At 39.6% G+C, this 144179-nt stretch overlaps 2 protein-coding genes across 2 annotated transcripts; both read left to right on the forward strand.

Annotated features, from left to right (window-relative positions):
- Positions 1 to 26924: 26924 nt before the first annotated feature.
- LOC148479281 (vomeronasal type-2 receptor 26-like) lies at positions 26925 to 113000 on the forward strand. The gene is made up of 6 exons (XM_088454697.1): positions 26925 to 27086; positions 33309 to 33462; positions 34378 to 34555; positions 44527 to 44818; positions 99176 to 99299; positions 112090 to 113000. Exons 1-6 carry the CDS (start codon positions 26925 to 26927, stop codon positions 112998 to 113000), a joined length of 1821 nt encoding a protein of 606 aa, XP_088310823.1.
- Positions 47207 to 65209, forward strand: LOC148479282 (extracellular calcium-sensing receptor-like). Its single transcript, XM_088454709.1, is given in 3 exon segments — positions 47207 to 47281; positions 64276 to 65103; positions 65105 to 65209. Coding segments are annotated over 3 exon segments (1008 nt in total).
- Positions 113001 to 144179: the final 31179 nt, after the last annotated feature.

Here is a 144179-nt window from a genome sequence, read left to right on the forward strand (position 1 = left end):
GCTCCTCTGTGCAACAACCTTGTTGGGGGTGCTGCTGTGCTGACCAATTAGCAGTGATCAGCTGCACAGCATACACAGGGGGAGGGTGCATATTTATAAATATCACTTTTATGTAAGCAGATTGCATTTCCCATAATTGTAATGGGAAATGTGATCTGTTTATATTTATTAACATAAAATGTAAAATAGTAATACCAGGAGGGAGTTTTGCAATAGTAGTGGTAACTGGAGATGGTGTTATGCAGACTTCCCCCATTTCACCAACTATAGCTTAGCCTTTTCTGCTTGCTGACATGCAGAGCAGACCCTGTAGCAAGCTTCTGTGGTCAGCCTGTATGTCTGATAGACCACTTTGTGATACTTTTCCCTTTAATCTATACTGTCTCAGCTCCCAGCTTTCTGCTTCTGTCCCGTGTCTCCTGTCTCCCTGCCCACAATCTCTGCTTCCCTCCTCTCCCTGATCTCACCAACCCACAGCCTGTCCCCTGAGTCTCTTATCCCACCACTCATCTGCCCACATCCTGTCCCCAGTTTCTCCCCTCTCCCCAGCTTGCAACACTCATCCCTGTGTTCCCCTCTCCCTGGCCACACCTGCTCTGGGTGTCTCTACTCTCCCTGGCCACCCTAGACTCCCTGTGTATCTCTGCTTCCTGGCCACAGTTGCTCTTGGTCTTTTCCCTCTCCCTGGCCACACTAGGGTCCAATCTCTCCTCTCTTGTTGGCTGCAGCTGCTCCTGTTCTATCCCCTCTCCCTGGCAGCACATTCTGCCAGTCTCTCTCCTCTCCCTATCCACACTAGAGGCTCCCCATGTAACCCTCTCCCCCGCTGTCCCTGCAGTATCTCCTTTGCTTGCTGGTGTCAGTGCACCTCCTTATACAGAGAGGCCCCCATACTGCGGGTATCCACCCTCTCCCCTTCTGCAACAAGCCATCAGTAATACTAAAGAGTGAGCCAGGGAGCAGTGCCAGAGTCCTGGAGGCAGATAAAATATCCTGAAAGGTGCTGTGGTGGGGAGGAGGGGGTTACCTGTGGAGGACAGCTGCCAAAGGCAGTGGGGATAGAACAGAGAGGGATCTGAGTAGATTCCCTGGTGTATGCTCTCCCCAGTGTATGCTCTGTCTACAGTATTAGTAGTCAGTGTCCCCCCTCCCTCCACAGCTTCTGGTGAGAGGCGCTGACACTGAAGTATGAGGCAGGGAACAGTGACAGGGAGCCACCAGAGACAGGCAAGATAGCCTGCAGGTAGTGTGAATGGGAGGAGGGAGGGAGATGCATCACACAGCCATCAAAGACATTGGGGATAGAGCAGGGAGGGATCTGAAAAGATCCTTCCCTGCACTAGTGAATGCCTTTGGGGGCCTGTATGCTATCTCTGAGTGGCATACAGTTTGATAGGCAAGTTGCAAGAAAAATGCTTTATCCGAACTTGATGAATTTCATAATTTCTACATCCCCATGCTAAATTAAATGGACTGTGGAAATTATTGGGGGACAATTGTAACTAGAAGATTACAGTGATATCTCCTGAGTTACATGAATGGGTCAGACACATCAGTTATACAAAAGTAGGTGAAAATGTTAATGTTCACCTGCTTTTGTATAAATTGAGTGATGACGAATAGAACCCTTAGTTTTGATGTGACATGCAAAAGAACATGTATTGTTGTTTATTAGAAAAACAGTTTCCACTTACAGTAAGGGGAGCTAAGGGCAGGAGTAAGAGAATTGGAGGGTGACAGAAGATGAGGTAGACTGATATGGTGAAGGGATGGATGGATAATGTTTTATGAACAGGTGGGTTTTTGGCTCCTGCGTGAAGCAATGCAGGCTGAGGGATAGTCTAATGGAATGAGGGAGATCATTCCAATAGTGTGGGGCAGCTCAGAAGAAATACACAGTACAATGACAACTCTTCAGTGCGTACCTTACTGACAATACTGCATGTCAGATCTTCATTCTCTGGGTCTAATTCATTATGGGTTGCAATTGCAGCTGCATATGCAATCGGCCAATGAGTTAGCATTGTGATCAATCAAGGATGCAGAAAGAAAGCCATCACTGATTGAGTGACTGGACAAAAGATTTTGAGGATTTGACAAGGGAATGGTTGGAGAAACACAGGTGTGCCAGTCATTGTATGGGCATGCATAAATTTGCCATAGTGATGGCGTATGTAGCTTGTGTACTCACTGTGGAACTAATTCAGAGCTGCTGGCAAGCGGCCGCTCGCTCAAACGTGGCTGATGTTATCAGATCATGCATGCATGCACTTCGTTGTGCACATGTGCACACGAGTCCTTGCAATGACATATTCCTTCACTTGTATGGCCTGCAAGAAGGAAGTGACTCCCAATAGTTGATTGACAGGAAAGGCAGTTTGTGGGTGTTGGTCTAAAAATGCAGGCATGCCAAAGAGTTTGCATGGCATTTTAGGGGCATACATACATTACCTGGTGTGAGTGACATAGAAGGCTGGAAGTTGTAATACGTCACTCTGTGATCATACAGCTTGTGGTAGGGTATGGGCTCCCGCACATCCCATAGTAGTTTTGATAATATCTAATGTAACTGATGTTAGGAGTGATGTTTCTATTTGTAACCACACAGTGCAAGCACCTAATAACCGTCTAAGTTGTTGCTTATAACAAGGATAATTGGCTGACCAATTATTCCGGTGCATTTGCGAATTATTGGGGTCATTCAGAACCACTCGCGAGTGGCAGTACGCTTGCAAGTGGGTCGATGGTCCCCACTGCGCATGCGCACGACGGAGGGAGCTCCGTCGTGTGCATGCGCGAGACCCGGGGAGTGAAGGACTTTCCATCGCTCCGGGTCTCGCACCTAAGGTGGCGTGCTGTCGATGTTGATTGACAGCACGCCCCCTTTGGTGGGCGTGCCGGGGGCGTGCCTGCCAGACGGAGGCATTCCCATGGGAACACCTACCGTCTGAAGCCGGCCCCACTGACATCACTAGTGATGTCAGTGGGAGTAATTTTGGCTCTGATAGAGCCAAAATCACTCCAGGGCTTGTGGTTGAGAAACCCGACCACAGGGTTTCACTCGCAAGTCCGATGGTCGTGATGGTCAAGACCATCGCGACCATCTTGTTGGACGCTCGTATATGCTGTGGGTGGTGACCCACAGCTATACGAGCATCCAGGAGGATGCTCCATTTTAATGGAGGAGGGCCCTGATTCAGAGCGAGTGCTCTGGCCAGAGCGTCCGGCTCTGAATCAGGGCCTATGTTATTTATCCAAATTTCTATTAATGCCTTAGCAAACGTGTTTATATATACATAGGTATTCCTTTTGAATTTTATTGACAGCAGCTGTTTTTTGTAATCCAATGGCTTTTTCCTGTGTTTATTAACCCTGTATATTTGTCAATTATATCACAAATGTAAATTTGCCAAAATCCATATTTTTATTTTTCATTGATTTTTTTTTGTGTTTTGGTAAAAATTATTTTGAGCCATTTAAATTCCTAGCTCAAAACATTTGTTTGCAAACAAAATGAAAACAACAACTTTAAATGAATAAACATTTTAAAATCACGAGAAAGGAGATGGAGGAATGGGTTACAAGAAATATGGGGACTGCACATGAATGGCTGAAGGTTGAGATAGGCAGTGCTATTTGCAGCATTTTTTATGCCTCGGCTGAAGACTCAGCAAAGCAACAGTCAACTATTGTGTAAAATGCTGACTGGCCTGGCCAGAGCTTGTTGTTATTGGCTCTGGACTAGGCATAGGGCTCGCCATTGTTTGGAGGGTGGCTGATGGGCTGCCAGAGGTGGTGGTCCTTGCTGGAATTTCCAGAAGGGAGGGTCACTCCAATATGGCAATTCTGTTTTCCTCCTCCTAGGCATCAGCCAACAGAATCTGGGCCACAGCAAATGTCTCTAGGGCCTCCGCCACCTTTAGCAGACTGACATCCATCCTCACCAGAGTGCCCTCCATCCTCAGGAGAACAGATGTATTCTCCTGAGTCTGGTCGACCAACTCGGTGAGGAGGGACAAGGCCTGGGTGGGTGTTGCCCCAGGAGTGCCTTCATATCTGCTGGGCCCAGCCCTCACCTCAGGAGCAGGCTGTTTACTCCTCTGTTTCTGTAAAGAGGCAAAATTGCAAAAATCAGCTTTGGTATTGTTTTTTTTAAATTTGGTTTGGTTTGTGCTGGGTATTAAAATCAAACATTTACCTTCTCTACCATGTGGAGCTTTAAAGTCGGGCATGTCCATGTCTATATTGGACACACAGACTACCTCCTCTTCCTCAACACACCCCTGAGCCGTCTCTTCCAAATATGTTAATGTGAGTGACAGCAGATACTTGAAGTCTGTCCATCTGTCAATGTTTTTTCAAAAATTTGATTTGAAATTACTATGTTATATTTTACACTTTAAATAGAGAACCACATTCATAATAGGAATACCGAACCATCTTTGAACCTCCCCATTGGTTCGGTGCCTTGTCCCCACCATATTGACAGCCCTGCCTATCTCATCCCATAACCATTCCTTCTGTGCAGCATCCATATTTTGGGGTGCATGGACAATATTGTCCATGCACATAGTAACCAACACCTCCAACTCCTTCCTCGTGAATGGAGGCTGCTTCAGCCTTACCCTTTGTTGGCTTGTGCAAGCCTCCTCCTCAGTCTCTTGTGCACGTTGAGGGTCTACACCTACAAAATGTACATTTGTAGTTTACTTTGTGAAGCATGTGTAATTCATACTGTCATTCATTTTAGTGTCAAGTGCAAAACATTGGTAAAGAAACTTACTTAATTGAGCTGGTGTCTGATTTTCATGCTCCTCAGAGTACATGGTCTGAATTATGTTGAAAGCATCAGTACTAGTGTTGGTTTGAGGCATATTTATAGATGCTTATGCATGATTGGTTGTTATTCGGCGAGGACTGTGCGTACGGTTTTGATTTTTTTTAATGTGTTTTTTGAATTAACAAATCACCACTTTTAAATAAAAAAAATTTAAAAAGTGGGAGTTTGCACCCTATTTAAGGTTCAGGTGCTTGGCCCATTACTTCTGCATTATTGATGGTTGTTGGCTGGTGTTTGTTGGAGTGTTGGCACAATATCTTGTTGGCTTTACAGCCTGGTAAGTACATCTGAGTACTACATGCATCTGTAGTTTGGTTATTTCCATAACCTGACATGTTTTCCAGTAAAAGAGACACAGGGGGTGAGAGTCGCACCAGACTAGTATTAAAGACCTATGCCTGGATCCCCTGGACCGAGACAGGTACAAATTTGCTTAAACCAACTAAACTAATTTATATACCACTCTGTGAGCTGCATTTTTGTATGTTGGTGGTGCTCCCCAGAGTCAGGAAAAGACTCACTATGAACCAATAAAGATAAAGAAGACTTCTTTTTTGGGGGCACTACTTTATATGATTAATGATTATTTTAAAAAATAAACTTTTGATAAATTGCTTCTAAAAAAGAAGACAGACTTTACATACAAACATACATAAAACACATATTTAACCCTTACAATTAAGGGAAAATGCATATAGGAAAAAACAACCTATATGAAATCAATACCCTGATTTGGCATCATAATATTTGCAAAATAATCTCTCTGTGCGAATTTAATGACCACAAGCATAATAGCAATGATATGTCTGATGAATTTAACACCACACAAAAGACAGCTAGGATAAAGCTGACAGTAATAAATAATTAATTAAATATCTTGCTCTTATGTCTATTAAATTGATGATAATCACCTGTCATAAATCAATTAATCAGCATAGGATACATATAAATCAATGCATTAACCATATATGTCAAAGAATGTGGTCCATCTGAACATAGGACTGTAGCTATCTCAAGTCAATCTTTTAGTTATTAATTGGAAAACAGTCTCCTATATAATTGGTAGTAGTCTCCTGCCATTGATACATTGCTGAGCATAAAATACAGATACATTAACACATGTGTGCTGTACATATGAGAGGTAACTCATTCAATCAGAGGACAATAGATGTCTCAAATATATCTCTCAATAGCTGATTAGAGAAAATAGTCTCTTCATATAACCCAATATGCAGGGGCTGGCTGGCAATTTTAGGCCTGGGGGGCAAACACTAGCATGTGGCCCTCAATAGTCTACCAAATAACTGCGACAGAAAAAATAGCATAATAATCTTCTCGTCGGTGTGCTATATCTAATGTGGGTGTGGTTTAAATAATCATAGTAATTTCTTGTTATGCCAAAGAGCTAAAAACAAACACATAAATTACCAGCCGTATCTAACAAAGCAAAAACACAGACTTATAATGGTTAGCGTTACTGCCTCACAGCACCGAGGTCGTGGTTTTGATTCCCGCTATGACCCTAACTGTGTAGAGTTTGTATATTCTCCCTGTGCTTGCGTGGGTTTCCTCGGGTGCTCCGGTTTCTTCCCATAATCCAAAAATATTCTGGTAGGTTAATTGAATCCCATCAAAAATTAACCCTAGTGTGTATGTGTGTATGTGTGTGTGTGAACATGTAGTAGGGAACTTAGATTGTAAGCTCCACTGGGGCAGGGACAGATGTGAATGGCTAACTATTCTCTCTACAGCGCTGCGGAATATCTGTGCGCTATATAAATAACTGGTAATAAATAAAAAACTATACTAGTGTCCTCTGTTGAATACAGTGACCAATATAGAATAATTAGACTTAAAATCAGATCCACAATATGACCGCCTCTCCTTGCTCAATAAAAATCAGATGCAAGATCTTCCCCCCCTTTTTAAATTAGACCCCAGATTTTACAGACTCCAACCTACTTTCTTAAAAATCATATTCAATACACTCACACACCTATCTTATTGAAAATAATACCCCATATCTGAAGCACTCTCACTAAATAAAACAGACCCAACTTCTGTCTCTTCTTTCACATTAAAAATCATACTCCAAAATTGACACCCCCTTTTTATTAAAGATGATACCACAAATCTGCATTTCCTCCCAACCTCATAGTACATAATGCGGATATAGACAGGAACACAAAGAGGAGAATGACAATGAAAAAGGGTCAGGAAGATACTTTTTTCCTTCAGTTCTTATTATTCTTGCAGGAGGGAGGAGAAGCGGGGGACATCACAGGCTGGTGGAGGAGTAGATGATAAGAGATCAGGGGCAGGCATTAAATTATGAGGTGAACCCCTTCCCCTTCTTCAGATTAAATATGCTAGAATTCTGGTGTGGTACTTGAGTGGATTATTGCACAGCCACTTCAGTGACTAGTTCGGTTTCTTTTAAACGTATTAAAAAAAAAAAAAAGATATATATATATATATATATATATATATACTGCCCCCGATTACAGCCCAGCCCCCGAGCCATCATCTGATAGATTTTGCCCTCCGAGTTATTCCAGCAGTGCTCACATGGAACACTGAGAGCAGCTACTGCATGTAAGTGACATGCACCATGCTGAGCTGTGCAGAACGTGGGGCCACATGCTAGGGACAGGATTGGAGAGGTACATGCATGCAGGAAGTGCGCAGCGCTCCTGCCAGAAGTTGAATAAAATAAGTCCAAAAACAACATGCCCCAGTCACCACCCCATCCCCACCAACCCCCACTGTGACCGACAGACGGGGGAGACTCATACACTATGCCTGCAGATGCCCGTAGACAATGACTCTGCCCAGCCACTCTTACCTGCGTAGCCCTCCTGCAGCCTTCTGAATTCTGATTGGTGGCTAGCTCCAGCAATCCACCAATCAATGTGAAAATACATCCCACCACTGTGATTGGTGGATGGGACTAGAGCCATCCTTCAATCAGTATTCTGACAAATACTGACGGACACAGTGCGGCTGCATGACAGGTATGTGACACAGGTGGCCGGGATACAGAGAGAAGATGCTCCGTGGCCTCTCTGACTGTGTGAGTAACATAAATGGAGCGGTCGAGGAGCATCTTCTCTCTGTCTCCTGGCCGCAGAGCATGTGATGCAGCGTGCAGCTGCAGCCACCCGGCGGCCCCTTAACTTTAAAATTGTAGCGGCCCGGGAGGCAAATGTCACCCTGCCCCCCGGCCCAGCCCGCCCCTGCCAATATGTGATCAGTATATTACCAAATTAACACTTTTGTTGTGATATTAGTAATAATCTAGGCAATAAGAATGCCAATTCATAAGCATAGTGTTTAAGGCATATATATACACACGCATCACCATACTTGTATGTCTGGGATATTAGAGAGGAATATAGCTAGTTCAAACATATATAGACTGCTTCTCATCAGAGACTCAGCAACAGCAGTATACTACAAGTGAAGGGAAGGCATACACAGTTATATGTATCAGACCAAAAGTGTAACTTAGCTTAAGCTGAATTCATGACGATCTCCCATAGACAACATGCTGTTCCCTATAGGGAAGTTTGGGTGTGTGTACACACAGGATGAGCAGACTTCGTAAATGGCAGCAGCGGCAGCGGGATTCCCCCTCCATGCAGCTAAACAGGATAATGCCTGGCCGTTCCGATAGCTTGCCTCATATGGGAACAGATGAGGTAGCAAGCTTCAACAGTCACGGCAGCGGCAGTGGGAACCCCCCTCCACACTGCCTCACAGGATGGTACCTGGCTGCTCCAACAGCCTGCCTCGTTCGAAGTCAGATGACGTACGTTTTGCCGGGGGCGGGCCTTGATCACATCAGAGTGATGTACGTCTGGGGAACCCCTCTCTTAAACAGCAGTTCAGCCAATCAGTGACTTTTGTGAAAGTAATGGACATTCTCTATGCCCAATCAGAAACAAACTGAGGATAGAAATAGGAGAGAATGAAAAGAACAAAAATACATTAAATTATATGATTATCCATCCATATCACAGGAAAAACAAAGGGACATCAGAGAGAACAAACACATTTATATTAATAGTAATATTGAAATGATCTCAAGCTCATATACAGTATATAGAAAATGTAGTGTTAATCAGTTATATAATTAATTACCCAATCTGGAAGATTTGGGTTAAGTATATGTTATGAAATATATCAAAGCAGGTGTAATTATCATTAGATGCATATTTATCTATGAAGAAGTTACCTAGTAACTTATACAAATACCCATGAATATGGCATTTTGTATTTAGTCATATGTTTTCTAAAACTGTATTAGAATATTATAATTGCAGTCCATTGAGATTTAATAAGGGCTAATATTTAAAAATATGCATAAGTACGTCCTAATAAATGGAGAGAGAAAAAGAGTAAGAAAAAGAAATACCATGCAGGGACAAAAAATAGCCTTAGCCCTACTTAGTCCTTACTTGTAATTCCCCATAAGTACGATCACAGCAGCAGGCTCAACCATACATAATACCAGATAATACAAAGTATTCATACATGCATGATTGTAAGGTGATAATAATTTCAATATAACCTTATGCACATTGTATAAACACATGAAAAACACAAAAATATATAACAGAGAAACTATATACTAATGCAGATATTCTATGCTACAAAGGAAAACTGATTGCATATAATTGCCTATAGCATCAAGAAAATCGGCATAGATATTCAAGGACACAATGGTCAGATACAGTTATGTGCAAAGTTTGGTAGTGAGAATACCACCACCCTATAGGTGAGACACCAAACAAAATCCCATGTATGTACATATAGCCCACCTACATAATTTTTTTGTTAAAAATAAAATAATAATCCAGATAAATGGCCTAGGAACCATACATGGAAAATAGCAAATAGTGTGAAAATCTTAGTCACATCGTCAAAAATTAAATACAATTCTGAATAATGAATCACTGATCCAAATCTAATTAGAAACATATTGCCCTTACTATACAAAAAATAGTTTTTACACATAAAGATCACTAAAACTGCTGACAAGTCCATATTATCAGAATGACATAGGCATGTAAAGCTGTCTGGAAGATATTATAAGGCATTCATTTCTTAAGTGGTGACCAATTCAATGCCGAGGATGTACACAACCAAAGTATATAAATACTATAAGTATCATCATCCATGTTGGTCATGTTATTAAAGTAATATACTGTACAATATAAATGTATTTGCCACTACGAGGCCAATGCTGAAACTTAACTATTATTAGGACATAAGTACAACCGACAGTACATAGGATGTTAAATATAGTCTAGGTCTATTAATACAAAGGTTGAATGTCACGATATTACTTGCGATGATAGTACATACGAGGGTCTCCACAAATGATTACAGGGGAGAAGCTATAAAAAAGGGCTAAAATTAATATATTCATTAAGTCCTCCTGGTGAAAGTGCTCCTAATCTAAAAGTCCAGAAGCTTTCATGTTTCAAAAGTTCTTTTGTTAAGTTTCTGCCCCTGATCCCTAGATGTATTTGCTCATGACCAAAGGCTTTAAGGTTTTTAATATCCCCTTTGTGCTTATAATAGAAATGTTTCGCTACAAAAGTCAGGTGTTTAGACTTGGTAAGATCAGAGGCACCATTCCTCACATTTCCAACGTGTTCTAATAAGCACTCTTTAAGCATCTGGTTCGTCATTCCTACATATTTCACATCGCAGTCACATGTTATGCAGTAGATTACCCCTTTAGTTCTGCAATTAATATAGTCCATGATTTACATATCCTTGCCATATTTGTCCATTATCTCTTTTTTCTTGGTCATAAACAAACAAGCTTTACAAGAGCCACATGGGAATGACCCCTTAGCTTTCGGAGGTTTCTGTGCCGTTCTCCTATAGTGGCTTTGGGTTAGTTGATCCCCTAGATTTGGAGATCTTCTCCAGCTCAAGGATACCCTATCCCCCACATATTTTGTCAGATCTTTATCCAAATGCAGGATATGCCAATGTTTCTGAATGATGGCTTTAATGCTTATCCACTCTTGGCAAAAGTCTCCTACAAATCTTATTACCTCCTCCTTTTCTTTAGTTTTAGTAGCTGTTTCAAATATAAGAGATTCTCTATTGGTTTTGAGAATAGATGATCTTGCTCTCTTGATGCATCTATGGCTGTATCCACGTTGTTTTAATCTTGATGCGAGTGCCCCACATTGTTGTTCAAAAATGTCCAAGTCTGAGCAGTTGCGTCGTAAGCATAGAAATTCTCCTTTTGGGATATTCTCGATAGTAGTTGGGAAATGTGAGCTCGTTTAATACAGTACACTGTTTGTTGCAGTACTCTTTCTATACAGGTCTGTTTCAAGTATTCCTTCTGGATTCTGATAGATTTTCAATCCAAAAAAGAGATAGATGAATCACTGATAACTTGTGTAAGTTTCAGGTTGAAATCATATTTATTTAGATAATTACAATTAATATTAATGTGTTTGTTCTCTCTGATGTCCCTTTGTTTTTCCTGTGATATGGACGGATAATTATATAATTTAATGTCTTTTTGGTCTTTTATTATCAAAGTTTCATTCTCTCCTATTCCTATCCTCAGTTCGTTTCTGATTCGGCATAGAGAATGTCTATTACTTTCACAATAGTCAATGATTGGCTGAAATGCCGTTTAAAAGAGGGGTTCCCCAGACGTACATCACTCTGATGTGATCAAGCCCCACCCCTGGCGAAACGTACGTCATCTGACTTTGAAGGAGGCAGACTGTGGGAGCAGCCAGGTACCATCCTGTGAGGCAGTGCGGAAGGGGATTCCCGCTGCCCTGACTGCTGAAGCTTGCTACCTCAACTGTTCCCATATGAGGCAAGCTATCAGAACGGCCATGCATTATCCTGTGAAGCTGCGTGGAGGGGGATTCTCGCTACCGCTGCCATCAATTCCGAAGTCTGCGCCTCCTGTGCGTACATCCCCCCACACTTTCCTTTAGGGAACAGCAGTATGTCTATGGGATATCATCATGAATTCAGCATAAGCTAAGTTACACTTTTGGTCTGATACATATAACTGTGTATGCCTTCCCTTCACTTGTAGTATACTGCTGTTGCTGAGTCTTTGATGAGAAGCAGCCTATATATGTTTGAACTAGCTATATTCCTCTCTAATATCCCAGACATACAAGTATGGTGATGAGTGTGTATATATATGCCTTAAACATTATGCTTATGAATTGGCATTCTTATTGCATAGATTATTACTAATATCACAACAAAAGTGTTAATTTGGTAATATACCGATAACATATTGGGTTATATAAAGAGATTATTTTCTCTAATCAGCTATTGAGAGATATATTTGAGACATCTATTGTCCTATGATTGAATGGGTTACCTCTCATATGTACAACACACATGTGTTAATTTATCTGTATTTTTTGCTCAGCAATGTATCAATGGCAGGAGACTACTACCAATTATATAGAAGACTGTTTTCCAATTAATAACTAAAAGATTGATTTGAGATAGCTACAGTCCTATGTTCAGATGGACCACATTCTTTGACATATATGGTTAATGCATTGATTTATATGTATCCTTTGCTGATTATTGATTTATGACAGGTGATTATCACCAATTTAATAGACATAAGAGCAAGATATTTAATTAATTATTTATTACTGTCAGCTTTATCCTAGCTGTCTTTTGTGTGGTGTTAAATTCATCAGACATATCATTGCTATTATGCTTGTAGTCATTTAATTCACACAGAGAGATTATTTTGCAAATATTATAATGCCAAATCAGGGTATTGATGTCATATAGGTTGTTTTTCCTATATGCATTTTCCCTTAATTGTAAGGGTTAAATATGTGTTTTATGTATGTTTGTATGTAAAGTCTGTCTTCTTTTTTAGAAGCAATTTATTAAAAGTTAATTTTTTAAATAATCATTAATCACATAAAGTAGTGCCCCCAAAAAAGAAGTCTTCTTTATCTTTATTGGTTCATATGTTTTCCAGTAAGTGCTTTTGGTTAATACCAAATGGTTAATTTTTAATTTTGTTTGTTTTCTGTAGTTGTTGTTTGGCTTTATATTTGGCTACCACTTTATCAAGTATCCTTATTTGTTGTCCCTGGTAAGTACATCTGAGTACTACATGCATCTGTAGTTTGGTTTTTACCATAACCTGACATGTTTTCCAGTAAGTGCTTTTATTTTTTTTATTTTTTTTTTGGTTGTGTTTGTTACAAAAAAAAAAAAAAAACATGCTCTGTTTTTGCTGTCTACTTCATTTTATGTATTATATTTATAAAAGCCTATGTTTTTGTTTGCTTTTGTATGTTTCTTATTTTTTATATTTTTTATTTAATGTCCAAACAAAAACATGTAGATGGAAGCCAATATGTCCTGTCCCAACACTGTAAGAATCTGCATCATTCTGCTAAAGTTAAGTTTCTAGTTGTTTTTGTTCATTATCAGCCAACATTATTAATTTTCTCACACATATCAGAGAGCCGTGGGAGAGTTGGTAGTCTCACTGCCCTCACACCCCTACCTACCTGATCATCCTCCTAGGCGTAGGCATAGGATGCCTGCAAGGCCCCAGATATATTGAACATGGGTAACACTTTTTGGAATGCCAGATGATGTTGTGTTAAGAACCTACCGCCTCCCTCCTAGCATTATCCTAGACACTCTCTCATTAACAGATAGTGATCTAGAAAGTCAAATTGACATTCCTACTGCAATATCACCACTAACGCAGTTGATGTCGGTGTTATATTTGTGCACCTCAGGGTCCTTCCAGACCACTGTGGGTCTGGCGGTTGGCATTTCTCTAACATCATTTTCTAGTATCCTGAGGTGTGTCATAGATGCTTTTTTTTAAGCATATTGGCCATTTTATTAGTATGTCTTTGGATATGGAAGCCCCTGGTGTGGTAAAGCAGCAGTTTAGGGACATTGCCGGCTTTCCACATATCATAGGGGTAGTGGATAGCACTCACATAGCCCTTTAGCCTCTTGCATTGCATGAGCATATATACAGGAACAGAAAACATTACCATTTGTTGAATGTGATGGTACTATGTAATGCCACCCTCCAGATCCTGTCCCTGAATTACAAATTTCCTGGATGTGCACAAGATGCATTTGGAATTTAGCATTCAGGGATTTGGCGAAAATTATCCACACTGCAAGCTGGTGATGCATGGCTTCTGGGTAAGTAAAATATGTGTTTGTGTTAGTCAAATGAAGTTCATGTAACTATATTTTTCTGATATGTATTTGTCTGGATCTTTTGGTGCAGGAGACAGTGGATTTCCTTGCACACCCTGGCTGCTGACTCCTTATTTGGTCCCCACACCAGGGCCACAAACACAATATAATGCTGCATTTACTGCCACCAGGCAGGTGGTGGAGCACTGTATTGGCCTTTTAAAGTGCCAATTCAGGTTCCTCCACAGCTCTGGTGGTGAACTAATGTATTTGCCGGATATGGTTTCCAAGATCGTGGTTCTGTGTGGGATATTTCATAACATCACCATAAGGAGTCGAGTCCCAAAGCAGCCAGAGGATGTCTTGCCGGAGGATGGCCCCCATGAGGTAGGTGGTGTGAGAGTGTCCAGGGGGCCAACCGCAATGCTGTGGTTACTTGGTTTTTCAGGTATGTATTTCACATTGGAGCATTGTTTTTAATATTTAAGTACCATATTTTGGACAGTTTTGTTTAGATGATCATATCTTACTTTTGAATTTAAGCCATTTATGCTACTATTTTTTTTTCTTTTGCTCTCCCTACCCCATTTATACCATCCGAAAAACATGTACAACACATTCTTAATACCATTATATGTTGCATTTTGCTAAACAACACTTTCTATGGATTGAACCAACATGTTGTGATTCTCATCTTCGACCAGTTCTTGATTGTTGATTTAGCAACCTTTGTTTTGTGTATATCCTTTTGTCCAAAAATATATGTTTGCACTTTTTTGTGTGTTTGCCTGTAATTTTTGATAATAAATGGCACATTTCCACATCAATTACATTGTACAGTATCTTTGGAGTGTAAAGGGAAACAATATGAACACCCCTTTAAAAATTTGTTTTCTAAATGTGTGTTTGATGTAATATGGATTGCACTTTTGTCACAAGTGGGTTTAAGCCTAGACAGGATTTTTTGGCCAAATAAATACAACAGAACACTTAAGGGCCCCAGATTTACACAAGCTTTAGGAACATATGTTAGATATGGGTAGTAGGGAAAACCTGTTTATTTTTGCCAAATATTTGCTAATCATTGTTAAATGTTAAAATATGGTCAAATCAAAAAATTAGAAAAAAACAAAGAATCATGCCTGTTTTGCAAAAAACAACCACAAATGTGCTGTTACAGTTAGCCATTGAATTATGAATGTATGTGTAAATATAAAATTTATAAAGTATGTGAATAACCAAACAAAAATCACTTAAACATTTGGCCAACTTTATTATACACTTTAGTAACAATTAATTTGAAGTCTGTGGTAGTAACAAAATAATATTTAATTGTGGCACAAATATAATCAAAACAAAACAAACAAAAAATGAAATTTAAAAAATCAGGGCTGCTCCAAAGTCGAAAGTATTCTTTCAAAGCATCCATCCAGGTGGGCCAAATATTGCCTGGCCAAATGGAGCTGCTGGATCTGGACAGCATTCTCTATCTGTGGATCTGTAGATAATATAATAAAGTTTTTTTTTTTTTTTAATGGCTCCTTACTCAAAACACTTTGTAAAGTTAAAAAATATTATAAGAAAAAAAGGGGGGGGAGCAATGAAGATGAGCTCTAGCAGAAAAATAAGTACACATCCAAACATGCCTGGGCCAAGTTTTACAAACTTAAATGGTCTAAACATGGGCAGGGGTTGTTGCACATTGTAGTAATGTTTTGTACCAAAAATGTCCAAAACCAAAATCTAAAAAAAAATGTAAATAAAAAACAGTGTAAAAAATACATATCTATAGACATTCCCATTATCTTGCCCCAAACCCCAAAAATTGAGGAAGCCTTGTATACAAGTTAAACCAAATCAAGTCCTACACATTACACTTATGCTAAGAACCACATTGTTAAAAATTTAAAAAAGGCTGAAAAGAGTGCAAATCTGCATTTGTGCGCTTCTTGAAATTTAAATAATAGCAGACACAAAAAAAAGTGCATGAGCTAAAGTGCTATGGCCTCAAGATAAAGGGCCTGGTTACAGAGGGTAGCCCACTATATGTTGGTTATTAAATAAGAGATAGACAAGTGTTAATAAGGGCAAATGTCTGAAATACTAACTGTTACACAAGGCCTGTGTTGGGATGTGGCATGGCATAGATCACATCATTAAGACATTATAACTGGAGCTTAATGTTTATTTACAAATACTGGATGTTTGTAAAAACAGTGAAAAAATCCACAAGGTTTAATACTTATGTGTGTGTAAACTCACACCTTCAAAGCATTTTTTTTAATTTTTGATGCAAATAATAATGTAGACCATAAATTTGTAATTATGATTTCTCAAAAACAATATTGAATAGTAGTGAGCATATGATGACGCTGGTCTAAATAGTGGTTTGTCAAACCAAAACAAAGTGCTCTGGGTAAAGATGACTGTTGAGACATTTCAAATATTTGGCTTTTTCATGGGTAAAAATAACATGGAGAAACCTCAAGTATGCTTCAACATGCACCAAAGCCAAGGTTGCCTTCTCTTTGTATTTAATTAACACATTGTAAAGAGTGGAGGCATATGAAATTTTAAAAAGTCTATTACAAACCTGTAGCAATGTCCAATTATAATGATTACACCATCAAGACGTAGGCACAATATTATTGTGCACGTTATTATTTCTATTAATTATCAATTGTGATTATGTAAACAAGGGCCTGTTTTTAAAATATCATATGCTCACCCTTATCAACACTACCATGTATACCTACACACATACATGCTAGTTACAATAAATAACATATTGTTACATTATAAATCATTTCAAGTACACATTACCTGGAATCCTTGCAAGGCCGGGGACAGTGCATACTGCTCTTCCAAGAGGTGAGGGGAGGGAGGGGTACTTTGGTAGGAGTGGGCAGGGGGGAGGGGTAATTTGGTAGGAGTGGGCAGAGGAGGGAGGGATAATTTGGGAGGATTGGGCATGGTCGAGAGGGGTAATTTGGGATGAGTGGGCAGGGAGGGAGGGCTAAATTTGTAAGGTTGGGAAGGGGAGGGGTTTGGCAGAGTGTTGGCCGCATTTTCAGTGTGGCATGCTCTTATTCGCCCTTTCTGTCTCCGCTGTTGTCCTAAGTGAAGTTATATATTTGTTAAACATTTTTTTGAGGGGGGGATTAACATTTTAGACAACAAGAATTTAGAATCCTACAACATTAAATAAGTAGTGTTTTAAAATATAAATGACAAAACTAGCTTACATACTAAGAATAATATAAAGTACATTAGGCCCATACTGTACAATAGCTGCAACATACATTACTGGTTATTAACATATTTTCAATACACTTTAAAAAAAAATACTTTTTAAATTAAAAAAAAGGTATGTGCTAAGTAATCAGTTTTAAAAGCCATACGTACGCTGACGTATACGCATCCGCAAATTCACAAGAAGGACAGGTGAGCATCACCGCAAATCAGACCACGTCCTTTCTAATTGTGCAATACTTGTCCTAAACCCCGCCATACGAAAGTGACGCCCCACCTCTGCGTATGCCTCTCTTTTTAGGCAATTGGGGATTGGAAGTGCTAGAGTGCCCAAGCGCCGGTCCATAATTTGGACCAAAATGTACAGCTCCCGGCATGTGAACGCTGCCGCTGTCATGATGGCAATGGCGTGTTTTACAGTAAACACAAAATATACATGTGTTAAAAGAAAAATTATTGGCTAGTTAATTTTCATAGTTGACATATGCTAACTTCAATTGGATAATCCATTAATTACCGAATGTGACATAAATATTACATAATATTGCCATATTTGATTGGCTCAAGGCGATAAGGTGCAATTGCAAAGTTAAGAGTCAAAATTTACCATACTTAAAAAAAAACATTATATTTAGAACTTGCACTTAACAAAATCAAAACATTCTCAAGAAATAAAGAAACCTGTAAAAAAACAAGGAAGGGATTACAAAAAAAAGCCTTTTAAAAATATAATTTGAACGATGAAGTTTATTGACATATTGTAAATAGAAAAAAAACACAATATTTCAGCAACACTTAAGCTCATTATTTAAATATTTGACATCAAGCAATTAACAAATGCTGTTAAACAGATAGACCATCAAAACATGACATGTTTGCCGCACCAAAAAAACCTGCGAACGCAACCATCACAAACAAATAAACAAACGAGTGGCTCTGTCGCTAGCTTCTATCACCCGCTAGCTAGAGAAGGAGCATTGTATAGGAATGGGAGTCAGATTGGTTGCAGCTGACCGGCCGCAACCATTATTTTTTTCTCGCTCGCTCGGCGTACGAGCGAGCAGCCGCTTGCGAGCGGCTCTGAATCAGGTTCAGTGTGTGTGTTGAGATTTGCAATTTCAGAGTCAGATGAGAGCTGCTGGAATTCTGCAGAATGGGCCGATGTATGTGTATAGTGTATGTGCAGGTCGGCGAGTCATTACAGATGTGAGATAGTGCTAGTGGGTAGGGCCTGCTCTTGGGGTGTTTGACAGTGTGGTTGCACAGGGGCGCCACCCGTAGAGGGTGCACCCCTCCCCAGCATCCTGATTTCAGCGGGACAGTATTGTCCTGCTGTTCCACCTGTGGGATGAAGTGGCCCGTGGGTGGTCAGATCGGGAGGTTGGGGACCCCTACCGCCACAGCTGTGTGTCAGTGCCGGACCCCTGGAGTGTGAAAGGATGCTGCGCACATGCGCGCGGCATCCATTCACTGACAGGTGAGAGCTGGGGGAAGCCCAGCCCAGCGGGCACACCTCCAAACAATGTCACGTAGGGGGCATGGCCTGTAGTAATTAGGACACACACCCAATTTCGGTCACGCGCGGCGAAGCCACGGGTGATGTATGGGCGCCTACTTAAGGGCCGGCACAGGGTGCTGCAACCCCTGGAGCCGGCATTGCTAGTGGGTGTATCTATGCTGGCTTTGTGATCACAATCATTAGCATATGTTAGCAGCAGAACTGAATGCATAATCGCAGTTGCCATCACAATAGTGATCCATAATGAATCAGGCTCTCTGTCATCAGGACTACTAACAATTCATGTTTCACAAAATGTGTGGATCTTTGAATTTTTTTTTTGAGAACCAAATTCTGTACATCATAGCAGCAGCTTATATATCTGAAAATTGAGAACGGGTAGGATTCATGAAAACTGAGTTTGAGAAAAACTTTAGAATGCAGTTTAACATTAATGTTATTTAATATGTAACACTAAGGGGAAAATTTACTAAAGTGAGAGTTTTCAGAAGTGAATTTTAAAAGTGATGTTGCCCATAGCGACCAATCAGATTCTACTTAACATTTAACTAGCACCTTCTAGAAGATAATAGCTACAATCTGATTGGTTGATATGGGCAACATCACGTTTAAAACTCACTTTAGTAATTTTAACCCTTACAGTATAATACAATCCTCAATTATGTTTACACCACAGGTTCCCAAACTCGGTCCTGAAGGCACCCTTACAGTTCAGAATTAAAGGCTATCCATATAGTACTTTCCCACAGGTGACTTACTGTAACTGGCACTACAGTCAATTTGATTAAACCATCTGTGTTCAACCATGGATATCTTAAAACCAGGACTGTTAGGGTGCCATGAAGACAAAATTTGGAAACGACTGGTTTATGCAGTAAGCACATTACAGTACCCACCACTGTACAATACTGTGTATTTTTTATTTATGAGTTACAATAAGTTAGAACAGGAGCTCAGGATCCTTCATCACATCACAGCAGTTTCAGGTCATGTGGATGTCACTGTTTAGTGTTTCACTGTTGGAAGCTTGGTGTCCTTTCACCACTGAACATCTGATTACCATCCTCCATGGCTCTTTTCTGTTAGCAACTCATTCAATGTGTCATTTAATGTATCTTTGTTACTGTCATTTATCATTTATCATCATGAATATCGCAAGGCATCTTGAAAGGATATCTTCTTTCAAATAGTTGGGAATTGGTATTTTATGTTGGTTTTCATCAAATCACGATTGGCCCAATTCTGGTACCTGCGATTCACTGTACAGAGAGTACGGGGATATCAGGCAATGGGGTTCCAAATATAGCCAGTGGTGAATGAGTGCTAAACATTGCAGGTCTTCCAGGTAAAAGTATACCTGCATTGTTGCATATGTCTAAACCTTCAGCTGACAACTGGGATGAATAAAAAGGACAAAATGGCCAATGAAAGCTAAGAGGCAGGTAACTGCAACAGAGCATGGTAGCAGCATGCATGTAAGATATGGTATGTGCTGCCACTGTACAGTACTGTATGTGGCTAGGGTGATGGTTGTTGTAAAAAATAGTAGTAATGCTACTAGTTATCACATTATATTTTTATAGAATGTGATTAAATACATTGCTAAACTTTCTGTGTATAACTAGACATTAGGCTGCGTCTTCTATCACAGGGGCTTGATTATGCATGCCCATGTGACGGCATTCAAACCCACTGGCACGCCTGCATTTCACTGACCCCCGCCGTCACTACCCCCAAATGGTCAGTTCATGTCAATCAATGTGTGCTGAGACTATGTGTATGCTGCGATCGGTACCAGATTGCAGCGGCATGTTCGCATACAAACTGTGACTTAGATACATGCACTGTGCAAAACAATTGACCATTTGCATGTGATTTCATAGCTGCGATCCATGATGAATCAGGTCCTTAGATGACTGGTAATTGCATAGACAGGTGTACAGGTACTGCTTATAAGACTAACAAAACATGTCCTATATTATGTTAGAGAAAGGCTCATGCATGCTTTAGGGAAAAGGGCAAACCAATGTTTGACAATGCAGCCAGGGGCTGGCTTTCAATTTTTAGCCTGGGGGGCAAGTATAAGACAGTGGCCCTTATTTACCAATAATCACTTCACTCCATAAACATTCGGTATTGTGTACAACTATGTATCATGTCCTCTGCTAATACTCTTATGCTGGTAGTGCCCCCAGTAGTGAATAGCCATATGCAGTGCCTCTGATAGTGCCCCCCCTTGTGCCCCCAGTAGTAGTTCCCCCCTTGCAATGCACCCAATAGTGGTACCCCTTATGCAGTGACCTTTAAATTGTGGCCTCAGTTGTAGACCCCCCCTATGCAGTACCCCCAGTATTGCCCTTTATATAGAGCCCCCAGTAGTGGTCCCCCTATGCAGTGACCCCAGTGGTAGTCCCTCACTATGCAGAGCCCCCAGTAGTAGTCCCCCCTTATGCAGTGCCCCTAGTAGAAGTCCCCCCTTGTAGTGCCCCTGGTAGTAGTCCCCCCCTTGTAGTGCCTTCAGTGGAGGTCCCCCCATGCAGTGCCCCTAGCAGTAGTCCCCCAATGCAGTGCCCCCAGTAGTAGTCCCCCCCTTGTAATGCCCCCAGTAGTATTCTGCCATTTGTAGTGTCCCTAGTAGTAGTCCCCCCTTGTAGTGCACCCATTACTAGTCCCGCCCTTGTAGTGCCCCCAGTAGTATTCCCCAGTGCCCCCAGTAGTAGTCCCCCCTTGTAGTGCCCCTAGTAGTAGTCCCCACTTGTAGTGCCCCTAGTAGTAGTCCCCCCTTGTAGTGCCCCTAGTAGTAGTCTCCCCCTTGTAGTGACCCTACTAGTAGTCCCCCCTTGTAAAGCACCAAGTAGTATTCACCCCTTGTAATGCCCCCAGTAGTAGTCCCCCCTTGTAGTGCCCCTTGTAGTAGTCCCCCTTATAGTTCCCCCAGTAGTATTCCCCCCTTGTAGTGCCCCCAATAGTAGCCAACCTTGTAGTGCCCCTAGTAGTAGTCCCCCCTTGTAGTGGCCCTAGTACAAGAACCCCCACATGTAGTGCCCCTAGTAGTAGTCCCCACTTGTAGTGCCCCTACTAGTAGTCCCCCTTGTAATGCACCAAGTAGTATTCCCCCCTTGTAATGCCCCCAGTAGTAGTCCCCCCTTGTAGTGCCCCTAGTAGTAGTCCCCCTTATAGTTCCCCCAGTAGTATACCCCCCTTTTAGTGCCCCCAATAGTAGCCCCCCTTGTAGTGCCCCTAGTAGTAGTCCCCCCTTGTAGTGGCCCTAGTAGCAGTACCCACACATGTAGTGCCCCTAGTAGTATTCCCCCCTTGTAGTGCCCCTAGTAGTAGTCCCACCTTGTAGTGCCCCCAGTCCAGTAGTAGTCCCCGAAGTACTACTGCCCCCAGTCCAGTAGTTGTCCCCGAAGTAGTGGTCCCCCCCTTGTAGTGCCTCCTGTAGTTCCCCCCCAGTAGACACACAAGTAATAAAAATAAAAAATAAACACTTACCTGAATCCCCGCTCCTGCTCCCGCCACCATCCGCTTCTCCATCGGTCCTCCTTTGCTGGCCCACTGTGCATTATTGGAGAGATGTTGTGACATCTCTCCCATTACCCACTGCAGGAGTCAGAAGATATAGCTGATGAGTGAGCTCCAGCCTGGCTCTGGCAGTGGGTGCAGCAGTCAATGAGAGTCTGACAGACTCTCATTGGCTGCTAATTAAAACAAACACACTCCTGCCAGTGCCGGTGGCTTTGTGTTTGTCACTCACTGTGTAGTGCTGACTGAACTCCGTCCAGTCAGCACTACACACATGGGGCAGCTGTGTCACAGAGACACACACTTCCCGTGGCCCAGGACAGTATGTGGCACTGCAGCCCGGGGGCATGAGGTAACCTGGCTCAGCCCACCTTTGAATGGAGCCCACTCCATTTCAAACAATAGCCAGACCCTCTTCCACCACCACAGTTCATCTACTGTATAAAGATTACTACTATGCACCATCAGCAGACCCTCCAACATGACCCGTTCCATTATGAACAAATGCTCCACTCCAGGACTTCCTTCTTAACTGATGATTGCTGCCATCTGTGTTGAAACACCATTCTCAATCAATCAACTAGTTCAACACAGGTGATTGCAATCATAAATAAGGTGGAAGTCCAGGAGCAGAGCATTTTGTACCTAATGGAAGGGGCAGAGCCTTAGCTAGACTTTTTGGTGCCCTGTGCCAGATAGAGCATTGGCGCCCCCCTTATTTTTCAAAGGGACATAGTGCACCCAAAAAAGGGAATTGCCTCATGGGGAAGAGCCAGGGAAGAGATAGAGGGGCCAGTTGATGCTGGGGATGAAATAAGAGAAAGTTAAAAGTGAGAATGATAATAAACAAAAATTTGACAGGCCCAAACAGCACCCACTGACGTGTGGTGCCCTGTGCGATGGCACTGGCCTTCTACACTAGCTACGGCCCTGGGGATGGGTCATGTTGGAGGGAAGGCATCAGTGTTGCCTCAAGTCATGTGCTTATCATGCTGAGACTTACAGTTCCCCCTGGATCTAAATTTAGGAGCAAAAAAAATCACAAATGCTCAATCACAGTAAGTGTCTCCTTGCACCCATATGCAGCACATAACACAGCAGGGAGCTGCACACACACTGATCATTGATGCTTTCCACTGGTTCAGTGAGCTCAGCCGAAATGAATAGAAATGAGAGCTGGTGGAGAGAGGTTCTGAACACACATTGAGTTCAAAACAGTACACAAAATATATTGATCATATTTTGATATGCTTTGGAGGTACAGTACAATAATATTGATTACAAAATGACTTAGCTGCCTTATGGGATACAATATGATATCTATAGTGGTTTAGTCTTGACACAAAGTTATCATTTCAAGCAGCGACCCTGGAGGCCACTGATATTGCAAGGACCATGAACATGGAACATATCACAGTGTGTATCACTTTCATACTGTAGGCAGCTTCTCCACTCCCACTACCCTGTGAGGTTTGTCATGAATGAATAATGCATGTTTAGGTTTGTGAGAAGGGACCCATCTAGCAATGCATTGTCTATAGTGGTTTAGTGTCTAATGCAGCTTGTTGCCTTAGCATAGAGATGAAGGGGTGAGGAAAGTGTGGTGCATTACATAATGTTTATCAGACTACTTTAAGAGTATTAAAACTAAAATGATCTCTCTTTATGAAAAACTGCCCATGTGTCTTTACACCAGGTACCAACAGTATACAGTATGGATGGCCATAATACCTACCCTCCAACATGACACGTTCCATTAGGTACAAAACACTCTGGGTCTGATTCAGAGCCACTCATAAGCGGACGCTCGTTCATTCTGAGCGATGTTCGCACATCTGCGCATGCGTATGGGTTTTAGTACGCATGCGCGAACCAGTCAGTGCGGTCAGAAAGCGTGTGCTCGCAAAATAGCGAATGCCTGCAAATTTGAGTGACAGGATGAGGCGTTTGTGGGTGGTAACAGGGAAGGTGCTTGAAAACGAGGAGTGGAGATCCGAATGTAGGCATGCCAAACGGTCAAAATGGGCATTTTAAGGGTGTGCATAATTAACAAAGCAGCGTCATCGACCACGTCAGTTGGGTGTCTTTTAACCAGAACTGCTCGCATGATTGCGGTAGGAAAATGCAACCACAAGAATAGCGAGCAGTTCATTCGCCTTTTGATGTACTCGATTAATCTAATAAATAGCGGAGATGCTGTATTATGCGAGCGGCCAGGGGGCGTTTTTTACAAAATAACGTCCGCATGTTTTGTTTGCTCGTTCAGACATAGAGGCGTCAACAGATCGCAAAGAGCGAATGGTCAATTTAAATAGCCAGCCCCTTTTTCTGGACGAGCGAGCGAAAATAGCGTCTGGCTCTGAATGAGGTCCTCTGCTCCTGGACTTCCCACCTAATGTATGATTGCAGTCACCTGTGTTGAACTAGGTAATTGATGAGACAGGTGTTTCAGCACAGGTGTCTGCAATCATAAATTAAGAGGGAAGTTCATTAGCAGAGCAATTTGTACCTAATGGAACATGTCATGTTGAAGGGTCTGATAATAAGTACAATAAAATATATATAGCAGTAAAATACAGCATGGTGGCATAACATAGAAATGAGAGGTGGTGGCAAATATGGATCAATGTTTAAGTGATATAATTATGGAGATCAGCGCTATGCCTAAATGATTTGCAGAGTCTTTATATCTATAGATATGTATTTTCATTGTTTACGGTGTAGGCACAAGGCCTATAGAATTAGTTAAAAGTCTGGTGCACAAGGGTACCAGGCGTGGTATGGTAGGTGGTATGCAGATGTTTGCTGTGATATCACCAAGGTGGTTATTATAGTAGATGCAGAGATGGTATTGTTCAGATAATCAGTGTGGCAAACAGGGGGGTGTGTATATACTGACCTGGTACCAGGGATATGTTCAGCCAAAAATGAGATAAATAAAAATCCAAAGTCTTGCACACAGATAAGTAAGTCTAGTGTACAGCATCAGTGAACAAGTCCAGCTGGTCGGTGCTTGTGTCCTTGTACGTGGGGTTTATCAGTATGTGACTGGTTGGGCAGCGTCCCATATCCCCCAGGTGCACATACAGTCCTTACCCTCAGCATCCTTTTGTTGCTCACCTCCAGTGGGGTTCTCTTCTCCATCCTCGTCATGATATCCGGTCTTCTGCTCCACTATGGTTGTCAGTGCATGTGTAGGCTTTCTTTATAACTAATGTATTAAGTTTGACAGAGTACCTTAATTATATTGAACTTGTATTCCTCTGTCTTTATGAAATGCTGTGCATGCATCTACACACCAATGCATGTATGTATTCTTATAAAACTTAGGACTCACGCACCAACACATATATGTATTCTTATACAACAGAGGACTCACACACCAATGCAGATATGTATTTTTATACAACACAGGACACACACACCAATGCAGATATGTATTCTTATACAACACAGGAATCACACACCAATGCAGATATGTATTGTTATAAAATACAGGACTTACACACCAACGCAGATATGTATTCTTATAAAACACAGGACACACACACCAACGCAGATATGTATTCTTATACAACACAGGACTCACACACCAACACAGATATGTATTCTTATAAAACATAGGACACACACCAATGCAGATGTGTATTTTTATAAAGCACATGACTCACACACCAATGCTGATATGTATTCTTAGAAAACACAAGACTCACACACCAACACAGATATGTATTCTTATAAAACACAGGACTCACACACCAACACAAATTTGTATTCTTATACAACACAGTACTCACACACCAAATGATTTCATCATTTATTTAATCCTGTAATGTAGAGGAAAAAAATAAAAAAATACTGGTTTACATAATGATATCATCACTTTCTGGGAATGAAACCAGAGGGGCCGGCTGTGGAGAGCACTCACCTTACACACTCACCCACACAAGCCAGCCATAGCGGCTGTTACACCTATTCTGTGCTGTGTGTAATGCTCAGCATGCGTCTCCACACTAAGGAGCTCATTCAGAGTCAGTCATGAGTGCTGAGCACTCACGACCGACTCGATGTTGCCCCTCAGTGCATGCGCACGACGGAGCCGGCTCCATCGTGCACATGCATGAGACCTGGCTAGCGACGGGTGATCCGTCGTTAGGGGTCTCGTCGTAGAAAGGGCGAGCTGTCGATGTTGAGTGACAGCTCCCCCATTTTCTGGGTGGGTTGGGGGCATGCCTGGCCAAACGGAGGCATTCCAGTAGGAACTCTTGCCATTTGTGGGTGGCCCCACTGACATCATCAGTGATGTCAGTGGGGAGCTTCCTGCTCGATTGAGACCCTACCTTAGGGTCTCATTGTAAGCCCCGATGGTCACGATGGTCTTGACCATCGCGACCATCACCCTTGTCGGTCATTAGAGCTGTGAGTGTTAACCCACAGCCTAATGACCATCATGGATTCGGCCGTTCAGGATGCAAGCGGCCACCCTGTTTCAGAACGACCGCTTGTATCCTACAACCACCTCTGAATGAGGCCCTAAGTAACATGCACAATACCAGGGCCATAGGGAGGGGTATGTGGCCGGTGCCTCCGCACAGCGCGGATGCTTGGAAGGTCACCGGCCACTACCTGCTGGGCTCCAGAAGTCTGCATGAAGAGAACTCCTGGAGTGCTACACAGCAGAGGAGAGCAACGCTAAAGAAGTCCCCACCCTCAACCCAACGGCTGCATGAAGAGGTATGTGCTAATGGGTCAGGAGGGGGCGGAGGGGAGCAAGAGGGGCAGCAGTGCAGCAAAGAGTGCACTGCCATCCTGCTATGGTGCTGCATAATACCATGGGACTGATTCATTATGGATCTGCAATCTCAGCTGCAATTACACATGCAGTCTCACTGCGATGCTATTCTAATGACTGTGATTGCAATGCAATCTTAGCAGTACATAAGGACACCCACTTCCCTTACTCACATCCATTAAAAGCATCGGTAACATCGAGTAACATTGGCTCCCCATGCACAATTGCAGTAGGTCTGACCTTTCTCAGAAATTGGTAAGCTCATTGCACTGTATATCATTTTAATCAACCAAAGCCGCTTGTGCTTTCTGTTTCATCACTTTGCAAATAAGATGTATTTGAAGGTAAAAATTTGCATGAAAAGAAGCTCGGTGCTACCTAGTCTCACCAAGGAATGGCGCGACTAGAAGGGCTGATTGACACCGCAAGGAGGCCAGGAAGTAAATTTACTAAAGTGAGAGTTTTTAGAAGTGAGTTTTAGTAGAGATGTTGCCCATAACAACCAATCAGATTTTACTTAACATTTAACTAGCACCTTTTAGACGATAATAGCTAGAATCTGAATCTTCTAAAACACACTTCTAAAAATTCTCACTTTCATAAATTTACTCCTAAATATATAAGGACCCATCTGTATATACTTTGATATTTAGTATTCTTAGTGCTTAGAGTGTGCATCTGCACCCCCCATTTTTCTGTATAATTCCCATGTGGGCCCTGCTTATTTCAATACATGCCACTTTCTAAGAGGGAGTATGGCTTTGCAGGATATGAATGAGGGGGCAGTGCTCTACTGTCCGCGATCAGGTTTGGGGTTTCGCGGACCACAATTGGTGGAGGGGGAGCCAGTGTATTGGGGCAGTATGATCTCTAAGGGGGGCCTGTGTGTGTGGGTAGTGTGAAATTGGAGGAGAGTTGTGTATAGGGGCAGGGTTATCTGTTATGGAGAGGCAGGGTGATCTATGAAAGAGGGCTGTGTGTGGGGGTGGTGTGAATTGTGAGGGGGGCCTGTATGTGGGTGAAGTGTGAATTGTGAGGTAGGCCTGTGTTTAAGGGCATTGGGAATTGTGAGTCTGTGTTTTTGAGCAGTGTGATCTGTGAGGGTGGCCTGTGTGTGGGGGCAATGTGATCTCTGAGGGGGGCCTGTATGTGGGGGAAGTAAGGTCTTTAAGTGGGGGCTGTGTGTGGGTACATTGTAAACTCTGAGGGAGTCTATGTGTGTATTTGGGGGCAGTGCAAATTGTGAGGGGGCTTGTGTTTTTGGGCAGTGTGATCTTTGAAGGGAAGACCAGTGTATGGGGGCAGTATGATCTATAAGGGGGTAGCCTGTATATAAGGGTAGTGTGATCTGTGAGAAGGGGGCTCTGAGTTGGGGGGTCCTGAGTTTGGGGGCAGTGTGATTTGTGAGGGTGGTCCAGTGTGATCTCTGTGGGGCTCCTGTTTGTGGGGGCAGTGTCAATTGTGAGGTTGGCCTGCATGTGGGGTCAGTGTGATCTCTGATGGGGGCTGTATTTGGGGACATTGAGATCTCTGGGGGGGCAGTATGTGCTGACAGTGTGATCTCTGAGGGGAGACTGTGTGCAAGAGCATTGTAAATGCTGAGGGGGCCTGTGTGTGGGTGCAGTGTTATCTCTGAGGTGGGGCTTTGTGCATGAGCATTGTAAACACTGAGGAGTTGCCTGTAGTGGGGCAGTGTGATCAATAAGGGGGGTCTATGTGATCTCTGAGGTGAGGGCAGCATGATCTGTGAAGGGATTCCTAGGTGTGTGGGCAGTGTGACCTGTGAGGTGGTGGCAGCATGATCTGTTAGGGGGCAGTGTATGTGTGAGGCTATGGGTGCAGTGTGTGTGAGGCCATGGGGGCCGCATGTATGATGCAATGGGGTTCATGAGTGTGAATCTATGTTAGCAATAAGTGTGAGGCTATAGGGGCAGCCTGTGTCTATGAGGCTAGGGGGCAATTAATGTGTGTGAGACTTAGGGGCAGTGAGTTTGGGCAGGCAGCAGGCCACCAAAGGAAATTCATGGTTGCCAACTTTATGTCTGCCCCTTCTGGGAGGGATCAGCCAGATCAGCAGGGCAGGGGGGCATGGCTGGCACAAGGCAGTGTTACCTAACATAAAATGGACATTTGTGGGTGGGGCTGGGGGCAGGGCCACACAAAGATATTACAGGCTTTGTGAAGCAGCGGGCAGGGCCAAAATTATGCAGTTTAGTGTTAACCACATCAACTCCCACTGTTGGGGTTTTACAGGTAATTGAGGGGGGGTCGGGGGGAGCAGCAGCCACCGGGAGGCTTGCCTGCCTTTCTGGGGAGCCAGGAACGGCATCCGATTTTCAGGAGGTTCCCGGCTGAATCAGGAGGGTAGGCAAATATAAGGACATTCTCTCCCTGGACTCCACTTGTTCTAGAACCAGCCCTGGCATTCAATAACTTGTGTGTAAGAATTTCAAACTATATAAATGAATATAGTTGAATACATAACTGTATTCAAAGCTGTGGATTCAGGACCCATTGCTGACATGTGGGAATAAACAACTGGATGATTTACCCTCTGGTCCCACAGGCAGCAGGAATCCAGAATATAGGGCAGGAGCCAAACAGCAGCACTGTGGCTGTACTTCAGGGCTTCAACATAGATGGAATAGGAGGAAGCGTCCAGAGTGTGCTCTGCTCTTTCACCTACAGCCCCCCCCCCTCTGCTACACTGGGATCCATACAGCTGCCAGCTCTATAGTGACCATTTTAGCAGCCCTGCAAATGTAAGTGCTATGTGGTCAGATGTTGATGCCTGTCCTGTATATGATCCATACCCAGTGTTTTTTAGTCCTGCCTGTGTTCTGTATCCTATATCTGCCTGTTCTCTCTGTTTTCCTTCTATTGTGTCTGCCTGTCCTGCCTGTGCTCTTCATCCTATGTTTGCTTGTTCTGTATGTGTTCCTAATATTTTGTCTGCCTGTCCTGTCTGTGTTCAATACCTTGTCTATACTAACTACAGTACATTCCCCTAGTCCCTGGTTCACGCAGTTGGCACTTAAAGGTCCTTTTGAGGGGTTAATGAAAAATTTCTATGGTGGTTTTGCAGCTTTGCAACAGGTCCATAATATTGCATTCCCCTGGAGGGCCCTTCATGTGCCAGTCTGACACTGCTTATCTCCTACACAGACAGTTATGTGACACTGCTTATATCTTACACAGACAGTTATGTGACACTGCTTATCTCCTACATAGACAGTTATGTGACACTGCTTATCTCCTACACAGACAGTTATGTGACACTGCTTATCTCCCACACAGACAGTTATGTGACACTGCTTATCTCCTACACAGACAGTTATGTGACACTGCTTATCTCCTACACAGACAGTTATGTGACACTGCTTATCTCCTACACAGACAGTTATGTGACACTGCTTATCTCTTACACAGACATTTATGTGACACTGCTTATCTCCCACACAGACAGTTATGTGACACTGCTTATCTCCTACACAGACAGTTATGTGACACTGCTTATCTCCTACACAGACAGTTATGTGACAATGCTTATCTCCCACACAGACAGTTATGTGACACTGCTTATCTCCTACACAGACAGTTATGTGACACTGCTTATCTCCTACACAGACAGTTATGTGACACTGCTTATCTCCCACACAGACAGTTATGTGACACTGCTTATCTCCTACACAGACAGTTATGTGACACTGCTTATCTCCTACACAGACAGTTATGTGACACTGCTTATCTCCTACACAGACAGTTATGTGACACTGATTATCTCCTACACAGACAGTTATGTGATACTGCTTATCTCCTACACTGACAGTTATGTGACACTGCTTATCTCCTACACAGACAGTTATGTGACACTGCTTATCTCCTACACAGACAGTTATGTGACACTGCTTATCTCCTACATAGACAGTTATGTGACACTGCTTATCTCCTACACAGACAGTTTTGTGACACTGGTTTTCTCCTACACAGGCAGTTATGGGACACATTGAACTTCTTAGCAGAATATGAAAATACACACTGTCCTGTGTCCTTCTACCAGAAGAATGTGTGTAATGCTGGGCACACACTGCAGCAATATATCTGCAGATGATGGTCAGTCATACACACTAATTGGTCATCATCTGCTTTTGCCCATAGGTCCCGGTGACCGGTAGGTGGGTCGGGGTTGGGGTACCATCCCCCTTCCCGCAGCTGCCGCTGTATGGGTATGTGTGGTCTGCAGACCACCCATACACACTTGCCAATGGATAAATATGTATGCAGACATATTTGTCCATCAGCCATTTAGTCATATCGTGGGTACACACTGGACAGGCAGCATATATATTGGCTGATCAATTGATCGGCCAATATACTCTATCTGTCAGTGTGTACCAGCTTAATTCACAGAATTAATTAACAGCTGACACTGGGAGAGTTAACCAGAAAGGGGGGTGGTGGCTGGGAGGCCCCTGCCCTGAATATGAGTGCATCTCCCTCTACCCAGCTGATCCGTTTCCAGGGAGAAGTCTTTAGACTGAGATTTACCAATAACTTTATGTGATCTCCTGTAAGATTTATATCTTACTTGTAAGTTCATATTCTTTGATTCTTCCCTTTTATTTGATTTCTAAAATTAATTGTATATATAATATGTGTGTCACTGTTAACAATTTTTGTAACTTTGTAAGGCTTGAAAATAATTTTTTGGATTAAACATATTTAATCTAGCATATTCTCTGTGATTCTTATTGAACTTGTAATCCTGTGAGGCACATGATGCTGTACATACCTGTGTGTAAGTTAAGGTGATTTATTAATAATTGTTAGGAGATTGGAAAGGCTCCATAAAAAGCTCTCATGGTGGCAGTAAAAATCATGCATTTTGGTAAGTAGCCGCGGTGCGCCGGTGTCACGAAAAGATGATCCAGATTGCAGTATCTAAGATTCAGCCTGGGATTATGACAAATTGTAAAAACAGGGACAACTGAAATTTAGCATCAGTAAACTGGACTTCTGGAGAAACCACACAATATATTTATAAATCTCTCCATTGTATATAGCAAAATCCATAGTTGTGATATATTTTTAATGGATTAGGCAGCATAAATGCGTCCTTTTTTTAATGACTTGCTTAGTGAAATTGTCACTACTCATCTCTCTTTTGTCATACATCAATGCTTCTTACACCTAAACCTTCCTCGACAAATGGGCTATAGAATAGTAAAAACTGCATCAAAATCCATCAAGTGGTTCTAAACATTCGCCCAAACAAACAGACAGATGCTTACCAGGGACTCAATTTTATACTATGTACAGAAGATAGATTACCAGTTTATTTATATAACTTGCACATATTGGGCCTGATTCAGAGGTGGATGAATGTGAACTAATGCAATGCATGAGCAAATGCATTAGAAAAAGGTGTGCGTAAATAAGAACATCCCTAACTATGCACCAATGTCCAATTATCAAAAACCACTACCAAACACACACTCACTGTCAGCATCTGCATATGTAAACCAATGCACACTGATACTCATTAAAATTTTAAGAACAACAAAAAACGCACATTACACAGAATGACAACACAAAATGAGAAAACAAAGTTTTTTGAAACATAGTTCATTCACTGCAAATACACTTACGCCTATTGCTAATGAAAGCAACTAACAATTATATTAACTACTTCATTATGGTTTTTAAACCCAATTTATGTTTGTGACAATTATCCAATTTGGTGAAAGCAAGCATTGTACATACCCTCAGTATAAATCGCTAACTGTTTTTTTTTAATTACAAATATTGTTTGAGTTTAAATTTGTGTTTTTTGCATTTTATTAATGTGCGGTATTACTGTTTTTCCTTTTTTTTTCTCTGAGTTTAATAATGTTTATCAATTTTTATATTTGTTAACTCAAAAACATATTTGTAAATTATTGTTACTGAATGAAACTTATAGTTGCTATTTTTTTATTTTAAAACCACTCAAACACTGTATTTTTCATTGTGTCACAACAATTATACCAAACATTTTGCATTGAATCTGCTAAGTGAAACTTGCTTGGATTTTAATAACCTACATAAAGATTGCAGATTGGTGTAATTATTATGCACATACTATATATTGTTGACCCTTTATCAGTGTGATATTTCAATGCAAGATAGCTAATCATAAAAAAGTGTGTGCAAGGAGATGTATTTTGCTTCTTGTTGGCTCACGCAGGAGTGTGGTCCAGCTTGAACGGCGTTGGAGTGATCTTCGCAGGAGGCAGCTGGATCTGTTGCGGAACTTGCGCTCTACTATCTGCAAACGCAGTACGTATACATTAAATATCTGCATGTAAACAACATTTTAGGTGTGCATTTCCTGTAAAGTATGCATTTTAATTTTCAAAACGCTTCCTTTTTTAATTTCTTTTTTATTTTGAAGTATAGATGTTGTCCATACCACTAACATTAAATTTTTTACGGAAACAACATCTTATAAAAGTTAATAGGTACTTTTATTTTATATTATATGAGCAACATCTACACTTTTAAAAGCTGCAATTTGTTAAGATCTAACCCACATTATTCTTGAATGCACCAATTGTCTGCTTCTTATGAAAGATGTACAAGTGTTGTAAAAACAAGACATTCAGGGGCTTGTGTGTTGAAACACTATCAAAGTAGAACCCTACTGGATCATTATGGCCATCAGTAGGACAGGACCTATTTGTATTGTCAGTAGTAGAATCTGCCACATGGGGTGTGTAATTTATACTAAATATTTTTTGCCACATCAAACATGTAACTAGACTTTTTGGTGCCTTGTGCCAGAGAAACCATTGGCGGCATCCTACTCCCCATTCTATAATAGGGACATGACATAAAACACCCAAAAAAGGGCCATGTTCTCGTGGGGAAGGGCCTGGGAAGATATAGGGTAGGGCAGGAGATGCTGCCTGGGGGATAAAATAAAAGGAAACTACAGGTAAGAATGCTAATAAACTGCAAAAATGAATGGGCCAAAAAGTGCCTCCTGCCCTTTGGTGACATGTGCCATGGTACAGGTCAATCTACCCTAGTTATGGGCCAGAGGCATATGCTGACTCACTTACCACAGGCTTAGCATTATTGTAACTCTCCTGCAGCTGTTACCCTGCAACATATTTATTGTTTTTCATGCCATATTTGTCTTGTTAGGTTAGCACACAGATGTTTTGTAAATTATTTAAATTTGTTTTGTAGGGTTGGGATTTCGGAAACAAAGGCAACGTGACCCTCTTGGGCCACAGGAGGAGCAGCCTCACATGACTAAGAAGGAAGAAGAGCCAGATGCCCTACAAACACATGGGGTTCTGGATTTGGAGGTGGAGGAAGAGGGAGAATATGACCACCAACAAGATGTGGGCTTGGTGTCGGAAGAGTGGGAGGAGCACCACCAGGCACAGGAGGTGGATGTAGTATCCCATAACTATAGTCCCATAAAAACACTAGCAACAACACCTACCCCATCCTTATGTTCCCATGTTGCCTCAATTGATGAATACTTCCCACCTCTGCCTAGTCCTACATAAATCACAGCAATACTTCCTGAGACTTCTACGTCACTCAACTTGCATTCTACTGATGACATCGGCACATCATTTGGTATGTTATACTACAGTAGGTGTATGTTTGTGTAGGCTAGGTTAGAAACTTCTTTATTTTTATTTTTTTTTATCCCCAGCAACTTCTGAGTTTGAAAATTTGGAAGAAATGTCAAGGGAGCTCTAATAAGTGGCTGTAGGCCTAAGTACCGTCCACCAGGGCAAAGTAAAGCATTTAGATTTACAAAATAACTTTATTGTTCTAAAAAAAAAACAATATGTAGGTTGTAGTGGCATTTATTTAAGGAGTTTTGTTTGAAAATAAGATGTTTAAAAATTGAAAATACTTATTAAAGTGTTCAACTGTCAAAGTACACCAAGCTTCAGGTTTTTTTTTACGAATAAAAATAACACAATTCAATTTGTAAATTGTAAGTTCATTTTTAAAAACCAGAACATCTCCATCTCTCTCTCTCTCTCTCTCTCTCTCTCTCTCTCTCTCTCTCTCTCCCCCACAAAAAAACAAGATGGTAAACATTAATAATATTTTAATAAACACAATTTTTTATAAAATTAAAGTTTTACAATTCAACATAGCTTCAATTTTTTGGGAAACCAACGTCTTCACCTTAAAATTAAAAAAAAAGTTATCCTGCTTCGGGCACATTTTTCATTTTTCAAAATATGCAAATTGACTTATTTGAACAACACACAATCCTATTCTGGTCCAAAGAAAAAACAAAAATGCAACTAAAATTATTTTTTTATAAAAAAAAATAAGGTCTGGCACGTGAAAGGTAATATATAATTTAGGTCATACTTAATCTACTCATTGTGTCAGTGTGGAAGTTTATGCAACAACACACATGATACATAAATAAACACTAGTACTTTTAGAGGGATCGGTATGAAATACACAAATCCCGATGCCAGAAGACCAGAACCTGTGAAGTTAAGGTAAGTACTAACTAACCTATTCCCCGCCTAACTCTAACCCTTCCTTAGGGGTACTTAACCCTAATCCCCTTCTAAGTGCCAAAACCTAACCCTCCTTCCCGGCAGCTTAAACCTAAGTCTCCCAAGGGGTGCCTAACCCTAACCTCCCACTGGGGGTGCCTAACCCTAACCTGCCCTTCCTCTATCTTAACCCTAACCCTCCCATGGGGGTTGCCTAACCCAGAGTCCCCCCCAGAAGCCCCTAACCTAACCCACCCCTCTCTGCAGCTGTCTGCACCTGCCTTGCCTTCAATCAGGATGCTGGGCGTAGGGCTCCCGGGGTTGGTAAAGTGACAGGCATCAGGATTTTGACACCTGTCTTTAGGCCCTTGCCGGGAATAGACAGTCGGAATGCCAATGGTCAGCATTTAGACCTATTGCATCTCAACTGCATACCCTTTTAGACACATTTGTAAAGGCATAAACTAACAAAAAAAGGATGTATGTGTCCACATATCAACTAGTTCAACAAATATAACATACATTATGTTTTTAAGGTAAATGGTTTTTGGAAACATATCCATTTATCTTTGAATTAATTACAAGTTTGAGAAATATGTCACCACAAAATGTATACATTTTGAACAAGCTATATGGTTAATAACATACATTACAAAATAATGCTGACCCATAACAAAGTGTATCATAGTTTGTTTTGCATATTTTTTGTCATATACATTCCAAAACTGTGATTGGTCACTCCGTGTTTTCAACTTATGTTGTCACTTTGAATAAACAACATTTATCATAATTTCTATAAGTTTGACTTAACAATATATATCACAAGCAAAATTAACATTTCACTAGTTTTGGGTGTATTGTTACTTCTGTGTGTGACTGTGAACTCCCAATCTTATATTGAAGCAGGTTTGTACTCAAACATAATTGGTTGAATTTATTATATTTCAGTTACATTTTTAAAACTAATGCCTGTATATATCAGAGGTAATGGAAGATTTTTCATATTGCTGGACACTATTGTTTATGATGCACACAATTACAATTTTTAAATGGTCACAAAAGCAGGATGGCACTAAACTCCTAGTTTGGCCAGAAACAGGGATGAGTATTTTAGTTTCTGTAAAGTTTTACAACACACCTCAGGAGACTGGAGTAATGAATGGATTTGGTGTAGCTAATGTGCATCTATCCAACCAAGTTTTCATTCATTCACATACAGTACATGTGTGTTTAAGATTATTTCTACATTTTCTTATAAGTGCCTAATTTTTACCAAGGTGGTGGAATCGCCACCAGACAAATGTGCCTTTGCTGGATGTTTGAAGTTTCTAATAAATGTATTGCACACATCCTGAAAACTACCAAAATATCACAGTTTATGTCCCAAAATCTAATTGTGAGTAGGCTGCATGTTTTACATTATGGTGCCTACATAAAAAAGCTGAAATAGTGATCAAAATGAGATCTATACAGTTATAACTAATATACAGGTCTTTTTTGTTGGTTATGTTTTCACAATGATACTTAGGAGCAGATTTTTTTTTTAATTTAAAAAAATAAACACACTATCACAGCTTGGATACATATGTTCCTGGTTTTGGCAAAAAAATGTGCCTGCTTCTAAAAACACAAAGCCCTTGTTGGATTGGTATTTCTGATCACTGGTGTAATGGCATCTTACATTTTTACCTAGCAAGTCAAGATTTGACATTTTTGTAAACCTTATACAAACCACTTGTTAAAAATTGTTATAAAAATTAAATGGCAAACAATTACCTAAAATATTGCTCACACACTTGTTGGCGTATATTCACATTGGTCACAAATATTGCTGGGCCTTTTGCTTCCTCCTCAGCCTCATCTGGCAGGATTTCGGAGTCTATGGCCACATGGCTCTGTATGGCTATGTTGTGAAAAATACAACATAGCACTATAATTTTGCCTACCATTTCGGGATCACACATTAATGTACCACCAGTTCTGTCTAAACACCGAAAATGTGCTTTCAATAAGCCAAAGCAATGCTCCACAATCTGTCTGGTGGCAGTATGTGCCGTATTATATGTGATTTGGGCTCCAGGATTAGGGAATGGGAATGGTGTGAGTAGCCATGGACCTCAAGGGTATGCACTATCTGCTTTGAATAAAAAAAAAAACTCAGTATATAAAAAACACACTATTAACATACAAACTTGAAAAATCAAAATATAACTAGCTGATGGAACAAGATGTGTATGGGTGTCATCCACAACCCTTATAATGTGTGGAAAGACTGCAATTTGCAAAAACTGCTGCTTTGCCACAGCTAAGGACTCCTCATCTAAAGGCATTGTTATAAATTGGTTGAGGAGCACCCTGAAGGCTGATGTAATGCACTTCAGGATCGGACTAAATGATGGCTGAGAAATCTCAGCCACCACATCTAGTGTTGCTTGGAAGTACCCTGAGGCACGAGAGTGTAACACTGAAAGTAATTGAGTCAGTGTTGGAATTGCTGTAGGATTGTGTATTTGTGACTCTAGATCACAATTTTAAGAGTGTCTAGGATGACATGAGGTGGCAAACTAAAATGATGCAATACCTCATCATCAGGCATTCCAAATAATGACACACGTGTGTGGAAGATAGGCTCCCTTCACCTGGGTTGTAAAGGTAAGTTACATGATGGATTTGGAGATTGAGATGTTTCATCTAATTCATCCATAATAAAAATGGCCCAGGAAAACTGGTGAAAAATTTAAAAAAAAAAAAAACATAAGTAAATATAGACATTAATGTTCACAAGTACATTTTTCAATGTGTATCAATTGTTATACAATTACCGGACAACTTTCAGCCATATTTTGAAAAGTGCTTGTAGTTTGTAGATTTGAATGCAATTGTGGTTTGAAAAACAAACAAAAAATATTACACACACATATATGTTTACAGTTTATAATGTTTTAAAACAAAAAAAAACTTTGCCATCATATATGTATTCATTTTAAACAAAGCAAAATATTACTTAATTCCTACTTGCAGAAACAAAGCCAAGTCCAACAAAATAAAAACTCCAGGATGAGCGAAAATATCTAGCAAATCACTGTATGAGGGAAAAAACAAAGAAAGGGTATAAACATGGCATGCAATACTACAGCTAAAAGGAAACAATGAGGCACACACTTACCTTATTCCTACTTGCAGAAAGAAAGCCAAATCCACCAAAATAAACACTCCTGGATGAACAAAAATATCTAGCAAATCACTGCATGAGGGAAAAAAACAAAGAAAGTGTATAAAAATGGCATGCAATACTACAACTATAAGGAAACTATGATACACACACTTACCTTAAACATAATTGAAAAATATAAACACAAAAAAAGAAAAACTACAAAAAATTATTAATACATATGTGCCAAAAAAACAATACCCCAAATTGCTAAAAATCAAACATGTGTGACCGCACGGACATACAAACGGGGATGTAGATTCCTGTGGACCTTCCTTTTCTAGGATGTATGCACATACGCATGCAAAGAGCGTATGCACGTGAGCTGCTATAAATATAATTTAATTCAGGTGCACAAAAAAGAGATACCATGGATCCTAGTGCAGAACCTACTGGACCACAGGAGCCACAACAAGGTACAAGCACTCTGCAGGGCAGCACTGAAATAGCTGTAGGAGCAGCAAGCAGCCAAGATAGTCAATGCTGGAGAAAAAAAAGACAGCCCAGTTTTTCAATGAAATAACTAGATACTGTATACTGGTTTTAGGCTCCATGGAAAAAATACAACACGGACTGAGAAATATGAGTGATAAAGCTAAAGAGAAAATATGGTCAGAAATAACAGTTTAAGTCAACATTCACACTCCAATAGTCCGTACCGTTAGTGAAGTGCACAGACAGTAATTATTTAACCAAAAATGGCCAATGAAAAAAATATATGTTGATTTTTAATACAGTAAAAATATGAGACTAATAATTAATAATGTGTAATGAGCATTTGTATCCTTTAAGTAATCAATTTGTATTATCGTTTTGGTTAGATATTTAATCAGTGCCAAAACATATAATCATATATATATATATATATATATATATATATATATATCTTTACAATATGATGCTTATTTGGGGTGACTTCTGGTACCATCTGAAACAGAAAATGTTATCTAGGGCACAGTACAGCACAGGTACAGGTGGTAGAGAATTCCCAACAGGTTTTGAGTAAACCCCCCTGGAGGAGCTGGCATTAGGATCCATTTAGGATTTGGAGGTGATTGGTTTGGCAAATTTTGATTCAGATAGACCGGTATCAGGTATGTAGACTCTCATGTCATATATTGTGTGTTAATATGTAGTGTGATAGAAGCACTGGAGAAGTGTGGAATGGCTCCCTTCACCTGGGTTGTAAAGGTAGGTTACATGATGGATTTGGAGATTGAGATGTTTCATCTAATTCATCCATAATAAAAATGGCCCAGGAAAACTGGTGAAAAATGAAAAAAAAAAAAACATAAGTAAATATAGACATAAATGTTCACACGTACATTTTTCAATGTGTATCAGTTGTTATACAATTACCGGACAACTTTCAGCCATATTTTGAAAAGTGCTTGAAGTTTGTAGATTTGAATGCAATTGTGGTTTGAAAAACCAACAACAAATATTACACACACAAATATGTTTACAGTTTATAATGTTTTAAAACAAAAAAAAACTTTGCCATCATATATGTATTAATTTCAAACAAAGCAAAATATTACCTTATTCCTACTTGCAGAAAGAAAGCCAAGTCCACCAAAATAAACACTCCTGGATGAACAAAAATATCTAGCAAATCACTGCATGAGGGAAAAAAACAAAGAAAGGGTATAAACATGGCATCCAATACTACAGCTAAAATTAAACAATGACGCACACACTTACCTTATTCCTAATTGAAAAAATAGGAAATACAATTCTAACAAAATAAACACTCTGGATGAAAGAAAATATCTAGCAAATCGCTACATGAGGGAAAAAAAACAAAGAAAGGGTATAAAAATGGCATGCAATACTACAACTATAAGGAAACTATGATACACACACTTACCTTAAACATAATTGAAAAATATAAACACAAAAAAGAAAAACTACAAAAAATTATTAATACATATGTGCCAAAAAAACAATACCCCAAATTGCTAAAAATCAAACATGTGTGACCGCACGGACATACAAACGGGGATGTAGATTCCTGTGGACCTTCCTTTTCTAGGATGTATGCACATACGCATGCAAAGAGCGTATGCACGTGAGCTGCTATAAATATAATTTAATTCAGGTGCACAAAAAAGAGAAACCATGGATCCTAGTGCAGAACCTATTGGACCACAAGAGCCACAACAAGGTACAAGCACTCTGCAGGGCAGCACTGAAATAGCTGTAGGAGCAGCAAGCAGCCAAGATAGTCAATGCTGGAGAAAAAAAAGACAGCCCAGTTTTTCAATGAAATAACTAGATACTGTATACTGGTTTTAGGCTCCATGGAAAAAATACAACGGACTGAGAAATATGAGTGATACAGCTAAAGAGAAAATATGGTCAAAAATAACAGATTAAGTCAACATTCACACTCCAATAATCCGTACCATGAGTGAAGTGCACAGACAGTAATTATTTAATCAAAAATGGTCAATGAAAAAAATTATATGTTGATTTTTAATACATTAAAAATATTGGATTAATAAATAATAATGTGTAATGAGCATTTCTATCCATTAAGTAATCAATTTGTATTATCGTTTTGGTTAGATATTTAATCAGTGCCAAAACATATAATCACATATATATATATATATATATATATATAAATATATATAACTTTACAATACGATGCTTAACAAACATTTGGGGTGACTTCTGGTGCCGTCTGAAACAGAAAATGTTATCAAGGGCACAGTACAGCAAAGGTACAGGTGGTAGAGAATTCCCAACAGATTTAGAGTAAACCCCCCCGGAGGAGCTGGCATTAGGATCCATTTAGTATTTGGAGGTGATTGGTTTGGCAAATGTTGATTCAGATAGACTGGTATCAGGTATGTAGACTATCATGTCATATATTGTGTGTTAATATGTAATGTGATAGAAGCACTGGAGAAGTGTGGAATGGCTTCTATATTTGTCCCAGATTCCTGTCTTATGTCTTTTAAAACCCCCAGGAGAAGTCTCTTAGGAAAGCAGTTTAGTAATGTCGGCTTCTGTGAAAAGCTGAAATGGGTCCTGGGGTTGTGGATGTGAGGAGAGGGAGGGCTCCATCCACAGGCCACTCCAGGTCTTGGGCCTCTCAGCTTGGTAGCAGCCTTATTAGGGCTTCCACCTGGAACTGGCTGATGTAAGCTAGGTTTGTTTGTGGCTGAGTGTCTCATACATGGGGGAGCTGGCAGTCTAGCCTGTTCAGATACACTTGGATAAAACCCTGTAAGTACTGTGCACGTGTTTTGTTGATGGTGAGGGCAATAGGCTCTACCATTGTTATAGCAAGGGAATCTGTTGTGTATTTAGTGCCCAGCCGGGCTAGGATTTATTTTTATGCTTTTGTTTATACTTTTGTGTGTTGCACAATAAAGACTGGTGCTGACCAGTTTGTACAAGATTCCCAGACTTGTCTCCTGTTTTTACGGCTGCTGTGTGTAAAGAGGGAGTCCATCTACCCCTGGAGAGGGACCCCTTTCCCAACTGTGTCACAGTAGACAATAATATAATTTAACCACAATTAACCAAATTTTTGAAATTTACAGATGCAGACCAACAGAATCTAGAACCACATTTTGGGGATGCTCCAAATACCAATGAAGAAAGAGAACACCCATATACAGTGAAATACCCATTCCAAACAAGCATGCTATACTACAGAAGATACATACTGAGACAACGCAAAATGTGCAAACATTTCAGGAAATATGTGCATGTCTGACAGAAATCAAAAACATCCTTAGCAATATACATGAAAAAATGGAGGACATCAAGATGACACAACATGATTTTACAAAGTGGTATGAACAGCATTGTGCAGAATATTGGTGATGGCTTCAGGCCATACTTGCCTAATTTTTTTCTCTTACCAGGAGAAGCCCAGGTAAGAGAAGCAGGAGGGTGGCAATGGGGGGTGGGGTCTGATGATTCAAATCATTAAGCCCTGCCCCCTTGCTACAAATTGCCACGATTGGCTCAAATTTAAATGGAGGGGGGGGCAAATTATGCAATTCATGAAGCATCTTGTCATTAAGCCCTGCCCTCTACTTGGAGACCCGAAATCGCTGTGCAAATGCTCCCCAGTCTGCTAACTTCACTAGGAAGTAGACAGGAATGTGGGAGAAATGTCTTCCCTTCTGGGGGTGTGGGTGGTTACCCAAATAATTGGGAGCCTCCAGCAATTCCTGGAGGGTAGGCATGTATGCTTCAGGCCTAATGTGAGCCCACCTGAGTCTGGCATTATACAACCATCTATATCCACTGCAGAAGCCACTACTGCAGGAAATGTCCAATGTAGTACAACATCCAGTTGCAGAAGGTGTTATGCCAGGCATAAAGCATGTGAGGAGATTTAAAAAAATAAAATACATATAGTCATGCTCACATTTATTAAATGTGAAATCAGTACTTGTTTTTTTTTAAACCTTTGTTTAGAAATCAAAAATTTATGATTATATCAATGTTAAAAAAGGATGTTTGTTTCCCTGATGTGAATGTCAGAGACTGTTTTTTGGTCTAAAAAAATAAATAAAAATGTTCATGTGCATATGTTGCAATCTGCAAATATATTATTTCTCTGCACATGTATTCACATTTCACAAAAGTAATGGCTATATTTTGATTGTGCACATGCATTAAATTCAGTATACACTGTATGAGTCAAAACATTTTTTTTGCCTAAACAACTCCCCAGGATAATCCCCTTCACTCCCTTTTCTCACAAGCAGTGCATAGCCATGAACCTCCCCTTGTCTGCGTGTCTGTATGTGGTATCATGCCTACTGTTGTTGTGTGTTCACACACATTTCAGTGTTTAGGATTATGTTACATTTGGAGCATGTGAAGTGTGTATTTTGAAGGTTGTCCGCATGCGTACTTTAGCGATTATCGGCCACTACGTGCGCATTCGTTTTTGCGTCCACCTCTGAATGAGGCCCATTGTACAGTGCATTACAGAAAATATTTGGCCATTCACATCAGTCCCTTCCCCAGCAGAGCTTACAATCTATATTCCTTACCACATGTATACACACAGACACAAATGGGTAATTTTTTTACGATCAAATTAAAATAATAATATATTTTTAGAGTTCTGGAGGAAACTGGAGTACTCAGAAGAAGCCCATGCAAATGCAAGGAGAATATACAAACTGCACACAGTTGAGGTTGTGATGGGAATATCACATATAGCACATGGTATTGATACAGGTGCAACAGGAAGCACCATAAAGAAGTCATTGCCTAGAACAGACAAATGGTTACTAGACATAAGACAGGAGAAGAGACGTTTAAATACAGGAAAACATACTGGCTACTGATATGCTTGTGAGGTATATTTCTCCATTTGAATATGGAGACCTGGACAGAGGTCTTTCTCACCTCATGGACTGGAATGTGAGAGAGGAATGATATTGTCCAGATTTTAAGTCCCGATACTGATTATTTCTTTAAAGTTTGGATTTTATGTATAAAGATACATTTTTAAATAATATTGTAAGTGTATTCTGTACATTTGATTAGAGAAAAAACTTTGAGCATTTTGAAAAACAATTTTACATAATAATAATAATAATAATAAAAATAAATATAACAATAATAATTGCACTCAATGTACTATTTTGTTAACAGTGTAAACCGTAGAGAATACAGACATCTCAGAGCTTTTATCTTTGCAATTAATCAGATTAACAGAAACCCAGACATTCTGCCCAATATGACTGTGGGTTATCATCTGTATGATTCTTGTGGAACTGAGAGTAAAGCTGTGGAAGATGTATTACATATATTGTCTGGACACAAAAAGACAGTTCCTAATTACATGTGTATGGAACATGGCCGAGTAGCTGGTTTTATTGGCGATCTCAACTCTCACACCACCATCCCAATGGCAGACTTATTAAATGTATATAAATATACACAGGTAAGTGCCATCTAATCCTTTTTATAAATATTGATCCATTCAAGCTAATTATTTATATAAAAGTTGCTGGATCAAAGTACTCACCTTGATTTGGATCAGACAGAGAACTGCCAAGTCCACTTTGGTTACATGTATTCCAATATGAAATAAGGTAAATTATGTAAAAGCCTGCGAGATGCAGGAATCAGTATGATTCCAGTGAGTCTACCAAGGAAATACAACTAAAAATGAGAGTACTAATAACGAGTTCAAACTAGTTTTTATTGATGCATAAAGTATATTTCTTAAACAACTAGAATGTACTTAGTATTCCAAAGGTGTTTTTTTTAAAAGGCAGCAATTTAAAAAAAAATTCTAGGGTTGACATTGTCCATAATAATTTGATTGTCCTTCTCTTACTCATTTTAGTGTAAATGTCATTACGTGTTATGCCAACAATTAATATTAAGCAGTGAGTGCCCCATAAAAGGAACACTTTTTTCTTTTGTTTTTCTTGTATCTTATTTTATACCTGGGTGCACATCCCTTCAAATCAAGTATATATTTGACTCTGATTCATAAATTGGGAAGAATAATTTGGGAATACGGGTCAGTGCAGTTATTTTTCTTGTCCTATTAATCTGTATTTTATGTCAGCTATCAATAAATTGACACACTTGGCCCAATTCTGGTACAGGTTATAGGGCATATGTTCTTGGAAGATGGATTGTGCATATCTATGCATCTTCCCACTGGATGCATTTTCCAGAGAGTTGTCCACCTCAGTGTTGATACTTAAGTTTATATCAGTCACTGGTTTTCCAGATATGGCAAGTTGTGATGGAGTGTTAAAAATGGAATGTCTTCCAGTTAAAAATATACTTACATTGGTGTAGCATGTGTTTATAGCTTCAGCTGACAACTGGGATGATGCAACTGGTGTAGTGTACAAGTTGGGCAAATGGTGTGATACAACGGGTGTTGTGTCCAAGTAGGGCAAGTGGTATGATGAACTGGTGAATTGTCCAAGTTGTGATCCTCCTGGACTGCTTTTGTACTGCTTAGTCATGTGTTATTTTATCAGACTGGCCACCAGCATAATGACATTTTTCCTTAGTGTGACAGATGGTTCCATTCATGGCTCCTGCAAGCATGTCCCTCAAGACTACTTTTAAGCAATCCATTTGTACCTGCAGATAACTCACTTTTTCAGGAAGGTCTCGTTATGGAATCGGTATTCCCGGCAGCGGCAGGCCGACATCAGCAGAGTTTCCGGCAGCGGAAGCCCGACAGTGCTGGAAATCCCGTTCGTGGATAGGTAAGTATTGTCTTATCACTTTGATTGGGATGCCGGGCGCCAGTCTCCCAGCATCGGGGAAATGCTGGGCGTCTACATCTAGATGCCCGGCATTTCACCCTCGCTGGGATATGACAGTCGGGAAGCCGGCTGCCGGTATTAAGGCAGTCGGCTTCCCGATTGCATACCCTCTCTACAACCAATCACAGTTGCATGTACACTTATTCCACACTTCATATTCAAGTTTAATACGGGTCAGTGAAGGTGCTGTTTCATTCATGGGTGTAGTGTCCAGAAGCTCCAAGATGTAAAGTCCTCATTCCTGGTATTTGTCACATCCATGTTTCCTCATGGACAATTGGGTTCTCACCAAGGGAAAACATTTGCAGAGTTTCACTCCTTAAGGTGCTAATCAACTAAATCAAAGAGAGCTTCTAAGCCTTTGCATTTTTCTTGGCTTGATTACAAGTAAATGTTTCTTTACTGCTTCCATCTTAGAAGATGGTGTCTTAGAAATTTGTTTCACTAATGCAGCCATCCTATTGTCAAGTGGGAGTGGATGAAAATGGGCTTCAGTGTACAAATTTCTAGTCATTACCATCTTAACACTTTTCAGTGCACTCTAAAATACACAAGTGAAGGTATACTGTGAATATTAAGCACAATATGGGACAATAACATTTTTCAAACTACAGGAGTGTAAACAAGTACTCATACAGTATTCCACTGCACTTTGTTACTAATGTACTTGCAGGAATGTGTTGCTACTCTATGTGACAATACAGTAGATGGTCTTACTCTACGTGACTAATTATATGAGTGTGTGTCTAGGGATATGTCCATTGTAAAAAGATGTGGAAGCTAGTATTGGACACAGTACTCAAGGCTTGTATGTGAGCACATATAAAATGGGAAAAATGGCCACTGAGGGCTGAGATTAGCCACAATCCAACCAACCCTCATGGAGCTAGCAGTGACATGCATGTAAGACATGGGCAACTGCTCTATCTATGTGTCTAGGGACATGGCTATTGTAAAAGAAGGAATAATGCTGATAGTCATTAGTTTCATGTTTTATGTGACTAGTTACATGGGCGTGCTTCTAGGGATGGATGGATCAAAATGGCCACCAAGTGGTGACCATCTATGAAGCAGCTGACTGCCAAAGAGCTAGCAGCCGTATGCATGTAAGATACATGCTGATTTTCTATCCATGCAACTATGGCCATGGCTATTGTAAAAGATAGGAATAATGATACATGTTCTATATCACTAAATACATAGATGTGTATCTAGGGACAGATGTGACAAAATGGCTACATAGCAGTGAGATTATCTATGAGGCAGCTGGCCCCCATGGAGCTAGCAGTAGTGTGTCATTACTCTATATATGCAACTAGGTACATGGCTACTTAAGGAATGGGGATAAAACTAAGGGGTAAATATACCAAGATGGTCCCTATTTTCAAGGAGATTAATCTCGCTGGAACTCGCCAAAATTTGGGTGATTTAATCCTTTGGTTTTTAACAAATTTACCAACAGGCGATTTGAGGTTAAACGAGTTGGCCAATGGTGAAGCAGAACGAAATATCTCTCCCATGTATCTCATTTTTTAGGAGATTACTCACCCAAGATTGCAGTGTTTTCTCTCTGCAAATCTCTCCCGAGCTAGCAGCCTGCATATATCAGTGAGATATTATGTGTTTGCTGCTTGCGTGTTAAGACTTGTTAAAAAGGGTTAAATGGTGTTTTTTTTTAAAAATACGTGAGGTTCCCCCCAAAAGACTAACCAGCCCCAGGCTTGCCAGCCTGTCCTGATTCTTAAATTTACAGGGAAAAAAAATGTGTAGGGTTCCACTGTAAATTTACGAACCAGCAACAGGCAGTAGGGACAGAGCTGGTTTTAAATATATGGAGTAAAAATGGCATGAGGTTCCCCATATATTTAAAACCAGCCCTGGACCTGTTCTAGCAGAGGACTGATGCCACAGCCAGGGGAGCTCTTTCTCTGGGCCCCCCAGCCACAGCATCAGCCATGACCGCTAGTCAGCCCATGCCAGGGATCACTGGGGAGTTGAGTACCCCTCCAATAAAGTGTTACCCCTCTCCAGGACACCCCTGGCCTAGGCTGATAGCCTGGGGCTATCCCTGGCACCATAGGGCAGTGGGTGCCGGTTTGATAGTGTATGTGTAGTGTAAAAGAAAGGGTTGAATATTCTCTTCAGTTGTGGAACAACACATACCAGCAAGCCAACCCCGCATGCTGGTATTTGAAGAACCACAAATAACAGCATGCGGGACATTACAGGCCCACTGTCACTTGTAGTTCCACAACCAAAGCAATACGTAATAAACCCAACATACACCATGACAGTAAAATTTTATTATAACATACATACACACTCACACTCACTATCACACTCACTATCACACTCACTCACTCTAATAGAGCAGGAAGCTCAGTACTGACATCACAAGTGATGTCAGTAGGGCCGCCCACAAACAGCAGGTGTTCCTTCAGGAACGCCTCCATTTGTCCAGCCACCCCACCTCCCACAAAGCAGGGTGAGCTGTTGATCAACATTGACAAATGCCCTGTTTGTAGTGAGCCCCGGAGCAAGCTCCACCATCGACCCACTTGCGAGCTCATAGCACTTGCGAGTGGGTCTGAATCAGGCCAATTGTGTATCATCAAAGAAAGACCCACTGTAAAATGGATGAACTGTCTAGGCAAGAGCCAAAACCCACCCAGGTAGCTTCCCTTAATCCCACAAGAGACTGCGGGACCAGGAGCCAAATCATTGGGACATGGCCCTCTGGTGGCCCACCTGAGGGGGGGAGAAGTGTGGCTAGAGTACGACCACACATGTAGAAAATGGCCACTGCAGCACTGAAGGGGTTATCCCTCTTGATGCAGAACCATTTTTAGAGGGTGCTAAGTGCCTTATTTAAAATGTATAGGTGCTAGTTGCCGATTGTTTAAAAATACATCTATTTCTATTGTATTTGTTGTGCCGTGGGCCGGACCCACTCCAGCAGCCATGGCAATGCTGTTAACCCCTTGTGTGCTTGGGGTAAGGGGATGCAACTGGACCATGTAACTTCTGGGGCACCGGGGAGGAAGGACCTGGCTGAGGTTGCCGGGTTGCAGGCTCCATGCTGGGGATGGGAGCTTAGCTATCATAGCCCCAGCTACACAGCAAAGCTGCAGTGCTGTATGCTTACTGCCGGGAGCTGGGAGAAATGCTCCAGGGTTGCAGGAAGCTGCTGCAGCTGGGGAAAGTGTCCCAGACTACAGGGCTAAGTGCTGCATGCATCGGGGACTGGGCTAGCTGGCTCACTGCATGGAACTTAGTTATCCCTGATGCACTGATGCAGGAAGCTGGGAGCCTAGCTCCAGGCTCCTTAGTGCAGCATGGTCAGCAGTTAACCCTTGGCTGCTGGGCAGACAAGGGTAGCTGATACATAGGGGGTCTGGGCTAGCCAGCTCTCTGTGCAGCGCCAATGGTGCAATGACACTGGTGGACAGGGAAAGCCAGCTCCCCAGACCACCAGCACTGTGAGCAGGCACCAGGAGAGAGCCCCAACAGCCACACACTGCAGGGCTAGTGGAGCCCAGCGCTGAGAGCTGGGCACATAAAAGCACACCAGCACACAACTAAAATAAATAAAAACATATTTAAAATGGTATGTGCAGCACTGAGCCAGGACAGCAGGTCCTGGGATACAGTGCTGCAGGCTGCAAAGCCTAATACTGTGCACAGGCATGAAATGTGAATGTATTTAAAATTTATGATTTTAAATGTATATTTCGTAAAGAAAATTCACTTACCTATGGTTTCTCTGGACAGCCAGGGGATCCAGATTCCTTGGTGGGCTGCTAGATTCCCCAGCTCCTTCCAGAGGAATACAATGTTATCCTATGCATCCTCATGCCTAAAAGTGGAATGATGAGGTGCATAGGAAGTTGGCTAATGCAGCCAGCTAACTGTGGCAGTGTGCTCCAAAAGAGCTTCCCTTCCATGGTCAGGAAAGCCTGCCTGGGGAGTCTGCTTGCCCATCTCTGGAGCTCAGATTCAGGCAGAGTTGGCAGGCTTGGTCCCTTAGCAGATTCCTTGAAGATGGTTTTAGAGGGAAACCTCCCCCGGCCCTAGACAAGCCAACTCCTGGGTGGTGACTGAAACACCAAGTGGGCTTGGGCACAGGTCAGTGACCACTCCCCACTGTCAATAGGGTACAATGTTAAATGTGCATGTGGCCAGCAAATGCACAGGTCCTGCACTTAAGGTCATTGGTTGGAAACCACAGGGTGGACTTAACCCCTGTGGAAATGTGTATTGGAGTTGCATAAAATAACTATTCATGTCTGGTAAAACTGTACAACCCTGTATATCCTTTGTGGAGAAGTACTGCTAATAAGATTTTAGTATGCTGATGTACCCCTTCAATCTGAAGGATGAGTCTATTTCAAGACTTTAAGCAATAAACAACTTTGCCGACTACAATTGCATCTCAATTCTGTGACCAATAGAATTTTACCAAATGTTATTCAGCTCTCCAGGTTTTTCTGGGTGGTGCTCCTCATCTCCAAATTCAAGTCCTCTGCCAGCTACCGTGCAGAGCCTGGTCCATTGCAAGGGATCAGGAGGAATCAGCCGACACCAATCAGGGGTGTGGCCACAGTTAGTTGATGCATACGCAGCAGTAAGCGGTTCCAAATGCAAAAGGAAAGAGTTTGGTGATTGCAGCATCATTACGCTCATGGCACAGTGGGCGGAGTCAGTTATAGACGATCACTGACAGTAAGCAGGAATCCCTGATATCCCAAGTCCCATTGGGGATTGAAACCCAAACCTGTAATCGGGAGGCAGGCTGAAGCCATCCAGTCACAGTGAGATATTCTGTTTTTCAATTCTCAAGAGTAACATAATAAACAAAATATGTTACTTGACCCTAAATTATAAAGCACAGGAGTGTTATGTGTAGAGATGAGTGGGTCCGGGTCTTCAAGAACCGGACCCACCTGAACATTGGAATTCCAAGGCGGATCCAAATAGGGTTTCCTTCCTGTCTTGGATCCTAAAACGAGGCAAAACATCAACCTCCCACTGTCGCTTTCTCGTGGGTTTTGGAATCTACTGTATAAAGGTCCTAGTGATTGGTGCCATTTTCACTTTCGCTGTGGAGAGTGTACAGAACAGTTGTGCTCTCTATTGCTCTTTTTGTGCACTTGTTCTCAATTTTTCAAGGGTGCATTGTTGTCAGGCTTGGTCTGCAGTGCATAAAGTGGTGTGACTGTGTCACTCTTGTCCTGTCAATCAAGGGGTTGGGGCTGCAGTACCATCAATGGTCTGGGGCTGAGGTACATAAAGGGCTGCTGCGGGGTTTTCCATAAAGGGGCTAGGACTTCAGTACATAAAGGGGGGCAGCAGTATGTAAAGGGGTGCTGCTGTGTTTTCCTGTCCATCAAGGGGCTGGGGCTGCAGTACCATCAAGGGGCTGGGGCCGCAGTCCATAAAGGGGTACTGCTGTGTTGTCCATAAAGTGGATAGGGCTGCAATACATAAATGATGGCTGCTGTGTTGTCCATAAAGAGCTGTAGCTGCAGAACATAAAAGGAGTCTGCAGTAAATAAAAAGGTGTGCTGTGTTGTCCTGTCCATCAAGGTGATAGGACTGCAGCACATAAAAAAGTGCAGCTGTGTCACTGTTTTCCTGTCAATCAAGGGGTTGGGGCTGCAGTAGCACCAATGGGCTGGGGTTGCAGTACATAAAGGGTTGCTGGTGGCTTGTCCACAAAGGGGTTTGGGCTGCAGTACATAAAGGGGGCTGCAGTACATAAAGGGGTGCTGCTGTGTTTTTCTGTCCATCAAGGGGCTGGGGCTGTAGTACCATCAAGTAGCTGGGGCTGGAGTACATTAAGGGGCACTGCTGTGTTGTCCATAAAGGAGATGGGGCTGTAGTACATAAAGAGGAGCTGTGTCATCCAGGGGTGCTCTGTCAATCCAGGAGTGCTCTTCCCAAGTGTGAAAAAATAACATTAAATAAAATTATCATTCCACAAAAAATATAAAATATATATTTTTTCAGGTATTTTTTGTTTGTGCTCACTACGCTACAATTGTTCAATGACACTGCCAGCCAGACCACAGTTTATCATCCACGTATTGTGACACAATAAGTTGTAGCACAGTGTGTTATTCTTATTCATGAAAAATATTGTGACACTATAGGTGGTAGCACAGTGTTTTATTTATAAATATAATTTGACACTGTAAGTGGTAGCACAGTGTATAATTATTTTCTTATTCATAAAAAATATTGTGACACTAATTAGAAGTGCAGTGTATTCATAAAAAAATATTGTGACACTGTAAGTGGTAGTGCAGTGTATTAATCATAAAAATATTGTTACAGTGTAAGTCGCAGTGCATTGTATTACTCATAAAACTTATTGTGACACTGTAAGTGGTAGTGTGGTATATTATTCATAAAAAATATAATGACATTGTAAGTGGTAGTGTAGTGTTTGTTTCATAAAAATATTGTGAGACTGTAGGTTATTGATACTGCAGTGTAATATTTAAAATTGGTATAAATTGAACTGTGTGCTGTACCCTACTTCATTTGTGTTTGTTGATATGGAGAAGGATCAGTTGATAGGGGAGCAGAAATTATATACTAGTGCTGGAGCTGCTGCCAATGCCACCAGTCATGACAACTCTAGTCAGTCTACATTATCTACTAATGCCCAAGGACATACAGTGCTTATTTCATTGCATCTAATATCAAAGAAGCAATCTTTTACAATGGTAAAGTAAAAATAATCAAAGGAAAAGTTAGCAGCAGATAGACATAAAATTGGCTATATGTTTCTCACCACACAAAGTGGCAAGGAAAGGCCTTGGCCTCTATTTATGACTGGTAGTTCTGCCTCCTATGATGATGTAAGTACAAGTGAACATGCTGACATAGAAATCAAGGATGCTTCTGTGGAAGTGCACCAGGATGAGGAGGATATTATTGTAGCTGAAGCTAATAAGGATTTTGATGATGAGGATGCTGATGGTGAGTTTGTTGTTGATGAGATTGTTGTTTGTGAAATTCAGGCCCCAGTGGAAACAGTTGTTGCCTATGATAAGGAAAAGCTCATTGTCATGCCGGGGTATAAAATAAAAAAATCCACTTCTTATGTGAGGAATTATTTCTACAAAAATGTAGACAACAATTGTCAAGCCATCTGTACCCATTGTAAAGCCACAGTATGCCTTTTACCACACAATGTGGCAAGGACAGGCCAAGGCCTTGACCTCTATCTATGACTGGTGGTTCTGCCTCTTATGATGATGTAAGTACAAGTGAATATTCTACATAGAAATTGAGGATGATACAGTGGAAGTGCACCAGGATAAGGATGATATTTGTATAGCTGATGCTAATAAGGATGTTGATGATGAAGATGTTGATGATGTTGATGATGAGGATGTTGTTTGTGTAAATAAGGTACCAGTGGAAGAAACAGTTGTTGCCCATGATAAATAAAAGACTATTGTCATGCTTGGGCATAAGACAAAAAAAATCCACTTCTTAAGTGTGGAATTAATTCTACCCAAATCTGGACAACAATTGTCAAGCCATCTATACTCATTGTAAAGCCAGAGTAAGTAGAGGTAGGGACCTTAACCATTTAGGAACCTCCTCCCTGTTATGTCATTTGCAGTGAGTTCATGGAACATTTTTGGAAAAATGTTGAAACTGGTACTAAAAAAATAACAAGAAATAGTACAGCTTAAGTAAGCTCCATTTTCTTAGCTAGATACCAGCACCTGCCATCTCCACCGCCAACACCTTTATCATCAATATCCTTACTAATGATCGAAGGTAGTTTTACATAAAGGATATGTCCAGGTGACTCCTCCCTTATCCAGTATTCCTCAGAAAAATCCTTGAGTACTAGGCCTGCTGCTGCTGGGGGTGGATCTTCATCCCAGAAAGTGATAAGGAAGACTATTACTAGTAGTAATTTAAAAATACCATTGACTATTAAACAATCCTTTGATAGAGGAAGCAAGTACAACAGCTGTCACCCATTTGCACAGCTGAATACTGACAACATGATGGCTATGCTAGTATTAGATAAGGATGATAGTGTGGAGGAAGTGCAAAAGGAGGATGAGCGGAAAATTTGTGTCCTATCTGATGCTAATGAGGATGTTGATGATGAGGATGTTGTTTGTGTAAATCAGCCACCAGTGGCAGCAGTTCTTGCTCATGATAAAAAGAAAGGCATTGTCATGCCTGGGCATAAGTCTATAAAAAACACGTCTTTGGTGTGGAATTATTTTAACCCAAATCCAGACAATAGTTGTGAAGGCATCTGTACCATTTGTAAAGCCAAAGTTAGTAGAGGTAGGGATATTAACCATCTAGGCACCTCCTCCTTCATTCAGGTGATTTCATGCAATTATTTAACATAATTATAATAATTTGTAAATTAATAACAAGCAGTACAGTATCAGCCACCAGCAGTTTGCACCAGCATATAAAATCTCCACCACCAACAAAATCATCATCAACCTCATCCTTAATAATTGGAGGTAGTCCTTCCAAAAAATGTTTTGTGGGAGCCCAAACAAACCAAGGAGTTCAGCCTCAAAAGTGTCAGTCATTGTCACTAAAGTGCTTGGTTTGTTAAACTGTGCATGTCCTTTTTAATATCCCACATAAGAGTGTGTGGGAAGGCCTAAGCACAATTCTATCTTGCACCTCTTTTCTTTACATTTCACACAATTTGGGGCATTGCCGACTGATATTTTTATAGTTTATTAAACTGCCTTCCTGTCTGCCTCTGCTGTGTGGTAATGTTTCATAGATGTCCTATATTATTTTAAACTGCCCTGCATTTGTGCCACTGCTCTGCTGCTTGCTTTTTCCAGCCAGCTCGCTGCAGCCTCTGGCCTATATTGATGAAAAGTAGTGAAATCTATATTATGAGCTGTGAGGTGGTTAAAAATGCCTGAAAATGCCTGAAACTGATTGTTATTAAGGATAATAATAATGTGGTTTTAGCTGTTTTTATCATTTCTTGAACAAAATAGAGACCCAAAACATGCAAGGGTGGTATTGTCAAACTAAATCAGGATCCAAAACCTTGAAGGAGATACAGATCCAAAACCAAAACATGGGGGTCAGCACACATCCCTAGTTATGAATGAACTGTTAGCAGATGAAATGCTATGTCTAGAAGCTAAATTATATGTTAATAGATACAGTATGTCCTCATACAATATTTCTGAACCAAACAACCCTTCTCAGCATGCCAGGTCCCATGCTGCTTGGCTTGTGCCGAGTTTCTTTTTTACGTGAATGTGTGTCTTAACACAAAATAGCTTAACGAGACTGCACTGATAAATTTGATATATGACACTGTGTATGTGTGTGTAACTGGTTCCGAATCTGTAGACAAAGTGCTATGATGCAGACATGGCTTTTTTCATCCAAGTTCTGATCTGCGACGTTGTACATATGTAAAACAAACTCTGGTGTGGTTAAAGTCACAGCTCGGTCTAACTGCTACTGAATAACATTGTGTTTCAGTTATGCAAATTAGATGCAAATGTAGAGAAAAAGTTGCTAAGCTATACCACTTGGCATGGCTCACTCATGCCAGGTGTCTCACACCACATGGTCTATAGAGGCTAGGTACATGAGGACACATTTGTACTAGAGGAGCCATTATGTTACCATTGTTATATGATTATAATTTTATAATGATTTAATAAAACCTTCATGTCACTTGCAACTATAATAATAAAAACCACCTCTCATCCAGAAGAACAGATGGTCTTCACTTGGCTTAGGGTTTACATTTGGAAGCATGTCAAGGAATGCAAACAAGAAGCATTCTGTAGCCTCATGCAAAGTTCTACTACAAATTTATAGTTACTGTACCTGAGTTTCTGTTCAGCACTTGCAATATGCTCCTAATGAGCCGGCTGCTATTCCCAGATCCTGCCTGGCTATATTGCTGCTGGAACTGTGTATGGATTTCAGATCTATATAGTAAGAGCTGCCTGGACTTGCATGCAAGTTTTTCCCTCTACAGCCTACTCTCCAGCCTTACTCTTGTGTCTCAGCCTTCAGTGCTTTATACTGTTGATATTTGTTTCCAAACTTGAATTTTTCCCTCACTTGATTATTGCCTGTGCTCTTTCTATTCTACATACATGATGCTAACCTCTAGATTTTACCAAAGACCTACACAATGAATGTTTATTTCTTCTTGGAATTGCATTTAACCTCCTGTCTATTGGGATTACAAATTTAGCACAATTACATAAAACCTGGGGAGATTACCATGAAGCCATTTGAAAAATTATGAGCTTTTTACTTGGTACTAGAGATTGTCTGGTCTGTTTAATTATATTGTAACTCTGCCATTGGAACATTTATTACATTTTGAAACAAAATCTACTTTCCATAAGACACTTCCATTAATTAACATATCAAAAGCTTCTAATTTCTGGCTGAACAGTACATCTCTCCAGGATGCAGTAGTGTCTGAGGCCATATACTGTACTACTCTATCTTGATGCACATTCTTTTTAACAAACAAAACCTGTAACAATTCTATTACACAAACACAGTACTAAGATGGACTTGCTTTCAAGTTGGGATGGTTGGTAAATCTTTGATGAATCATATCCTAGATCATAATTGTTAGACATCAGAGATTGAAGATGGGTTTTTCCATCTCCATGTAGCAATCCCTGTACTCACTCCTTTTTATACATAATTCAGTTTCAATGGTCTTTCTCTATAGTTGTCTTAACTTCTCAAGATACCACCAACAAGTCCACATATTCTACATAGAAACAATTCATCAGTGGTTATTGTCACACATTTATATTCCCTTTTCAAAGCAGCATATGTTATAGAAACACAGATGATATCTTCCTCCACTATGTACCACCAGCTCAGGAATTTAGTCATGCCATGTGTAGCACCAGCCCCCCCAAAATACAGAGTCCTAAATTACATGTTACTGTATCAGTTTAATGTAACACTTTGTGGTCTGCAATACTCTGCTGCATCCAACAATCTACCGTATATGTGTATTATATAACATGGCTTTGTATTGTTTCCTCAGCTCATTCTCTTCTTGTATGGACATATGTCTTTTTTTTCATACTTTCTCATACTTTTTATTTCATGGTGTTTCCCAGACTGGCTTGTCCTCACTATTAGTGTCATATAAGCAGCAGAATTCTGATCTATTTATTTTTAAACATGTAACTTACCTGGCATCCAGACAGTGGCATAGCAGTGACAGGCTGCTGAATTCATTTTATAGTAATGCAAGGAACATTTCTGTCATTCGGAAAGTGGCATACATTAACAGCATCAAGTTAATATTTTTTTTCTAAAGATATCAACAAACTGTACTGACAAAGCCCATTAATTATGTGATTTAGGAAAAATAATTGACATATCTCATTTGGATTATGTTTCACAAAAATGTGTGCAACATGCAGGCATAGGAATAGCAGCTGCAGAGTGCTCATTTTAAAAACTTTAGCTAAACCAACAAGCAAATCCAAATAGCAATTCTAATAACATGTAGTATGCAATTTTATCTGCTGGTTTTTTGCAGTGTGCTGGGAGGAAATCTTTTTTTATGTTTTTTTTTGCTGTAGTTCAGAGTAAACCCCTTTCCTTACAAGCACCTATGAAACACAATTAAATGAATATGGGCAAACACTATTTTGTATTGCTGTTTTGAGAGGCATGGATGGGACCAGCATTGGGAGGGTGAGCTTGTTCCTGTATTTCTCTTTGGAGGTTACTGGGGTACATCCTAGGGGAATTGTGGTTCAGCTTATATATATTTATGTATGTGCTATTATCATGTAGCACAACTACTGCAATTATATGACCCAGAGAGGGTGCTATTATAATGTAGTATTAGGGATGCCAGTATAGAGGAGTCTTGACACTTGCCCGGTGCTTAATCATAAATTTGTAAATGTATGCAACAAATACCTCTGAGTTTCTATTATCATGTAGTATTCAAGATTTTCTGCTGGGTTTTTTTGCAGGGTATTTTAGGGGAAACATTTTTTTCTTTTTTTTCTCTGTCATTCTCCATATCAACAAACACGAATGAAGTGGGGTGCAGCACACATGTCAATTTGTAACCATTTTAAATATTACAATGCGGTTTCAATGACCTACAGTGATACAATATTTTTATAAATAATATTACACTATGCTACCACTTACAGTGTCAAAATATTTGGATACATTTGGGTTACCACTTACAGAGTCACAATATGTGTTTGAATATTACACTGCAGTTCCACAATACCTGGATGAAATTGGAGTACCACCTACAGTGTCACAATATTGAATGTGTGTGAATATTACAATGCACTGCCACTTACAGTGTCACAATACATGGAATAATATTACACAGCACTTTCACTTACAGTGTCACAGTACATGGATAAAATTGGGGTACCACTTACAGTGTCACAATATGTGTATGACTATTATGCTGCTCTACCACTTAAAGTTTCATAATACGTGTATGAATTTTACAATGCACTTCCACTTCCACTTCCCCCAATTTTATCCAAGTACTGTGACATTATAGTACAGTACAATACTTGGATAAAATTGGGGTACCACTTACAGTATCACAATACATGTATAAATATTACACTGTGATATCTCTTACAGTGCCACAATACATGTATAAATATTACACTGTGATATCTCTTACAGTGTCACAATACATGTAGGAATATTACACTGTGGTTCCACTTACAGTGTCACAATACTTGGATGAAATTGGGGTAAAACTTACAGTGTTACAATAGCTGTATAGATATTACACTGAGGCTCCATCTACAGTGTCACAATACGTGTATGATTATAACACAATGGTGTGACCGTCAGCTTCACAGTAAGAAAAATAAAATAATATAGTACACTGGGGATGCAATCGGAAAACCGACTGTCTTAATCCTGACAGCCGGCTTCCTGATTGCTTTATCCCTAGACGCCTGTCATTTACCCGATGCCGGGTGACCTGCGCCCGGCATCCCGATTGAAGGGATGCCGGGCACTGCCAGCAGACAGCCGCGGGGGGGGAGGGTTAGGTTTAGGGCACCCAGGGGGACAGGGTTAGGCATGCCCCCAGGAGGGTTATGGTTAGGCTAGGGGGAGGGAGGGTTAGGGTTAGGCACCCCCGGAGGGGACTTAGGGATAGGCACCCCCCCAGGGGACATAGGTTTAGGCAGCAGGGAAGGGGGGTTAGGGTTAGGCACTTAGAGGGGGGATTAGGGTTAGGCATTTGGGGGGGAGGTTAGGGTTAGACACCCCTAAGGAGGGTTAGGGTTAGGTTAGTAGATACTTACCTATCCATGATCGGGATTTCCAGCGCTTCTGCTGCCGGGAACTCTGCTTTTGTCGGCCAGACGTTGATGTGATTCGAACTGTCGGCCACAGGGCCGGCGGTATTTCATACTGATTCCGTACACTGGGGTATAGCACAAAAAAAATCTATATTATTTTTTTAAATTATATTATTTACAAGCTTTTTTATGCTGGGGACCCTTGGATGGACAGAGAACCTCTGGAGGACACAGCAACCCTTTGATGGATGGACGGAGCACCACTAGATGGACAGAGCTCTCCTGGAGGACACAGTAGCCCCTTGATGGATGCACAGAGAACCTCTAGCCAAACATATCACCACTGGTGGACATAGCAGCCCCTTGATGAACAGACAGAACACCCCTGGAGTACATAGAAGTCCCTTGATGGATGGACAGAGCACCCCTGGAGTACACAGCAGCCCCTTGATGGATGGACAGAGCACCCCTGGAGGACACAGCAACCCCTTGATGGACAGATCACCCCTGAAGGACACACACCACACACATTTGTTCAGTACACTCTCCACACCAATAGTGAAAATCTCGCCGATGACTGGGACCTTTATAGATTCCAAAACCCGCAAGAATCTGGCATGGGATTTATGATGTTTTGCCTCATTTTTGGATCTAAGTCTGGTGGAAAATGCAAAGCCAGACTCAGATCCCTGCTTGGTTCATGAAGTGTGGGTGGGCCCGGTACTCAGAGATCTGGATTCGCTCATCTCTAATAATAAAAAGGTCCTGCTCAGTTTACTAAACAAAGGCACATACACTGTTGTCCTTAAAGTGTTTGGTTGTTTGGACATCAACAAAAGAAAACATTTTGGTTGAATTACTTATTGGACTGCAGAGTAACATATATAAAAATTTTACCAAGATAATAATGGGCTATAGGCTAGAAGAAGAGATTGATCTATTATACCAATATAATTAGCTAAATTGTCTACTTTCATAGGCACTTTCTAGCTAATTTTGCAGTTATTTGATTAGTTGTATGTTTTATTTGTTTTATGCTTTATAGATCACATTGTTAATTGGTTAAGAAGCTTGCATATAAACACAATAACTCTCATGTGTCCTGAAGTAAGGTAAAATGTCCCCCTCTTAATATGTCATGGCTGTATATCTACTATAGGTCTTGATAGCATTTTATTGTCCAGTCTCTGAAGCATATATGTCCCTTTTGCTTCAGTTAGTGGCATGGATTCATATTTAATTTTCTAAACAAAGTTGCTGAATGCAGACAATTGGTATTTTGGAGACAATGAAAATAAATGGAATTTAATAGCATGCACACATGACCTCAACCAAGTTTTTAAATTGTGATGCATTGATGTCATATATTGGATGCATTGTAAGGCTATCATTGATGTCATACTGTAGTTAGTTTTAGTGATCCTCTATGCCACAGGTTCTCAAACTTGGTCCCCAGGACCCCAAACAGTGCATGTTTTGTAGGAGTTCTCACAGAAACACAAGTGAAATACATAGCTCCACCTGTGGATGTTTTAAAATGTGTCAGTGAGTAATAAGTACACCTGTGTTTCTGCTGGGTGACCTGCAAAACGTGACCTGTGTGGGGTCCTGAGGAACAAGTTTGAGAACCTCTGCACTATGCAAAAGAGTGCTGGCTAATTTAATACTTCCTCTTGCACATTATTATATATGACCTTTGTCAAACAATATTCTTTAATAATGATATTTCACCCCAGAAGCAGAAACAGCCCCAGCCCTACATTCTAATTATAATGAGGAGGTTGATTATGAAGATGTTGTCCATGAAGATTGCTTGTGGTATCGATCCATGCTGCCATTAAATTATGCTGGACACCTTTTACTACAGAGCACATGATTTTTCAGCATTTCTTGAAACACTGAATAAAGTTGTTTCAAATTATGAAACAGAGTAAAAAAATTGTTATTAGTAATGGATTACAAATATTGTCTGGGTTATTATAAAAATATTTCCACATGCTAGTTTTTTTGTCTATTTTAAGCATAAAAATGATGGTCCCACTAGTGTGTGCCTTGCTGCAATGCAAACAATATCATTCTCATTAGGTTTTTCAACAATAACATATTCAACATTATCCATATTTTTTTAGAACTACAATTATCCTCAAAATCTCATCATACTGTTAGGCATTAGCATCCTCAAGTTCCATATATATATATATATATATATATATATATACACATATATATATATATATATATATATATAATATATATCATCATTTATACTAGCCTTCACTTAGAAAATGCATGTGGGAGGAACTGCTCTATTCCAGTATGAGAATCAGAAGTATCAGACTCACACATAGAACACATTGTCAACCTTAAACTCTTCTCTTATGAGAATACCAGTTTTTCCTTTAGATTCTGTGGACTTTTTCATGGTGCATTCTAGAATGTGTAATAGCAGCAGCAGGATCACTACAAGAAAATCATTGCCATCAACTCTCAATGTAGGTAAAGAATGGGATGTTAGCTATTTAATAGAGGAAACAGGCAATATACTGATGGATGGGAACCCATCCATCAGAATCCTGCCATCTAAATCCCGACACCTATCTTTAGCCCGATGACGGAATCCCAGGGGCACTTAGTTGTTAGCCATGGGGGAGGGAGTTTTAGGTTTAGGCACCCCTGGGGTGGGACTTACTGTTATACACACCCTGTGAAGGGTTAGGCTGGAGGAAGGGGAGGATGAGGTTATGCACCACTGGGGGGAAGGTTAGGGTTAGGCACCCCCCTGGTAGGGTTAGGTTTAGAGTGCGGGGGGGAGTGTTAGGTTTAGGCACCCCCTGGGTTGGACATAGGGTTAGGCACCACCCCAGGGGTTTTAGGTTTAGGCTCCCCTAAGGGAGGGTTAGAATTAGGGGGGAAAGGGGTAGGGTTAAGGGACTCACCTGCTCCATCAAGATTATGCATGTTCGGGATCCGGCATCAGCATTTTACCTGGTAGCTATACAGCCGCTGGGATTTCATACCCAACCCAAATATACACAGCTAAGTTTTATAGGCAATTTAGGTTAGTTACTCTGATTATCTTGTCTCTGAACCTCTAACAGAATCTCAATGTATTTGTAACTTTTTCCATAAGTTTTCTAGATATAATATTAAATTGTGTCATTATACCTGAACTTATACACTCTACAAATTGTAACCAATTACAGTAGTTATTATAATAATTGTAATCTGTCCATATTACTGAGTGACTCTGCTCTCATTTATTACCATCAAGTTTATTAAGCCACCTCACAGTTTTGTTCCCACCATTCAGACATAAGAAGACAAAAGACAAGGCAAAGTCCAAACAAGCAACAAGTATATGATTGACTCTCTTTTAACCATACAGTGTTGAGTAGGTCAGAGCAAAATGACTAATTTTCAAAACAAACTCCTGTGTCTTTTTGTCATGCTCAACACTATAAACATATAAAGCAGTTCTATGGAAGAGCCGCATTGTAAAATGAATCACTATTGATATAAAATACACTAATACCCCAAATGTTTAATCTATTTGGTAGAATATGCTGCAACAGCCACAACTGCAACTGTGTTTGTGTTCAGATAATGATTTCACTAATTGATGGTTGAAACAGCTGAACTCTGCAGTGGTCAAATGACCCCATTCAGTCTGTGATTTGCTGGGGGTTATATAGACAGGGAGGGGTTAGACTCCATGCCAGTGATAGTTCCTGCTACAGTTATAACTGTCTTTACACCTCTGGTTCAATTAATTGCTTAATTTGTTGTGTTCTCAGCAATTCTATTCTGATAACAATTTTCTTCTGCCATCTGTGACCCTTGGAAAGGTTTGAATTACTGTCTATCTACATCACTTGAGATTGTTTTATTTATTTGGCTTCAGTTAGAATATATTTTTATTTACATTGTTCTGTATAACCTGGCAATCATTTATCATTACACTACCACTTCTGAACCTCTATGGTTGTGTATTATGTGCATACTGTATTTTCAAATTTGCAATGCGGCAAGAAGATGCAAGTGGGTGTCTCAATAGTCATAAAATGGGCCACGGAATAGCATAAAGACACAGACATTGCCCTCAGAATCAGGGCCATTATACTCCATACAGATGCACTGAATATGGGAAAGCACATGTATAGGCTGATAAACAATACTATACTAACTAGGGATGTGCAGGCTCAGATAGGTTCGAACCTATCCGAGCCTGCACATCCCTAATACTAACACAAGTTAAACAAAAATTTCTCACAAGACAATTCTAATATCCACTTAATTTGACAATTTGCAACTATAAAATCTAATCCATTCAGCAGTATTTTAAGAAAATCTTTTAGGGGTGGTCCTAAAGCTACAGCAAGAAAATATTAATATTTTGTAGTGACTGTCTTATTTTAAAATTATCGACAATAACAGAAAAAACTCTTATGCCAGAAGTAGATGCACAAAGAGAAACTTCCAAAATTGAGAAAAGAAAGAAATGTGCACTTTTATTTCTTCATATAACTTCAAACTTGTTCTTCATATTATCATTGTTTATAAATTACAAATTTCTCTTATTATTTTTTTAGAGACATTTGTTTCTACAACTTTTTACAAATCATGTAACATAATGGTAAATAGGTCCTCATCAGTATTAATAAACAATAATACAATTTTTAAAAAATGTTAGCAAATTAAAACTGCTTGTTTTAATTGATTAATTGATTATTATGTCAACTAACTATAATTAATCTTCATTTTAGATCAGTTATGGAACAAGAGACCCTCTGTTAAGTGACAGAAGGATTTATCCAAGTTTTTTTCGAACAAGTTACAATGACCAGATACAATTTTTGGCAATTGTAAAGTTATTGCAACTTTTTGGCTGGAACTGGGTTGGGATCATTTTCTCAGATGATGACACTGGAGAGCGGGAGCTCCAACAGCTGAGCAGGGAGTTAACCACTCATGGGATATGTATTGAATTTAGGTTAAAAATATATAATATTGATAACATTGTTGAAACTTCATTAATTGAGAATATTCGTCATTTCACTGCTGAGATTATAATAATTTGTGGCATATATACCATGCACTTTATATTTTTTATTTATAGAATAGCTGAATTTATTGTTGATAAGACTTTTATTTTTCCAGCTTCGTGGTCATCTGTAACAGAGGTTGCTTTGCCCAACAAATGGGGAATAACCGTTAATTGCTGTTTTGTGTTTTCACTTCCTGTATATAACATCCCTGGAGTAGAAACATTCCTAGATAGTGTCAATCAATCAAACAACTCTATTGACCCATTGCTGGAGGATATCTGGATAACTCAATTTCACTGCAAATCTAAAAATCAGTTAAAGGATATAATTATTCCAATGATAACTAATAATACCCTTAGAAATTGCACTTGGAAGGATTTTCAAGGTCTCGTCTATTCTGCTGAAGATGCTATTCTCTACCGTGTGTATATAGCAATTTTTACTATGGCTAAAGCTTTGCATAATATGTTTTTATTTTTAAGCAATAACAGAATGAGAAACAACTTTAAAGTAAATGAAAACCATGTGAGTTTATATTATGAAAGTTTATTATTTTTATGCACAATAAAATGACATTGAGCTAAATAACCACAACATCCAGTATTCTTCATACAATAGGTGTCACCATTTATTAAATCTGCAGTTTACATGAATATGGATGTTTAAATAGACATAGGTAAAAGGGTCACCTAAACAGCAGTTTGGCAGAGATGCAGTTTAAATTTACCAAATAAGATAGAAAGACATGATCACTTATAGACAAGTAACAGTTTAGCATATCACTTACGCAGGAGGACTCACTAACAATGCACTTTAAAGCAATATACAGTGTGCAGTAATGCAATCTAGCCAATAAGGCACTTAAATTTATAGGGGTAAATGTAATAGGGTTCGAGAGTGTAGAAAATGTGAGTTTTTTGCAAGATATAGGTGAGTTTGCCTTCAACCAATCTAATAGTCTATGAGAACATATAAACTTGCTCTAAACTTGCATCAACTCTTCTCGCATCAGGAAAACACACCATCCAGATTTTTTCCATGTTACACATACAACGCTCTGGATGTAATAGGTTGCGAGCGGCAAACTTGCACAGAACTTGCAGAGAAAAACTTGAAAAAGAATAGACTGATTCCATGAGGCTGAGTTTTATGTGCATCTGAGGCCAAATACCACAGAATATGGCCACGAACACTAATCACACCTCTATATTTTAGTTAAACATTTTCCACATTTCCAAATGACAGTTCCTTTGGTGTGGCTCCTCTGACTCACTAGGGGGTTAGGTATGGAACACTTGCAGTTGGGATGCCGGCTGTCAAAATGCAGATAGCGGCATCCTGATGCTGAGAATCCTGACAGGGATTGGGTAAGTATCCTAACCCACCCTTCTTCACCCTCTAACCCTTACCATCCTGTCCTGCATCCTAACCCACCCTAACCCACACTCTAACACTAATCCTCCTAGTTAGTGCCTAAACGTACCCTTACTCCTTAGTGCCTAAATCTAACCATACCCCCAAGTCCCTAGCCCTAACCTCCCCCACAGTCTGCAGCCTAAACCTAAGCTCCCCCTCCTGCAGCCTAACCTTACCCCCCATGGTGCCTAATCCTAACCTTCCCCCTGCGGCTAACAGCTAGTGGCATTGGGATGCCAGATGATGGAATCCAGTATCAGCATCTCCACTCATTATGGGATTCCGGCACTGGTCTTCTGGTCATGGTTTGGACTTCCGGCGGAAGGAATTTGGCTGCTACTATCTTCATTGTAGGTCTATTAACTACATCCCCTCATTAGGGTATTGTGTGGACATTAACCCCAATAGTTACATTATAAGGTTATCAAATTGTAATAAAAATGTAAGTGTAAGTTTATAGTGATTGTTTCTACACTTAGTATGAAAATATTGTGTGTAACTCACCAGCTGTTACATGAGTGTATGGACGTCTGTGTACTCAGTGTAGGTGCCTGGGAGGATCTCAGGGGGAATTAAATGCTTCAGCTCATCTTCAAAGGGAGTGAAGTAGATCTGCACTGCTGGGTCACCCCTGATTTATGGGCCTCATGGAGCTCCTCTGCCATTTGGCTTAGAAAACCAGCTATACATAATGGAAGTGATTATTACAGTTTACCACACAGTGCTTACAGGAAGTAACTGATGTCACTGCATCACATATCCCCTGCTATAAAGCTTTCTCGCTGGACAGGGATGTATGATTGGTCCATTGGAAGCTGCAGCTCTGCCTTTCAGGCATCCCTACAAGGCTTCTAAGAGATGCAGCTGATACCGGCCCTAGAAGCCAGTGTTATGTTCATGTGCATCGCTGCCACCACTTGTGCACATGTGCTGGTCCTGGCACCTTCCAGGTACATTGTGCAGGCTTCAGGACCTGGTCAGCCAATCCAGCCGAAAGAGGGTTGGAGCCACTGCTGGATAGTACTAACACTTACTAGTACACTAAACTTACACAGCTCACACTCACAAATAACACAGGACTACACAACAGACAGATATTAATAAATAGATAAAGGACACAAATACAAACTAGGGCACATTGACAACACACTCAGAAATCAATATTATAATTCACCATGCTCCAAATGCTAATCTGCTCCTCACCTACACTCTCCTACACCCATCTCCTTTCCAAGACCTATCAGAGAAAAACATGCAGAGGTGATAATTATATAGGGCCAATGAGGTCACATTCTGGTTACTTTTCCAGACCAATGCCTATATTGGTTTCAAAATCAACACCCCACATGTAATGAAACTCGCATTTTGATTTGCAAGTTTTCAGTGCCTTCCAACAGTATCAGACCCGCATGTTGTGTCACATGCCAGTTACGTAGGTTCCTTATAATTTGCTATTACATGCTGCCAGTTTCAAAACAGTCTCGCAACGCACTTGCAGTGAGATTTGGTGACTGCAAATGCGCAAAATAACTCTCACCTTATTATATTTACCCTAATGTCTCTTACACTGTGCTGTTGAAAGATTGGCTGCTCTGGTTCAATGCAAATGTATTATCACCACTTGGGAGGGGAGGTATTACCAATGTTTCAGTTTACTACATCGTCTGTCAAGGATCAGTATAATTATTATTAGATACACTGCTTGAGGAAATGGCAGGAGCTGAGAAACATGTCAAGTATATTTACCCTTGTCACCTAGTCTGCACAGCTGAACCCTTGTGGGCTATTCTTCTATGCACCGCAACCTGATTGGAATCTCCGGATACACGCTGTAGTGATCCATGTCCCGCTGATAAACATAAGATCTCTGACAGACAGCAACACGCGGCCATGAGTGCACTCTGAAAAGCTTTATTCCAGATAACAGGACGCTGTGGAACCCTGTCTACCGGACACTGAGGTACCTTATATTTTCCACAATGGCATAACCGGCACTGGTTATTTGTGTCCCTATGCACTATGCATGGACACTGCTAGGTGTAACTGACACCTATTATCAGGACTTCCTTTCTGCAGGTTCTATCCAATCTAAGGGAATACACTAGCGGCGCTTGGGGTTTTTGAATATACCCCGTCATTATTATGCTACCTGTGAACTAGGTAAACCAAACCCCCACATCACTGGTGGCCACCAATGCAACTTATGAATACAGTTATCGGCATTTATTGTCAACCTACGGGAGAATCTTCATCTCAGCATTTATTACTATTGACTGGCAACATAGTTGCATCTAATTGAAAGTTCTGACATTAATGTTGCCTCTAACAGCAGATGTATATTTGGGGTGATAGGTTCATCTATCAAGCTTACTCAGCAAACTATTGTTGCAAGTAATTTTTTATTACACCTAACCTGGTGGTTCTTTTCTTTCTATGTACAATTTATTTCCCCCTAGTTTTTAATCTTAATTATTATTTATTTATATTTTTCTGTGTTTTTATGATATTATTTTTTGGTATACTTATTTCTTCCCTTATAAAGTTTTTTTATTGACTTGCCTGTGGAATCTTATATTGTTCTATTTGTCAGTGTAACTTCTTACCTTTAGTATCTTTAACTTATTATTAGAGATGAGCGGTTTCAGTTCCCTGAAATTCGAATAAACCCGAATTACGGGGATCAGAGGCAGATACGAGATAGCTCGGGTTTTCCCACCTGACTCGAATCTGAAAATGAGGCAAAACATCATCATCCCGCTGTCAGATTCTCGCAGGTATAGGTTTCTATAAAGGTCCCATGATTTGCCGCCATTTTTTATTCTGGCAGTGGAGAGTGAAGAGAGAGGGAGCTGGGAGCTGTGGTGTTAATACTTAATACTTGTAATTGTTAATTTCATGCTGATGCTGTGCATAGTGGCTGGTCTGCTGTTGTCCATAAGGGCTGGCTGGCTGTTGTCTATAGATGGGCTAGCTGGCTGGCTGGCTGTTGTCTTGTCCATAGGGGATGGCTGGCTGGCTGTTGTCATGTCCATAAGGGCTGGCTGGCTGTCTAGCTGTCATTGTCCTGTCCATAGGGGCTGGCTGTTGTACTTTTCCTGTCCATAGGGGATGGCTGGCTCTAGTACTGTGTTGTCCAGGGGGAGCTCTGTCCTTCAGGGGTGCTCTTCACCCACCCCAGTATGAAAAAAATAAATTAGTGTTAGCTTAGCCACAGTTGTCATCAGTGCAGGGGTGCTGTGCTGCTGTCTGTTAAGGGGCTGCTGCCTCTTTTAAGGAGTTCACCCCAGTGTTTATAAAAAACAACACATTTTTTGTATTGCTTTTTAGCCACACCTGTCATCAGCGTAGTTGCGCAGCGGTGCTGTGCTGTTGTCTGTTGTGGGGATACTACCCAAAAAATAAATAAACTGTTTTTTTGTGTGCGTGTCAGCCACACCTGGCTGTCACTGTCATCGGCATAGCTGCACAGGGGTGCTGTGATCCTCTCTGTCGAAGGGCTGTTATCCAAAAACCAAACTATTTTTTTGTGTGCTTGTCAGCCAAACCTGGCTGTCACTATCATCGGCGTATCTGTGCAGGGGTGCTTTGCTGCTGTCTGTTGAGGGGCTGCTCCCCAAAAAATAAATAAAATTTTTTTTGTGTGCGTGTCAGCCACACCTGGCTGCCACTTTCATCGGCATAGCTACACAGGGGTGCTGAACTCCTGTCTGTCGATGAGCTGCTGGCAAAAATAATAAAAAAAATTGTGTGCATGTTAGACACACCTGTCATCAGTGTAGGTGCAAAGGGGTGCAGTGCTCCTGTCTGTCAAGGGGCTGCTGCCCAAAATAATAAATAAAACCAACACTTTTTTTTGTGTGTCAGTATGGAGTAAAGTCAAATGGCCGGAGAGCAGGATCTACATATTAGTCTTGTAGCTGCCGGCAGCAGTCATGATGATGATGAATGGCCGTCAATGTCATCTATGAAGGCCGATGTACAAGGGCTTAAGTCAGGCCAAAACATCACGCTAATAAAATCAACTTTTACCCTGTTAAAGCAAAAAAAATTAAAGCTATGTCAGCTTTAGAGAAACAAAAAAATTGGCAATATGCCACTCACTTCATGAAGTGGCAAGGAAAGGATAAGGCATTGGCCTTTATTTATGACTGATGGTTCTAGTTATAATTTAAGCCCATATGCTTGTAGGAGAGGTACAAAAATATTTAAATTGTTAAGACGAATAAGACACCAGAACCAACTGTGTGTTCGGAAAAAATGGAAATCTCAGAGGAGAGTCCAAGTGTGTCCGCAGTTGCCATGTGTGAGCCTGACCTTTCTAATACTGTACTTGAAGAGGATCCTCCTTCCACCATATGTGTGCCTTCTGACGTAGCAATTGAGGATGCTTCTGTGGAATTGCACGAGGAGGATGAGGAGGATATTTACATAGTTGGCGATAACACCAAGGATGATGAGGAAGTTGATGATAATGAAGATGTTGATGGTAAGGATGCTTGTGTAAAAACTGTAAATCAGGGAACAGTTGTTGGCCATGGTGCGAAAAATCCCATTGTTGGCATGCCTGGGCAAAGGACCAAAAAATCCACTTGTCATGTGTGGAATTATTTTGACCCAAATCCGCACACTTTTGCCAAGCCATTTGTAACCATTGCCAAGTAACAGTGAGTAGAGGTAAGGACCTCAACCATCTTGTAACCTCCTCCCTGTTATGTCACTTGCAGCGCATTCATCAAATTAGAAAGAGTATTTCAAATTCTAAAACTTTGGGGACCAAAAAATGAACAACAATCAGTCCAGTGTCACCTAGCTGCTCCCATCTATCCTGATCCAAGCGTCTGCAATCTCCACCACCAACACCTGCATCATCACCAACATCCTCATTCGTGATAGGAAGTAGTCCTGCATCCAATTTCATAAGCATGACTGACTCATCTCCTATCCGTGATTCGTCAGAAGGATCCTTGAGTGCTACGCCTGTTGCTGCTGCTGGGGGTGGATCTTCATCCCAGAAATGGACCACAAATACTACTACTAGTAGTAATTAAAAAAAAACAATTGACTATTAAACAGTCCATTGATAGAGGTAGTAAGTACAATAGCTGTCACCCAGTTTCATAGCGGATCACTGATGCCATTATGGCTGTGCTAGTATTAGATGGTGAAATAATAAAATATGAGGATGATAGTGTGGAGGAAGTGCAAAAGGAGGATGAGGGGGAAATTTATATCCAATCTGATGCTAATGTGGATGTTGATGATGAGGATGTGGTTTGCGTAAATCAGCCTCCAGTGGCAGGAGTTCTTGCTCATGATAAAAAGAAAGCCAGAAAAGTCACGTCTTGGGTGTGAAATTATTTTAATCTAAATTCTGACAACAGTTGTGAAGGCATCTGTCCTATTTGTAAAGCCAAAGTTAGCAGAGGAAGAGATGTTAACCATCTAGGCACCTCCTCCCTGTTAAGTCATTTTCAGCGAGTTCATGCAATTTGTTTAACAAAATTATAATTTGTAAATTAATAACAAGCAGTCCAGTATCAGCTACCAGCAGTTTGGACCAGCACATGTAATCTCCACCACCAACACCCTCATCATCAACCTCCTCCTTAACAATTGAAGGTAGTCCTGTCAAAAAATGTTTTGTGGGGGCCCAAACAAACCAAGGAGTTCTGCCACTAAAGTGTCAGTCCTAGTGGCTAAAGTGCTTGGTTTGTTAAACTGTGCATGTCCTTTTTAATATCCCACATAAGAGTGGGTAGGAGGGATAAGTCCATCTTGCACCTCTGTCCTTTACATTTGGCACAATATGGGGCATTGCCGACTGACATTATTATAGTTAATTAAACTGCCATCCAGTCTGCCACTGCAGTGTGGCAATGTTTCCGTGCATTTGTGCCGCTGCTCTGTTGCTTACTTCAGCCAGCCAGCTCGCTGCAGCCTTTGGCCTATATTGGAAAAAAATAGTGAAATCATTATTGTGAGGTGGTTAAGAATGCCTAGAAATTTCTTAAAATGATTGTTATTAAGGTTAATATTACTGTAGAATCAGAATCTGGCCCAAATGATGTGGTTTAAGCTGTTTATATAATTTTTTGGAAAAAATACAGATCCAAAACCGAAAAACAAAACACCAAGGGAAAAAAATACAAAACCAGATCCAAAACCAAAACACAGGGGTCGGTGCATATCTCTAATTATTATTATTATTATTATTATTATTATTATTATTATTATTATTATTATTATCCTTTATGTATATGGCACCACAAAGATTCCACAATGCCTTGCACAGTACAAAAAATAAGCACACAAGAAAACCAGTTATTAGCAGTACTGGGGAGTTAGGAGTACATGATAGCATAGGTAGGGGAAGAAGAAGTATGTGACGTGTTAGGGCCCTGCTCTTGAGAGCTTTCATTCTAAAGGGGAGCATGGAGCAGTGGGTTAGGATATAAACTGAGGAATGTGTGTGTGTTTTAAGTTCTTTGTTAATCTTTATCTAAATGAAAAATAGATTTATTTATGTGTTATTTACATGAGAGATGTACAAAATATAGTTGTTGCACTTTTATTTTTGTCTTTTACATTATAGCATCTAAATACATCCAGCTAAAGATGCAGATACAATGGGACTGTCCCGCCATCCAAATAGTAAATACATTTTTCCAAACTGTTGGGTGCTATTCCAATACCTGTGAGCGGGTGCTAATCATATGCCCAACATACTATGGCCATGCCCCCTACAGGGGGTTCCCCCAGGATGTTTGCTGTTCCCTGGTACAGGATTTTCGGCAGCCCTGGACCTGAAAGGCAGAGACAGGGGGGAATGGGGCTTAGTGGTGGGGTAGCAAGGCCATGGAGGGAGGAAGGTGGTTGAGAGTGGAGGAACAGGAAAGGTGGGGAAGAGAATTAGAGGGATGGAAAGCAGACTGAGGAGAGAAGAAAGGGGGAAAAGCAAGGGGAGAAGACTAGAGGGGGAGGATAGGAGTGGAAAAAGTAGGAAGAGTAGAGGATTATGTTTGGCACTGAATAAAGGGGGTGGTTGAATTAAAGGTGTTCATGTTGTGGATGAGGTAATAAGTGACATGAAAACTGGAGTGGAGTCTGTGAGATACAGAGACACTGTGGATAAATGGAGTGGCAGAACTATGGGAGACAATGGAGGCACCTGCCACTGGGCTCCAGCTCTGAAGGGGCACCTCCTCAATTGTCCACAACATATTCATCCCATTTAGGGCTGTAACTATGTACCCTGAGTGTACTGTCACGGTCACCCAATACATGGCACTCCTTCCCGGCACCTGAGAAGCCACCATACACTAGTGGAGAGCTCCATGTCACACCATCAGCTGCTGCCTTCGTCTATCTATAGCCTGTCTGCTTGCGCACTGCTACATTACAGTGTCAGCGGCTGTGACGGGGGGGGACACCAAATTATAACTTGCCTCTGGGCATCTGGGATGAATTTACGCCACTGGATAAATGTAAGAAAATGTCTAAAAATACAGGTAAAAGAAAAGTGCTGCTAATGTATGAGCACAGCTAGAAATGATAAATATAAAGAGAAGTATGTGAATAGCTGGTGCAGGAAGTAGTTACTAAAATAAAGAAGGTTTAAAGTGGATAAATGTGATACAATTGAAAAAAGGTAATACAATACAAACAGGATTTTCTGCAGTGTGTAGGCAAAAATCACATTGTACAGAGCTGATCCAGTCAGAGGTGTTTTGAACAAGAGAAATCAATAAAAGCAGCACATAGATTGGGAAGTATATGTAATGTCCAAGCAGGGAGTGCAGTAAGGAGTTTCCTGGATATACTTACAGCAGCTCTTAGTGATAGTGAATTAGCTAATTCACATAAGTATAATGTATGATGCTCTTTAGAAGGAGTTCAGGCTTTCAGGATGTTCTCCTTCAGTTTTCCTCCAATTTAACTCTGATGTCAGTTATCAAATTGTAATTACACTTAAATTCTAACACTTTGGGCCAAATGTAGTAGGTTGTCTATTTTGGTAAAATTGCGAGTTTTGTGCTAAATGTGCACTTTTTCAAAACTCTCAAATGTAATAGGGTGTCAGTTCAATAGAACTCACATTTTTTCAGAGTTACTAAAAATCTCCATTCTCAAAATTGCATCCAGATGTTTTCCCATTTTTAATACAATCAACTCGCCCAATGTAATAACGTGCGAGTTTCAGTTTCGCAAAAAAGAGATAAATAAAAGTCCCCAAATAATAGTCCAGCTTCAGGATAGTGAGTATAGTAAAACATAAACATGCACATTTCCATAAGATATGTGCATGTTTCTGTGTGTACATATGAAAATAGTGATTTTAAATTAAAATACATACAGCCCCTCAGAAAAAGCATAAACAGCCCCGGGCTTTCTAAAGCCTGTCCTGGTTCTAAAAATACAGGGGCCAAAATGCATAGGAGTCCCCTGTATATTAAGAACCAGTATAGGGCTCTGCTGAGCCGCCCCTGGTTGTGGAAAATCAGGAAAAAATGAGAAGGGGTCCCCTGTAAACTCCATTACCAGGACCAGACTCTTTCTAGCAGTGGGGTAATGCCACAGCCAGGGGAAAACTTTCTCCGGTTTCCGTGGCCAAAGCATTACCCTGAACGCTAGTCAGCCAAGGCCGGGGATCCCTGGGGATCTCCATTAAAGTCTTTGTTCCCAAAACAGACACCTTACTACATTTTGCCCTATGAATCTAACGTTGACTATAGTATTCTACAGCTATGCAGCTTTCTAGCTCATCAGCAGTAACCATCTGAAATGTTGATAGCACTAAGCCTTGTGTTCAGTTCACGGAGTGCTGCTATATACTGTATCTTCATCAATGTAAGGGGTCAGCTATGGTCTCTAGAGATGCACCCAGGCAATATAACATTTGTTTAATGACAAACAGTCTCACTCTCTCTCTCTATATATATATATCTCTCTCTCTCCCATTCTCTTCCTCTCTCTCTCTCTATCTCCTTCTCTCCCTCCCTCCCTATCTCTTTTCCCAACTCCCCCTTTCTTAGCTTTACCAACTATGGCAAATTGGCTGCCCTGGGAAGAGCAAACTTTCATGACAGGGAACTTTGAAAAGCCCCAGCTCTATGTTCCACTGCAACACTGAATAAAGTGTGGTTTTAACTATATGACATAATAGACTTGCTCTATTTCCCATCTACCCAGCTGCCATACTCTTTAACTTATCAGTCTTATTTCCTCTATCATTTACCCTACCAAACAGATTTTGCCCTCTTGGCTAGGCACCAGGAAGGTGCATATGGTGGTTTGAGTATTGTAATCTATCATTTTCCACCCATGTGCTTCCTTTAATTTTTTGCTTTACTAATGGAACTGGTATTATAAGAAGAGTTACCTGGGGAGCTTGGTAAAATTTTTTAGGAGAAGTCTGTTTTTAGACTGGCCATGCTTCATAGTATTGCTTGAAAGCCATGTGGATGCCCAGTCTGGAAAATCCCTCTGGAATACCCAATGAGAGTTTTCTACTAATCAAAATGTCCTCCCTTTGGGTGTAAATGGGCTGCTGCCTATCACAACTCACAGATAGATAATGGATGCTAACCCATGTTTTGGGATTTTCAAGACCTATTAGTAAGGTGTGGACTCTGCATCTGACAGGCAGGTCATGGCCCTCAGACTTTGTTCCCTAATACAGGTGCTAGTGTTCTCTGGATAGGAGTAGAGTACAATGAAGATGTAGAACAGAGTCAATAAGCCAGGTCAGAACCAAACAGACAAGACAGTACCAGGGAGCAGTCACATGGGATAGCCAAGGTCAAAACCAAAATACCAAGCTCCGAACTAGGGAGGAATAAACAAGTTAATGTCAGGAATGAGCAGTAGTAATCACAGGTGAGAGTATAGTTTGGGAGCATATACTCCGGCACTGAATAATGCTCAGAGCTCTCCTTATATAGGGAAAGACTTTAAACTAGGCATCAGTGGGACATCAAACTAGACTCAGCTGTCCATTTAAATCACATTCAGAGTGGCAAGTGCACCCCTATGAAAGCTGTGAGCACTTGCACACAGAAACCGGCTGCAGCCACCAGGACGAAGTCACTTCTACCCATCTGCTGACCACAAAATGATCACTGTGGAGGGCACTAACAGATCCCTACCCACAGCATATGGATTGAGAACCTGACATTCTGTTATACTTCCAATACCAAAAGGACATGTGCCATTGGCACCAATAGCTGATTAACTATTTTTCTCTTTTACCCCTGCCACCCTATATAGCAGGCCTCTTTCTATTATAAAGTATGGTTATCTCAGTCTTCCATATTCCATTAATTTTACAACACATCTGTAGGTATTCTCCAATGCACAATTATTTAATTGGTCCAAGCAGTCTTGGAATGACACAGCCCTGGACATAGGAGACCAATCTTTTCCTCCAGCTGGCCAAGTTTATGTTTCTTCTGATCCTTTTCTGACAAGGCCTTATACCTCATGTCTTCTGGAATGTTATGTCTGAATGATTGTAGCCAAAGCCTGGTACCTATGCTCCAGATATAGTATTGCTGCCTCCTTGATTTTTCCCTCCAGTTCTGGCGTGTGAATATCATGTCAGGATCATATAGTAATGTGCATCTGGCCAGTAATTCAATTGCCGTCATGTCCAAACTGATCTGGTTGAGTATAATTTCCTGAACAGGGCAAAGTTTCACCCTAGAAAAAAAGGGGTATGGCAACCTTCGTACCATTGCCACTACCAATTGCACCATTTTTCACCTCATGATAATGAAAAGATGAACACAAACATATTCCCTTATGGCATAGTTCTTTTACTGGCAGTAGCTGGACAGTCAGGCCTTCTGAAACTAGAGTGCTGGACATCAAGGTGACTACAGTTTCCAAATCCATTACCACCAACACTACCTACTACTTTATCAGGACCAGCACCTGGAACAGCAGTGAACTACCCAAGGATGAGGACATGGTCAAACAAACAGGGAACATGGTGCCTGGTCACCCCATCAAACAATCCATTGGATCCTGCTGATTTTGACAATTTCTCTGAAAATTTCCTATTTTACAACACTCAAAAAACTCTTCTGGGGTTACCCTGTTATCTGTGCCTACATCTTGTGCTGGTTTTAGCCTGAGGATCAGCCTGAAAACCTTCTCCATTGTCTGGACCATATTTCCCAGAGCATAACATTGATCAATTTATATCACAAGCTCTTCAAATACTGTGGATCATTCTATAGAACCCATTTTTGCAACTACCAATTTGGTTTCTGCAAGCAATAATACATTTCCATTATTTCCAAGATCCTTTCCAGAGGGTTTCATTTGGGCTCTAACGAACTCTTCGTTAACTTTGCAGAGTTTACCAGTTGAGTATGAGTCATGGTACCTGGCCTAAATTGCCAGTCACAAGACTATTGTGCCTTCCTGGGCCCTGTCACTCCCATCCATGCCACAATCAAGTCCTTTAGCCATTGATAATTTGCTGTGTGGGCTTCCAGCATGTCCACATATTCCCACCGTACTTTGCTTATCAAATAAGGAGCTAATTTTGCCCTCCACTCCTCTATTGGTCATTTGTGCTGAGTTGCCATTCTCTTAAAGGACAACAGAAAGTCCTTAACAGCATCTGTCATTTTCTGCATCATGGCAGGCCTGTGTTCACCTAGTTGGAGCTGACTGAGCTTTGTCTGCAACAATTTGTTGCTCTCCACCTGGGCCTCAGTGAAAAAACGGATTTGGCCCTGCTGAGCCTGCTGTGTACTGGCCACATTAATTAAGGCCCAGAGGATTTCCTCCATTTTGCTATCTGAGCAGACAGAGAAACTGAGTCTCTCTTAACATACAAAAACAAGCCAATGTTTATGGGACTCATATAATTTTAGCTGCCAGAAACTTATGTGTATTACATCCTTAGGAGGTACTGCACATTAAACAACAACTGGGTTTACACAGCACACACATAGGTACCAGTGTCCCTTAGCTCTCTTGTGCTCAGTCAACTACAGTGGTGCTTAAAATGTGTGAACCCTTTAGAATTTTCTATAATTCTGCTTAAATTTGGCCTAAACTACCTCAGATTTTTTACACAAGTCTACAGAGAACCAAATCAAACAAATGAGACAAAAAATTAGACATGCTCATTTTTATTATTATGTAAAATTATCCAATATCACACATCTGTGAGTGGCAAAAGTGTGTGAACATTTGCTTTCAGTATCTGGTATGACCCCCATGTGCAACAATAACTGCTTCTAAATGTTTCCAGTTTTTGATGATTAGTCCTGAACATGGGCTTGGATAAATTTTACCCCATTCCTAAGTACAAAACAGCTTCAACAGTTGGTGGGTTTCCTCCCATTAACTGTTCACTTCAGGTCCTTCCAAAATAGCTTCATCGGATTAAGGTCAGTATATTTATTTGGCCTTTCCAAAACTTTAAATGTATTCTTCTTTAACCATTATTTGGTGAAATGACTTATGTGCTTTCGGCCACATTTCTTGAGATGCAGCTCATGGACAGATGTCCTGACATGCTGGTATAAATCAGAATTCATTGTCCCATCAATAATGGCAAGTCATCTTGGCCAGATGCAGCAAAACAGGCCCAAACCATGATACCACCACCACCTTGTTTCACAGATGGTAGGGGGTATTTATGCTGGAATTTCATGTTCTCCTTTCTCAAAACATACTCCTTCTCATTTAAATGAAAAAGCTCAATTTTTGACTCATCTGTCCACAAAACATTGTTTCAATAGTCTTCTGGCTTGTGCAGGTGATCATTAGCCAACTGCAGACAGAAAACAATGTTCTTTTTGGAGACCAGCAGCTTTCTCCTTGCAATCCTGCCATGCACACCATTTGGTGTTCAGTGTCCTCCTGATGGTGGTCTCATGAACATTAACATTAGTTAATGTGAAAAAGACCTTCATTTGCTTAGAGGTTACCTAGGTTCCTTTGTGACCTTGAGAAATATTAGACAACTTGCTCTTTTGCATGATCTTTGTTGGTCGACCACTCCTGGTGAGGGTAATAATGGTCTGGAATTAACTTTGTACACAATCTGTCTGACTGTTGATTGGTGGAGTCCAAACTCTTTAGAGATTTTGGCTGTGCTGCTCCATACCTTTGGAACGCTCTCCCTCTCCCCATCAGACTCTCCACCTCTCTACATATCTTCAAATGGGCTTTCAAGACCCACTACTTTATCAAGGCCTTCCAGCTCTAATCATAACCCACTTCATGCTCTTTCCTCCCTATCATCCTCTTCTGTGTCACCCCTGTTTGTCTTCCTCCCCTTTAGAATGTAAGCTCTCACGAGCAGGAGCCTCTTCCCTCATGTGCTTCTCTTTACATTTTCCTCTACTCCGTACTCCCGATAAGGGCACCTAGCACTTGACTGCCAACTCCCTGCTGCTTATTGTGAGTGCTTTAATCGCTATTGCAGCAATGTATATAAATCGGGTCCCTGTCCTACACTGTAATGTAATGTAAGTTACTTGTTTCTTGTTCCCTTATTAGTGTTATGTACTATTTAAGGTGCTGCGGAACACTTGTGGCACCATATAAATAAAGGATAACAGTAATAATAATACAGTAGTCACCTATGGATGACTTGCCATAAAAAAGACGAACAATGAGATCTACTGCTTGTATGGTATACTTAGTTGTAAAATGTCAACCTTGGGCAGCCAGTGTATATGAGATACAGCTGATGTGAAATATCATCCTACATGACTTAAAAAATAAGCAAACAAATTAATTGTATTGAAAAGATAATTTATAATAAAAAACAGAATAGTTGATGTGTTCATTCAGACCTTCTGGTGCAAATGCACCTAGTCTAAAAGTCCACAAGCTCTTTTTTTGAGGAGTTTGTCTTCTTTCATGGGGTTTTGCACTTACCACTAAGAAACTAACCATTTTTGTTTTGTTTTTTAACAATTATCATGTATGACTTTTCCATCATTTGTGTCTAACAATAAAAAAAATTATTAGGGGAATAGTGACTCAGTTCTAATATGATATTGTATCATAGCACGGGTAGTTTGTACACCCTTACTACATGTTTTCACTTCAGTATATCACTGTTTGACCTACACATCACATCAACCTCACATATATCAGCATCATACACTAATTCTACCGATTTTTGTCACATTATCTCAATTATGTCACACTATTCTAATATGTTTGCACTCTCATTCATTCTTATTAACACTGGTACAGACACTTATGAATATTACTACAGCACTTAGTGCACAATCACTTCTTTTTCCTTTATCTCAAATATATTTACACTATATAATTATAATATGTTTCTATAGGTATCAATTTTTCTATATTTATTTGTATATTTACGATCCAAAACTAATTTATTGTTATGGACCATGACCTAGACAAATACTCACATTATGAGCTATAACTTTAAAGAGCTTACTGTATACCTTCGCTACTTATTATTTAAAAAGATATTTAGGGAATATGGAGTTTCTTATGGTGCTGTTATATACACAAATACAGTATATACCCCTGATTCATTTTGGAATGAGGACTCTTACCTACCATGCACTAGAGAATAAACTGATCACTTTTAGGATGATTAATTCATTCATCCCCCATGCCATTATGAACTATATATCTTTTATGACAATGAATTAGACACAAACTTGAATTAGTCTTAGGATGCTTTATTTCTGATTATATACTTCAGATGGTAATATGGGCAGCACATATGGTACATTTACTGTATATGTTTCTATCTATCAGCATGATGCAGACTTAAACTGTGAACATAGAGGATATTCAAGGTGATGCACTTCTGGTAGTGAGATCAGCAGACCACATGATTGGTCTGTACATCTCTGCCTGCTGCATACTATACACACACTACAATATAGACTCTATTCAAGATTATGCATTTCTGGCCAAGGGGTCATGTGTCTGACCACCTGACCATTGCCGCATATTACATGTGTCAGTGTAGAATGGGATGTAATGAAGATGCTGATGGATGGGATACTGGCTGTCAAAATAACAATGCCAGAATCCGCAGCCTGGCAAAATGCTGACACCGATATATCCCAAATGGTATCAGGATACCGGTGTTGGTGTTCTGGCTGCTGGAATCCTAGATGAAGGATCCGGGTAAGTATCCACTGCGGATCTGGGATGGGGGTTAGCTTTAGAGACAATTAGGGTTAGGTGACCCCCAGGGAAGGTAAGGTTTAGGAAGCAGGGAAGGGGGTTAGGGCCAGGCACACGGGGGGGATGTTAGTGTTAGGCACCACCAAGGGCTGGTTAGGGTTAGGGGAAGGATAGAGTACTTACCAGCCAGCATCATGTTTTTGTAGAGTCGGTCTTCCAGCATTGGGAATAGAACTGGCAACTAAACAGATGCCAGTATTTAATACCCAAACCATGTAGACTCAGTTAGGACTATGCAATGCTGGCTAAGAAACCATGTGAATGACCACCTGACCACCCAGCTGACATTCTCATAGGTGAGTGAAAATGCCAATCACATTAGTTCAATGTTGTTGGTCCAGATGACGGTCATGTGACAGCATTCACTCCAGTCATTCATTGAAACTAAGATATGCCATTTAATAATTCAAACAGGGGATTGGCTTAAATTACGCTTGTAATGAGGATTATTTTTGGGACACTATTACACATGGCTAATCTGTGAATAAACAAAAATTATGGCGGTCGCTCAAATCAGCTTAATGACTTTGCACAGGTGCTTGTAAAGGCCGGGGTTTACACTGAACCACTGAATAAAAGATTCCCTCCAGCTCACTGCAGCAATATCAACAAAAAATACTTAAATCCTACTTGATAATAGAGATTCAGAGGTATTAATTACATACATTTGCAAATATATGAATAAGCGCCAGGCCATTGTCAAGGCTCCTCTATACTGGCATCCCTAACATTAAGGGGTTCATGTCCAAGAAGCAAGGTACCCCAAAAAATTCCAGCCAAGGACCATCCCCAGGGCATCACATGAAAAGGGGAAAAAAGGTGATAGTGAAGTGTAAAGAATAGATGTGTAAAGATAAATCAATAAGTGTTAATGAAAAGAGAAATAATTAAAATGACATAAATAATAAACAAACAATTAGAAAAGTGATGAAAAATACCTCAGAATCTCTATTATCATGTATTATTTTCCTTCTTTTTTTTTTTTTCGTGGTAATCTGTGAACAAGCCCTATGCAAGTGAATGGGATTGAAATGCTGGTGGTTGTTTAGCTACTGGTTCAAATCCCAACAGTGGATGCCCGACATGAGGAGATCACGACTGGGGTAGGTAAGTATATTAACAATTCCCTGTCCCCCCCTAACATTAACCCTCCCATAGTAGTGCCTAACCCTAACCTCCACCCCTTATGCCTAAGCCTAACCTTCCACCCAGGGGTGCCTAAACCTAACACCCCCTCCCCGTACCCTAAATCTATCCTTCCCAGGGGAGTACCTAAACCTAAACTCCCCCCGGTGGTGCCTTACCTTTACCCTCACTCCTAGGGATGCCTTACCCTAATCTCCCCCCCAAAACTTAATGCTAAACCTGCTAGACTCCCTAATACTAACCCTTCCCCCACACATGGCTAATGCTAAAGGTGCCCCGGACTTACCTTCATTTGGGCTGGCATCCTCGGCGTTCCGGGATCGGGATTAACAGAGGCATTGGTATTTCAACGCCTATGTTACATCCCTTGCTGGGATTCCACTATCGGCATGGCTGCCGGTCTCATCACTACATAGTATAAGACATTTATTTTCTCTGCAGACACACATGATAAGCAGAACAGTAGAGCAATTGTATATCATATTGAAATAGGGTAAACTTTCCTTTGAAGGAGAACTTGCAGGATAGGTTATTGATATAAACTATCACTGAATGAGATTTATGATGCAAATGATATGAGATAACATATGCAAAGTGAGATTTCTATTTAAACTGTTCAGATGCATGATGTTACAGTGTAAGAACTATGATATGTTGTTTTGGGGATTCAACACCATTGCTAAGTGAGCTAACACCCTCAAATATAAGTGTGTATGGTGTTAACAAGAAATCAAGCCTTTCATCTGCTGTTATAGTATAATGATTTCAGATAAGCTTTATTAAAGCACACAGATCCTAGATACGGTTATTACATAAAGATACAACACTTGCAGAATTTTGATACAATGTAATTATCTCTTAGTATCAAACTATCAGGTACAAATCGCTTGGTGTCAAAATATTAGGTATTATTCTGCTTGTGACTCTGTTTTTCACAGTAGACTTATTCTGACTGAATTATGTAGACAGCCCTAAAAACATTTTTGATATTTTCCATAAATTCCAAATTGTTCTATTTAGGAGAAATTTCCCATAAATCACCGACCCACTAATGTATTCATAAATCCAAAATGCTAAAGATCTGCTGGATTTAAATGGGAAACTCTTCTATAAGCTAATATGTATTAATAGTTTGTCTACAGAGTTGTGCCCTCCATCATTGTTATTTCTTGAATCCACATTCTACAGTCTATTGTATTATTTCACTTGTCTTCTATTTAATTATGCTCATATTATGCTTTCAAATGTTCAATCACTATCTCTCTTTCTTTTTTCCTTTAAAAGCTTCACACCGACATAAAAAAGGTTAATTATACAGATGAATATGGTAATGAGATAACTTATAATGAAAAAGGAGAATTATCTTCAACTTTAGAGCTTGAAAATTGGATAACAATTAAAAAAAAATTATATAGCGTACATAATAAAAAAATTGGAAAATTTGATGGATCTGTTTCAGGTAATAAACAGTTATACATTGAGCCATGGAAAATACATTGGAGAAATGAAAAGGTATGTTGTAGAGTATCATTAACATATTTTTTTAAATGGATATTCAGTTTAACTTTTAGAATGTTCATCCAACTTTTAATTATAAACTTAGAAAAGGATGCAGTTTTCCCCATGTGCCAAATCCTATAATCACTTACTGTAGATGCCTCCATCAGTATTGTTAATGTGGAACTGAGGTTTGTATTATATACTGGATTTCCCAGATGATGATAACTTTTGAATAGAACAACACATCTATGTGAAAAATGACCTATTAGAGCCACATGCAGAGATGTTTCCATGATCAATGTTAGGAAAATATTAAGGGGAGTAAATCTGGGCAGTTTTTATAGATCACAGCAGATACAATAATACAGAAAAATTCTTGATATGTATCCTGCTCTTACACAGAACTCTGCTTAAATGAAGATTCAATTTTCTTCATTCACTCATTATTAATAATTTATATGTAAATATATATATATACAACAGCCAGACCCCGGCACTCCTAATTGTCAATCTCCAGTATCTTGCACTGGTGCTCTCCTAGAGGGTCGGCACCCTCACAATGTAACGATATACAGAATAGCAAGAGGCAGTACTCAAAGTCTTCTTAATCAAACAGTGAACCCCATCTCAGGGTGTTTGATGGGTTAATGTTTCGGGAACCGTATCCCCTTCCTCAGGACAACATCAGTAACTACACAAGTGAAATAACAGTGTTATATACTGTAGACAAAATAAGTGTGACTTATCCCCATCTCCCAATGCAAGCAGCACAACAGAGGTCCCATTGGCTGACAGCAGCCCTCTGTGTTCCTTGGCAGCGGTGTCTCCGTTGCACTGGAAGTGATGTCATCGGACAAATCCCCAGGACCCTGGTTACTGTAACCAACACAAACAACAATATAATCATAGTGCAACAATGTTAGGATGCTAAACGGTGATATACAGTGCAAATACATAGTAACAAATATATATTATACACAGTGCATGGACATGGATGTAGTAAATATAATAAAATAAGAGAATGCAAATTAAGGCGGTAGCCTTAATGATAGTAATTCATTGCATTTTTAAGTTTGAGTAGCAGAAATTCAGTAGGTTTTGTTACATTTCGGATTATGTCTAAGAAGTCTCAATGGGACATGTGAATCCATAAGGTTTATTGTCTCTGGAATATATATATATATATATATCTATATATATATATATACTGATTGAAAAATATTGAGACTGCCTTGTTTTTTGTTTTTCTGTCCCATATGTAAACCTGGTGTTATTGTGAAGTTCATACATCAATGTGTCTGAACCTGCAGTTTAACTGATGTAGTCTTCTTTGTTTGGTCAGATCTTTGCTCATTTCATCTTAGCAGATGTGGCAAATGTGCCTGTGAGATTACATTACAGATGTGTGATTGAATTTTGGTAAACTTAGAAAAAGCAGGAATGATACTCATGAAATGTTTTGGCAGTGGAAGCACTTCAAAGAGTACAGTAATTTGTGATAGTCTGATGAAGCTCATTCTAGGAGACCATCCACCGCGCTTGCAAATGTCTGCATTGCCAAATCTGCAAATATATTGCAAAAGGTTAATTTTAAATCAACTTTTGTCACACATTACATTTGGTGTCAGGAAATAGAGTACTCTCACTGGCATTTGAAAGGTGATTGTCATTACATCTCCGACGTATACTTGCCTTAACATTTCATGAGTTTAATTTCTACTTTTTCCAAATTTAACACAAAATGCAATCACACATCTCTAAAGTAATCTCACAGACATGTCTTGCTCATCTACAATGATGAAATGTACAAAGATCTTTCACTTTCTGTAACCAAACAAAGACATATATGGCAGTCCATATGCAGGTACAGACACATCGATATATAAGCTTCACAATAACCAGCATAGCATTGTCACATATATCTATTGGATAGAAAAACAGAGGCAGTCTCATAACTTTTCAATCAGCCCTTGTATATTTACATGTCCCTACTCACATGATTTCTGTCTATAGGAAAATGAGAGTTTATTACTATAATCTTCTACCATTGCAATGGCCTGCCCCAACAGGTCTATTACCCTCTACAACTAAAAAAATATTTTATAATCTGAGCGCTTCTCAAAAATGAGAAAAATGCTGCAGAAGGTTAATAAGGTTGTACACCCACAGAACACCAGACAATAGACAAATATGGAAAAATGGGTAAACCTTGTGCAAAAAACTCAATATGGAATTAGTCTCTATTATTGGTCTGTTTAATAGACCTAATATCACAAACAATAGTCCACAAATCCAATGTTAATGAATAGTTTCCTCCAAGGTAAATTGGTACATCTATTAAATTGACCTAAAATGTCACCATCAATAGTCCATAGATCCGATGTTACAGGATTAATTCCTTCACGATAGATCTGTGCATATAAACTCTTCTTCCTTAAAATACACTGGTCTGCCCAAAAAAACTGTCACATGTTATCCTCTTCATACACACTCTGATGCCTTTTGTTCCTCAAACAACAAACAGGGGAAACAAGAGAAAGTTGCAATAGTGTGATAAAGTTTTATTTCAGTGACAATTTATATAAAAAAAACAATTGTGAGGCTGTGTACCAGACATCTAGGTGTATAATAACACCATCAAGGATTAATTGTAATAACAGGGTACCTCCCAGGTTCAAGAATCCACCCTCTATGCCTTGGTCTGGTACAGCTCCACTTTCAACATCCACCAATGCTTTTCAGCTTACATAAAGCCTTTATCAAGATGTATTGGGCTAGACCAAAATGCTTTTACTTATATCCCCCCTCCTATAATTTCAAGAAAAACATCAGCGGGCAATAATGAAAGTAAGGAATTTTATTTAAAATAGGATAAGATATTAGAAGAATGCTCCTTTTCTCTCATTAATCTCATTATACAGGAAAGAAAGAAAAAACTAGGTGATATAGAGGAACAACTCACTAGGTTAATCACAGTAATACAATCATTTAGAGAACATGAGGAATATCAGAAATTAGAAAAAGATATGAAAGAGAGGATAGTGAGGAAAGAAATAGAGATTATTTTGAGGAAACAAAAAAGTTTCTGATAGAAATGATGAAAGAAATGGAGAAGAAGCACTAAGAGATATTGAATTAAAAAACTCATTCTCAGACAGTGTATGTACAAAAGAAGGGGATACCAGCACCCCCTGTAATTATATCAATGATAAAAATACTCCCACCCAGAAGGAGTTATAAAACCCCATCAAAATTCAATTGGAAACATAAAGACAAAAGAGGGAAAGAAAGATTTGTTCCATATAGGGAACACAGATATAATGAAACTAGAAGATACAATAACACAAATAGAGACAGTAGACCATTCAAAATAATACAAAATTATGAGAAACATCATAGAACACCTCGTGTCAATGACCGGTATATAGTCAAAGATGAATGGTATTCGCACCATTATTGTCCAGAGGAGGGGACTTCAATGGATAGCTTCAGGATCCTAAATGACCAGAATTTTTTACACATGAGTCGGAAAAGGAACAGAGACTTCTGAAAAGAGGCACAATAAAAAAGAAAAATAAACATAAAAGGGGATCCAGTGGTGAAGGAGCCAATAATAAGAACAAAAAAAGTTTAGAAACCATGGAAATTTTGTCCGAAAGAGATAATTTGGTTGAAACTAAAATATATAATTTAAGCACATATAACCTCTCCCAAGAGGAAAATACAGCCCTACAGAAGGGATTAAAATTTGCCCCAGCCTCTAAATTAAATACATTTGAAACTTATGTGGTCCTTCAAAAATTAATGAGAATAATATCCCTTACTTCCTCAATCAAAAAGGAATTGAAAGTAACAAAAGAGAAATATTCAGATCCAAATCTAACTTTAATCCTACATATAACCGAGGATGTTTTATTGAAAGCTTCCAAAGAGCTATTTGTGAAGAATTAGATGAAATTAAACCAACATGGGATAAAATTAAAAATAATATGAATAGAAAAGAAAGGGAAGCAATTAAAAACCTTGAAAGCAATGAGATGATTACGATTAAACTAGCACACAAAGGGGGGGTATCATTATCATGGACACTAATAAATATGAAAAATACATTTTATGTCAATTAAACAACAGAACTACATACAATCCATTAAAAACAAATCCAAGTAACAGGATTGAGAAAGAGTTGGTGAACTTGATAGATAGATTTAAAGAAGACAACACTATTACGGAAAATGAAGCCAAATATATCATTAAGGATAATCCCTGTTTCCTGGTCTTATATGTACTGCCAAAGATTCATAAATGTCTAGATGACCCCCCTGGGGAGACCCATAGTGGCTGGTACAGAGTCTGTGACTTCTAATTTATCACATTTTATGGATTATAATTTACAACCCATGGTCAATAAATTAAAATCACATATTGAAGATACCACGGATATCCTTACTAAAATCAATGACATAGAATGGCAACACAACTACATTCTAGTGACAGGAGATGTGAGTAGTCTTTACACTGTGTTATTGAACACACCAATGGTATAAAAGCTACAAAATTATTTTTAAAACGAAGTGATATAAGTAAGAGGAGGATTGATTTTACTCTTGACAGTATTTCTTTTATTTTAAATAATAATTTCTTTTGGCACAATGGAACTTTTTATGAACAGAAAAGAGAGACCACTATGGGAACTCGATTTGCCCCCTCGTACGCTAATTTGGTCATGGGGTTATGGGAAGAAAAACACATATGGACAAATAATGAACATGGATATAATATCGAATTTTGGTACAGATTTATAGACAATATTATTTTTATTTGGAGAGGATTAGAAGATGAATTTAAAAGTTTTTATGATAAATGAAATCAAAATTATATTAATATACAGCTGGTATTCAATCACAGTAAAACAGAAATTGTGTTTTTAGATCTCATTATATATATTAAGGAGAATCTAATACACACCAAAAATTAGACTAAACCCACAGACAGCAATGTAACCCTGTCTGGCTAAAAAACATAACAAAAGGCCAAATAAGGCGAATCAGATCAAATTGCACTGAGAGAGAAGTTTTTTCCAAACAAGTTGAAGTTTTACAAAATAAATTTATAGCTAAAGGTCACTTAAGGAAAGAGTTAGAAATACCCGTCAAGGAAATGGAAGAAGTAAACAGAGAATCACTGTTATTGTCCAAAACATAAAATATGGATGAAAAGAAATTAAAAATACCTTTTATCACTACTTTTAATGGACAATACAAACTAATGGAAAAAATAATAAGAAAATATTGGTATCTTCTATAAAAAGATTCCATTCTAAAACCACTTATTCCAGACAATCCATTTTTTATATATAGAAGAGCGGACAACCTAATAAATAAATTGGTTAAAAGTGCAGTCCCATAAAAAAGGACCAACATAATAAAATCTAAAGGATTCTATAGATGCGGGCTGTGCCAGATGTGCAAAAATCATCTGACATAACCAATTAAATTGGAACAGTATAGCTCCAAATACACAGGAGTTAAGTACGATATCACAAAATTTATTACATGCAATAGTGTAAATTGTGTGGCCTTCAATATATAGGATGAACTACCCGCTCCTTGAAAGATAGATGGTCAGATAGATGATCAGAGCACGTAAGGAACATAAAAAAGGGGTTTGAGAAGCACTCAGTGTCACACCATTTTAGAGAACACCATAACAGCTCTTTAAATGGGGTCCATAGAGTGATGTGCATAAAAAAACATTGGAGGAAAAAGAAGATAGACAATAATTAAGCACAAACAGAAATGAAAATTATATACGAAATGGGGACCCTTCACCCAAAAGGAATGAATATGGACTTTGAAGAAAAGTGGTTTTTATAATAAGTTTTTCATAAAAGTTCTTATAAAAGTTTTTTTATAAAAGTCTTTTATGTAGTATTTTTAAGGGTAGTGATTTAAATATTTTTTCAGTATGTTTTAAAAGGTTGAGATTTTAACGATAGATGCCTTTTTAAACTTAGACCACTTTTTATTGGAGCCCTTTATTATTTTAAACTTCAAGAAATTATGTTTTATATGGAGTTCTATATATTTTTTAAATAATATGAATTTCTGGATGCACTCAATTATTATGGTAATTGTGTTTTCCCACAAAGTCTTAATTGTTGTTCAATACTATATTTACAAATAGTGCCCATTAGTGCATATTATCTGTTATAATCTGTTATTTTTTTTGTATTGTATAAAACCATTGGAAACGATATATTTTAATCAAGGATTAAGCATTATCCCTATGTGGATAATCATTGATTAAAATAATGTGGTTATCCCTATGTGGTTAAGCATTGATTAAAATAATTAAGCACTGTACTATGTGGACCAATTAAATTATAGGAGGGGGGATATAAGTAAGAGCATTTTGGTCTAGCACAATACACCTTGACAAAGGCTTTATGTAAGCTGAAACGCATTGGTGGATGTTGAAAGAGAAGCTGATCCAGACCAAGGCACAGAGGGTGGATTCTTGAACCCGGGAGGTACCCTGCTATTACAACTAATGCATGATGGTGTTATTATACAACTAGATGTCTAGTACACAGCCTCACAACTATTTTTTTATATAAATTGTCACTGAAATAAAACTTTATCACACTATTGAACTTTCTCATATTTCCTCTGTTGTTTGAGGAACAAAAGGCATCAGAGTGTGTATGAAGAGGATAACATGTGACAGTTTTTTTGGGCAGACCAGTGTATTTTAAGGAAGAAGAGGTTTATATGCACAGATCTATAGTGAAGGAATTAATCCTGTAACATCGGATCTATGGACTATCGATGGAGACATTTTATGGTCAATATAATAGATGTACCGATTTACCTTGGAGGAACCTATTTGTTAACAATGGATTTGTGGACTATTGTTTGTGATATTAGGTCTATTAAACAACCAAAGAATAGAGACTAATTCCCTATTGAGTTTTTTGCACAAGGTTTACCCATTTTTCCATATTTGTCTATTGTCTGGTGTTCTGTGGGTGTACACCTTATTAAACTTCTGCATCATTTTTCTCATATTCGTGAAGCGCTCAGATTATAAAATATTTTTTTAGTTGTAGAGGGTAATAGACCTGTTGGGGCAGGCCATTGCAATGGTAGAAGATTATAGTAATAAACTCTCATTTTCCTATAGACAGAAATCATGTGAGTAGGGACATGTAAATATACAAGGGCTGATTGAAAAGTTATGAGACTGCCTCTGTTTTTCTATCCAATAGATATATGTGACAATGCTATGCTGGTTATTGTGAAGCTTATATATCGATGTGTCTGTACCTGCATATGGACTGCCATATATGTCTTTGTTTGGTTACAGAAAGTGAAAGATCTTTATACATTTCATCATTGTAGATGAGCAAGACATGTCTGTGAGATTACGTTAGAGATGTGTGATTGCATTTTGTGTTAAATTTGGAAAAAATAGAAAATAAACTTATGAAATGTGAAGGCAAGTATACGTCGGAGATGTAATGACAATCACCTTTCAAATGCCAGTGAGAGTACCCAATTTCCTGACATCAAATGTAATGTGTGACAAAAGTTGATTTAAAATGAACCTTTTGCAATATATTTGCAGATTTGGCAATGCAGACATTTGGCAAGCGCGGTGGATGGTCTCCTAGAATGAGCTTCATCAGACTATCACAAATTACTGTACTCTTTGAAGTGCTTCCACTGCCAAAACATTTCATGAGTATCATTCCTGCTTTTTCCAAGTTTACCAAAATTCAATCACACATCTGTAATGTAATCTCACAGGCACATTTGCCACATCTGCTAAGATGAAATGAGCAAAGATCTGACCAAACAAAGAAGACTGTGGCAGTTAAACAGCAGTTTCAGACACAATGATGTATGATTATGATAATGATGTGAGATTACATTACGTCTCCTCTTCATAAGCCACCTCTTTCACTTTAGTCAACCTCCCAATAAATCTGTCACTCTAAACTGACATGATACCTGCAAAAATGTTCTAGCACTGCCAACAACCTTTGGAGGAAGTAATGCATTCATGCTAACTTTCTTGACTTCATGTCCTGAGTCATGCTCTAAGGATTCAGGACCTCATCCAGAGTCAGTCGTTGCGGCCGCTCGGTCGGAAGGGAAAAGGGGCTGGATAAGCAAATGAAGCACTTGCAAGTTGCGTCGTTATGATGGGATCGTTAGCTGGATGAGCGAGGAGAGGATGCGGCCGTAAGACTAAAAACATGCCCCCTTCTCATTCGCTATACACGTCATCTCCGGGCATATAAGGATTAATCGCGACCATCAGGAACCATCAGAGCTGCTCGTAGAGCTTAAGGCTGACCATACCCTCTCTTTAGCACTTTGATCAAGTCAGTGTAAAAACCACCCATGTCACGTGTGCCATGACACTACTTTGTTAATTATGCACTGCCATTAAATGCTGTTTGCATAGTCAGGCATGCCTGCATTTGGATCTCCACTCCCCCGTTCACAAGCACCTTCCCCTGTTGCCACCCACAAATGGCTCATCCTGTCACTCAAACTAACGACCTGGCTGAGTTCAAGGAGAGAGCAATTTCTGATCATAACAGCTAGTTTGCGCACGTGCATTGCGAAACTTATGCATGCGTAGTTTAGCGAACATCGATGCATACGACTGAGTGGCCGCTTACGACCGACTCTGAATGAGGTCCTCATTTCAATGATGAATCCACCATGATTATTTTGTGAGAGGTTGGGAATGGTGGATGAGTGGCTACAAATAAAAAATTATTGAATGTACTGAGCAAATACTAAGCATGGCCATGTAGAAGCTGGCATTATGGTCAGCTGGCACCTGTAGTTCGTAAGAGAAAGAAGCAAATAAAAACACACATTTTAATGTAAAAAAATTGTAATAAATAATGACAAAACAGTTTAATTTCAGTTTTTGTTTTTGTTTTATACTTTCCTGGCCTCATTGATTTGACAAAGTCCTCTTCACCTTTACTCAGACAACTGTAAAAAATAAGTAGAGTGCATAATAGGAGAAATAATATGAAGTTATTAGCTATAATCATGATGCAATTATACAACCAATGAATACAACCAACCTAATGGTTTAATTCAATGTGAGAAATATAAAAAATAAAAATATATACAACTATTGCACAAATTACTTCCCTCTATCATTATTGAGGATCATCCCATCAGTCATAAGTCTTGATCAATGCTTTCTATACCCTTAGTGTGTGCCCACCCATGGTTATCGAAGAGAAAGAAGTGTCCACAATAGTGCATTACCATATTTTAAAAAAATGTATATTGTCTCAAAATAGAAAAATAAAATCCTAAAAAAACCTCACATCTGCTGACATTGACAAGTAGTCGTGGATATACCAAAAATTTGCTTCACAAAGGCATGCAGTATAATTAAGGCTCTGGAAACCCCTTCACGACTTCACGTGACACAATGTTCTGGTCCCTTAGACTTCAGTCATTAGGATCACTTCTCCAACTGCCACCAATGCATTTTGAATATGAACTCTATCTCAAGGAAGTGTGGAGAGGAATGATGAGGGGTTTAAGTAGCATGGCATGCAATTTCTTCCAGGTCAAAGGTTGACTATAAACACTCTGATAAAATACATTCTAAAAACTGCTGGCGGTTGTAGTATTCACATAATGCAATAAACAATGATAAAAAAATCCTAAACATTTATTGTAACATGATAAATCCACAAATAAATTTTGAATACAAAAGAAGTAATGGTCCCATACTTCCGGTACGATGTTGATATTCCATACTTGTCCAGGGGTCCTAAACTTTAATTGTTTGTACCCCCATTGTGTAAATATAGATAAGCAGAACAATGAAATGGTTCACACATTGTAATCACACTGTATTCATGCCAGTTCCGAGTCTGTTGAACACAAATGGAATATACAGATCAGAAGTGATGTGTCGCACAATCCAGCTTGTAACCAGTGACATAACTAGGGGGGTCGAGCAGGGCTCATGCCCTGGGCACCATCAGACCAGGGGCATGGGGGATGCCGATGGCCGCAGTCCAGGACAAGGATGATCAGTGTATTGAAGACCACACACTAACTACGACAGCCTCTGGCTAGTACACTCATACTACCCAGTGGCAGTGTGTTTGTTTTGGCAGCCAGCCAATGAGAGTCAGATAGACTCTCATTAACTGCAGCACCCACTACCGGAGCCAGGCTGGAGCTCACACATGAGCTCCATATTCTTGCTCCCACAGTGGATTATGGGAGAATAGTCATGACATCTCTCCCATAATGCAGTGTGGGTCAGCCCAGGAGGATAGAGTAGCAAATGGCAGTGGGTGCAAGTGTAGTGTAGTGTAGTGTAAGTGTAGTGTTTTTTTACGTGTTTGTCTTTGTCTGGCACTAGTGGGGGGCACTACTAGGGACACTATGTAAGGGACACTACTGGGGCACTGCATTTGAGGGACGGCATAGGGGGGCCACTAGTGGGGGCACTGCATAGGTGGACTAATATAAGGGGCACTGCATAGGGGGGACCACTACTTGGGAAACTATATAAGAGGTACTACTGGGGGACACTTTATAGGGGGACTGCTACTTGGGGCACTGCATAAGTGGGGACTACTTCTGGGGGCACTATATAAGAGGTACTACTGGGGACACTGTATAGGGGGGGCCACTACTGGGGGCACTGCATCAGGGGGACTTCTATGGGAGGCACTATGTAAGAGGGCTACTGGGGGCACTGCATTGGGGGAACTGCTACTGGTGGCACTACATTAAGGGGGGTACAACTGGGGGCACTATATAAAGGGCACTGCATAGGGGGTACCACTACTGGGGGCACTGTATAAGGAGCACTACTGGGGGCACTGCATCGGGGGGACTACTACTGGGGGAACTGCATAAGTGGGGACTACTGCTGGGGGCACTATATAAGAGGTACTACAGGGGGCACTGCATAGAGGGGACCAATACTGGGGACACTGCATAGGGGGAACTACTGCTTGGGCACTATATAAAAGGTAATACTAGGGAGGAATTGCATAGGGGGAACACTACAAGGGTCACTATATAAGGGGTAATACCGGGGGCACTGCATAGGGGGGACCACTACTGGGGGAACTATATAAGAGGTACTACTGGGGGTAGTGTAGTGTAGAGTAGTGTAAGTGTAGTGTTTTTTTACGTGTTTGTCTTTGTCTGGCACTAGTGGGGGGCACTACTAGGGACACTATGTAAGGGACACTACTGGGGCACTGCATTTGAGGGATGGCATAGGGGGGACCACTAGTGGGGGCACTGCATAGGTGGACTAATATAAGGGGCACTGCATAGGGGGGACCACTACTGGGGAAACTATATAAGAGGTACTACTGGGGGACACCGCATAGGGGGACTGCTACTTGGGGCACTGCATAAGTGGGGACTACTTCTGGGGGCACTATATAAGAGGTACTACTGGGAACACTGCATAGGGTGGACCACTACTGGGGGCACTACATCAGGGGGACTTCTATGGGAGGCACTATGCAAGAGGGACTACTGGGGGCACTGCATTGGGAAACTGCTACTGGTGGCACTACATTAAGGGGGGTACAACTGGGGGCACTATATAAAGGGCACGGCATAGGGGGTACCACTACTGGGGGCACTGTATAAGGGGCACTACTGGGGGCACTGCATCTGGGGGACTACTACTGGGGGAACTGCATAAGTGGGGACTACTGCTGGGGGCACTATATAAGAGGTACTACTGGGGGCACTGCATAGGGGGGACCACTACTTGGGACACTGCATAGGGGGGACCACTACTTGGGACACTGCATAGGGGGAACTACTGCTGGGGCACTATATAAAAGGTAATACTAAGGAGGAATTGCATAGGGTGAACACTACAAGGGTCACTATATAAGGGGCAATACTGGGGGCACTGCATAGGGGGGACCACTACTTGGGGAACTATATAAGAGGTAATACTGGGGGACACCGCATAGTTGGGACCACTACTTGGGGCACTGCATAAGTGGGGACTACTTCTGGTGGCACTATATAAGAGGTACTACTGGGGACACTGCATAGGGGGGACCACTACTGGGGGCACTGCATCAGGGGGACTTCTATGGGAGGCACTACGTAAGAGGGACTGCTGGAGGCACTGCATTGGGGGAACTGCTACTGGTGGCACTACATTAAGGGGGGTACAACTGGGGGCACTATATAAAGGGCACTGCATATGGGGTACCACTACTGGGGGCACTGCATATGGGGGACTTCTATGGGAGGCACTATATAAGAGGCACTACTGGGGGCACTGCTACTGGTGGCACTACAAAAGGGGGGCTTAAACTGGGGGCACAATATATAAAGGGCACTGCATAGGGGGTACTACTACTGGGGGTACTTTATAAGAGGCACTACTGGGGGCATTGCATAGAGGGGACCACCACTGGGGGCACTATATAAGGGGCACTGAATAGGGGGGACCACTACTGGGGGCATATATAAGGGGCACTACTGGGTGCACTGCATAGTGGGGACTATTACTGGGGGCACTGCATAAGGGGGACCACTACTGGGTACATTGCATAGAGGGGACTACTACTGGGGGCACTATATAAGGGGCACTACTGGGACACAGCATTGGGAGGACTACTACTAGGGGCAGTACATAATAGGCACTGCATAGTGGGGACCACTACTGGGGGCACTACATAAGGGGCACTACTGGGGGCACTGCATAGGGGGGGACTACTGCAGGGGACTCTTTATAATAGGCACTACTAGGGGGCACTGTATAGAGGGTACCATTACTGGGGGCACTACATAAGGGGACTACTACTGGGGGCACTATATAAGGAGCACTACTGGGGACACTGATTAGCGGGGACTTGGGGCATTATATATGGGGTGCTACTGGGGACAGAATAGGAAGGACTACTACTGGGGGCACTTTATAAGGGGCACTGCATAGGGGGGACCACTACTTGGGGCACTGTAAAATGGGTACTACTGGGAGCACTGTATAAGGGGCACTACTGTAAGCACTGCATAGAGGGGACTGGGGGCACTGTAGAAGGGGCACTACTGGGAGCACAGCCTAGGGGGGACCACAACTGGGGGCACTGCATAGGGGAACCACTACTAGTGGCACTGTATAAGGGCCATTAGAGTGGGCACTGTATAAGTGGTACTACTGGGGCACTGCATAAGGGGCACTGTATAAGGGTGCATTATGGGGGGCACTGTATAAGGGTGCACTACTGGGGCACAGTATAAGGGGCTCTAGTGGGGGCACTGTATAGGAGCACTACTACAGGGGGCACTGCTACTGGGGACATTGCATTAGGGGCACTATTACAGTGGTCATTGCAAGAGGGGCACTACTACTTGTGGCATTAAGGTGCATATGGAATGGGAAGGAATGTTCCCAGAGTGATGAGAAATGGTGGTGTGTTATGTTGTCACGCCCCCATTTTCAAGTGGCCATGCCCTTACAACATGTGGCCAAGCCCACTTTTCCAGCACTCACCGAATTGTGGGTGGGGCTTCTTTTTAAACTTGCTCTGGGCTCCAAATGCCCTAGTTATGCCACTGCTTGTAATGATGTCTCTTTCCAGTGAATGGAAACCTCAATAGATTGATGGCTGATCATGATGTTGTTCATGCAAATGACTTACGTGCATAATACATTTCAGTATGAATGTAATAAAACAATGATAGTAAAACTAGCATGTAATTACAAATTAACTGGAGGGGAAATGGAAAAAATGAATAAAAATGGGCATAACAAACTATGCAAAAATAACCTATTTTATTTACATTCGGGGGGAAACGGTTGCACAAGTGAAAAAAGGGCAGGCTTGCTAGCACCTGTAGTCCCAATGTAAATATAAGACACTTTTATTATTATCACTATTACCCCTGCACCCACAGCCAGGGGTGCACAGAAGAGCCCTGGGCTATAGACCAGGCCTGGGGAGATCAGGAGATGGGGACTCCTATTTTGGAGGTTCCCCACTTCCCCTGGGATCCCTGGCCTGTGCTGACTAGTATCAGGTTTTAATTGTTTGGCCAGGGGACACGGTGAAAGGGTCTCCTGGCTATGGCATTACACTCCAACTAATTAGAGCCCGGGCTGTTTTTAAAAATATGGGAAACCTCACACAATTTTTTCCCAATATTTCTAAAACCATGGACGGCTTTCAAAGCTCAGTGCTGGTTCATAAAATATAGGTACCGCTACACATTTTTTCTTCTATATTTTTAGAACCAAGACTGGATCACAGAACCTGAGGGGGGAGGAACCCCAAGTTATTTGTTTTCAATATTTAACACTTTTTTTTATTCATTAGAGGCAGAAACATACACTGACCACACTGATCTGTGTATATATTTGCAAGAATCACTGCTCAGGGTGTAGTCTTTTTTAAACTTCTATTTTTAACTGAGTCTGCTTAGATTACACCCATGATTATAATCAGGATTCATGGTAAAGTTCTGTGTTGTAGACCTGTCTATGGAAAGGACTGCTGTGTTTAAATGATGGTGTATTCTTTTATATTTGTGTTTATGAGTGTATTTCAACTTCAGAAATCAGATACCACCTCTAAAAATATGGAAAACACATATGTTTCTGCCATAGTATATCTCAGTGTCTGTAAAAAAAATGCTAAGGGCCCCGTTTACAAACGAAGTATAACCCCTTTAGCGCTCGCTAAAGGGGTTATACCATTTTGCTGTATTTAGTAAACAGCGGTAATCTTAGATTACCGCTGTTTGTACAGCATCGCTCTCGCCATCTAAAAGATGGCGAGAGCAATGCGGGCCCCATTTCCGGCAATGGAGACCCGGCGGTGCCTTTCCGGCTTCAACTAAGCCTTCCAGGCACTGCCGGGTCTCCCTGTCATGCACATCGCAGACGGACCATCGCGCATGCACATGACCCTGGAGTCCCGTCGCTGGCAGCTTTAGGCTGCCAGCAGCCCAGCAGAGGACCTTGACGAGGACGAGGATTCCGCTGGACTTCGCAGGACCTCGCCGGAGGGGTAAGTATTACTAAATACCAGTGGAATTTTCGTTTGTATCACAGTGATACTAAACAAAAATTGCCGCTGGTATTTCACTTGGTTTGTAAATGGGGCCCTTTATATGCTCCAGATTGCAAATCTATTTCTGCACCTTGCTTTATTAAAACAATTATCTATCCAATACCTTTCTGCTTACCAGTATATCTGCAGAATAAGTATACTGATCCTAAGCTGTAAAAATATGGGAACATGATAGAATGTTCAGGTAAACTGCAGAACCTCATCTCTTTGTTTCAATAGATGCCACATGGACAATGTACTGAAAAGTGTCAGGATGGATACAGAAAAGCACCAATGGGAGGACACCATGCATGTTGCTATGACTGTGTGCCGTGCTCAGAAGGAGAAATATCCAATAAGTCTGGTATATGTACAATATTTTACTAATTTGATTTGGAAGTAGAAGCAAAGGAAAGAAAATGTGAATTCACAGCAAACTGTAATCAGCATCCAGCACTTTGTAATGTTATTACGTTATGTGATAATTGCAAATATGGTAATGCAGCAGGAGGCATCACGTCTCTTGTGTATTACTTATCCAAGCTACATTGCCCAAAGAAGCATCATCTACGAGAGCATCGGCCAGCTGCGGGACCCATGGGGTCCTGCAACCAGCCCCCACAGTTTAGAGGAAGAGGCCAGGAAATCTCCATCAACAGACAGAGATTCTGGCCTCCCCCACCCAACGGCGGCGACACATCTCCATTTCAGGAAATGGAGGCCATGGCCACCCCTTCCCATGTCCACCAATGGCAGCAGACTATCAATCAATGACAGTCTGCTGACAGTCTGTGTGCGGGATCGCAGATCCGTTCTGTACATGTGCCAAACAGGTAATGCACCTGCGTAGATTCCCTAACATTGGGAGTTTGCATTCAGCACTGCAATAGCGTGCACTACTGTATCAGGCCCTGAGTTTGTAAATGAAGCATTCGGTGTGGAAAAAAGTCACTGTCACTTCATCATAGCACCTAAGATATAGATTCACACTCAGTTACACACAGATAGACAAGTGTCAGACATTAAATTAATCAGTGCAGTCTCCTTATGAGTCTTAAGCTGGGCATCCACTTTACAATTTTCTGTCAGATATTTGTCCAATCTGGCTGGTTGGAATGAAAACCTGGTAATGTATGGGAGCAATGTCAATCATCCATTTGCTCACAAACACTGGAAAATAGCCAAAAATGGTTGTTCAGACAAATTGGTTAGAAGTTTTAGAACACACAAATTTAACCAATTTGAAAAATTGTTTTTGTCCATATTTCAGTGTTAAAAACCAAATGATCGATTGTCATTTGCTCCCATACATTACCAGGTTTTCATTCCAACCAGCCAGATTGGACAGATATCTGACAAAAAATTGTATAGCGGATGCCCAGCTTAAGTCATATCACATTGTGCCTAAAACACACATTTAAATGAAAAATATGCAAAAAGATGCCAAGAGCTGGAAGAGTCGAATTGAGATTGAGAGCGGCTGTTAGGTGCTACTACAGCAATAGTGTATGAGGAAACATATGTATGTTGTAGCCAATATTATTCGAACTCCACTTACAGGTTGAAACACAGACAATTCCATGTTTAATAGAGATGAGTGAAATTCTTGCTGACACATTGAAATTTGCTGAAGGTTCTAAAAAAAAAGCAAAATTAGAACCTACTGTATATGCAGAGGTTGTGTATGTGTAATAGTGTAATTCTATGTGTAAAAGGAGAGATATCTATGGAAATACTGCAACAAGATAAAAATAATAATAATTTGTGGGTAGGAAAACAAACAATAAAATTGTGCTCAATTTCCAATTTAATTTAATTTTATCTTTTTAAATCTGGGCGTGATTCTCATTTCTGTCCATTCGGCTTTATTCTGAGTTGTGCCCGTTAGGCCTCATTATAAGTTATGCCCGTTATGCTTTATTCTGAGTTGTGCACATTAGGCCTCATTCTCAGTTGCACCCATTAGGCCTGAATCTGAGTTGTGCCCATTCAGTCTGATTCTGAGTTGGGCACATTAGGCCTGATTCTGAGTTGTGCACATTCAGTCTGATTCTGAGTTGTGCCCATTCAGTCTGATTCTGAGTTGTGCCCATTCAGTCTGATTCTGAGTTGTGCCCATTCAGTCTGATTCTGAGTTGGGCACATTAGGCCTGATTTTATTTTAAATCTATAAGACCTGATTCTGAGTTTTGCACATTATGTGTGATTCTGATTTGTGAACAATAAGCCTGATACTGAGTTGTGCACATTATGTGTGATTATGCATTATGTCCATAAGCCTCTTTATGAGTTGCGCCAATCAGGCCTGACTTTCAGTTGTGCTCATTAGTCCTTATGCTATGTTGTGCCTATTCAGCCTGATTCTGAGTAGTGCCCATTAAGCCTGGTTCTGAGTTGCACCCATTAGGCCTGATACTGACTAGTGCATATTAGGCCTGATTATGAGTAGTGCCCATTAGCATACCTCCCAATATGACCCTCTCCAGGAGGGACACAATGCTCTGGCCCTGGACTTCAATGGTAAGAAGTGGGGCTGCAGCGTAGTGCAAAATTCAAATAGGGGAACCACACCAACTGTCATTTCAACTGCTGCCAAACAGCACTGGCTGGGACTTATTGGCAGTTGGTGTGACTCACCTTTTTTAACTTTGGACTGTACTGCAGCCCCACCCCTGGAGCCGCCACCAATCATAAATTACCATGGAAGTCCAGGACCACAGCAATGTGTCCCTAATGGAGAGGGTCATGTTGGGAGGTATGCATTAATCCTAAATCAGAGTTGTGCCCATTAGGCCTGATTCAGAGTTGTGCACATTAGGCCTGCTTCTGAATAGTGCACATTATTCCTGATTCTGAGTTGTGCCCATTCAGACTTATTCTGAGTTGTGCACATTAGGCCTGAATCTGTGTTGTGCCCTTTAGGTCTGATTCTGAGATTTGTGCACATTAGGCTCCTTCTAGAAGACAATAGTTAGAATCTGATCGGTTGCTATGGGCAACATCACTTCTAAGAACTCTCACTTTAGTACATTTACCCCTCGGCCTCATTCTCAATTGCACCCATCAGGCCTTATTCTGTGTTGTGCCAATTAGGCCTGATTCTGTGTTGTGCCCATTAGTCCTTATTTTATGTTATACCTATTAGGCCTGATTCTGAATTGTGCCCATTTGGCCTGATTCTGAGTTGGGTACCTTAGCATACCTCCCAACTTTTATCCTCCAAAGGAGGGACAGGTCGCACGCCTAAGGCCAAAAAGGGGCGTGACTTAATGGAAAAATGGGTGGAGCTTACAGAAAATGGGGCGGAGCCTCGCTGCTTCCCTCGTTTTCGTCACTTTGGGGGCTTGTCCAGCAGTCTCCAAGATGCTGGGCAGACCCCAGGCTCTCCCTACACAAGTGAACAGATGCCGTGCGCATGTGCACGGCATCTGTTCTCCTACTGCACAACTTTCCCCCCACCGCGGGACACTGCAGCCCCCAGGCAGGACAGCGGGACAGTCCCAGAAAAATGGTACTGTCCCACTGGAAGCAGGACAGTTGGGAGGTATGCCTTAGGCCTAATTCTGCATTGTATGCATTAGGCCTTATTCTGAGTTGTACACATTAGGCCTGTTTCTGAGTTGTGCACTTTAGGCCTGATTCTGTGTTGTGCCCACTGGGCCTCATTTTAAGTAATATCTATAAGACCTGATTCTGAGTTCTGCCCATTCGGCCTGATTCTGATTTGTGTACATTAGGCCTAATTCTGAGTTGTGCACATTATGGGGTAAATTTACTAAGATTTGATTTGGTCCCAATTTGCCTCGTTTTTCAACTGCCGTATTTTTCACTTAAAAAATCTGGAATTTACCAAGCTCCCGGTTTTGACATAATTGTTATGATTGATGGTGAATTTGGTTGATCCTGTCCATTTTGAACTCCCGATTTTACCACCCAAATTTGTATCCCAAACAAGCAGGCTTCACATATCAATGAAATATGTGCAGACTGTTTGTATTTTTATTTTTAGGGTTAATTTTTTGTAAAAAAATTGATGTGAGGCCCCCTCCAAAAAGGGTAACCAGCCCTGGACTTGTTAGCAAGTCCTGGTACCTAAAATTACAGTGAATAAAACATGTAGGGTTTCACCGTAAATTAGGTACCAGCACCAGGCTGCAGGGCCAGTCCTGGTTTTCATTATAGGGGGAAAATATTCTGTAGGGGTCCCCCTACAATTAAAAACAGCACCGGATCCTCTCTAGTGGGGGGCTGATGCCACAGTCAGGGGAGCCTCTCCATGGCACCCTTGGCCTAGGCTGATAGCCCAGGGCTATCTCCGTCACCCCTGGGTGGTGGGTGGCGGATTGATAGTGTATGTGGTGTGTAAAAAATAGAAGTAACAACATTGTCTTTACAGTGAAACTACATGTCCCAGCAAGCCTCCCCCACATGCTGGTGCATTGAGAACCACAAATACCAGCATGCTGGGCTTTAATGGCCCGCTGGTACCTGTAGTTCACCTGTAAAGAAATGTGTAAAAAAACACACAACACAGACACTGTGAAAGTACAATTTTATTACATACTTACAAAAACACACACACACATACTCACCTACATTACCAGGAGTGGTCCCCTTGTAAGAAGTAGGCATCCAAGGTCTTCTTAAAATTATATTTTTTACACAATACAAACACTATCAACCCACCACCTACCGCCCTAGGGTGGAGGGTATAGCCCCGGGCTGTTAGCCTAGGCCAGGGGTGCCCTGGAAAGGGGACCCTTTCATTGGGGGGTCCCCAACTCCCCAAGGGATCCCTGGCCTGGGCTGACTAGTGGTCAGGACTGATGCTGCAGCAGTGAAATGGCTCCCCTGGCTGTGGCATCAGCACCCCACTAGAAAGTATCCAATGCTGGTTTTAATTATAGGGGGACCCCTATGCAATTTTTCCCCCTATAATTAAAACCAGGACTGGCCCTACAGCCTGGTGCTGGTACCTAAATTATGGTGAAACCCTACACATTTTGTTCCACATAATTTTAGGTACTAGGACTGGCTGGCAAGTCCAGGACTGGTTATCTTTTTGGGTCTGTCCTCACAACTTTTTTTTAAGTAAACCCTTAGAACACCCTTGCCATTCAGAAACATACACAAATCATACTGATTTGTGTATGTTCAATCAAAACTAGCAGCTCAGGAGGTGTTGCATTTAAAACATCTATTGAGTCCCTGATTTAAGTGTAAAATGGGTGACTTTAAGCAAAACAAATAATGGTAAATTCCTGGTTTGTATTAAAAAAGTGAAGTCCGATTTTAGCCGATGGTGATATAATTCTATTGTTCAAAATGGACAAATTTGCGGCATTAAACCACCTGATTTCAACCTGAAAAAATGAAGAAACCACCCAACTTTAATGATAGTTAATTCCCGATTTGCAAAAAAGTGATATTATTACCAGAAAATGCAAATCTGGACCAATACAAATCTTAGTAAATTTACCTCAATGTGTGATTCTGAGTTGTGCACATTATTCCTGATTCTGAGTTGTGTACATATAGGACCTTATTCAATTTGAGGCAAAAAATCTATGACATCATTTTCGCCTTTTTCAATTATCCCAGAAATTCAATTTCAAAGACTTTTTGCGGTGTGAGTTAACACATTATTGTTAAATAATGTGATAACTTTTCTCCATGTATTACATGGTGAAAAAAAGTGCAGAATTGGGGTTTAGGGGTGCAAGTTTAAAAAAATAGCCCGCATCACTGGGAATGTCCCCTAATAGTAATGTGTGTCAAAAAAATAAAAAATAAAAAACACCCCAAAAAATGAACTTTAATTTTGAGGGTGAAATAAAAATAGGGTACAAACTTCTAAAATAGCACAATTGATTCCAGAGGGGTTCCCAAGTTTGCGGCAGGTGTTTTCTTCATTGCGGGTGGTAGCAGCAGGTGCATTTTTGAAGAATTTTCAAAATTCACTTTTGGGACTTAAAAATATGCTTGCACCTATTTTCATGTACCCCGAATTTGATGAGTAGTTTTTTTTTGCTAAAAAAAGCTAAGTGCTATTCTTCACCCTCTCTTCACAGGCACATTTATGCACCTGCCGTGGCTATTTAAAAACCCTGATTACCTTCAGCAGGCAAAGAAGCCAGTTTCTGAGTTACACCCACTAGTGTCATTATGAGTTGCGCCCATCAGCTTGATTCTGTGTTTTGCCAAGTAGGCCTGATTCTGAGTTGGGCACTTTAGGCCTGATTCTGAGTTGTGCACATTAGGCCTGATTCTGAGTTATGCACATTAGGCCTGATTCTGAGTTGTGCACATTATTCCTGATTCTGAGTTGTGCACATTAGGTCTGATTCTGAGTTATGCACATTATACCTGTTTCTAAGATGCACACTTATGCTTGATTCTGAGTTGTGCACTTTAGGCCCAATTCTGAGTAGTGCACATTAAGTCTGATTCTGAGATTTGTGCACATTAGGCCTGATTCTGTGTTGTGCACATTAGGCCTTATTTTGCATTTTGTGCATTAAGCCTCATTCTAAGTTGTACACATTAGGCCTGATTCTGTGTTATGCCCATTACACCTTATTTTATGTTCTATTAGGTCTGATTCAGAGTTTTGCCTGATTCTGAGTTTTGCACATTATTCCTGATTCTGAGTTGTGCACATTAAGCCAGTTTATGAGTTATACCTATTAGCCTCATTAGGAGTTGCGCCCATCAGCTTGATTCTGTGTTTTGCCAAGTAGGCCTGATTCTGAGTTGTGCACTTTAGGCCTGATTCAGTGTTGTGCACATTAGGCCTGATTCTGTGTTGTGCACATTAGACATGAATCTGTATTGTTGACATTAAGTCTGATTCTGAGATTTTTGCACAAAAAGATAGATTTTGAGTTGTGCACATTAGGCCTGAATCTGTGTTGTGCACATTAGGCCTGATTCTGTGTTGTGCACATTATGTCTGATTCTGAGTTGTGCACAATAGACCTGAATCTGTATTGTTGATATTAAGTCTGATTCTGAGATTTGTGCACAAAAGAATATATTCTGAGTTGTGCACATTAGGCCTGTATCTGTGTTGTGCACATTAGGCCTGATTCTGATTTGTGCACATTAGGCCTGATTCTAAGTTGTGCACATTAGGCCTGATTCTGAGTTGTGCACATTAGGCCTGATTCTGAGTTGTGCACATTATGCCTGATTCTGAGTTGTGCACATTAGGCCTGATTCTGAGTTGTGCACATTAGGCCTGAATCTGTGTTGTGCACATTAGGCCTGATTCTGAGTTGTGCACATTAGGCGTTATTCTGAGTTGTGCACATTAGGCCTGATTCTGAGTTGTGCACATTTGGCCTGATACTGTGTTGTGCACATTAGGCCTGATTCTGATTTGGACGCATCTGTTGCCACATTTATGTTTTACCTTTATTTAAAACCTTATCTATTATCCTTATGACTTCCACTCATGTGTAGTGGAAATAGTTCTAAGGCTGGTTTTTCCTATGAGGAGTAACTTGCATTTTCATATGTATATAACATTCACCAAGATATTTTTTTCACAATAGTATTATAGTGCTAATGTTTTTGGCCTCATACTTTAGTTCACTTGGTGACTGTTATATCTGTACTTCACTATTGAATGTTACTGTTTTTATTTTTTTTTATAGAAATCCTTTTGTCACATTATTTGATTGTCAGATTGTATTAGCTCAGTGGTCATCAGTAATGAACTGTATTTTGTTTGTCTGCACAATAAAAAAAATTATAATAGATGACAGAAAAATATGGGGCCAAATGTAATAGGGTGAGAGTTTAGAAAATGTTTGAGAAAACTCGCACATATTTAAACTCAGCCAATGTACTAAAGTCACAGAACATGTAAACTTGCATGTTTTTCAGATTTAAAAAACTCTCAAGATTTAAACTCTCATCCAGGTGTTTCCTGTTTTGAAAATACAACTCGATCAATGTATTAGTGTGAGAGTTTTACTGCTAAACTCTCACATTTTCTAAACTCTCACCCTGTTACATTTGTTACATTTGGCCCATAGTCTTAATAGACAGTTGGAGCTTTATGATTATTTTCATGGGATAAAATCTTTTACAGTGACTTTAAAAGAGGATTATCCTAAACAACTACAAAGATTAAGGAGCAAATCTACATTCAAGCCTCTGTTTAATAATGCTTCTCCTAAAAAATGTAGTATTTATTTATTAACAGTTTCTAATATAGTGCAGCATATTCAGTTTTCCGTGTTTTACAAATGGAAATAACATTAATATAATTAAACTGGGTAGTAACAGACATAAAGGTAAGAGGGCCCTGCTCGCAAACTTGCAATCTATAGGGAAATAGGTGTTGAAACACAAGGATAGGTGCTACACATTGCAAATTGTCCAATCAGATTGCAGAGGTTATTGGCGAACTGTATGATCCACTCACACAGCAAAGTTGACCTAGGGTCAGAAGCATTGGCGGCTCCAGGGCTACAGCATAGTCCAAAATTCAAATAGGGGAGCCACACCAACTGCCAGTGGATCCCAGCCATCCATGTTTGGCTGCATTTGAAATGGCAGTTGGTATGGTTCCCATATTTTAAATTTGGACTGCGCTGCAGCCCCACCTCTGGAGCCACCACTGGTCAGAAGGATGTAAAATTGAAGAAGGAGAAAATACTGTATGTGAGGTTATGTGTAAACTGTAAGAAATTATGTAATTAGATAGGAAAGCTACTGTATGAAGTTTATGTGGGTGGTTCTGCAGGGCTGAAACTAGGATTTTTGTCACCCGGGGCAAGACAGTAATTTGGCGCCCCCCCTGGTAATTCCCCATAGTAATGCTCCCTGCAGCAGTGCCCCTATAGTAATGCCCCCTTCAGCAGTGCACCTATAGTAATGCCCCCTGAGGTAATGCCCCTGTAGTAGTGCCCATATAGTAATGCCCCTGTAGTAGTGCCCATATGGTAATGCTCCCAAAGTAATGCCCCTGTATAAATGCTCCCATTGTAGCCCTTATAGTAATGCCCATATAGTGATGACACTGTAGTAGTGCTCATATGGTAATGCCCCCATAGTAATGCCCCTGTAGTAGTGTCCATATAGTAATGCCCTCATTGTAATGTCCTTGTTTTAGTGCCCATATAGTAATGCCCTCATTGTAATGCCCTTGTAGTAGTGCTCATGTAGTAATGCCCCTGTAGTAGTGCCCATATAGTAATGCCCCTGTTGTAGTGTCCATATAGTAATGCCCTCATTGTAATGCCCTTGTAGTAGTGCCCGTATAGTAATGCCCTCATTGTAATGCCCCTGTAGTAGTGGCCATATAGTAATTCCCCTATAGTAGTCCCCATATGGTACTGTCCCCATAGTAATACCCCTGTAGTTGTGCCCATATGGGAATGCCCTCATAGTATTGCCCCTGTAGTACCACATACACACACAAAAAACAATACTTACCTTAAACCTCGCTCCTACATTGCGTCTGGTCCACCCAGCTGCTCCTCAGAACTATGGGAGATGTCATAGTGCCTGTGGGGAGCCAAAAGCTGGAGTTCAGGAGAGAACTCCAGCCTCCGGCTACCGCTGCGATAGGTGCAGAACTATGGGAGACAATGGAGGTGCCGGGCACCAGCACTGAAGGGGCACCTCCTCCATTTCCCACAATATATTCACACTACTTAATGCTGTAAATATGTACCCGGAGTGTACCGGCACAGCAATCCCAATACATTTCACCTCTTCCTGGCACCTGAGAAGTCACCATAACCATATACTAGGATCTGTGTCAGGCCATAAGATGCCTCTTCCGTCTATCTACAGCCTGTTCCTGCTCATTGATGTCGCTGCTCCTCAGCAGCTTCTCATGACAGTGTAACTTCTTAGGGAGGGGCACCACATTATAACTTACCTCCGGGTATCTGGGATGAATTTATGACACTGCACTGTGCTACTGGTAAGAAGCCAGGCACCCGCTGGTAATAAAATCTCAGTGGGCATCCAGCTTGGAGCACCACTGCGGCACTGGGCTGGAGGGCACTGGTGGTGGGTGCAGCGGCGCACCCTGTGCATGTGCACCTCCAGCCCCTCCCCTAGTTGTGGCCCTGGGTTCTGTAATCTGATAAGCTTGTCTGAAGAGGTAAGTTTTCAGGGAATGCTTGAAGGTTTGAAGACTAGTGGAAAGATTTTTTTCTGCATGGGAGGGCAGAGTGGGTGCAGCCCAAAAGTAGTCCTGTAAATATGAATGTGAACTAGTAATGCATGTGGATGAGAGACGCAGATCTTGTGCAGAGTGGAGATGTCAGCTTGGAAGATATTTTGAGATAAGAGATATATGTTGGTGTGGTTTGGTTAATAGCTTTTTTTGAGTACAAGTATTTTATATTGAATATGGTAGAAGGCCGGTAACCAGTGGAGGAACTGACAGAATGGATCAGCAGACAATGAACATTTAGCAAGGAAGATCAGCCTTGTAGCTGCATTCATTATGGATAGAAGCGGTAAAAGCCTGTTTTTGGGAAGGAAACTATTTCAATAGTCAATGCGGGAACTAATGAGTGCATGGATTCGAGCTTTTGAAGTGTCTTGTGTGAGATATTGTAAAATTTTAGCTATGATTTTTATACATATGTAACATGAGTTTGAGAGAGATTATTATTGAGATAATTATTTTAATATTATACTTTATTTATATGGTGCCACAAGTGTTCTGCAGTGCCTTACATAGTGCATAGAACTAATAGGTGACCAAAAACAAGTAACTTACATTACATTACAGTGAAATACAAGGACACAACTTATATACATTGCAGAAATAGTGATTAAAGCACTCACAATAAGCTGCCGGGAGTTGGCAGTCCCGTGTTAGGTGCCCTAATGGGGAGTAGAGAGAAGAAGAAAATGTAAAGAGAAGCACATGAGGGAAGAGGTCCCTGCTCATGAGAGCTTACATTCTAAGGGGAGGTGCGGACAGACAGGCATGACACAGAAGGGGAAGAAAGGAAGACAATCTCATTATTGATTTTGTGAACTTCTGTGAGTGGCTTCGGTACCCAGCACTTTTTCACGCACCCCAGTAGCTCATGAATGATGTTGTGCAACGTACCCACTGAAATGTTAATTTAATCAGGAATGTCAGTAATGCAAATGTGTCTGTATCAGACCCTCACTGGGGCACAAACTGTCATCTTGGTGGACGTGCTTGTTTGGCCAGATTGCTGCTCATCTTGAACATCTGTCCTGTCATTTTTAATGGTAGTTTATCAAACAGAAACCTGTTTCCATGACATAACATTATAACCATAAACATCAACAAGTTGGTGATGAATTTAAGCTGATGATGTGCCCAAAACCTAGAAATCTGATCACACTACACACCTCAATGTTTGATTATGTTTCCACCAGCCCTACATCTTACAACTGTTATGACAGTACAACTGATAAAGTGCAGTCTAAAGGCCACAAGGGGAAGCAGTAGTCTACCTGCTCTAGCCTAGTGGAAAATTAGAATGAAACAGATGACATTACACACAATAGAGGCTTTGTTAACTTACTTATTGAACCCCTATATATAAACCTGTCTTAATACAGCATTAGCTAATGTTATTGTTGATTGAATTTGTTATATAATATAGTGTTTAGTGATGCCATAATGTTTTAAATATTTTATGTGATTAGTGATGCCATAATGTTTTAAATGTTTAATGTGATTTCATCACTGACATCATCCATGATGACATTTGTCATGCTATTTATTAATGACTTTATTAAAATATTTTTTTTGGGGGAAGCAGGGGTATTTAAGGCAACATTAACATATACCTATCCATATTTTTTAGTATTTTTAATTTATATGTTCACGTTAGTGGACATATAAGCCTATAGACTACAAAACTATTTATTCTTATCAGAATGTGAAGAAACAAAATAATGAAAGCATAATAAATGCAATTACAATAATAGATATGACTGTAAAAATTTTGCCTGTTTTCATGCACTTCATTTTATTATATAATGTTGTATCACTTCTTATCAGTAAGTTGATTTGTAATTGGAGAGGAAACAGGTTAGTAAAAAATATGATTGAAAAATTATTATACAAAATATTTACTAAGTATTAACATAATTGGAAAAACTTGATGTGAAAGATCAATTTTTATGCAAAGGATTGATTTTTCCTCATCTACTGTTATTTGCATAACTCATAATATGTACAAAAAAATTAATTAAAGAATAAAAACCTGGAGTAATGAAGGATACACATTACAGTGTTTGATACATGATGTATCCAGAGCATTTGTACAATACATGTATTATTTAAATAATTTTATTTGTTATGTAATGTACACATATCAGTATTTATACTCATTTAAATATTAGTATATTTTATAGATAATATAATATTATTATTTCCATTTGTTGTTGGCATCTTTTGTTTAGACTTAGAAATGTTCAAATTCATAATTTAATGTATGGTAAGCATTGTTTTTCCTTCTCAGAAGATATTTTTGACTTCTATAAGTCATTCCAAAATCTAAAGATGAACAAAATGATTAACTATTTTCAAAATGTATCAAAAATCATTTAAAAATATTTTATGCCTTTGCATTTTTTAATGGTATAATAAAATTTATAAAAGTGAAATGATGAGGAACAGAGATGTAGCAATATAAACTAGACAAAAAGAGAAAGCTTGAAATTTGTGGGCACTATTGTGATTCCAGACAAATATATTTGAAGTGACAATATGTTTTTATACATAATCAGGTTAATTTTGTGTGAAAAATAATTGTTGCCATACATATCGAAGAAATTGCAAAGTTGTCTACAAATCATGATCTATTATATTCAGACAAGGATGTTTGAAAATAAGAGAGGAAGTGTTAAAGACAGGAATAGACTTGAGAGAGAATGACATGTTCCACTGCCAATCAGATTTTCTTTTACATGCTGTCACCTGCCTATCAGCACATTCAGCACACAACCCTTCAGCTTTTCCATGACATGACACATATTTACTTGTTTTTCTCTGCCCACCAGATTTTCATTAATTTGCCCACTTTTAGTCACATGAGAGAAAGAGAGACAGAGAGTGTGGAAGAGAAATATATAGAGAGAATAAGGCAAATTGTTACTGTAGTATTTTATGTCACATTTTTATTCCATAGGCAATGAACATTGTGTGAAATGCTACGATAATGACTGGCCTAATGATTATAAAAACAAGTGTGTTTCCAAAGTGCAAGAATTTCTTTCTTATGAAGTGGACTACATAACTTTGTTTTTCTCTGGCATGGTTGTGTTATTTGCTGTTATAATTGTCTTCATATTTGGTATATTTATCTTCTTCCGGAACAGCCAAATTGTCAAAGCAAATAATCGTAACCTCAGCTTTATTCTCCTCATCTCTCTAAAGTTGAGTTTACTTTGTGTATTTCTTTTCCTTGGTTGCCCAGTGGATGTTACCTGCAAGCTGCGCCAAATCTTCTTTGGAATCATATTTACTATTGCTGTCTCATCAATCCTGGCCAAGACTATCATGGTTTTCATTGCTTTTAAGGCCACAAGACCTGGAAGCTACTGGAGTAAATGGATGGGAGCCAAACTACCAACTTTTTTAGTGTTGATTTGCTCATCTATCCAGGTCCTGAATGGTGTTATCTGGTTGTCAGTGTATCCTCCATTTCAAGAGTTTAACATGGATACTTATCCTGGGACTATTATCATCCAATGTAATGAGGGTTCTGAGTTGGCATTTTATTTCATGCTGGCTTATATGGGATTCTTGGCAGCTATGAGCTTTGTTCTGGCTTTCATGGTGAGGACATTACCTGACATTTATAATGAGGCCAAATACATCACATTCAGCATGTTGGTGTTCTGCAGTGTTTGGATCTGTACTATACCTGCATATCTTAGCAGTAAAGGGAAAAATATGGTTATTGTAGAAGTTGTAGCTATATTAGCCTCATGTATAGGAATTCTCTGCTGTATATTTTTCCCTAAATGTTACAAAATACTGAGAAAACCTGAAATGAACAGAAAAGATCTTTTGTCCTTGGAGAAAATACATTTTTGATCATTACAGTAATTTATTGCCATTAATAGATCCTTAATCTCTATTTTGCTTAACATATATTAAAACACACTAGGAGATAGGAAGTCAATAAGTTGACAGGGTCATTTGGTTGACAGGTTTAAAAGGTCATCAGGGTTGAAAACTTGAAATTCAAATGGTTGGCACAAAAAAAAGTAGACATGGTTTAGGGTTAGGATTAGGCTAAAATAATAATAAATAATCATGTGTCAACCTTTTTTGTGTCAACCTTTTAAGCCTGTTGATCTTTCAATCCTGACAACCTAAATTTCTGCTGACCAATTATCTGTCGACCTTATGTCCCTGTCAACCTAATGACCTTGTTGACATATTGATTGTCAACCTTTTTATTTTAGATCCATCAATACTCACCTCTTCTGATGATTCCACATGAAAAGTGCAATGCTATTTAAAATGTAATAACTCAAAATGTAAATGAATTATCTTTACTCAATCATTCATCATATCCGTCTATATTGGTAATGTGTTCCTCTCCATTATTCCTAAATTCTAATGTCTGGGGGTCAATTTATAATGTTCCTACCCCACAATTAGTTTGTTTCCCAATCCTCCCATTTTCACCTCCACAATACTTCCAGAATCAGGTCCTTCCTCACCCTGGAAGATACTAAAACTCTCATCCAGGGTGTCATCATTTGTTTTCTACATTATTGAATCTACTATTTTCTGGCATTTTTACCTCTAACATTGAACCTCTGCAGACTACTTCTACTTCTAACTATGCTGCCTATTATCTCATTGCTGTACTACAACTGCATCATGGCACCTCTGCCATTTACTCTACTGGCTCACTATAACCCTCAGAACCACATTGAAAGTACTTTCCCTCAACTACAAAGCTTTCAATTACACCTCCCTTCCCTAAATATCAAGTCTAATTTAATTTATCTTCCTTTAACGTCATTACTCACTCTCACATTGTGGATTTTCCTAGGACTGCCTCATCCTCTGGAATGCTCTGTTAGACTTTCAGTAGCCTCCCAGCCTTCAATCATACCAGTAAAACTATATTTTTTCCAATCTTGTTTACTACTTTTTTTATCTCTGCAGCCTCTACCCACTTCTAATATGCAGTTCTCTCCCTATTTTATCCACCCCTTTGGATCATAAGGTTACTAGAGCTGGGCCCTCTTCCCTTTGTTATCTCTAAATAAGTTTGGTAATATCATACTGTTTTTTTTCTAAAATAGTTTTCTTATTTAGTGTGTATTTATGTAACTTATTAATAGTTGTATTCCTTTTACCATAAATGGTGCTACAAAATCATTAAGACAACTTTCATTTAAAATAATAATAATAATAATAATAATAATAATAATAATAATAAATGTTTGCTAAATTATGTATCTCTGGTGTCTTGGTCTGTTTATTGAGTGTTATGCTTCAAATCTTATATCTTCAAATGTATATTGTTAGTGTTTCATTAAAAACATTAGTTAACAACTAAAATGTAAACTGTTCTTATTTTTTGTTGTTTAAATATTGTATGTCAATTTATTTTTAAAATGTTAACATCTGCAAATAATGATAATAATAATAATAATAATAATAATAATAATAATAATAATATTTTGCTGATTGTAATATTTTTAATAAAATTTACATACAGGACAAAAAAAACAGGGTGAGAGTTTAGAAAATGTGAGAGTTTAGCAGTAAATTCTCACAGTGGTCGAGTTTTATCTTCAAAATGGGAAAATATCTGTATGAGTTTTTAAATTGTGATTTTTTTTGTAGCTTTAAAACCAGCAAATTTGCATATTCTCATTTTTTGGACAAGATTAAAAAGTGTGAGAGTTTACTGCTAAACTCTCACCATATAACATTTGGCCCAAGATCTCTTATTATAATATCCCTATTAATATCTTTTACACTTTAGGCACCACAAGCTTTTTAGAAAGGAATACAAATAGTAAGAGTCTAGCATGTTGTCACAAATAATGCAATGTACAGATATACCCAGCTACATTATTGCTGCTGCGGTAAATCACGCCATGCATAGCGAGAGACGCGAGCCATGAGCAAATATGCACACTAAGATCACACCCATGCCTCCATAGGATTGCATGGTGTGATTGCAGTGCGCGCCATAGCATAGCATATACAGGTGCGGGGAATTGCATGGCACGATGAATGCACACATTTGGTTTGCGATCAACAACAATGTAACTAGGCGCATCTGTAACTCAACTCTGTTTAATCCAAGTGGACTTCAGTAACAGAAATACACACTAATATGCTAACAGAATGCGAGCAACCACAATAATAGTTCTATAATGGTACGTGTATTATTTATTTATCAACAGATATTTATGTACAGTAGTGCCAGCATAATATATTGTGCTTTGCAATTATGAATAGACCAGTAATAAAATAATAAACAGGGTAATAACTGAATATTGAAATGGACCAGCAAAATAATATACTGCCATCCTACAGTACATGCTAATAAAAGTGCAAACTTCTCAGTTAAATACATTTGCAAACATATGGTAATTCACCAGCCATGACAAGGAATATCTGCTCCAGTGGTCCTACACTACATGTTAATAGCACCACTTTGGGTATCACATTTTTTTTATTTTTTTAAATGAAAGCCAATTCATGTGATGGCACCTTATATGGCAATACAAGTATCAGCATACCCTCTAGCTTATTGTGCCATACATGCCTCTCAGAACAGTGATTCACAGAAAGATATTGGCTCAATCAATTTATTGACCCATCATAAGTTCACATAAGGGAGAGGTTAATCTAGAAAAGAAAAAAAGAAAAAAATTCCCCCACACTGGAATGGACCAGCAAAAGTGATATAGGGCAATTATCTTTTTATAGGTTAAGCAGTGGTAAGCCACAGGAAGGGGAATTAATGCAAAGAACTTGTATGCAAGGTTAAGGCAAGCACACAGTGCCACAGTCAGTGAATGGACCTGGAGATAATACATTGACAGTTTACATCATACTGTCTAATACCTCTTTTCCACCAAAAACCCAGGTCCGACCTGGGTTTTTGGACATGGTTCCAACCCTGGTCAGACCCAGGTCAGACCCATTTACACTGCACCTTTGATCTGGGTTACTCCCAGGTCAGCCCTGTTCACACTGAACTCAGGACTGCCCTGCTAAACCTGTGAGGTCATAAAAAGTGGGAGGTGAATGCTCCGCAACCACCAATCCGCTCATTTTAGGCATGATCCAGGTCAGATAACCCAGGTTGCACCATTTACACTGCACCATTTCCTGGGTCCATCCTGGGTCCAACCCTGGTAGCTACGAGGGTTGGATTGCAGGGTCACTTGACCCAGGTTATTTTTCAGGGACTCTTTTACACTGAGCTGCGACCCAGGTAGACCCAGCAAAAACCCAGGTTTTTGCTCTGGTGTAAAAGGGGTATTAGTAACATATGACACTCAGGAACTTGTAATAAAAATTTTGAATGCAAAAACAAAATTTCAGAGACAAGTATGCTTCTTTCTTAAGCTGAACATACATTGACTGACCAAGAGTGACATTAAATAGGCAAGAAATATTACTAAAAGACAGGACAATTAATTTTATAATTAATTAGAAATACAATGACAATATTGTTATACTTGCAAAACAAATATCAACAAAAATTAAAGTGCATATAAAGAATAAGCAGGCTGAATTGAGAGAACAATCAGCAGCTGTGCTATTATATCACAACATTTAATTCGCTAGTTACTAGAACACTGATATGTAAACAAAGCAGAGAGAAGGACATACACTAATACACAATAAACAGAACCACAATGACTGCAAATTGAGGTGCAATAGAGAGACACAAAGTTGGAAATACAGATTTCACAGATGTTTCTAATGCTAGGCATACACTATACAAATATCTGTCAGATATCTGTCCAATCTGGCTTGTTCGGTAATGTATTATAGCAAATGACAATCAACCATTCCCTCAACAATAATGGAAAATAGACAAAAATAGTCGTTCAGACATATTGGTTTAAACACACAAATTTAACCAATTTGTACAATAGTTTTTTGTCTGTTTTTCAGTTTTTAAAACCATATGATCGACTGCCATTTTCATTCCTTCCAGCAAGATTGGACAGCTATCTGACAGATAATTGTATAGTGTATGCCCAGCAAAAGTAATGTATCAATTAAGGAATAAACTAGTGTGATAATATCAACATAATACTTTCTATTGATGCAATCATAGTGTCATGCTGTGTGCTGCTTAAAAAAAAGAGCTCAGCCGGCATAGATAATGGGAATTCATATGAACTACTCCTCAGTTAAGGGGTCAATCTGATTGTCATGGCAACCCAGGCAATAAATTTGCCACATCACTGAAAGTCAGTGAATCTGACTTTCAAGCATGGAATCAGTGAGAAAATACAATAATATCAAACATGTCGTACACCTGAACATGGTGCTGCAGATCCACCAATTATAACAAAGTACATGTGTGAATGGTTAGTGCAGGGGCACTATCCAATGGATTATTGAAAACTGTGGAACCAGTGTAATGTGGAATATCATATAAAAATAGTCTTTAATTGATTAATGACTCTCAACGCCTGATTTTCACTTGTTGGGAAATTCTCAATACCCTCCTGCAGCAGAATTGGCAGAGCATTTACTTTATGTGCACTCAAGAAAGAACTACAAGTCATGAGTAAGATCGAGATATATACATACACTGGTTTCTGAATTTTCTTAGAATTTTTTTTCAAATTTTTTAAGCTTTCGAATTAGATCTATTTTTTATACATTTCTTGATACATTTAGTATCTATGTAGCTACTTGTTATGACAATATAGTGTGATTATTTACACACAGTGGTTAATTTGTTTCACCAATTGTAATTGCCATATGAAAACTGACATTAGTCATCTGTTTTTTTACAATTGCATATTTATTTTTATCCTTTTTAATTATGTGTACACAGATTAACATGTGTTTGAATTAATAAAATAATGTGTTGATTATAACTATACACTCCAGCGCAGAATTTTTTGGTTTCTTATAAATCATATAAGGAATTGTGTGTTTACATGTGACTGATTACAGGTCAGAGGTCATAGAGTGTAAAGTGGTTGTGTCTATAAGACTATCAATCTTAAAATACTATAAGCAGTATACGTAACATGACCAGTTAATCACTAATTAATCTATGCTATTATGAGTAAGGAATGTATATTATATAGGAAAACCTCAACATCCACCTAATTGTGAAGACCAGCTAAATGCAGAACAAAAAATACTAGCTAGTTGGAGATAATAAATTCAGATGTGCATATGTTGTGCAAATGGATAGTATAAAATTGTCATATTACTCCTATTAATGGAGTTGACCTGATTATATCAGGCACAATAGTCATCCACTGGTTGGTCACATAGGGGTCTTTTCATCATCACTTAGTTTCTACAAAAGTAGGTCAAATTAAACTTTTCACCTAGTGTTGTAGAAATTATGTATTAGAGCTATTCATTAACAGTGTAATGCAGAAGATACCATTGATATCTTCTGGTTACATTTCTCCCTCGAAAATTTCCACAGTTCCGATACATTAGTATGGGGATGTGGACATTGTGACATTCATCAAGCTCTGAAAAAGCATATTTTTTTGGAACTTGTTAGTGTTACTGTACACCATCCTGAGATGGTGTACAGCACCCGAAAGTCTGCACAAACTGCAGATTACATGGCAAATTGTGCAAGAGAAGGGATCTTTTCAGATCCCTCCCATTGTTATAGACCTCCATTCCCCCTTCTCTACTCAGACACTGAGGAAACAAGAGTACCATGGTACCAGCCAGGGGTTCAAGGCTATGGGGGGAAGCATCCTACCTGACACAGGGGATGTCTGGTTTTTCACAAAGATGGATGTGCACCGGGTGTGGACATCCCCACTAGCCTATGCATGCAGCCTGGGTGGGCACCTTTCTTTCTTAGTAGCCCTGAAGATAGGTGGAGATGAATAAAGACTAGAGAAAATAAAGAATAAAGTAGCCTCTTTGACAACAGTACCTGAATAAATCAGAAGTAATGCAGCTGGCAGTGAGGGGTGATGTTGGGTGTCTGGGGCTGCAGCATGTTTACAGCTGAGTATATTTCTGCACTCTGTGGCCAGTACTAAGTGTGTGAGCAGGAAATGGCCAGGGGTGAGTCAGGAGTACAAGTGCTGGACTAAGCAGAGCAGAGGTGTTTGAGCTGGAAGGGGGGCAGCAGGAGTCAGGTGTCTGTGTCTGCATCTACTGTTTTGCTGGGCAAATCCTTAAAAAGAAATGATGGAGTGGGCAGCAAAGGGGGATGCAGGCAGTGGGGGTCCATTGTCCATGACTGCATCATCCCTGAGAATAAGTGATGGAGGGGGCATTGATAGGGGGTGGCATAGAAACCTACAGCCCCATAGAGCGCCAGAGAAGCAGGGGAGGTATTTTGCAATTCCAAAAAGTTGTTTATGGAAAAATAGCAGCTTTTTGGAAGTGATACGTTAGTAGGAAGATAATTATAAATGGCCCCTTTTATTAACTAAAACCTTTTGGAAAATTTAAAACTAAAATATAATGAATAGACCCCTTAATCACACTACTAAGAACTTTTTGATGGCTGATCTATGCAGTTCCATCCTCTCATTGTAAGATCTTTCATTCTTTCCCATGTAAAATAAATTACATGGGCATATCAGGATGTAGAGTATAATAGTACTTAGACATGATAAGTTAAGCTTGATCATGAATAAAGCCTCATGTCTGTGATGTGTACACTCAGGGCCTGTTCGCATACATTGACATGTAAAGCATTTTATACATGTATAGCAGTCATTTTTATTGCAAATAGCAGTCTTTGAAGGGAAAGCACCAGGATGTGTCTCTCAGGGGATGAATTAGGATAGATCCAATAGCTTGACTCCTTTGAAAGCCTAAGAGTGGATGGAAATTAGGTAATGCAGGTACAGCCTTTTCTGTATTTATAAGGGACCACATGGACTTCACTGATTTGGAGGTGCATTGAGACTTTATAGTGAACTTTGATACATTTGGAAAGAGGACATAGTCTCCAAAATTGTCCACTTTTGTACAAAAGTAGTGACTCATGAGAAATTGCCATGACCTCTTCAATTTTTTCATTAATTTGGGCTTTATTTTACCCCTGATCTATTAATTTTTGTCCCATATTGGTTATTTCCAGCTGTGCTTATGATAGGATGTAATTCTTCTGATTCATAGAAATTGGGACCATGGGAGACCCTTATTGTATTTTTTAGGATGAAAGCTGGAAGCTAGTAGAGTATGATTCATATCAGTAGATTTGGTGAAGAGAGAAGTTGAGACCTGCCCATTGTCAATTGTCACTTTTCCAGAAAATGAATGCTATGTGGGCTGTGCTTTATAGTTAATTTTATAGGAGTAAGTGATCTATTGATGTCAGTGACCAGCAATTCCAGTAGTGGTTAAGGGCCATTCTATACTAATCTGCTGTAGGAAGAATGTTCCCTCAAATGCAAAATAGTTTTTAATAATAACAGTCTTAAGCAGTTCCATAAACTAGTCAAATAGTGGTCCTGTGCAGACGGTTTTGTAGTTCATTAAAGTGAAATAGCCTGCATAGACTCTTTATGTGGTATACAGGGTTAAAGACTGCAGACTTTCAGATTTATTAAGAGGCAATCTGTTGGTACTTTATTTGTGCCAAAGCCATTAGTAAGTCACTAGTGTCAAGTAGAAAGCTTTTTGGAAACACAAGACTGTCAATGTTAGTTTATAATTTGAGAGAGCAGCTCATTCATTGAGCCAATTGAGGAGAAATTGGGCTGTTCTAGAGGCTTGAGTTGACATTTATGTAGTCTCAGTAGGGTTTAAATTTAAGCATATTTTTGGAATGGTACTGTCAGAACAGTTTTTTGTTCTTAGGTAATGTGTATGCTATTAACTCCATGTTTGAGTAGCTCATCTGAGCAGCTTAAAAACATAAAAGTGTGGTAATAGTCCAATTTCTGTTATGTAGGTTCACAGTCCAAAAGTGAAAGTAATCCTTGCCTACAGTGAGTATAATCCAGTAGGACAATTGGATTACCCTTGGTCAGCTTTGGGGATTACAATATCTAAAGTTTGGAAAGGTCTCACAAGGCATCCCATTATGGTTTAATAATATTGTGCTGTGGTTGTACAGAGTAATGTGTCACTTGATCATCTACACACCTCATAAATTATTTATTGTATTCATTATTTGATGGGATCAAAACCTGATTTATTTTTCAGTTTATTCCTTAATTCCACAGTGGTTGTGGAAGAGTTAGAATTGGTAGGGGTTTTGCCAAAAATGTATTTTAAATAAAAATTCCTCCCCATTTGGAATAATTCCACTTCCCAGTCAAATTATGAGAAGTTAGTGCTGTGTACAAATGATAGACCCCTTTAAAGAACTTTGTCTTGTTACTCCATTAAGATGTGACTGGACAAATTACAGACTAGATTGTATTGCTCTTGCTGGTTTTCTTGAGTCGCCTCCACTCTTCATCATGTCTTGTTGGCAGGGTATTGAGGCAGTTTCTTCAGCCTTGGTGGTGGTTCCTAAAAATGGATGGACGAGTCAGAAAGATATCCTGTATCACTGTGGTCAGTTTTGCTGTAGAAGGATGCACTGGATGGTTAACCATGATCAGTAAAGGGTCTTCCCAATGCTCACTGCAGTCTTGTCTAACTTTGTACAATTTGTCCTTTTCCATCTACTGTTTTTCAAACTAATTGGAAAAGCTTATTTTAGCCAATAGGCAAACCAGTTGGAAGGCTTAGTACTACTAAATTTTGCTTCACTTGAATAAATTTCAGGATTTCTTATTTTTTATTTGTTCCATTCATCTATGACCAATAATATTAGGTACTTAGAGTGTGCATCAGCTTCCCCCCTTTTTTCTGCAATAGAACTACAGGTCTAAGCATGGTAGTACCTCTGATAATGTTGTAATTAGGTTGTGCAGCCCATCCCACCCTTTTTTCCCATTTATGTCTATTTAAGGTACACTTGAAGATGTGAGACCCCTTCTCTTGTGCTAGCATGTCTCCTACCTGCCCCAGGTGATTTTAATTAGTATTGGTCCTTGCATTGCAGTACACACATGTAATGGGCACTATTACAGGTAAGTTCAATATAAATTTATACAATGTGTCAGTATTAGGGATGTTAGGGACCCACCTGATGAGGTTCACTGTGAAGTGTTAGGTGGGCAAACATCTTTGGCCAAGCATGTACTAAGTACCTCTATATAACACCATGTTAATTGATAATTTATTATATATTTTGTATATTTATTATTCTTAGTACTTAGAGTGTGCATCAGCTTCCCCCCTTTTTTCTGCAATAGAACTACAGGTCTCAGCATGGTAGCACCTCTGATAATGTTGTAATTAGGTTGTGCAGCCCATCCCCCCCTTCGTTACCAATAATATTAGGTCAAGAGAAATTTTTTTAAGAATGGATGTAAATGTCCTGCAGAATTTTGGGTTCAAGTGACCAAATGTAGGCATTTGGAAACTCCTCACTCTCAGTCTGCCCTTATATTAGACAGGGAGAGACATTGCATGAAGGTTGAAGTCTACTTCTATATTTTTAAGACAAATGAGGTCCAAGTATAGACTTTTGAACCTTTTTTCTAGTCTTTTGAAGCATCTGATGTAGAAGAATTTTGTGCTCAGAAACTTAGCACTTCTAAGCACAAAATTGCTTCTGCATCAGATGCTTCAAAAGATAAAGTCATTGAACATTTTTTGCAGGTTGTTAAGATATTCAAAAGACAGTACAGCAGAATATGTAGCAATGTTAAATCAGTTTGACCCCCTGTCAATGTCTATACACTGATCACATACCTAGTGACACTCAAATTAAATCAGCATCTGTTGCTTAACTCACAACACACTACTCTTCAGTAAGGTCTAATGTGGTCAAGTACTTAATTCTGACTATGTTTTTCAAGAATTTGTCCATACATGGCATAAAGAAAGAGTTAAATTGAGACAAATAGTTGGCCTTCTAAAGTCATTACAAAACTTAATTGCCCCTTTGGGTGTTAGAACCAATATCATAGGACTGCTTCACTCATTAGTGGACTCTTTTATCACACCTAATATAAACACATTCTCACTTTTCCCCTCTACCAGAGCACATTTAACTTTAGGGATGAGGTATTATAGAGTCTTTACTTACATCAATAGGTGTGACTATATCATGTTATTTAAGGTGGTTTCAACCTGGAATAGGAGAAAAAACATTACTCTTATATGCCACTATTTATATTGCCTGTTGCCTGTAGGCTGGGTTTAAGGAGGATTCAGTGGGCACTTGGCATTTTTCTAGTATCTTGGCTGCTAAGACCACAGACAGTTGAGTTTCCTTGTGGAAGGGCTTAACAAAATAATGTAATATTTCCAATCCTTTCACCTTTTTCTCAACTGGTGGACTCTGTAGTTCACAGGTCCCTATGCTTCTAATACTGTATTTCACATGGTCACTGGCAGTTTGCAAAGAGTTAACTTTTCAGTTGGATACATGAACTAAAACTATATCACTTGCCTCAACCTATCATACAATTGGGGCACAAACTGTAAAACATGTGGTGTGTTGGGATTCTGTTGCTCCCATCTCTTTAAGGATGTCCTAGATGCCTCTGGGATGTCTTCAAAACAGCAACTTGAATGGAGTTGAAGCCAAAAACATTAGGGAGGGAAGTAGGTAGTCCCAATTTTTCTTGTCTTATATCATTGCCCAACCAATTATTTGCTTTAAGGTCCAGTTAAACCATTCAAGCAACTCACCTGTTTGTTGTTGATAGACTGAGGTCTGGGGACTTTTGATACAAAGTAACTGGACTCTTTTCTGAAGTAGTTTTGGCAGAAAAGAGTGCACTTGTCCATTAATATATATTATGAAATAAACCAATATAATCAATGATAAAATAAAAGTATTTATTTTCTATGGTACTAATCTTTATGCCGTGCAATGGACTGGCCTTAGTACAGCACATAGAAGTACAAAACATTTGTTTTTTTCTTGATTCTCCTGGCTGGGATATATTAAGTACAGTAATTAAATGAAATATTTTAGCATACATATTCTTCCTTCTTTTTTTAAAGACTACCACAGGGTAGTTCAAGATTTTGTATAGGGCAACAAATGTCTGAGATTTAAACAGAGTACACTTCAAAGACGTAAACACCAGGGTAGGATGCAACTCTTTGATTTTTTAAATATACCACCATGCTGTTCTTCTTAATTATATAATCAAGTGGGTAAAATGTATTGAGTTTAAACAATGGGTAACCATTGATGTAGTTTCTTGGATACTGATTTCCCCATCTATGAATCACCCGATGATTTCTCCTACTATGTCCTCTTAGACAAAACACAGGGCCCTCAAGAACATTTCTTCCTCACCTTCACCACTTACTTCTCACTGACTTATCAATGGGCCTCCATCAGCAATCATTCCCACACTTGCCCACATCTCACACCCTACGTCTCGGTTAGCTGGGGGAGAATTATGCAATACTTTCCTTCTCTGCCCTTCAAAAAAGTGGATTCTGGCATCTTATGAGTTATGGCAATACCTAAAAATAAAACATTTTCTACAAACATGCTGCAGGGACACTTCACTTTCTTAAGCTCTAACCCCTTTGAATCTTTAAGCAATTCCCTTACAGGGCCGCCGACACATACATAGTTTATATAAATTGCTGGTTGAAGTGCAGTTTACCTCACCCCCAATATCACCACAGTCTGGCAAATAAAACTGGAAATTACCATATCTGACCAACATTGGGAAAAAATCTTTCTATACACTCAAGTCTCCTCACAAAGTCTATCTGTGGTTCAAATGCATGTTAAATTTCTCACTAGATGGTATAGGTGCCCAAGTGTCCTTTGCAAAATGTTCCTGGGTCTTCCCAGATCCTGTTAGTGCTGTGGTGGTACACCAGGGGACTCCTTCCATATTTGGTGAACTTGCCCTAAACTCCAAAAGTTTTGGAGCATGATTTTCCAGATCACTAAGTTTGTAGTTGGGGAGTGGACACCTTCTGATGCAGGCTCCTTGTTGATTAATCCAATATATTTACCTATTGCTAAATAGAAGAAATCTTTATTTAAAATTTTATCAATGCATCAAAGGCCATTATTCAGTTTCTTTGGAATGCACCCCACCCCCTATATCTGCTTGGTTGTGCTTAATAGATTTAAGATCTAATTCTATCCATCTAGGAAAGATGTCAGTAGTTTAATACTACATGGTTTGCCTGTCTGGAATACAAAGAATCTGCAAAATATTGTGATCATCTGACCAGATAAAACAGGTGGGTTTAGACACCTTATTTTTTATTTTCTTTTATTTTTTTTATTTTTTCTTAAATGTTGTATTTGGTACTAATTTTGTTTTATTTTTATATACTTTACTTAATCAGTCCTTTCTCCCATTCATTTTCCTGGTTCTCCTACTCTCAGTGTTCTTTCCTTCAAACCTTCTCCTACTCTCAGTGTTCTTTCCTTCAAACCTTCCCATATGTCCTTTTTACCGTTTTGTCATATATTTGAAAAGTTCATCCATACTGTGTTTGTACTTATTTTGTATATTAGTGATTGCTAATAAAGATTGAGTACATATATATAATATATATATATATATATATATATATAAAATGGGATCTAGTGACACCTATTGTAATAACAGTGCATATAGTGCATATATTATAGTAGTTGTTTCTGGAGCATGATCTAAGTATCTTGCTTCAGAAACACCTACTGTAATGTATGCACAGTTATTACAGTAGGTGTCACTAGATCACACATATATATTGTCCCTCCAGCCAGCTCCTGCAGTGTTCCTTCTGCCAGCCCCCACAATGTCCCTCCTACGAGGTCCCGCAGTGTCCCTCCAGTCAGCCTTCACAGTGTGCTTCCAGTATTGACAGGGTTACAGCTAGATCCCCTTCCGTAGAGTGACCCTGATGTCATCATTTACTGACCAATATCTTTCCCTACCATCCACGAGGGCATTGAGGGGGAATACAATTCGAGCTTGAAGCGTGGCAAGATTGAAAGGGGACAACTTTCTTCTTTTAGTGGAAAGTGTAGGCAGAAACCTGCACTTCTGCCATCGCTCATGTCATTTCCAGGTACAGCTACTGAAGGGGAAATATACCTTGCCATATTGGCAGCACTCACAGGACTCTCATCTTATATAAAGAAACACTTTCCTAACATTGAAACCAATGTTTCAATTCTTTTTCTATCACTAACAAAAATATTTATAGTGGATTGAAACAGTTACTATGCATGAGAGATTGTTTCTTTATATGAGAGTTCTGGAGACTATATATACATGATACATGATACATATATTGAGGGTACCTAGGCATATTATCTAATATTGCTAAGTCCTTGTCAATTTTGGACTAGATAGATAGATAGATATGAGATAGATGGATGGACACAGACAGACAGACAGAAAGATAGATACAGGATATATAGATAAATAGATATATAGATAGATAGATAGATAGATAGATAGATAGGATAGATCGATCAATATCTCAGCAAAAGGGGATGTCGGTGCTTAGAATACCGCCGCTGGAATCCTGACACCATTCAAATACCAGCGCTGGCATCCTGACAGCAAGCATCCCGAAGGTAAGTAAGGCACCAGGGAGGGAGGGTTAGGAGTTAACTACCAACTGACAGTTGTCAGTATCTTAACTCTGTCGGGATCCCGTACCCAATATATATATATATATATATATATATATATATATATGAGATCATATGCCCATGCCAGTTACTATATGTTGGAAAGACCATGCAGATGCTGAAGGAGAGAATTGCTATGGATAGGTTGTCTATCAAGAAAGCCTTCACCAAGATTAAATCTAGTAATCCATCTGTGGCTAGGAATTTCAACAACAGTGGGCATGGGCTAAGAGACTTCAGATTTATGCCTATTGACCATGTCCCTGTCCTGCATAGAGGAGGAGACAGGCATAAATTGCTACTGAAGCGGGAGTGTCATTGGATACATGAACTTAATAGCATGACACCGCTTGGACTTAATGAGGAATTTAACGTATCTGCTTTTTTGTAAAAAATCCCTTTTTAAGCAGTAATTTGTAGTGGTTTTGAGTTTACATGTGCTGGTCCAAGTTAATATGATACAAGTTTATCATGATATATACTTATGAATGTTTACCCATTCTGTTATTACTTTATGAGATCTCCATCATGCTGCAGAGGGATATGCATTATATTTGTTTATTTACACTTGTATATTATTGTTAAGTTGGATGCTTCACACAGTCTTGTTACCATGGTTTCTGCACTGTTTCTGGCTTGGTGCATGCACCTGGGTCTTCTCTGCTAGTGGTGCTGTGCACTTTGGTTTTGCTGGTGGACGTCACTTCCGGTCTGGTGGGATGGTGTTGCACCTCATGGCTGGGATGTGCTGTTGTGCACGGGGGGTCGGAAAAAGGTGCATGGAATCATGGCGCAATTTCAGGTGAGCATGCCCATTGTATTATAGGTATTTAAGCTAGTTAGTCACATTGGGGTATGCTGCATCTTGATAATGGGATTACTGAAACAGCTGTCAGGGTACAGCATTACCTACTGAAATGCTCAGATGCATGGCTATGACCCTGTGGTTCTCTGTCTGACGCTAAGTACATGTTTTTCACTATTTGAGCTGTTCATTGATGTTTTCTGGCTTTTTAATGGCACATTACAAGTTTATTGTATTTTTTGCATCTAATGATAGAGTGCTGGTCCATCTCTATGTCTTTGAGATCATACATGCATATCTAAATATTTGACCTGGCACCCCAATATTAATTTGGAAGTGAGTGTGGTTCTTTTTACTATATATATATATATATATATATATATATATATATATATATATATATATAATTCCTGTTGTCAGTTTTTTGAGAACCACCACCACGTCTTTTTACCAACAAGTTCGTGTTTTTAAAGTAACGTTATTTGGACTATCTATATGTTTGTGTATACTGCAATGTGTGTGTACACCTATGGATCCTGATATCGGAGATTTCACCAGCACCAAACGGTTTTTGGATAAAGAAGTGTCTAAAATTCTCTTTGCAAACAAAAAACAATTGGCATTTGATGTGGATAGTCCAAAAGAAATTCAATCTGATTTGCTAAAACTGTGCAAAAGACTGGTAGAATTGGAACTACATGGACTTACACTTTCACAATACCATAAAGAAGGTTTGATACCTAGAGGGTTCCATATCAGGAATCAACCTTCCTTTGGGCGGAACAACAAAGATTTTTGCTGACACTATTGTCAAATTTTTAATAAGTGTAGCCTTGATTTGAAGGTGCTTGTAGTTCAACAGCTGAACTACGACATTGAAAATATTAGAAAAGATATCTCTAGTTGTGAGACAAATGGGCTGGAAATTCTTAAAGCAGACACAAGTACTGATTGGCTGACCAGACTTAAGGAGACAGTTAACCTTTTCAGAACTGACCTTTTGACATTTAAAAGAATAAATTCAGGAAAGTAAAAAAGGATTTTTTGTAATAATCTTATAAATAACATGTAATATCATTAAGAATAATTCATGTGTGGTTTCTATAGTGATTATGGATTGGTTTATTCTGTATGTAATCTACTAGTTCTTTTTGGTACAATGCAATATAATGTTAAATATTATTTATTATATTACTGAGCAGTATGGATTAATAGCCTTAGATTTCAGACCTATATTACTTGGTGCATCAATACTTAGATAACTTTTTTGCTATGTTTGTTTAAAGCATCCTTTGTGTCCATGGTGATGGGGAGCACTGTGATGATGTGTCATTTGATGATGTCATTGTATGCCCCAGCTGGATGGCTGCTGGGTCCCGTTTCCGGCTTATGGCGTTTTTTCTGCACATGGTGAAGACTACTTAAGATAGGATCATTGTTATGTTTGATTATAAGCTTGATAAAAGTGCTGAATAAAAGAGCACTGAAATGTTGCTACTGCATACCATGGTAAAGTGGATTTATTCAAGTCACCAGGAGTGCCGCAGTTTTCTATGTATGCATGCGACCAAATCTTGTGAGGGCACCCAGTGCATTCATTGATCATACAGGGAGAGCCGGACACCAGGACTAATCCTAGATTTTTGCTTGACACCACCAATGTATTGCCTAAATTTGGTGGTGAAATACTATTGTGTGGTATTGACGTTCAGAGCCTGTATATGGTAATACCGCATGATATGGGTCTGGCAGCTGCTAGAAGATATCTAGCGGGACATCCTCAGTATCAAGGCCCTGATATAGAGCTATGTTTTGAATTGTTGAATATGATTTTAACAAACAAAAATCTGTTATGATGGTCTCTATTACCTACAAGTCAATATGTTTGAAGTGGATAATTTTTTTTTTATCAGTGATATATTGGTATCTGACAATATTGCATTTTATTGAAGGTATATAGACAATATCTTATTGTATTGGAGGTGGAGGGGTACCAAGGAAAACCTAGTTAGGACCCTAGATGATGACAATAAGAAATTACACCCCATCAAATTAACATATATGATTAGTGATAATGATATTTCTACATCAAGAAAGTTGATAACACTATGTGGGGGCATATTATCTACTGCCTTATACTCAAAACCTACTGATAGAAATAACATGTTACAATTTAATAGTTTCCATCCCAAACCTCTAAAACATGGTCTACCTTTCTCTCAGCTTCTAAGAATTTGGAGAATTACTTCAGATCCTATTGTGGCCATACGGCAAATGGACAGCATGATAAAAAAATTTAGAGAGAGGTTACCATCCTGGGCTTTTGGAACAGGCTAAACAAAAAGCGCTTAGTATGGACCGCAGTAAACTTTTGGAGTCTAAAACTAAGAGATAGCAAACTTCTATGATCCCTTGGGTATGCCATTTTAACCCTACCAGTAGCGCCATTAACAATACATCTAAAAAACTATGGCATATAGTTCAATCTGATCTGGAACTAGGATTGGGTGATACCAAATTAATGTCATGTTATTCTAGGGGCAGAAATTTAAAGGATATTCTTGTGAAATCTGATGTCACTAAGAAAGCTGATACTACAAAAATGTTCTTAGGTAATAAAAAAGGTTGCATAAAATGCACTTGTACCACCTGCCAATATATGATCGCTGGTGATAGCTTCCAACATCCTCACTCTGGGTGCACTTATATATACGTAAATGCCTGACGGGTAGTTCAAAATTCGTTGTCTACCAACTTATCTGTCTCAGTGGACTGTCATATATCGGTAAAACCGATTATATATTCAAAGAACATATGGCAGCCCACAGTTCAGCGATTAGAGCAGCTATTCTTAGTGGCAACAGTGATCAAGCAGTGGATCGCCACTTTAGTGTGGTGCACCATCCTCTTCTCTCAAATATAGAATAATTAACCAGGTTGCACCCTTAATCAGAGGAGGTAATAGATATCTAAAACTACTCCAGTGTGAGACCCAGTGTATACATCAACTCGGTACCCTTGTCCCCAAGGGCCTTAATGAACAACTGGGTCTAGAGAATTTTTTGTAGAATTTTTTGTTATAATCTTATATATAACATGTAATATATTTAAGAGTAATTTATATGTGGGTTCTATAGTGATTATTGATTGGTTTATTCTTTATGTAATATACTAGTTCTTTTTGCTACAATGCAATGTAATGTTAAATATTATTTATTATATTACTGAACAGTATGGATTAATAGCCTTAGATTTCAGCTCTATATTACTTGGTGCATCAATACTTTTTTTTGCTTTTTTGCTATGTTTGTTTAGTGCATTCTTTGTGTCCATGGTAATGGGGAGCACTGTGATAATGTGTCATTTGATGACATCATTGTATGCCCCGGCTGCACATGTGCTGGGTCCCGCTTCTTGCTCATGGCATTTTTTCTGCACATGGTGAAGACTACTTAAGGTAGGATCATTGTTATGTTCGATTATATCCTTGATAAAAGTGCTGAATAAAAGAGCACTGAAGCATTGCTACTACATGCCATAGTAAAGTGGATTTATTCATGTCACCAGGAGTGCCGCAGTTTTCTATGTATGTATGTGACCAAATCTTGTGCGGGCACCCGGTGCATTCATTGATCATCCAGGGAGAGCCGGACACCAGGACTTTCTTTGATCAATAGTATGATGAATCAAGACCCAATACTTATTTAAAGCCTCTAATATTGGAATGCAGCCCAGCACCAGAAACAAGATCAGAAAAAAACTCAGAGGGTAGTATGTATCGACTTAATCAAAAAAAGTAACGATTAAAAACACGTACATGAAAACCACTTGACAAAATGCATGTAATCAAATATGAATCACCCAACCCGAGATCTGGATAGTGCAACCAAATGGTACCAAATTCTTGGAACTCCAAACAATCATGATATTTCTTCAATGGGTGCAAGCCTTAGAAAACTGTGAGCAGGAACCTCCAACATGTTTCATTTGGACCAAACTTATATATATATATATATATATATATATATATATACGCACTGCTTTCTTAATATGTGTTATATACACAACTCAATATTTATCATGAAAGCATCTCATGAGTAAAACTTCAGTTCATCACTAACCTGTCCTCTCATTTCAGGCACTGAAGTACTATGCTCAGAGTCCTCCTCACTATTGTGAGCTGGGTCTGGGCCAGGGCAGGGATTGACTGCAGTATTACATGTGGCAGGCTGACTGTTATCATGAAGGGGCAGAGCCACATGACATTCATGATGTTGCGTGGTGCTCTGCTGGGAAATGGATTTGCAGAGGCTTAGTACGGAGCCTTGTCAATGCCCAGCCCAGCGCCAGTATTAGTGGTATTAGTAATAGCAACAAGACAGATGCCTGCCTTTGTAATTGTCAGGGCCAGATTTCAGGGGGCCACGGGCCCTAGGCATTTGCTTAGGTTGCCTAACAGTAAATCTGGCCCTGGGATTCATACATCCATCCAAGACACCTTTAGGATCCAGATTTTTCTTTGTCTTAAAACGATGGAGAATTAGGATCTTGTATAGACTTACATGAGTTAATCAATATTACTCTTAATAAACCAATCAACACTTTGATTGAATCGTGCATTATTTCAAAAGCTCTGAGGGGCTATCACCTTCTCCAAAATGACATTTTTTCCTGTACATTGAACATTTTGGGAGTCACAAGTTAATTAGAAAAAGAGAAAAATGTCACATTGATATTACTTAGATCTCTTTCCCGGGTTACATTATTTTCCAGAAAGGTTTCTATAGACCAAGTGAGGTTACAAATCATTCTGAAATGGGCAGTACCAATCATTCTTAGAGCCATTAAAATTTTTCTCGGCGATGCTAACTACAAAAAAAGATTTAATTCAATTTTTTTTTATTTTATAGTAGCACCTACATTATTATTACACTCAGAAAGCATGAAGCAATTCAGTCTCTTGGACATCAAAGATTTACTGTAAATAATATATTTATATTGGCAGCACAAATAAGACATCCATAGTCTCCACTAATTTGTAATGTAGAGGTAGATACCTTAGATGTGGGGTGTAGTATGAAAAGTCTATATTCAAAATGTCAATACCAGAATGTCAACAAATTTTGACATGGGTAGAAGTCCAGCTTGTTCACAATGACCTTATGTCCATGCTGATATTCTGACAGTTGACATTTGGAACTTGTTAATTCTGGTGTCATTATATGAAACGGCTGCATATTTAATACAAATTATCAGATAAAGCTTTAGCACAGTTTTCACAGAGTGTGAATTACTAAATAGTCCAGTTTAGGTTCCTTATCTGTGTACTTGTATTCCTGTGATCTAGTCATGCATCTGACATCTGTGACTGTTGATTATCATCTCCACTGAAATGAAAGGTCCCTATTCTAAACTGATGCAATATGGTCCTTCCCAATTTAATCGGAAATAGCATAGTTATTTGAAAACAGGACTTACAGTGGAGTCATCAACTGTATTATTTATTTTTGCACAAACTTTATTCTCTAGGTTGCATAATAATAAAATGTCTTAACCATAGTGGATTTTATTCAGAAATTACAATAATTATAAATACATCAATTAAAAGACTGGATTATATACTACTACAAATTAATGAAGATTCACACATTAATATCAAATCAATTTTAATCATATATGGAGTGTTTATTTCACATACAGTACCAAAAAATATTGCATTCCACTTATTTTATACTTAATTTTATTTTTTTATTTTATTTTTATTTAAAATGCATATATATTAATAACTTTAAAATGTAGATATATTTTACAGAAATCATGTAAGACAATTATCTATTAACAAAAAAAGGCTTTACAATTACTACTGTATTTCTTTTTTCAAATAAATTTTTTATTGAAACACCAAGCCAAGTCATAAATGTTGTGACTACTGATATAACAGTATATAGTAAAGTACATTACATTAACAAAATCCAGTGTAGTTGTGAACAATTACACATTCAGCATAGATAAATAAATATATATATATATATATATATATATTTATATATATTCCAGAATGTCCTGCACTCACAACCATACAGTGTAAAACATTGGGGTGCTTCCAAGGATCAAACAAAGATGATCCCAAAATAGTCCTGTAAATCCACCAAAGGAAGGAGGCACTCACCACTATATTTCTTTAAGTAGTTTATTCATTCATGGGCTTTACACTTGCTTGGATGTAACAAATTCTGGTCGACATTTCAGTTCCAAACTGAACCTTTCTCAAGACCTCATCCAATAATTGGTAATTACAACAAATGATACAGATACATAATCTGTGAAAAAGAGAAAAACAACATTGACATGTCTACCAGGCTTCTAACAGACAAATGTACTGCTTATGTTAAACAGTCTCATATATCTAGCACATATAGTGCAATATAGAGTACTGCTTCATGCACATGATACTAGCGGGACACCATCACCAAGGTACCTATGTGACCATATGATAAAACCATTACTAGCATGTGCACACCTCAGTGTTATCCACCTAGAACGTGGGAATCACTATAAATAAATACCTCAATAATACAGCACTGTGTATAGAGCGCATAGTTCAATGCAACCCCTCAAGGTCCTAAACCTGTAAGGGACATACAGTTACTGAGTTAACATCAAAGATAAGAGCGCCGATCACTCCACAATCTATGTGGAATCTGGCTCACCTAGTAACTTAAGGGTGGCTTGTAATCATCTCTGGTTCATCCCTTAGTGTGCTGCATGTCAGCCCTCCTTCTGATACATGCTGTCTGCTCTCTCCCAGCGTGTTTCCGGCTAAAGAAGCCACAAAACCGGAAGTGCGTGATTGTACTACCGAGCGCTTCCGCGTGCCTGCATGGAACGCACTCTGATTGTGTTGCCTAGGCAACCAACAATGGAGGCCCACTGGAGATAAATGCGTGTGTATATAGCTGAGGGTGGACGGAAGAATATCCGCCACATAGGTAACCATAGTAACATACTGTAGGAGCCCGGTATTGCCATATCTACATACTAATACACCACCATGCTCAAAAACTCTGCTTGAGTTATAATGCTGCAGCGACATGGCTTTAACTAAAGTACTTAAATAACATCACATATATATATATATATATATATATATATATATATATACAGTATATATTTGTGCGGGTGGAACCCCGCAATGTATATAACAAAAGAATCGCTGAATCACAATAAATACCATATGCAAATAAATATAATTGACATATGGATGGTGTATTGAGAGTATCTACCTATTTGGCACAAAACAAACATATATACAAAGACAGAACTGTGCAATATACATAGAAACATATCAAAAATAATGGAAGATTATTTTACTAATAACCTCTATATAGACCTAAATTATCTAGACCCATACTGTCTGATGTATCTAATATTATATCTATGACACCATGAGGATCCAAAGTCAAAAAGACTTACATTAAAGAAAAACCGAATGGTGTCCCTCTACCTCAATGCTTATAGTGCCTATAGGAATACATTTAACGGGTTACATTAATTCAGTCCTCTTGGCATGACCGTATTTAATTCTAGTATCCAAAAGCTTTCACGCCTTTTTAAGGCCACGAGCCTATCTACATTTTAGTTTGCCCATGTGGCCTATTTTATGTTGGCCTCATGGCCACAAGATTTAGAGATCAGATGGCCAATCACAGGGTGTCTATACGAGCAGCTTTGACCACTGGTGCAAGTGATAAGCCAGTGGCCAGACACTTTTTGCAACTAGCACATCCGGCAGCATCTTTAAGATGCAAATTAATAGATTGGATACCACCTAAGCAGGACACAGATAGGCTCGTGGCCTTAAAAAGGCGTGAAAGCTTTTGGATACATGAATTAAATACGGTCATGCCAAGAGGACTGAATGAATGTAACCCATTAAATGTATTCCTATAGGCACTATAAGCATTGAGGTAGAGGGACACCATTTGGTTTTTCTATAATGTCAGTCTTTTTGACTTTGGTTCCTCATGGTGTCATAGATATAATATTAGATACATCAGACAGTATGGGTCTATATAGAGGTTATTGGTAAAATAATCTTCCTTTATTTTAATATGTTTCTATGTATAGTGCACAGTTCTGTCTTTGTATATATGTTTGTTTTGTGCCAAATAGGTAGATGCTCTCAATACACCATCCATATGTCAATTATATTTATTTGCATATGGTATTTATTGTGATTCAGCGATTCTTTTGTTATATACATTGCGGGGTTCCACCCGCATATATATATATATATATATATATATATGATGTTATTTAAGTACTTTAGTTAAAGCCTTGTCACTGCAGCATTATAACTCAAGCAGAGTTTTTGAGTATGGTGGTGTATTAGTATCTAGATATGGCAATACCAGGCTCCTACAGTATGTTACTATGGTTACCTATGTGGCGGATATTCTTCCGTCCACCCTCAGCTATATACACACGCATTTGACTCCAGTGGGCCTCCATTGTTGGTTGCCTAGGCAACACAATCAGCGTGTGTTCCATGCAGGCACGTAGAAGCTCTTGGTAGTACAATCACGCACTTCCGGTTTTGCGGCTTGTTTAGCCGGAAACATGCTGGGAGAGAGCAGACAGCGTGTATCTGAAGGAGAACTGAAATGTGGCACTCTAAGGGATGAACCAGAGATGATTACAAGCCACCCTTAAGTTACTAGGTGAGCCAGATTCCACATAGATTGTGGAGTGATCGGCTGCTCTTATCTTTGATGTTAACTCAGTTATGTCCCTTACAGGTTTAGGACCTTGAGGGGTTGCATTGAACTATGCACTCTATACACAGCGCTGTATTATTGAGGTATTTATTTATAGTGATTCCCACGTTCTAGGTGGATAACACTGAGGTGTGCACATGCTAGTAATGGTTTGATCATATGGTCACATAGGTACCTTGGTGATGGTGTCCCACTAGTTTCATGTGCATGAAGCAGTACTCTATATTGCACTATATGTGCTAGATATATGAGACTATTTAAAATAAGCATTACATTTGTCTGTAAGGAGCCTTGTAGACATGTCAATGTTGTTTTTCTTTTTTTCACAGATTATGTATCTGTATAATTTTTTGTAATTACCAATTATTGGATGAGGTCTTGAGAAAGGTTCAGTTTGGAACCGAAACGTCGACCAGAATTTGTTACATCCAAGCAAGTGTAAAGCCCATGAATGAATAAAACTACTTAAAGAAATATAGTGGTGAGTGCCTCCTTCCTTTGGTGGATATATATATATATATATATATATATATATATGTATATATATATATATGATACAATGATTACAATAAAACAAGTTAGTCTCTTCAGAGACTGAAAAATTCATAATATAAAACAATTCTACTTGTTGTACTCTCACAACACTATGTGCACATACATATTATTTCAGAAATCTAAACTGAAAAGGAGCACAGGCCATTGGAATAGGAAAAGGGGGTGGGTAGGGCCCACGGAAGGGAAATACAACTCCTCATGGATTTAACCAGAAAGGAGGGTCCCCTGAGACCATCCAAAGACAGTACCATTGAGTAAATTTCAGTGACTCATAAATTCTATGTCTCTGTACTGAAGTTAAAGTTCCATTATAGCTTTCCCAAGTTAAGAAAAACCTTGCTACATGAGTTTCTTTCTCTATAATAGTCTCAAACCACTCCATGATAAATACATGGAAAAGCTTTTCTTTAAAAAGTCGCAGTGTTTGGAGAGAAGTTTCGATTCATGTCTAAAATACATCTTTACGGGCCACTGCACTAATAATCAGCAGGAGTCTCCTGCAACCCTTCTCCACCCGTTGACCCTCTGAAAGAATACCAAATAAAACCCATATACTGTATTTCTATCCAACAAGTCTATATTCTAAATTTTGGTTTTATTATTTGAAAACATACAAAGAAGACTTTTATTTAAAGGAATAAAAAGGTGAAACAACTGAATAATATATTATATATTTTTCACAAATCTGTACCTACCCCCATCATACAAGAATATTGAGTACTCGGGGTAGATTTAATAAAGTTTCTAAAATAGACAAATGGTGGTGTAGTCTATAGCAGCAAATCAGATTATTTGTATCATTTTCTATAATGCAATATAGAAATAATAGTTTAAATCTGATTAGTTGCTATGGGTAACACATCTATTTTTAATTTTTAGATATACTAAATCAATCTGAGGTCAAGGTTCATAGCTTTTCAATCCATTTTACATCTGCAATACATAATTTATTAAATGTATCTTCTCCCTATTTGTAATTGTGATTTACTGTATTTAATTCTCAAAAACAGTGAGACCCATGATATCACTTTCATGCTTCAATAAGAACACACAATGGATTGTTATCCCTAATCATGTCTTCAGGGTTCTTTTAATCCTACAAATATATGTGTCACCCCTCATTTCATAAGTCGCTCTATAGTGAAGCTCTCATTTGTGACTCATGAAACTCTTGCTACACTCTTTTTGACAAACTGGCATGTAATACATAAACAAATTGTTACAATTATTAAAATATTCCTTACGATAGCAACATGTTCTTATTTACCTTATTTGAATTATAAATGGTACTAAGCACTATTTCCAATAATAATTGTTTTTAGAAAGAAAATGTTGTTTCTTACTAATGATTTCAGTTAATACTTTATTCTGCTCACATTTTTTCAAGTTTTATACACTATGTTTTTTATATTAATAAATAAATATGTAACTTTATTGGAAAATATGTTATATATTTTCTATTTGAGACATTTAATTAATTAAATATTTTTTATAATAAGGAGTTTGGGTAACATCTCTTGTCGAAACTTTCAAGGAGATTTAATGCCTGTCTAGGAATTTCTACATCTTCTAAACCATGGTGATGCAACCATATCAGTTGACCCCCTGGGTATTTTGTCTACCCAGGGTATGTGGTGCATGAATAGGATTCCTCCTTCCATTATAGAGATGTACGGCACCTTTAACCCATTTTTTGGGGGTCACTCTTCATGTTATTTGGTAAATAATTGTTAAATCTATTAATCTCTTGTTCAACCCGATTCCCAGTAACAGGAATTATGTTTTCACCAAATCCTCAGTAAGGTGCTAACCCTTTCATTACAGGTGTGTAATATAGGACTATCTCCCATCCTTGGCAATCAGCACTTGATGATTTGTCTATATGATGGCTAATTGAGTAAAACTCATATAAACTCTGTTTCTATGTGCTGATTATATTTAAAAGTATTTTTATTGGACCTGTAGATGACCAAGGATTTCTAGTACCATATTATATGTATTTTTGAATTGGGATTTCTCTTTACACCATTGATATACAGTGTATGTTTCATTTGATACACCAAGGCTGCATATTGAGTAAATCACCTGTCAGTACTGCTTATATAAGGCATTTATATTCTTTCAACTGACTTAATTGTTCAAAACAAATTAGGATATCATCAGGACTTACATGTAGATACAAAGCATATGATGTTTTTTGTAGCCTTCGTGTAACATGTTGCATGAACTATCGTAAACAATACTGTGTGATTAATTTGGAATTCCAAAAATACATCACTATATTACTTTACATAGCCTCTCATCTAGAGAATTCCATCAAATCAGTATTGGGGTTCAAAATATTTAGCCACCTTTCTTACATTGATTGGAGAGAAGCTATATGAAGCTCAACATACACTGAATGTTATGTTTGCAAAAGAATGATGGTGGTCGTTTAATGTGCACCTGTGATAACGGATAGAAGTATTTTATCTCTAATTTGTTCCAAGTGGTTCTCATACCAACCTTATAGTTCTCTCATTGATTGTCCAATTCCTTAGGGTATGACAACAAACAGCAGAAATTGGAGATGATGACGTGAACTTCTTCTTGTCTTTTTTTCTCAGGACTACTACACCAGCAGATCTCTCACTCCTTTTCCTCTACTAATTAGTATGAGATTGAGCAGCAGAGCCTGGTTGAAAAATCTTTAGCCCCCACTTTTCTAAAGCTCAGCTACTCCATCATTACCGTGCAAGAGAATAAGTTAAGCACACTTCAGAATAACATCATTAACATCTGCTGACCTGATGTTTTGTATCATTAAGTACATGTTTCATGTTGTATCATCCATCATGTGTTTTTCTATATTTTGCCCATTCAATTTAGGTTATTCATACCGAGATTGACTTATTCACTTCTTTTCACATCTTTTGTCAGTTTTTTTTGTTATGTAAGTCCTTTTTATATGATTTCAGATATCTATAAACATTATATTTTAACTAAAATTCATTGAGCTGACTGAGTGCATCAATATAGAGTCTTAGGTACAGGTTCTTTATGAATCTGCACCCTTTATTTTTTAAAAAAAGCTATTTGTCATTTGAGAGCAAGGTAGACTTTGAAAAATCATGGTTTTAGAAGCTAGGAAGATAGTCATTAAAAGTCATATTATAATAAATTAAAATAAAATCATCCATGAAGTTGCAGGTTTCAGAATACTGATTCATATACTGTAGATCACAGTTTCTCAAACTCGGTCCTCAGGACCCCAAACAGTGCATGTTTTCCAGGTCTACTCACAGAACCACAAGTGAAATAATCAGTTCCATCTGTGGATATTTTAAAATGTGTCAGTGAGTAATGAATATACCTGTGCACCTGCTGGGTGATCTGCAAAACATGACCTGTGTGGGGTCCGGAGGACCAACTTTGAGAACCACTACTGTAGATAAATTCAATAAACTATAGAGCGGAGGTTCTCATACTCGGTCCTCAGGACCCCACACAGTTCAAGTTTTGCAGGTTACCCAGCAGCTGCACAGGTGTTGTCATTACTCACTGACACATTTTAGAAGATTCACAGGTGGAGATAATTATATCACTTTTGATTCTGTGAGGAGACCTGGAATACATGCACTGTTTGGAGTCCAGAGGACTGAGGACCTGATCTAGAGCCAGACGCTCTGACCAGAGCGCTCGCTCTGAACCAGGGCCCTCCTACATGAAAATGGAGTGGCCTTATGGACGCTCACATAGCTGTGGGTTACCACCCACAGCTTATGCGAGCGTCAATGATGATGGTCGCGATGGTCAAGACCATCACGACCATCGGGCTAGCGATGGAGACCCTGCGGTAGGGTCTCGCTGCCGCAAGCCCTGGAGTGATTTTGGCTCTATCAGAGCCAAAATCACTCCCACTGACATCACTAGTGATGTCAGTGGGGCCGGATTCAGACGGTAGGCGTTCCCATGGGAACGCCTCCGTCTGGCAGCCACGGCCCCGGCACGCCCACCAAAGGGGGCGTGCTGTCAAGCAACATCGACAGCATGCCCCCTTTGGTGCAAGACCTGGAGTGATGGAGAGCCCATCGCTATCTGGGTCTCACGCATGCGCACGACGGAGCTCCCTCCAACATGCGCATTCACAGTGGGGCAACATCGACCGCTTGCGAGCGTCCTGCGCTCGCGAGCGGGTCTGAATGACCCCCTGAGTTTGAGAACCTGTGCTATAGAGGTTTTTGTTCACAGGAAGATGCTTATACAGGCCTACAATGGTGGTCATAAGCTACCAGTGCTAGAAAATCACTTCCAGAAGCACATCATTGGTCCATTCACTCATGACAGTTTACACAAATGAAATTCAATTTATGCAGCAAAATTTTTTATTGTGTCCTCGGCTTATTGCTAATAAGCTACACTGATGCAACCCAAGGATGGGAGTTTGATTGCTGCAGTTATGTTAGATGTTGTTAAATCTCTAAAAGTTGATGTAGATCAGTTGCACCATATGATGGAGCAGATATGGGTTAAAATTGACTAAATATTTGTTGGCAATATCAGTGCAAATGTTGCATTTTCCCTGCGGAGTTGCATATCACCAATTTACTAAAGGCAATACAATCCCATAGAGAGTCCATATTTTGGAATAAAAATTTATCATACAAATTTTCTGCCATAAAAGTATTAAAAAGTATTCAAACTCCATATTTACATATTTATTGTGTCTTGCTGATATGACCATTACTACTGCTGGTGTTTGGCTCTTTCTGCTGGTGTGGGGTGTTTGTGGCCTTACTATCAAAAGTAAATGGTTGCTTTTCCCTTCCCAGGGCAGCTAGTATGACTCTGGCATTAGTTGTCTTTTGGAATGTCACCTAGATGGGAGTATGGTTCTGACATTTAAAATAACCTGGATTGGCTGGATATCCTGAACACTCTACCGTCTCTCATTACTTTAGTAGTGGTCATGGTTTTAGTTAAAACTCCATTGCTCACCTCACTTGAACTAACACCAGTGCTTGCAACATATCTGTGAGATACATGTATCCAATCCTGAAGATATTATTACATATACATTATCTCTAATAATGTTTGGAAATTATGGAAAACAACATCAAATGCAATTTTAAGAGCATATACTGTATATAAATTATATAAAATGAATGAGAAATAAACTATACATTTACTTTATCAGCCTTTGGCACATGAATATTCATAAGTCTAGAACAATTTTGCCTAAGCAACTTACTATTAAACAATAAGTAACTAACAATAAAATTTGTATAAATAGGTAACTAATCAATAAATGACTTGGATCTCACAGAACACTGCTCATGTTGTTTTCACAACTCTTGTTCATATTTGGAGACCCTCAAATTGCAACCATCGGCACAAATAAAGACACAATGTTGCAGGCATAAATATTGGCCTCACATTTGGAAGGAATATTTTGTCAATATGAATATCTTGGTTTACCATCTCCATTGCTTGAACTGTTGCCACTAGATACCTCAGGTTGCTGATCCTTGTACAAAAGTTCTCGAATCCTTTTAGAGATTGTCCAAGGTTGGCTGGGGAGGAGCGATCACTTCACCAACTGACCATCAATCAGTTCTCTTCCCAGTTGTTGAAGGAACAGCTGATGTGATGGTGCATAATTTCCATTTCCAAATAAATAATTTGAAAATTAATTACCACAATGTTGAGCAATAAGAAGAACATGACCATTGGCCACATTGTAGTGCCCCTCTGAACATAATAAATAGAACACATTTTGGCCACCATGTCAATTCCTATCTTATGTTAGTTGTAATATGTTATTTTTTTTGGCCTTTTTGTCTTTGGTGTCTTCATCAATTATTTCATCCATGTGCATACTGGAGACTAAAAGGTATTTTTTTGTTATTATTTTGTAGAAAGTAAGAAACCATTGTTCCCTCTCTTCTAAATGAAAAAAAATACTGTAAAAAAATCTACCTTCTTTTTCACTTTCCTTATATTGTAATTTGAAATTATTTTTTTAAGTTCTCCCACAAAGGACAAGCGACATTTTTCTGATAAAAGTTAAAGAAGAATAACATCACTGAATAAGCTGTTAGCAGTTACATTATAGTCTGAGGTTTTAATAGGGGATATCAATTGCTCCATAACATCGATACTTATATTACTGACTTGAAAAGGCCCTTACAGTTGTCTACCTGTGTATGTGTCATTATTAAAGGTGTAATACATTTTTGAATCGACTACAGGAAATATTTTGTCACCATATTTGCTGGTTTCAACAGTTTCAACAGGACAGCTGCCTCTAAAGGCTTTTAATTTTGCATCTATTGTGACATCTTCCCCAACAGAATAACATGCTGGCAGTTTTTTAAAAATCATTTGGTGAAGTCTCAAATAGGTAATAGATGGTCTGGTCCAGTGACAGAACTAGTGGCGGTGCAGCTGTTGGCTTGCACCGGGGCCCCCTGTGGTGCAGGTGCCCACAGCCACCTGCATCCAAAAGCGCCTCTGCACTCACCGTCAGTGTCCCTGGGTCCCTCAGTATTTAAGTGTAGTGCAGACCAAAGTAAGAGCAGTCTACACAACACAGTAACAAACAATGCCACCAGCGGTGACTGTGATTTTGTTATATCAGCCGATGAGTCAGATAGCCTCTCATTGGCTGCTGCGTCCATGGAGGGAGCCAGCTGGAGCTCACTCATGAGCTCTGCCTTCCGGCTCCCACCCACTGTGGGTAATGGGAGAGACATCAAGACATCTCTCCCATAGTGCAGAAGAGTGGGCTGGGAGGAGCAGACAGCACATGAATCCGTGGCAAGGTCTAACTATTGGTATGGTGTTATGTTTGGCTAGGGGACATGGTTTAAGGGCTCCTCTGGCTGTGGCATGACACCCTTGATAGAAAGAGTCCAGTGCTGGTTATGGAAAATACAGGGCACCTCTATTCATTTTGGCCCCTGTATTTTCTCAAACATGAATGGCTCATCAGAGCCCAGTGCTGCTTCTTAAAATACAGGGGACCTTAATGCATTTTCCCCCTATATTTTAATGACCAGGGCAGGCTTGATAGAGCCCAGGGCTTCTTATGCTTGGGGGGAGGGGATGCACATCTTTTTTTTTAGGGTTTGCTTATTTTTTACAACACATAAGCCTTTCATGAATTTCACTGATCTGTGAATGCTTCTGTATAACTTTGACCTTTTAATGCTACATATATACAAAAAATTCCTTGCACAGGCAAGGAAAGCCGACTCCTATTTGGAGCACTCTTTTTAGATCAAAATTACGTGTGAAAT

Source organism: Taudactylus pleione, unplaced genomic scaffold (genome assembly GCF_031769625.1).
Source record: "Taudactylus pleione unplaced genomic scaffold, aTauple2 ptg000627l, whole genome shotgun sequence".
In the NCBI taxonomy this organism is placed as follows: Eukaryota; Metazoa; Chordata; class Amphibia; order Anura; family Myobatrachidae; genus Taudactylus; species Taudactylus pleione.

Bases quoted from the DNA above. Each gene is read 5' to 3' on its own strand.
- LOC148479281 (XM_088454697.1), top strand. From the start codon at position 26,925: ATGTGGCCGGTGCCTCCGCACAGCGCGGATGCTTGGAAGGTCACCGGC. The intron at 34,556-44,526 runs GTGGGAGGAGCA...TTTTGTTAACAG, and splicing joins GTGGGCTTGGTGTCGGAAGA to TGTAAACCGTAGAGAATACA. The intron at 99,300-112,089 runs GTATATGTACAA...TTTATTCCATAG, and splicing joins AGAAATATCCAATAAGTCTG to GCAATGAACATTGTGTGAAA.